This window comes from Hippichthys cyanospilos, chromosome 6 (assembly GCF_059441005.1).
Source record: "Hippichthys cyanospilos isolate Australia breed blue-spotted pipefish chromosome 6, RoL_Hcya_1.0, whole genome shotgun sequence".
NCBI classification, from domain to species: Eukaryota; Metazoa; Chordata; class Actinopteri; order Syngnathiformes; family Syngnathidae; genus Hippichthys; species Hippichthys cyanospilos.
This window is the reverse complement of record NC_142374.1, coordinates 8,464,158-8,608,336: the sequence shown is the minus strand read 5'-3', so window position 1 is coordinate 8,608,336 and position 144,179 is coordinate 8,464,158. Positions and strand designations below refer to the sequence as shown.

Genomic DNA, 144,179 nt, shown 5'->3' with positions numbered 1-144,179 from the left:
AGATATCTAAAAAATTAGGTAAGATTGAATTCAACTTCCATAGCAAGTATAGCTAAGATATATTCCTTTGGACTATTTTCACGAGAATAATATTTGCAGTTGTTTTCAGAGTACTGCAATTAAAAAAACTATACACTTTACAATAAAAGCATTTTCAAATGTTATTGTATGCCGCAAAGGAAAATCTTAAAAAAATACATGTTTGTCTTTAACACTCTAAAACCAGTTGGGTCAAAAATAACCAAAATGTGGGTCATAAAAGGACTGACCTCAATATTTGGCTCAATTTGACCCAACTTTCTGGGTTGTTTTATAAAAACAGCCCAATTTTTTCTGTTGTGCTGTCCAAAACGACCCATTTTCTGGGGTTGTTTTGTACAACACAATCCAGAACGGTGGTTCAAATTGACCCAAATATTGCATTTGTCCTTTTTTGACTCCCGATTGGGTTATTTTTAACCTACTTTTTTTAGAGTGAAGTTTTTACTCAAATAGTTTAATCCAATCTCATTTAAAACTACATTAATCTGCGTTTTTGAAAATCCAATTCTATTTCAGTTTCTCTATAAGTAAAATCAACCGTAATATTCAGCAATATTATGATTGTTATTGTTAGAATTTTTTACTACTGTTGAAAGCTACAGATGACAACGATGAATTATAACTGGGCTGGTGGTGAATTAATTCACTCATTCACTGCCGCGGACAGCTATATTCATTTAAAATCCAATTTAACAGCTGGCTGTGGATTAGTCATTTTATTATGAATTTTCAAATGAACTTCTATTAACTAGATTTTAAGCCTCTCCCCCTTCTCCATAAAGTTTCCAACTTCAACTAACAAAATAGCCCTAGACACTTGCTCATTGGTCTATATGTGTCATGCATTTTACATGTGATGACCTCAGTATGGAAAACAAGAGCATTTTGGGGTAGTAGGAATATTATGTAGCCATTTACATGCTCACTTTATCATTAGGGCAATGTGAATAAGCAAGTTTGTCATAGATAAAGATAATGATGTGACGTCTTTTAAAGGGCGACACATGACAAGATGCTTGGTACAGTGGTGCATACCGCTAGAAGCGGTACAATGTACAGTGGTGTGTCTCGGGGTGGGCGTGGCCGGAGTGCAAGCACTACTCTTCAGAGGCGTGAGACAGCTGCTTTTCATACAGGCTCAAGACGTGATGCACAAACTGGTACTGCTCACATGTCTGGATCATCCCGCCCCTAACAAACATATGTACACAATGAAAGAGGTAAACACCTTTTCCAATTCAAATCATGCGTTATTTTGGTTGTAACCGTGATATAATTTGTGCAGTGAAATAGGTTGGTAGTGAAGATTTGTTGGTAGTGAGTACGTAAAAATTTCAGTTGATTTGCTGTATTTTGTATGAAGAATGCTAATTCATCATGGACCAAGCTGGGCTATAACTGCCTTCTACTCATGATTTGTCAAGCAAAATTCATATCTGGGCATTGCACAGTCAACAGGTTTTTCTTTATTTCCTGCTGGAGATAATGAAAAAGAAAACTGTACAGCTCATGTTCACAGTGAAGATGAAAACGTTCTGAAATTATGAATTTTGATCTCGAGCCACTTGATCTCATAAAGTACGTAATAATAATAATAATAATAATAATAATAATAATAATAATAATAATAATAATGGTTACTCTTTGAAAGCAGGAAAACTATAACTGCTCTTGCTATATGCTTAGTCTGTAAACATAAACTGTGCAGATCACTTTGTGAACCAGATGTCATGCCTAGCAGCAGGCTTTTGGCGAAAATGTCACATTTGTTAACTCATTTGAAAGGGCATCTTGTAAATGTGAACGTCAATGCAAAATGAAAAAATGCAACATTGAATGCAATACAGTACAACAATATCTATCATGGGTTGATTTTTGTAGCACAATATTTCACACTGCACAAGTTGTTCCCGTTGTACTTGTATGCATCATTCATGTCCTAAACAGAGTACAAACTACTTAGTTTATGTATTTTTCACTGTCTTTAAAAAAAAGAAAAAAACTGAGGGAGAAGCTTCTGTTAAACTTTAAATGTCACTCCATCTGTTCTTGTTTATAGACATCAGCGGTGCTTTTGCATTTTGTTCATAAACAGTGAATGTGAATTGGACCATGACAGTAAAACCACTGCATGTACTGAATGTGACTGTTGGCGTGCCAATACACCCGTGGTATTTCACTGTTATAATCCCTCCCCCTTCGCCCCTAATTACAGGGATGAAAAGGGTTTTGACAACCGAAAATTTGGTAAAAGCCACTTTCCTGTCTCCATCCGCAACTTCGCTTAACATACTGTAGATAAGGGAGGAGAATATATCACCTGTCCAGACGCAGTTGGCAGGTGGTTCCCAGGATGTCAACCACGCCCTCCATCCTGAGCTGCTTACACAGGATGGAGGTTGCGATGAAGCAGCCAGTCCGACCGATTCCAGCACTGCAGATACAATGCCAAAGTGGGATGAATGTGTGTAGCGGTGACCTGTCATTCCTCCGATGTGACTCATACTTCAATCGCGAATCGGTGAAAATCAAATGATTTGATATTGTAATGGTTTTATGTTTCACTATAGCATACCGCAAAGAGAAAAACATTTTAAATAGATACCTGCAATGCACAATTATTGGGCCACTAGTGGGTGGGGCCTGCTCTCTGGCTCTTTCCACTTCCTGTACCAATTCCAAAAGAGGTGGTGCTTTGTCTGGAGTCTTCTGGTCAGGCCATGATGTGTACCAGTACTGCAGCAGACTCCGCTCCTCATCTCCACACTAGCACAAGCATACACACATGTGCACACATAAACACACAAATGCGGAATACAGATAAATAGATAAGATCACGTTTCATTGTGTCTGAGGAAGGAGCACAAGAACAAATTTCTGCTTAGCAATATGGACACAGTGTATAAAAAAAAAAAAAATCAACAAACTCAAAAACTCAAAAAAGCAACAAACTCAACTAAAGTTTAAATTTGGGATCCAACTAAATACTGTTTTGCTGTTCTGTAACAAATACGAGTTTACAGAACAGCAGGTATTTATATTGCTTCTGCAATCCCCACCTTAAAGCTATACGTAAAAACATGTCAGCAAATTGTTTTGGCACAAACGACTGTTTTGGTTTGTGGTGCTAAGTTACATTGTTCATATACATTTTGCAGATATTCCAATTTAGACTGTTTTAGCAATAAATTAAAAAGAAGTTTACTTTTCTACAGTGCAACGGCACAGTCATGCAGAATGAGATAATAAAATCAAATTACTGCCTCTCCATTACTGATTTTGCTGCCCTATTACTTCCCTTTTCCTTGAGTCAAACAATGACTAACAATTACACTTTTTCATTCATTTTTGCACGTCACTGCAAAGCAGTTATGAATTAGTGGTTATATATTAACTAATAAGGTATTATATATTATGTAGTCACTACTGTTAAATTCCCTACATACTTTTGGATTGTGGGAGACACTAGAGAAATCAAAATGGCCGCATTTGAGATTTTTCATTTGATCCCGTGAAAATATGAATTTTCTTTTTAAAGGATCTATTCAGATTTTGGAATCTTCTATAAATTCAAGGTCCTTTTCAATTGTATTATTCAAATTATTAGCTCATCAGCAAGCTTTGCAGGAGCATGAATATGATGCTAATCATTTGATTCAGGTGCATTTGAGGGAGAAATGTTGAAAACATGCTGGATACCGGCCCAAGAGGACTGGAGTTTGACACGTGCACTACAGTATGTTTTTTTTTTTAAGTTTATTTATTTATTTGCCATGTTTTTACATTTGTGTGCCTTACTTTCAAAGTAAACACCCGCAGACTGTAGTCGTCCTCCTGCGTTACCCTAACAACAGTGATTTCAATCCCCTCATGGGTCACAGTGTCCTCAGGCCAGTACTCGGCACATTTCTGGAAAAAAACACAGACAAAAACACACAAAAAGAATGACATGATGCATGCAGCAAGAGATCGCAGGCTTTGTACAATATCACAAGCGCCAAACCTCATTTTTTTCTTCCAAGTTAGTGATCATTACAATGATGGGGCTCCTCTCCTGCCACACCATCCTCCAGAAGTCCCCCACTGTGTTTACAGTTGGGCCCTGCGTGGCAATGTATGCACGCTCTGCGCCACCATATCCCTGGACATGCATTAAAAAAAAAAAAAAAAAAAAAAACATATGTGAAATTATCCACGTACAATGATTAATCAACATTTTACTCACAAACATTGACTCACTTTGAGATAATTGCCATTGATGTAAGTGCTAAGGAAATCGTCTTCGTCTTCTGACTTTAAGATCACTCGACTGTGTGTGTCTGGAGGTAGACAGTATGAACACGAGACAAAGAGAAAAGACACGTTTTACTTCCCCATCTTGCACAAAACCAAAAAAAAAAAAAAAAAAATTCAAATCCCAATCTAACAACATTTTGGTTGAAACTAAAATGTAGAAAGATTTATTAACGTGTTATTATTGTTGCTGTTTTTTCAATGGTACCCAAAATGATTGCTTAGGAAAATTCAGTCCTGTACTACACACATGTAAACAACCACCACAATAAGCATAGCTCATTGTCAATCGAAAACCGGCATGTATATCTTTGTAAAGACATCGCTTTTTTCTGGACTGTATTTATATGAATAGTGCAGCAAATTGTCTCCATTAAATCTTAAACATCCTTCCTTATGAAAATTCTAACTACTTTATTGTGTTGGAAATAGCCGTACTGACTTGGTAAGATGGTTTTGTAACGGTTCTTTCTCACAAGCCCTGGGTAGTTGTACTCCTTAGGGTCCACAAAGTTCATGGGCGTTTCCTGTAAATAGGCAAACAAGAAATGAGAACAAACAGCGTACAACAACAATCAGCCACAATGTGATAAGGGCAATTTATTCCATAAGATAATCAAGTGGCAAAGGTTCAGTTTTTGAGACAACTTGTAGCAACTGGACATGACTAAGAGTTGTGTGACTTATTTGTAATGTTTGCCTTGCAGACAGTAAAATCATCTGTGTATGTGTTTGTGTGCAAATTAAGCCGGTGTCTATCCTTCTTTCGCCCACTAACAAACTGAGGCAAAGCTTCTGGGTGTACAGCGCTCCGTTGGGTGAAGCGGGTAAGTCCTTGATTCTTTGTGTATATCTGATAAGCGTGTAGGCGGGTGAGCTGCCCTTGTTGCACTCACATAGAACTCAGCCTGCAGACTCTGGTCATCCATAGCCCGTGTGTGTAGCATGGACGGGGTGAGGGTATGTGTTCCTTGCCGGAGGTACTCCTGGGCTGACTGGTCCCTAGGGGAAAGCTGAGCTCCGTAGCCATAAGGCTCGGTGCAGCCCGGTGTACACATGTCCAAGGTCAGAGAAACATTGGAGCCTCTCCTGTGTAATAGATGTAGGTTCAAATAAAACATTGACTTCCATATGTGACCATTTTTACCCCATGTATTCCATGAATACAAATCTTTAAATTACTAGTAGAAAAAGACTTGTTGAGGAAAGGGATCTCAGAATTTACGCTGAATAAAACTTAGATTATTCGCCAACAATACCTTGTTTTCCACTATTTTTGGTCGCTATGCCCATTTTCATAAATTATTTGTAAATGACATTTGAACACCAACACTGTCTATAAATTTCACAAGCCGCAACAACAATTTTTTTGCTGCTGGGAAATTAAAAAAGAGACCTTAAGTAAGTTTAATTTTTGGAGAAATCTCAAGTTTGACAAAAACTCAAAACTAACTTCTGCAACATGCTTGTGAAAGTATCACATCATACCTCCTATAGAAATAGTAAGGTTTGCCTAACCAAATAAAGGCATTAACTTGAAAATGCTAAGCATTCTACAACCGATTGTAGGGGAATCAAAATGAACCCAATAATTTTGTTGAGGAAATTAATACTACACAAAAACTTAATTTCAACATTTCAGTCAGTGGGCTCGAATAAGCTTTACCTTTCAAATCATAATGGTACTGCCCATCATTTTGCTATCCTCTATGAACAATGATACTAACTGATGAATAAATGAGGCACTGTTTTATTCACAGTTTGGCCTTGGCAAGCCAAATTGAAAAGATACTAATTGCCTTAAGACCTTTGTGTGGCACTGCAGATTTAAAAGTAGCAGTGTCAAAGATTTTCTGATCGCTCAGAGTTGCAAACAAACAAGCAATTGAAAAAAGAATACAGTATATCCAAGCCTTGATTAAACAACAACATTGGGGATGGACGGTAACTAACCTTTCCTGAAGCCCCACTGGTGTGACCGTGAGAGTTGCAGCATCTCCCTCCGGCTTGTTGTCAGTTCCCATTTCAAAGACTGGAGTCTGAGGCACGGCATCCAGAGCCATCAGGTCCTCTTGGGCATCTGTCCACTCTGACAAGGTGAAGGAGGGCTGGCGGCTCACAGACTGACGTCTATCTCCAATGTCCTGTGGAGTGCTTCCTGATGACCACAAGCTAGTGCCATAACGCCACCTACACACCATGTGGATGACCTGAAGAGAGATGAATTGAGGAGAACGCAATATGTAGCTATTTGTAATTCAAGCACATCATTTCAGGAAAAAAAAGAAAGTCAAGAATACCTTTAGAATTTAATACTGTAAATGAAACATAAATTAAGCATAACCAATGATCTTCATCTACAGTAAGTCACAGCAACTGTTTTGAAATGGCAGTGTGTCAAGTGACCATCCTGAGCAAAACTGTGAAGATTAATCAGATTAGCTGCTGCACATTTTCCAAAAAGTTTTTTTTTTTTAATTACCAGTTCAAAGAAGGTTTTTTTCCAAACATCTTGATGATAGCCAAGCCTTAACATTCTTTTGTGGTTTTCTGCTGAGAATACCTCCATGGATGCCCTTTTGGGCTAGTGTCTTTCTTATGGTGGTCATGAACCCTGAACTTATCTAAAGCCTGCAGTTCGTCAGATGTCTGTCTAGGTTCTTTTGTGTACTTGGATTAATACTACATTTGTAGATCACTTCTGGGAAGGTTTGTCACTGTTTCTGGTTTTCACCATTTGTGAATTTCTCATTTCTTTTCAATTTCTTTGGATCGTGTGGTTCTTGGGACTTTGTAGCCTACTTTGCTTTTTGTCTAAGATTTTATTTGGATGATTTCTTGACTCAACAAAGGTGGTGGCAATTACGGTTTTGGGTCTGGCTTCTGAAACTGAACTCATCCATCCATCCATCCATCCATCCATCCATCCATCCATCCATCCATCCATCCATCCATCCATCCATCCATCCATCCATTCATCCATCCATCCATCCATCCATCCATCCATCCATCCATCCATCCATCTATTACCCGCTCGGGTTCTGCGATTGCTGAAGCTAGTTTGGACAATCAGGTTCATGAAAGTCTGATAACCCTGTCCCACTTTGATTTAGTATCCCCGAAGTGTTTTACACACCTGGTTAAAGCCACAAAGCCGACATCCGGCATGCTCGACCTGCTTCCAGGCCAACTCGTTAAAGACGTATTCAAGATCTTAGGATCATCTGCCATGAAAATTTTCAATCCGTCAATTTCTTCTAGCATTGTACCAGAAACTTTTAAGACTGCCATCATTCAACCATTACTTAAGAAACCTCACCTAGATCCTGAAAATTTCTCTAATTATAGACCAGTGTCACATCTTCCGTTTATTGTGAAAATTCTTAAGAAAGTTGTAGTCCAACAGCTTAGCGATTGCATGGTCAATAACAGTAGATTTGAACTCCTTCAGTCAGGATTTAGGGCCAACCACTCAACTGAAACAGCCCTTGTAAAGGTGACGAATGATCTTCTCTCAGCCTTGGATTCCAACATCATCCAAATTATTATTGCTTGACCTTAGTGCCGCATTTGACACTATTGATCATCATATTCCTATAGAACGTCTTGAATCATGTGTTGGCATCTCAGGCTCAGCATTTTCTTGGTTCAGCTCTTACATCTCGGGAAGGACACATAGTGTCTCTCATGGCAATGTGATCTCTGAATCTTTCTCTGTTTCATGTGGAGTCCCGCAGGGGTTAGTACTTGATCCTTTACTGTTTAACATCTACACGATCTCTCTTGGCGATTTTATACGTAAACATGCTATTAGTTTTCATTGCTATGCTGATGAGACCTAACTGTTCATACCTTTAGAAATAAGAGATCCATGCAAGTGCTGTAACTTGGAGGCCTGTCTTGCCGAGGTTAAACAATGGATGTCTTCCAATTTTCTGTTTCTTAACGCCAGTAAAACAAAGATTTTAATTATCGTTTAATCATCAGCACTTGTTTAAGAATACCACTTTGATAACTGTACTATTGCCCAAAGTAGATTTGCTGAAAACCTCGACGTGACTTTTGACTCAACTCTCTCTTTTCAAACACATATTAAGAACACAACGAGCGTTTTCTCCGCTTGCAAAATAACTAAAATTTACCCTACTCTGTCTCCAAGTGATTTAATTTTTACGTCACGCCCTTACTATTGTAATGTTTGTTGTAATGTCCTGCATCAACAGTCTGCAGTCTGTACAAAATGCAGCAGCGAGTCTCTTGACAAGGACAAGAAAGTTCGATCATTTTACTCCGATACCTGCATTGGCTTCCAATACAACTGAAATGTGATTTTAAGGTGTTGTTATTTACTCATAACATTTTATATTTTACATGGTTTCACTTCTTCCGATCTTGTCGACTTAGTATCACCATATGTTCCATCCCGACAACTTCGGTCACAAAATGTCGGTTTGTGATCACCCCCGCGGGCTAAAAAGAAGTCCGCGGGATCAAGGGCTTTTTTCATTTGCGCGTCAGTACTCTGGAATGCCCTACCTATGGAAGTTCGTGCAGCTGCCTCAGTACAAATCTTTAAATCCAGACTAAATACACATTTATACATGCAAACATTTAGTTAATGGGTCTGTCTGCACCTTTCTTCTTCTTTTTCCCGCCCCCTTCTTCCGTTGTCAGCCAATTGCAGAGCACACAGAGAGGCTGGATCATTCACACTCACAAATACACGTGCAATTTTGGATTGTTCACTATACCTACCATGCATATTTTCGGGAATATGTGACGTAACTGAAGTACCCTGAAAAAACCCATGCAGGCACGAAAAGAACATGCATACTCATACTCATACTCATTTTTGGTTAGTCCAGTGCTTCTCAGTTATATCTTGTGGCATGCAAGTTTGTGACACAGTTTGTGCATACCATAAAAACACAGATGGTTACTCCAATGCCTGCAGTGACATAGAAGATCCATGTTTGCTGTGTCGAGTTTATCACATCCCTCATCAACGTCATGGACTGAGGAGGAAATAGAGAGCAAGTGATTGAACACTAGCATCACATCTTTGCATTTTGGTTTCATGTACTGTAGGTAAGAGCCACTCTTTGTTCATAAAATTGCTTGCTGACAGAATATCTTTATTATTGGTGGTACATGTCATATTTTTATGAACTCAGGTAAGATACCGCCGGAAGTCTGTAATAAGTCACATATTGATTGTTTTGTCCTAAATGAAATTGCGGAGTACCGAAGCAAGAAATAAAATGTCAGAATAATTACAGCCTGACAAATAAATTGGTAGAGCACAAAATAACATTGATAAAATTGTGTCATTTTTCATACTTACGTCCATTCCAAATACTGGGTGGCAGGGTAAGACAAACCCAAGATAGAAGTCGATGACTTGGAGGGCTTTATAGATAGAGGCAAAAGGCCCATTTCCTTCCACCACAAAGAACATCCAATACCCCTGAGAGGAAAGAGGAAAGGCAGAGAGTCACTCAGCTGTCTTTCATTCACACGTACCCATTACCAGGGGTGTTGCCACCTGAAAAATGGCCAATTACACAGCTATTGAAATATATGCAAGCATTGTCCTAATCAGTGGTACAGTTTCAAGGTCCGTCTTATTTCAGTGTATGGAAGGAATATGTACACAGGGCTGTGTTCAAAAGGAGTTTTTTTTGTATGAGTAAAAGAACAGGGAGAAAAGAAGAGTATTTGGCAATGTACAAGCATAATTAATTACATTTTCTGTATGTGATTAATGATAATCCTGCCCATTAGCCCATCCTGCCTATCTTAGCTGCACACCAACTAAGATCCATTCACATACCGTGACTTGGGAGGCAACAAAAAGGGCGACCCAGTAGTGGAACTCAACCACCAAGTTGTATACTTTGTGCAAAAACACTTCCTCTCCATTTGAACTTTGCACTCCTGTGCTGCCGTCTCTGCTATTTCGCAAGTCTTCAGTCTTAGGGACTCCATCAACTTTTTTTCCCGTCTTTGTGGGCTCATCCAGCCAAACGGGGTCCTCATCGGGCCTTAGGAAGATGGAGTCCTCAGTGTGAGAGCGGGTGGAGCTGCTCAGGCGGCGGGTCATGATACTCCTGTTGAATGAAGGCTCCTGTGTATTGGAAGGGATTTGAAATGTGAATACTGCATACACATGAAGCTAAGAAAATGGAGAACAGGTCCAAACTTTATGGTAATATACAGTACTGTGAATGACCTTCAACCAAGACAAGTTATTGATACGTGAAGACATTTAGTCAGCTGGTTACTTTGATACGTTTGTTACATTGTTGACAAATGGGAGGTGCGATTGTCAGTCTGGAGAGCTGACAATTCCTTTCATGTCATCTAACAATAAAAAATAAACATCTGCATGTTCATTTTTATGATGACCCTCAACAATTGTGTGTAAAGGTAATCATCAAAATGTTCGTGGTCATGGTTGTGTGCACGCAGGGCAGTGCATAGATTTTTTTCTTATTAATTAGCTATGAAAAATTTAAAATGATTCCATCCTATGTCAATTAATTATATCGCTTTACAAATGCTTAAAAAAATAAAAGCTTGTGATCATAATATAATGACCATAATCACTCGAGCTTCTGTCGAAACGCTTGTGGTTGCTAATATATACTGCTTTTATTTTAAAGGGGTTAATTTTAAACTACTATACTGTACATAATACAATGGTTTCTAGTTCTATGGGTTCCTCATTGCCTCATTGTGTTTGTCAGTCTGTGTGTGATGTGTGTGATATTGGAAATGAGGGCGACCGATTGAGTGCGATAGGAAGAGTGCGTGCGTGTGTGTGTGTGTGTGTGTGTGTGTGTGTGTGTGTGTGTGTGTGTGTGTGTGTGTGTGTGTGTGTGAGAGACAGAAAGAGTTGTGCCTATTCCACACCCATTCAGATGTACCTAAGTGGCTTGGAGTGGATCTCATCTGTGGATGTCTACCATAGATTGGACTCTATTATGTGAGTGCGTGTGTGTGTGTTTGCGTGTGTGTGTGAGAGAGCGATTGAGAGAGCGATAGAGAAAGAGAATGTGTGTGTGCATGCGTGTGTGTGTGTGTCCATCTGTGTATGCGTTTGCGTGCGTATGTATGTGTGAGTGTGAGTGAGAGATTCTCCATTGTGGAGAGATGAGTCAGAGGTAATGTGTTTACAGCCCTGTCCGTCGCCATGGCAACAGAGTGGCTCTCATCCCAGTCATCCGCACGGAGCATTACCATCTACTGACAACAGACACTCGCACACACATGCATGCATACACACACAAACACACACATGTACGCATGCGCACACACAGACATTAAGACGCTCTATTATTTTTTTCTTGTCATGATTCAATCTGAGTTTTATTTTTTTCATGTCAGTTAACTCCCCATTGTTTTTGTTTGTTTGTTTTTGTTTTCCTTAGGGACACAAGGATGAGGTAATGAGGAAGTTAGCATGTAAGCTATAGGTCTTTGGCTTTTTTGTTTATTTGTAGTCATAATTTGCTGTTCTATATTCCATTTTGTTACCATATTGCATATGACTCCTTGTTGGACATTTTTTTTGTCCTCCTTGTACTTCGTCTTAAGTGACTTCATTTTCGAATTTTTATTCCTACCTCATTTGGTCTGTCTTTCTGTATTCTTTGTTAATTGGTATTCTTCTTTACCTTTACTTTTTTGTCACTCTGGTACGTATATGTCAGGGCATTTGATCCACAAAAAAAAGAAATAAAATAAAACATGTACAGAATAGAGTAAAATGTTGTACACAATATTTAGACAATGATACGTATTGTATCCACAAGAATGGACGATGAGAGCCTCGTTATTTGTTTAGATATTGTAGTCATAAGTAGCAAGATGGACCATTTATTGCTTTTGTTTTAAAATTAAGTAAAACATCAAAGTAATTTGTATTTGTTGATATATACCTGCTTAACGCATTGACTGATTTAGTTTTTTCTGCTTGACTTTGAAAATTCCAACCGTGATTGAATGCACCATGTGCACTGCATATAAAGCTGGTGGCCAATGTTATTGCTGGAGACTTGTGCAATATCAATAACAGCATATTTGATAACCAATTTCTTAACATCCTTAATTAGAGATTGAATATGAGATTGTTAATGGTGGTGCGTTGCTATTGATAGCTCTGCGAAGTGAATATGGAGTCACTGGAACTCAAGCTAGCCTTCAAATTCACATGGACTCCCAACACATTGAGGTTAGTAAAAAAGAAAATCTCTTTTTGCCTAATAATGTACAGATGTGAAATGAAAGTCATTCCAGGTCACAGAGCATCATCCACATCATAAAGGTGACTGAGACAATATCAAGGGGTGAAAAGAAGAACAGAGCTGCCATCCCGCTTCCTCACTGATCGGAGCCAGATGAGGTGACTGGCATCTGGCAAAGATGCACCTTCTTCCATCTCTCCTCCATCATTTGACCACAGTAAGAAACCTATTACATCCAACTTAACGCTATTTGGCCTGATGAAGTCTATTTCTGTCACAAGTATTTTTTCCCTTCAGTTTGTCAATGACTACAAACAAGGCAAACTAAATATTATCACTTGAAAGATAATATTTGGAAAGCAGCCAGCTGGTTGCACGGCTCACTCACTTAAGGTAGAGCGAAGTAAAGGAAGGCGTGGGAGTCAGATCACATGACGAAGATAAATCCTCTATCTTGCGGCAACCAGTCAGTGTTGGCCATTGAGCAGCAATCTGAAAGGCAGATGATGGCAGACAATCTTTTGATAGGTGGCATATTTATGAATAAAGACATTGTTAGTCTAAATAGAATTTAGAAAATGTCCCGAAATACACGTTGAAGCCTCGTTGTGACTCAAGCATTAAGTCCTGCTGAGGCAGGGTTAGTAATCCTCCATCTGAGTAGCACTCTTGTCAGCTGCCAGCTGTGCGTTCATGCTGGGGATGAAGGTGACACAGAAAACTGTTAATAGGTCTTTCTTCCCCTTGCTGTTCTCACTCTCCTTCCCAAGGAGGCAGAGATGAATGCAGCCGGACGCCCTCCCAAAACATTTCCATTGCTTCAGTTGCAGTCTGTACGCATGAGCTACCTTTTGTCTCATCTCGCTCTTTTCCCTCTGTGCCATGCTGTGAACCAATAGCATGAGTGCCATGCTCACGTCAGCGTGTGTGTGTGTGTGTGTATGTGTGTGTGTGTGTGTATGTGTGAGTGAGTGCGTGCGTGCGTGTGAGAGTATACAGGTGATTCACTCGGTGAAGCTGTACCGCTGAGTGTTTTTCTTTGTCCTCACTGTGAAGGTGGTTTTGAAGTGATGACACCAGTTCGCCCAGCTTGTAGCCATAGCAACACACATACATACAACATACATGTATGCAAAGTATAGAGGCAAGCAAATGCCAGGGGACATTGCGAGTAGGAGGAAATGTGAAATTTTGCAAGGCGCAGATGGACAGGTGAGTGGATGCAGGGATGAATGGGAGATGAGAACAAGCTGAGGTAATGTGACGCAGTGAGGCTGGCGTTTAGGTAACCATGGTAACCCAAATATTATAGGGAGCACTTACACACCCATACACACAAACAGACACAAGCTTAAGCGGAAGAGAAGCGACGTGCAAGCTTGTCAAACAATACTGCTTCTCTTTGCTTTTGGTATTCAAGGTAAGCATCTTTGTGTTTGTGATAGTTCCTTTGGCCTTTGGTATATGTTTGGCTTTTATAATTACCTGTGTATCAGAATATTATAACAATGATTAAAAATCAAAATGAGTTAGTCAACTTTTGGTCTTCAGGGTGGACAAGTGTTTGAAAATAGGCAAGAGCTACTAATATATCCTTGGTGGTGGGTCTAAACTGTATTCACAATTGAATGAAATTCACTTTTTTTTTCAGAAAAAAAATTGGTCAAGCCACAGATGTGGTTCTTAGTTTTACAAATTATCAAAAGTTTTGAAAATGGCTTTGCTAATGTTAACAGTTGAGCACAAATAGATAGATAGATAGATAGATAGATAGATAGATAGATAGATAGATAGATAGATAGATAGATAGATAGATAGATAGATAGATAGATAGATGGATGGATGGATGGATGGATGGATGGATGGATGGATGATGGATGGATGGATGGATGGATGGATGGATGGATGGATGGATAGATAGATAGATAGATAGATAGATAGATAGATAGATAGATAGATAGATAGATAGATAGATAGATAGATAGATAGATAGATGCACACACAGAAAAGCAAAGTGGATAAAATGTTGAATTAATGTTCGCTTTTCAACCATACATTAAAAAATGTTTTGCTTTAAACAAAGGTGATTGTGATTGGATAATTATGACAGGCCTGTCCCACTCAGAAACCTCCCGCAATCTCATCCTGCCTTTTCATTGAAGGAGAAACAAACACAAGGACGAACATAGACTCGACATTCATTAAATAAACACTTTTCAAAGGTTTGAATGAAACCAAAATACAATGAAGATTTGATGGCATATTTCAAACATCTTCAATGTGAAAAAAATGTTGAATCTACATTCATGGATCAAAAGAAAAAAACAACTTTGATTTAACATCTTTTGCTGTCATAGGCGTGCATAGAAAATATACAATTTAATCCAACAAATGGAAAAATAATGTTCAAAACCAAAATCTCCATGATACGAATATGAATTTTGCAAGACAATGTGCTCAACAGGTTAACTTAGAAAGTGGTCAAAATCCAGACACACATAAAGGGGATTTATGCTGTTTCGAACCTAAGAACCGATTTAGTCTTATTCCTCAATGAGTGTGCTCTGTCTTCGCATCGATACAAACCCCACCCTCTTTGTCTTCATATAGATCATTTACATTCTATTGATATGCACTCATTACCACATCAAAGTGAGTGTGAACGAAACCATTCAGTTAGCAGGCTCCTTGTCTTCGGCCAGGCATTTCGTGAACAAGGGGAATTACTGTCATTATTTTTCTCTTGGGTGACAGATGGCTCATGTTTTAATGGATGTTCCTGATGATCCTTCTTCCTCTGTCTGGAAAATAATGGAGGCATAACAGCATGTCACCGTGTGCCCATTCTATTTTTACATTGGTGCACCGCTTTCCGAAGCGCCGGTGTGCAGATTTTACTAACAATTCCGAGGGACTTTCTTCCCAACTGAAAAAAACAACAACAACAAAAAATCAGACTGGGACACCAACCACTGGCAGGCTGCATACAGTAGTAGCAAGATAATGACAGTATGCTATTTTCTTTTTACTTTTCCAATAATATTGTACTAAACCACACAGACTATACAAGATTTATAATGACTCTTCAACTGCTCTCAGATACAGCACTGTAAACACGCCAGTTCCTGGTGAAGACATGCATTTTCTACTTGTTGCAATGCAGAGCTAATCAAGCTCAATGTTAAATGTCGGTATAAAAAATGGTATCTGTCATAATCATTGAACGGGAAGAGGAAATTAGACACACATATTCCAACATTGGGGTCCCTCTGCGATCAAAGTTAGTGAAGGTAGTGAGCAGGAAAGGCCTGATTCTCTGACGTTGCTGTTACAGGTATTTTAGGAATGCATTTTCCTCCATGATGTGCTCAAAAATCTCTTAGTTGACAAATAAATCTGTTCATAATTTCCACTTGCAAGTTCTTGTCTGTGTTCAAGAAATTGACTTCTTGACTGTGAGGAAATAAACACCAATAGCGATTTACAAATCTTGCAGAATCTCACATAGTTGCCGGATACAAACAGCAGTAACTCATTGTGTTTAGTGCTTGCATCAAATCATTCACACAAAATAAATAAGATGACCAGGCAAATTCAAAGTCAGCATTACTTCATTTGTTTTCTCCTTCTGCTACTGCTACTACAACATCTACTACTACTACTATTACTACTACTACCAGAGGAGCGCAACTTAAATTTTTTTGCTGGTCCAACATTCGTCAGTCGTCGGAACTCCACCCCCTTACGTCATCATCAGGCCACCATTTTGTTCACACTGAAAATTGTAGTTGTCCGTCCGTCAGACGACAGCTGGCCCGACAGCCAACTTTTGTCGTCAACCCCCTCCCCTCGCTCGCCCACCCCCCAAAATAAACTTCTGTCTTCAACCACCCCTCGCTCGCCCCACCACCAACTTCCATCTTCAACCCTCTCTCTCCCTCTTTCTCCTTTTAATTGTAAGTCACATGCACTCAAACATTTTTTTTTATTTTATTTTTTTTCAGTTTGTGCTTGTACTCACTTTACCCAGTGTCTGTACCTACACTGTACTACACTTGAAACACAAACTAGTAATGTAAGTGCAACAAGAAGGCAAACTAAAACACAGGTGTCAAACTCCAGTCCTCGAGGGCCGGCATGGTTTCTAACCTTCTCTCTCAAACACACCTGATTCAAATGATCAGCATCACTTTCAAGATCCTGCAGAGCTTGCTAAGAAGCTAATCATATCAATCAGATGTGCTGGGGAGAGACAACCGGAAAACATGCAGAATACTGGGCCTCGAGGACTGGATATTGACACCTATGAACTAAACTATGCCTGTTAACCCTAAGATGTGGTCAAACTGCATTTGAGTGTATTTACGTGGGAATGCAATTGGCAATCATGTCCACTGGGAGGCATTGTATGCTTTACATGATATTCAATCACTGGATGTCGGTTCTCCTTTATAACTGCTTGGCCAACTGTTGTACGAGACAGTTTCCTTTTAAATTAATCTACATTTGTCGAAATAGTTAAAGTAAAGTAAAATAAGGAGACTATTGTCACATAATTGCATCTCCAGGTCATTTCAATATCAATAAAATTCCTGTTTTGGGCTCTTTCATTCACCCTGCCTCTGACTCCCATTAATGAACATGACAACCTTAGCTTTTTACAGAAGTTTTTGTCATTTTGTGGTGGTGGTGATTGGGCTTTGAAACGATGTCATGACGGGTGCGTGGCAGCCTCAAGGTGTGAGGTGGGGTTTAGCGACTAAGCCGTTTCACTTCCGTGTTAGGAATCCAGCCATCAAAAACAATCATATTTCATAAGCAATAGAATTTCCAATGCACCGAAGGCAATATTTCATCATTTTATATGCATAGTCCTTTAAAGGGATACTGCGTGAATTAGACTGTTTTTCATACCGGACAGCAGGAGATGCTGCAGGTGCTGCATTTACCATTGGACATAGCTATAACAAAAATGGCCGCCTCCGAAGACGTGCCACCCCCATGTAATAAAATTAAACGATAACTAGACCTGTGATTAGATTTAAATCATACTGTTGGTCAGTAAGAACACGTTTGCACGTTTTTAAAATTTACAATCATTTACTGGTAATTTAATCCCTTTTAATAAAAAAACGGTCTAAATCTTACACAGTGTCTCTTTAAAGGGTTGACTGTACATCATGTTGAAGGGAAAACAGCTGCATCTAGTGGTTCTAATTGGGCATTGCTACTCTGGCCCCAAACGAGAAGTCACTCACTGCTGACAAGCCTGTATAGTTTCAGCGATACAATGTACAGGAACCGCAATGTTCCCTTTTTCACGCTGACTCAAAGCTGAATATCAAGTGTGGTGCCGAAGTGCTTATGTGGCAGTGAGATGGGCTAAACAGGAAGCCCTCACTGAAAGTGATGATAGAACGGAAAGATGAGATTGAGTCACCAGTGCCAAGACCTACCTCATCGACCTCTGACTGATGATCACAAATAAAAACCAGTTTGCAAGGAATCCCCTTCAAGTTGAAACGTGGCATCCTCCCGTGCGTCACGGCGGAGATTATCAATCACATTCATTACTTTTACTCAACCCCGACAGCTACTTTTTGCAACTTGTGGGAATTCTAAATAAAATTCTCCTCCGTGTCATACAGTATGTAAACATACAATTCAGCCTAAGCTGTACAGCACGAATAATTCAAATATGTTGCCTAGCAAATGGATTTACAAGCTTGAAGGAGCTAAATCTGGATTCACGGCGACAGGAAATTGTATGACATGAGTGCGCTGCATCATAACATCAACAGTCATTCATACTTAGACAAAAGGCCATTCATATCACGTTTGTACTGCATCTACGATGTGCTCGAGCAACCACACAGAGCAGAGGGGGAAGGATTAGTAATGAATCACCCAGGGAGGTTGACTGTTGCAACTCTTGCTGGTAATTCCCTGATTGTCTCTCTCTCTCTCTCTCTCTCTCACACACACACACACACACACACACACATACATGAATCAAGCTTGAAACGATAATGAAGGAATGTGAACACATAAGGCGGAAAAAGAACCAACCTGTTGTTCATGCACGCTACATGACGGTGCCTTTTCACAGCCAGGAGAGCACAGCAGCCACATGAACCACAGGCTTTCATCATGCTATTGGTATTCACCTCATGTCGCACAACCACAGAGGGGGAGAGACCGGGGGACGAGAGGGAAGGCCGACACGCTCATCCCCAGTCTTAAGTCTGGTTAAGATAAGTCCTCTTACCTGACTGAGATTTCCTTCAAATGGCCATCTGCCGCTCTTCTCTCGCTGAGCCAAAGCGCAGCAGCCAAACACCAATGTCTTTGCTGCTCCGCTGCCTGCTGAAGATGAGGCGTGCTTGCATGTGAGGAGGAGACAAGCTGACGGTGACGGGGTGAAAGATGCGTGTGGTTAGTGGAGGCTGAGGGGACTTATGTGGTGAGTGTTTGCGCGTGAAAAAGAGCGCTAGACGACTGTGATGTCTTCGCTATTGCTTCTATCCCGGAGCAGAGTGAAATCCACAGGCGGCAGCTTCATCTAGGTATATGCAGCAAGAGGCTGTGCGGTAGCCTTGGCAACAGAGCCAGAAAGAAGGAGTGTGGTTGGGTGAAAGAGCCACAGAGAGAGAGAGAGAGAGAGAGAGAGAGAGAGAGAGAGAGAGAGAGAGAGAGAGATTATTTGGTTACTATAATGTGCTCACCTCTATTTAGCTGTTTATGTTTAGATAATGTTACATAGTTGGCCCTTCTAAAGATTGTTAGTTGCTTACATGCTGACTCACTGGAAAAAAAAAAGATTTGACGTTCATTTGTAAGAGATTGTCATATTTTTCCTTTATAATATATGCATGTGTGGTTCGTGTATGTGTCTGGGGGGATTGGGGGGGGGGTTACCCTCTTGCTCACTCTCCCGCTGCTTTCTATCTCCACTCACTCCAGGTATCTCCCCACTCATTTAATGTATTTTTGTCATTTCTTGTCTCCCCCTCTTCCATGTGTCACACTCCCATACAGCCAAATGGCTATGCTCTGAAAGAAACCACAGAGAACAGCTCAAGAGAAAAACGTTTCCATAAATGAAAAAACATCCTTTTACATTTGATTACACAGTACCTATTATTTATTGATTGTTCACCAAATTAGGACATTTCACACCTGTTTAAAATGCAGGCTGTTAAAATGAGTTAACAGCCTGCATTCACATTCGCCATCCATTTTCTATGCCAGGTATCCTGTCGGCAGTTACTCACAGCAAGGCCCATATAGAGACAGACAACCATTTGCACTTGAATTCACACCATCGCTGAGTGGGAATTTAGCTTCCTGCGTGGAAGTTAAGCAAATGAATCACTATGCTGTGACTGCACTAACATTATCACATCAATTCAATTGGGAATTTTTACAGTAGGTGCAGAAATTTAAACTAAACAAATCCCAATTCATCATCTGTCAGTTTTCTTTGTTTGTTTGTTTTTTTGCATTCTGTGTTTTGTACATTTTTAACAAGTATATATATATATATATATATATATATATATATATATATATATATATATATATATATATATATATATATATATATATATATATATATATATATATATATATATATATATATATATATTATATATATAATCTTCATAACCATTAAAAATTAAACATGGGGTGTCCAAGACACCACTTTAAAATTTGAAGAATTAATTACAAAGGCAGTTGATATCTTAAACATATTTGTTCTTTTGTAATCACTGTACAGTATATTCAAATGGACATTGAATGTTTCAGATATCCTGTTTCTGAAAAGTACTGTAAAATGGAAAAATAAATATGGCCATTTCTAGACCAGGGGCGGCATGATGGAGTTCAATTCGATCTCGCTCCGACAGTCCTGTGTTTTCTCCGAGCTTGCATGGGTTTCTTCCAGACACTCTGGCTTCCTAACACATTCCAAAAACATGCATGTATTTTTGGACTTGTGTATCAGACACACTAAATTGTCATTTGGTGTGATTGTATGTGTGAAATGTTGTTCGCCTTTGTGTGGCCTGCAATTGGTTGGCAACCAGTTTAGGATTTCTAACGCCTACATCCCAAGACAGCTGAGATGAGCACCAGCGACCCTAAAGACGATAAACGGCTATAGAAATTGGGTGGATTGATGGATATCTAAACTGGTAGAAGGGTAGGAATGAACCAGTTCACTCCATTGGACTTCTACAGGTCTTATTATTATCCATCTATCCATTTTTTTTTTTTTTGTAGCCGCCTATCCTCACAAGGGTTGCAGGCTTGATGGTGCCTATCCCACGTGGGCTTGGGGAAAACATGCAGCACTCACACAGGAAGGCTGGAGGAAAGTGGATTTGAACTCCGGTCCCCGAACTATGAGGCATACGTGCTAAACACTGTTCCATCTATTATTATTTTTATCATGATCATTTTGTTAAGATATTCTGTTTAAAATATTTTGTATCCCCCCCCAACAAATAAATTAATAATTAATACGGGACATTCTAATGCCATTGCTAGAATTGATGAGGCTATGCTGCAGCAAACAAGACAAGAAGTTGACTACTTTCCTCGTGTGCTTTGTGCAACACATTAATGGTGTCCATATAGAGGTGTCATGAATGAAGTTTAAAAAAAAAAAGACAGCCATCAATGAAGGGTAAAAAAATAAAAACTGAAATAAATATCTTAATTGCCTTCATTATAAAGAGAATATATGGACACATTATTTGTAATATGAATTATATGAATAACTCTATGCAACAGAATTATTGTAGTTATTTCATATTTTTGGAATGGAATTTACTCACTGTGAATCAAAATGTAACCACAATGCAGACAATGTATCATAAGATTTTACATTTAGCTATTGTAACTACTGTCAATGTAACCATTTAAATGTATTCAAACATTCTATCACACATTCTATGACATTTACAATAATTTCCCCCAGTTTTTACATACATAAATGTGATGTGAACAAAAAAAAGAGAGAGAAGCTCTTTCTAGGTTTCTTTCATCTTCACACTATTTATGAGCCACTTCACTCACCATCCAACCATTTATCTCTCCCACATGTCACCATCCTCCAGAGGTCCAATCAGCCAAATGACCTCTTCTTTCTTCTTTTTGCGCATCCTCCTCATTTCTTTTAACGTGACCTCATCTACTTTTTTTGTTCTGTCCAGGCACACACACACACACACACACACACACACACACACACACACACACACACACACACACACACACACACACACGTACACATACACACACATGCTCAATTTTTAAAAGACAAATGGACATGGCGTCCAGATATTAAAATCTTATTACTAAGAATAAGACATGAATGTATAATGAGGTAAATGATAAGGAATTTCATTTTTGTCAATATATGAACTAAAGAAGGTTGACTCGGGAAGGTTTGTGTGACTGCTGTTTACTGCATGAGGCAACAAAGAGAGCCCTCTAGTGTTCACTTATGGATTTACTTTTTTATGATGAAGTGTTACTATCTTATTGAGCCATTTGCAGCAGTAAATAGTAAATATTTTGGAAATTATGTTGATTTTGTTGTTTTTGATGAACAAATTATTTTTAATATCTGTTTACTTATTACTACAATCACAGCCCAACTTGTGAATGTCACAGGACCAAAACCAGAAACCTATCTGTTTGGTTTTTACCTAGGTGTTGAGCACATATGATGTCATTTTCTGTCTATCCATCCATCCATCCATCCATCCATCCATCCATCCATCCATCCATCCATCCATCCATTAGCTACGGCTTTATCCAGGGTCAGGGTCGGGGCTTGCAGCTTGAGCAGGGAAGTCCAGGTTTCGCTCTTCCCGGCCTCTTCATCCAGCTTCTCAGAGAGGATCCCGAATTCTTCCTGGGCCAGCCGAGAGACATAGTCACTCCAGCTGTCCAGGGTTGACCTCGGGGCCTCCTCCCAGTGGGACATGCCCAGAACACCTCCCCCAAAGGGGCATCCAGGAGGCATCCTAACCAGATGGCCAAACCACCTCAACTAGCTCCTCTCAACGCAGAGGAGCAGTGGCTCGACACTGAGTCCCGAGCTTTTCACCCTATCTCTGAGGGAGAGCCCAGACACCCTGCGGATGAAACTCATTTCGACCGCTTGCATCCGGAATCTCGTTCTTTCAGTCACGACCCACAGCTCCTGACCGTAGGTGAGGGCAGGAACGTAGATCGACCAAAAAATAAATAATTTTGCCTTTCAGCTCAGCTCTCTCTTCACTTTGACAGAAAGGTACAGCGTCCGCATCACTGCAGAAGCGCCTGTCGAGCTCCCGTTCCATTCTACCCTCGCTGGTGAACAAGACCCAAGATACTTGAACTCCTCCACTTGGAGTAGGACCTCCTCCCCGACCCGGAGAGAGCATTCCACGCTTTTCCGACTAAGGAGCATAATCTCAGTTTTGGAGGTGTGGATCTTCATCCCAGCTGCTTCACACTCTGCTGTGAACCGCTCCAGTGAAAGTTGGAGGTCAAGCACTAGATCATCCACAAATAGCAGAGATGCAATTCTGAGACTCCCAAACCGGACCCACTCAACACTTCGGCTGTGCATAAAGATTCTATCCATAAAGGTATTGAATGAGGTGACATTGCATGTCCTAACTTAGTTATCATATTAATTATTGACATGATATTTACTTTTTATTTTAACACGGTTTCTTTGCTTTTCTCAGCTCGGCTTTCTAAGCAGTCAAGCAACGTCTAAAGGAAGAAATGACTGTCACACTTGTTTAATGTTTTTGTTATCTGCGCTGCATCAAATATAAAGCAAAACAGCATCTACTTTGTCTTGGCTTGTTGTATTGGTTAATATCTGTGTGAATGAATCTTATGCCAAAATGAAAAAAAATGAATTATTTTCTGAGGAAATTTCTTGGAAACTAAACTGGCATAACACACATTCCAATTCAGGCTTTATCATTAGTTCTCCACTGTCATATGTTCAGCAATAGATAATGCCAGAATACTTGATTTAGTGTACAAAGTCACAGGGTGATTTACACTGTATACTGTCTCAGAAATAAAGGGAAAAACAATCAGCAAATTGTTGGCACATAAAAACTAGACAAAGCGTGGGCACATGAGCAGATTAAGTGTGAGAATAAAAACTGTAACTACAGCTTTGTCTGGGTGTGACTTTGACAGGAAAGATGACTCTTTTGGTTCCTTCGGTCTCACTCTCAGAAAAGTGTTTGTAAACTACTAGTGTGAAGCAGAAGTGTGACATTTTGAGGATGTATTCCCATTTTGATGTGGTGACTGTTATTCCTATGTGTCTGTGAGTGTGGGGGGGGGTGGTATTTCCTATGAAATAAAAAAAGTACAAATCGTAATTAGGAAGTCAAAAAGGTCACCACCCTCCCCTCAGGCTGTGACCCATCCATCCATGGAAACAACAACACTTCAAATATGCAACTTGTTTATCCTGACTGTTAAATCCTAACAGCGCACCAATACAATACATATGTAAACACATGCTCGATTGGAATAGGGGAAATTTCAATAATTTGCTTGACATAAACAAACAATTGAGACAATTATACAGATGGAGAGATAAGACAGCAGAGCAGGCTGTAAGGATAAGGTATGCTATGATAGCTTTAGTCAAGCATGATTATTTCAACCTCAACACAAGTTCTAAAGGATGTTGTACTTGGTTTACAGCTGGTCTTGCAGAAAACCTCAATTGGGAGAAATGTTGTCACTACTTTGATCCAAGGTACAACACACAAACACACACACACACATATATATATATATATATATATATATATATATATATATATATATATATATATATATATATATATATATATATATATATATGTATATATATATATGTTATGGAATAAATGTTATGGGTGTATGAAAAGTTTTAAGCATCATGTTGAATGTACAAATTAAGATGTTGTCACGCCAAGCTACCAGGCAAAATACAGAGATTTAAATAGCTCACCACACTTCAATTTTAAGGATAATATATGCACATTTTTAGTGATGCCAATATGACGCTTTTGTGGGCATTTTTGGACATTTCTGGCCATTTGCTTGGAAAATGGCTTCTTTTTGGGAAGCTCCTATGACAGCTAAGGACCGTTCCCGGCAGAAACAAATCCTATTAACAAATAAAGATTAATTACTGTAATTACATATAAAGATTTTATTTCTTTATTGTGGTTCTTCTCCCGATCACATCGTGATCATCCAATTTATAATTCATTTTATATTCATGTATTTCACATAATGTACGTATTTGTCAAGTCGAGCCACCTGTCATGTCCCAGCTCACCTGTTTGCATTTTTTGGTCCTAGGCAGAGCTCTCCTGCGGCATCGAGGGGGCGGGGCTGACGGCCGCGTACCTGTGGCTCATTTTCCGTCAAGGGCTTTTTAAGGCCAGCAACCAGAGGAAAGCACTGCCGGGTTATTCCTTCGCCAAGCTCCTCAATAGCGGGCCATTGGACGTTAATCTCAACCCTTGATGTTTGTTTTTTTAATCTCTTGTGCCCAAACCTCCTAGGACAACTTGATGCGCATAATATATAGTATACATTAACACGGCCAGAACTAATGACTCTGAAGGCCCACCATATTAAAGCGTACCTTTAGCCTCCCACTTTGATGTATTTATGGGGTTAATATCTTCTTTTCCCATTTTCTGTCTAGTTTTGTATTTGCCAAAACAATCCCTGTGGTCAATTCCAATGCACTGTGTCATGTTAGGACCGGATGTGACATCAAGCCATTGATTGAGCCATCCATTGTAGCCATCAGTTGCTATTGTGTGATTTTATTTCTCGTTTGATGACCCGAATTACCCGTCAGTGAACTCTACTGCATATCATTTCTGCTCCCTTCATGCAAGTAGGGCTGCACATATGTTATCTTGCCACGGAAAAGGTAGTGTTTATTTAAAAGCTTCAAAGGCATCCTCCCACATTGTTCCATCAACTTAACACATCGGATGGTGGAAACTGAGGGAAACTTGCCTTCTTCCCATGTGGCAACGTCTTACCACTCTGTGGCATTGGTTAGTATATACAATCCTCCCAGGAACACCTCATTATCTTTGATAAAACATCCATTATGAGATGGTGGCTGACAGCCAATACATACAATTAGTGCATTCTTCCATTGTCTTCTTTATTTTATTTGGAACGTTGGTTTATCTTTGGTTTATTTCCTACTTATAACATCTTTGAAGGAGGGAAAACACTCAGCTTATCAGTCTGATGTTGGAACGCTAATAAGGTCATTGTGCTGTGAACCTCTTTGAAGATTTTTCAAACCACATTGATAAAACATGGGACAGTTTCTCCTTTGAGGGGGGGCACTTAGGATTACATAACAAAACTAGCACTTTTCAAATTCTGTAAACTAGACACATTTCAACTTTTTTGTCACAGAAGTTGTTTAAGCAAGCAGTACCGATTTATACAAAACTAATAAATACATGAAATAAATAGAAAATAAAAAAAGATTTATTGTTTGAACAAAAAAATGAAAGAAATGTATGAAACAGTCCAGGCCAGTGGTTATCGACTGATGTCACCCTACCTTTTTCCATCGTCACAAAGTTGTGACACACAAGTCAAGAAAAATCAAGTAAAAAGAGACAGGATCAACCTTGGACTGTCCACGAACTGATCACAGTGAGGAAAACAGACAGGTTCAGCCTGCTTTGCTTGACCATCAAACAAGTGTGGAAGTGCCAATCCCAAGTCATGTTGACACATTCAGACCTTAAGGAAAGAAGTGATGCATATTAATCATTTACAAGAAATAAAGACATTTAATTGGCAGGGTTTCTCCCTCACATAGTTTTATTTGTAAATGTCATCTTTTTCTAAATGTCTGCAAGGGCAATGCACAGCGTATTATATGGGTGTTAACTGGCATTTCCTGCACAATGCTCTGGGAGAAAGCTGATAAAAACAGAATCCTATAAATAAACTTTGCATGAGCTCATCAGTGTTGCTGTGCGTTGTAGCATGGCAAAAGTGGATTTACAGTCTTCTAATATGTGTTTCCATCCATGTTCATACGGCCCCCTTACACTAAGTAGGTTCGAGGGCAAACGGGGCCAATCGCAGCTGACTCGGGGTGAGAGGCAGTTAACATCCGGGAGTGGTTGGCAAATCAATCACCGGAACTTATGTTACCATTGTAGATGTACTTTTATTTTTGTAGATTTGTATTTGTTTCTAGATGCCACAAGGTGGTTGCAAAGCCCTATATTTGTCTAAATGAAACTCCTCAATGCACTTCAATGTACTTCGTGATCACCTGTATGTCAACAGATGGCGGAAAAAGCAATGATGTTGAGAGAATGCTACACAGGGTGCCTTTTAAACTGGACCTGCCACTGCCTTTGGTCAACCAGCCTTATGGTCTTCCAGCAGTTGATGACACCTATTAACTTTTAACCATTATATTAAATATTCACTCACCAGTCACTTCATTACGTAACTCCCGTGTTTTGATCCTGTTTTGGCTGCTGTCTAACCATGTCCTAACATACAGTACATGTAGCAGACATTGTGGGAATCTCAAATCTATTTTTTCTGACTTATTCCAGCAAGCTCTGTAAGAATAAACTATAAATATAGCCATGATAATAAAAAATAAACTAAAAATAAAATAAACTAAATTAAATATTATTATCAAGTTACTTTGAAACTTTATTTTGCACTCACATTAGAAAATGAAATGTACACTCATACAACATCACCCTTGCTTTATGCCTTTGTCACAAAAAAGAAAATATCTGCAATTGTACTTTGTTTGGCAAAGGTCAACGTTTTTACAGTGGCGACTAAATAAAGATTTTATGATGACAATTTGACCATGGTGGATTATTTTTAGGTGCATTAGTTTCATGGAATGTTTGAAACAAATCAGTCAATCAAATGTCCTCCTCACCTCATTAGACTCTGTGGACATACAGGTATCTTTTAACCCTACTCATACTTTACACACAGTAATAATGATCATTTTTGTCCACTGTAAAATAAATAAATAAATCACGATTTCTGAAAGGGAGGTTTCCTGAAAATGTTTGCCTTGGCTGCTCTGTTTAGTGCCCTCTAAAGGGGACGATGCATTCCTTCACTCATTGTGGCCAAGTTATGGTCGGAATGCGGGATGACTCCTTCAATTCTGCTTGACCAACTTGCCCTCGGTGATGATGATGAGGAGGAGGAGGGGGAGGAGGAGGAGGCCGACGAGGAGGAGGAGGAGTGTAATCTGCTTCATGCAACTTTCTCCGAAGCAACGCGCTCCTCCCTGTTCCCACAGAGGACAAGGTTTCCTCATCTCACTTTGCCCTTTTCTTACATCGTGACATTTTGACAGCGGTAGTAGAAACAAAGACGTTTTTAGGTATGTCAAGTCTGTAGAAAAAGTTTCTACGTGAATTTCATTTGAGTAGTGGCAGAAGCAGCAGCAGTCATGAAGACGTCGCCGTTGCTTTTGATCTCTTTTCTGTGGATTTTTCTTCCCTTCGGCATGCTCATAAAGGTAAACATCATTTCATTACCCCCTTTAGAGTTGCACCGGGAAAGTATATTCGCTTCTTAAAAAGTGTCGCTTGCTTGACTTGAGAGCGCTCACGCGTGGATGAGTGCACCTGTTGCGCAACGGGGCTACTCTGCTCCGCATCTGGTGCAAAGTTTGCGATGAAGTGTTATCCTTTTGTTACAATGCCTGGTATGGTGGTTTGTTATAATATGAATGTGCCTACCCTAAATCTGAGAGAAATTCACGTCAGATTGTAATAAATACACTGACCTTTACTTGAATTCAAGCTGATTAACAATGCTTGATTGTTTAGCAGAAGACTAGACATTTAGTGAGTGTGAGTGTATTAATGGAGTCTATAAAACCCATTGGACTCAATATTGGCTATGTTAGCACGTTCCAACGAGGTTCAATTTGAATTCAAAAATCTACAACCAATGAACATTACATTTTTAAGAAATGAATCCACTTAATAATCAAAAAAGGAAATTAAAATGTTATGAAATTCATTCAGTGATTTAAAACAAGTTATTATAGAAAGATAAGAATGAAAAAAATCCACAAGAAGTCGGATCCAAAATCTGGCTTACATATCAAATAAAATAAAATAAAATCCAAATGTCTAAATATGACTAAAACGTGTCCCATCTGGTCCACCCTAAAAACCAATCACGTTTTAATAATCGTCACGTTAATTGACATCGAAACTATTGCAAAATGTCACAAAAATTAAAAGAAAGTGATATTTTGATCCAAGAGACAAATTGTACTGTTACACAAAATAAGTGAAGGAACTTTTAAAAAAATGGTTCCATGATAATCACATCATTAAATTCATCTGTAACAGGCTTATCTTTGCTGGGTTTAGGATATATTGTGCTTATAACCATAATAAACCAGTGATACAAACTGTAGAGTGAACTGTCTTAAGAATACATCAGTCAAGTGTAATTACATATTTGTGTGTGTGCGCGTGCGTGTGTGTATCCCTGCTGCGCTGGTCTTTCTGGACAGAAAAAGTGTGTGACCATTTATGTGGGGTCAGGATTGGAATGACATCCAGTTCAATGTCTCTGTCACCTTTTTGGCCAAAACAAACCTTCGCACCACAACCAATTTATTAGGTACTGCTATCCTATCTGGTGAAGTGTAATTCTAATTGTTCCCAGTCATACTATACGCCCCAATATCTGTCAGTGGGCTGATTTTACATACAGTATGACACAGTAGTTACAAGTGTCCATTGTCTCTCGATAGACACAGTGTATTTAGTCTTACATAAGAAACCACACTGTGGCTGATATGACATCCTGTACAGTTTTCTTTTTTTTCATTTCCTGCTTGTGTTAAAGGCCATTTGTTTTCACCAATCAAATGGTCATGGCTGTGTGCACTCTGCTGATGTGATGTCTTATTTTTATAGTGTAGTACTTTAAAATGAGGAGGTTGGGGTGAACATTCAAAATGTTCTAATACTGAATTGTTAATCCTACCATCTGTTATCCACCACTTCATCCGAGGTCGGGTCGTGGGGGCAGCAACTTCAGCAGAGAAGCCCAGACTTCCCTTTCCCCAGCCACTTTGTCCAGCTCCTCCCAGAGGAACCCCAGGTGTTGCCTGGCCAGCTGAGAGACACGGTCTCTCCGGCATGCCCTGAGTCGTACCTGGGATCTACTCTGGTGGGAAATGCCCGAAATACCTCACAAATGATGCGTCCAGGGAGGCATTCTGACCAGATACCCGAGCCGCCTCAGCTGGCTTCTCTTGAGGTGGAGGAGCAACGGCTCTATTCCGAGTCCCTCCTGAACGACTGAGCTTCTCACCTTATCTCCAAGTGAGAGCCTGGGTATCCTGTGGAGGAAGTTCATTTTGTTTTTTATGTTTCCGTCATCCAATGCAGCTGATTCAAATGATCAGGTTTGTTGTTCGGCTTCCGGCGAGCTTGCTGATGATGAGCTGATCATTTGAATCAGGTGTGGTAGGAGGACAGAAGCCTCCAAAACATGCCGGATAGGCGGCCCTCGAGGACTGGGTTTGGACATGCCTGTGGTCAATAAGCCATGCTTTGTATGGTCCCTCACCTAGGACCTATTTGTCATGAGTGAACCCTAACAGGCGCATAAGCCACCAGACAACTTAGCTCCTAGGATCACCACGGTAAAATGATGGCTCATGGAGGGGATTGAATCGATATTGAATTTCTAATCACGTTTGTCTGTAAGAAATGAAGAATGGTGAAGCAACAACATGCTTAAATGATGATTTGCATTCCCATGATCTCATAATGTAACATTTTCAAGACACATTGGATGTACAGTATTTTCTCATCATAAATTGTGTGGTTAAATGGTTATGTACCTCATTAGGTCATTGCAAACCTCAGCTGTCATCTACAGAAACAATTTGACAAAAGCATAAAACATTTAGTCAGAAAAACATGTGCAACAAGGGAAGTGCAGCCTGAAAAGGGGGAATTTTAAACTTCCTCTTTTTTTTTGCATACTGATACTACCCCTATGTTTCTTCATCTCTCACAGTCAAGTAAAAATAGAACCGCACACTTAACCTGACATCAAATTTTATATCTCAAACTTAACGTTTCTATGTATGCTGATTGGATTGGTATTCTTGAATGTGAGTTGTTGGGGATTGGAAAACAAATGTCAATTAAACCCTGAAGTGGGGATTGTGTTTAGGATTACACAATATGATCATGTTGGGGGTGGGGGCAAGTTCAGGAGTAGAAAGAAGACATCAGATTGTCAGAGCATGTGAGGGTTAAAGCAATTCCCATGCGCCTTACACACCGCACATGTCTGTTACAAGCTTTCCCCTGAATACCCAAAAGCTAACGTATATCGAACACTTTACACGTCACTTTTTCGGTTTGCTGAAATGATTTTATTTTTCATTTTTATTTTAGTCATTTAAGTGAACCATATAAATTGACTGGGTCTAGAACTTCAGCCGGTCATGTCATTGGCTGAAAAACCTGTGTTGTGTTGGTTATTGTGAGATTTTCCACAATGTTCAGAAAGGCCAGAATGACTTGCTCACAGACGTTTTTACGAATTGACATAGAAATCATTACACTTACTTGTTTAATTTTACACTTGAATAATGAGCAAGCGCTTCGGGGACCTATTTGTGCAAGGAATTGAAAAGTACATTTTCCATATCTTAAAGCAGCTAACTGTTTGAGATTTTAGCATGGTAACATTGGAATGAATGAATTCATTTCCAGAGTCACCATGAACAAATAGATATGAAGTCAACTTTTCAGTGTGCAAAAAGAGTACAACAACAGAGCACTAGTTATTCTCTGTTGTCTGACGTTTATTTTTATTCTTCCTGTCCAGTTGAACCAATTGTGGTTAGTGTTGCACAAACATACCCGCTCAGACCAGAACTGAATAAGCACAATGCTTCCTTGTGCCCTTTCATCTGATCAATTAGTTACCAGGCCTGTGAACTTTTGAGAGGTCAGACAGATTGTTTCATCAGAACAGAATTAGGCTTAGCAGAGAATCTGGTCTTTTCTTTCCAAGTGGAAAACGTACTAAAATATACCACGCAGCATTGACATACAATATTTGTAAAGTCATATCATGTACTGTGATGGACTATGACATGAAATGAAAAGCCCCATGCTTGCTGGATGTTTACATAAGTGCTTTGAAAATTAATATGAAACAGCGAGGGAGCACATGTGAACGAACCCATTTGCTCCTCAGCCACAAGTGACCCAGGAAATCTCGAACGCTTTGCATGAGTTTATCATGGTATGGAACGACTGGTCATGCCTTTATATGGTTACATTCTCTTTCTGACGGGCCCACTTACTCTATGAGAAATGAAAAGGTGGTGACTCTGCTATCAGTGGGAAACATCTTGGAACAAGGAAATGGGACGTTTGGTAAATTTCACAAGAAGTTGTTTGGCGTGACTGACCACCGTGTGATTGACACTAATACGCGTGTGTGTGTGTGTGCGTGTGTGCGTGTGTGTGTGTGTGTGTGTGTACATACACACAGACCTCACTCATCTCGAACATGCTATTGATCAGCCAAAGATTGAATGACGTATGATGTATAGTACAATTAATAAAACACATGCCATGCCCGCCAGCATGAATTCTTCTTACTGTATTTACCATAAATGAGAAATTGTGCCACTCAATGATCTGCGACAGCAAAGTCACAAATCGAGCCTTTCTCTGTGGAATGCCACCGCCCCCACCCACTCACAAAACACTTGAAACTGAATGAGGACAGTCCAGTTTTAAATTAACATAGTTGCCTATAACCAGAAGCTACTTGAGGCTGAGAATGTACAAGATGAATTACAAAGAGTCACAGTTCCCCCAGTGCATGTAAATGAGCCACAGGCTCCACCCTGGAACTCAATGGCCTTATTGTCAGAGCATAGCAGATAATATTATCTGTCACCTCTGCGCAGGTCAGGGCCAAATGAGGCAGCCCGGTAGAGAAGATTTCCCATGTTTTATTCTTTATCGTCTACCAAAAAGCTTGACTTACCTAAGAGTAGGATTTAGGAGGTTCGAATTTGAATTTTGATTTCACCACGTTCCAAAAACGTGCATGGTTCATAGGTGGCAACGTGATTGCAAAGGCTTGTTTGTTTCTAAAGATTTGCCCTTGGCTGGTGACGTCTTGCCCAAAAGCCAGTGACTGAGTCTGGGGAAAAGGAGGAGAAGGTCTTATATATACTGTAGTTCAAGACTTGGTCTTGAAATATGTGACTTGAAAATTCAACTCACTTATTTGAAATATACATTATATGGGTAGTAATAGGTTTCCTCCACAGGGTGTCTGGGCTCTCCCATTTTAGCACTGTCTATAACACTGCAAAAATGATGGAAAAAAATAATGTTTTTGTTTCATTCATGCCAATCTGCCAACCCAGTCAGCATCCATTGCAAATCTGAGTTTTTCACCGGCGTTGACAACAATAGGATGGAGCGCCTGCTTTGCATGTGATGAATTTCTAAAAGCTTGCAGTGGTTCTGGCTAAGCCGCATTGCTGGAATCTGCCACTGGGCGATGCTGGATTGATAAAAAACTATTTTATCACTGACTGAGCAAGATTTTGACTTATGACTTGCTTGACTTAAGTTATGACTTGACATTTGGGGATGACACGAGTTGACTTGCTTGATTGTTTTTTTCGAATGATTAGGGACTTCCTTAAGACTTGAAGAAGAAGAAATGAAGATGAAATGAGACTTGTGACTTGCTTGAAAAATGTGTTATTCCCACATTTTGCAACTTTGCTCTGAAATACTGTGTTTTTACATACATGCAACCCTTTTCGACAAACTCTTGCAGCCAACTAGTGAAAGAATTTTCAAAAGTGCACATGACTCAGATGACATCATTGAGCTAACTGCGCGGAACATTGGTAGAAGTAATTTTGAAAGTTTTCAGGTCTAATAGAGTTTTGCTTTGAAGGTTAACCAAATCTAGGTTCTGTGGGTATGCTTGCTTTATGCATGTTTTCCTCCTTGTGATAGCATTGCCATGGTTATTGAAGGACATTTTCTTGACAATGTGTTCCGATGGCTATCTGGCTTACTGGGTATGGTAGTGGGGACACTACATCCCATATTCCTGTGTCCTCTGGTCGGGCACAATGTTAAGGGGAGTCAAGACTGCACTGTGGGAGGTGGATACCTGGAGATATATACACATACATGTACATGGACGGGCACGCACACAACTTAATCCTAGGGTAAGAGATATATGCAATAGCCTGTCTCACACATTTACAATAGATTGTTTCTGCAGTAGACTCCTGCTGAACGCTTGTAGTAAATGCACATGTTTCTTTCTCAGAAGTGCTATCATACATTGACAATCTGATTTGCAATGCACAAAACCGATTGTTATCTGTTTTGGACTGTTGTCCAGTTCCAATTGTAAGGAAGAACAGTGCATTCTGTTTTGTTTTTGCCTGGAAGTGTATATATGTACATATATATTTACAGAGAGAGAGAGAGAGAGAGAGAGAGAGAGAGAGAGAGAGAGAGAGAGAGAGAGAGAGAGAGAGAGAGAGAGACTATTACAAATAATAACATTAAACTAAATAAATGAATAAAGTAAATAATAATAATGGGAAAAACACACAGGGGAACACAGCTAATGTGCTTGATGAGTGCAAACCAATGAAAAAAATGAAGCCTCCTTAGAAGTGCAAACCAATAAAGCCTTCTTAGAACCAAGCACATTATTATAATGCAAATTTTAATCAATTAGCAGTCAAAATGTAATTTTTGGTCATTTCAAACTGAATTTATTCCAATTTTTTGCCAATCGGATTTTTCCAAATGGGTCTCAATTGAATTGTATATTAGAAATCAGGTGAGAAAACTCAACGCTATTTCACACAAGTAAATAATGTATTAGGTTGAGTAAAGCAAGGGGCTGTTATCATGCAAACATGTTGGAAACATTGCCTTCTAGTGGTAGGATGACAAAGTGCTTGCTTTTTAAATGTTAAAATCGCTGAGGATCAGCTTAATTAATATATATATATATATATATATATATATATATATATATATATATATATATATATATATATATATATATATATATATATATATATGCGTGTGAGTGTGTGTGTGTGTGGGGGGGGGGGGCGGTGTATGGAATTGCGATTGGCCCATTTGAATTAACAAACTTAACAAAATAATTCTTCAGCACCGTTTGTGATATTTACTACATTTAAAATGATTATCCATGATATCCTGAAGATCTTTTGTCTCTTGTCCGTAAAGCTATGGAAATGTGACAAGAATGTGGTATCGACACTTGTTAGCACGGGTGGGCCATAGGGCACTGTACCCCTCCTAGACTGGCGAAAGATATGGTGTTATTCAATGTCTTGTGGTACTGTTTGTTCTTGTATCTGACCTTAAAAAGGCTTGAACTACAGCACAATATTTACCTTAAAAGCCATTTATGTTGATCCGTTATCTGGGGTCTCTGGGTGGGTACGGGAAGTTATGTTAACACTGAAACAATGAATATATTTCTCAGGAGAAACATCTGAGCCAATGTACTTTATTTACAAAGGCTGACTCTGACCTTAAAACTGAATTAGTGAATTGTGAGATTTAGTCAAGTTGCTGCAGTGATAAATGTGCACATTGTTCCATTATGTGACATGAAACAAGAACAGTGAAAAGGCCTGCCAATCCATCTTTAAACACACTCCAAAGTGAAATATATGGGTACTATGCTTGAAGGTCCCATGCCACTATTTTTTGAAAGGCTATGCCAGATCATTTGTATTAGAATGGCCCAGGATGCCCTTTTTCAGGCTTTTTTTTTAACTGACACAATGGCTCACATAATGTAGTTCCAAGGCTTCAAAGTTATCATGTTGACCAAGTACAACAGCTCTTTTTTTTAAAAACAAAAAAAAACTGATAGGTTCCGATTCATATGGCTCATGCCATATTTTCTGTAGCTTTTAAATTCCTCAATTTTATTGACAAAAGACATTTTTTCCTCTGCTGTACTCATCCCTATGTATTTGGACAATAGATATCTTCTTTTCACTTAGCTATATTTTTTTTGCTATGCATAATTATATAAATTCCTCAAATTGTGCACAGAACCAGAAATATGTTCATGCATTTTTAAATGAATGGGGCCCACTGATCCTAAAAAAACAACCGTGACACTAGATCTAACAATAAGCATCTTTGATTTTGTGAATAAAAACTGAGGTGTATTTTGCTGCAACTTTGCCTCAACATCTGCCTCATTGTGCAGAGGTTGTGGGTTCGCATGTTCTCCCCATGCTTGCATATTTTTTTCTCCGGCTTTCTTACACACATTGCAAAAACATGTATGTTAAGTATATTGGACACTCTAAATTTGTGCCTGTATACGTTTGTGGTAATGGATGCTTGTTCGTCTTTGTGTGCCTTGTGGTCGGTTGACAACCAGTTCAGGCTGTGCCCTGGGATTGGCTGGCAACCAGCTCAGGGCGTACCCTGCCTCCTAGCCGAAGTCAGCTGGGGAAGACTTTGGCATGCCTCCGCTCCTCAAAAGGGTAAACCGTTGAGAAAATGGATGCAAGGATATAAGTGCGGATGACAACATTGCATTTTTTTTCCTATGGCGCTTGGGTATATGTCATGGCAATGACTAAAGAAAATGGAATTGGATTTCCTCCAAAATTCATTGGACCACTTCCAATCACACGTAAAAATCAAATAGGTTAGACATTTGCATTACATAGTGTGCAATATATACTTATTCGTTGAGATATCAACTACTCACTGAGAATATTCAGACAGTGAAAACAAGATATAGTTTTTTTTGCCATTTGTTTTTCTTACCTGAAATTTGCAAAAACTCTACTAGGGATGATCAATGTCACTCGTTTTTTTCGGAGTGATACCAGTATGATTATTAACTCTCATACTCACCTTTGGCGTGATTACTTGAGCACTTATTTCACTATTGCTTTGATGGGACAAAATTCTATTCAACATGATGAGAATTGAAATGATTGTAACCAAAAACTTTTCCTCTGACACAAATGTTGAATCAGTGATGTGCCAAACTGTCGCAATGTAGCCACAATTGCTGGTAAATTGCAAACACTGGAAAGGAGGACTTGACATCAGAATGATTTTTTTTACCATAAATATCGGTGGTCCTCATCAGTACCCAATAGCTTTACAGAAGGCTGGCATTGGAGTACCCATATTGCCTGTAAATACAGATAAAAACAAAGGAATTTGTTTTGTTGCTGGATTACATTGCTACCATTTTACCCACTCTAGAAAACACTTGGTTGAGTCCTGCCTGTTATTTTTGAAATCTCATTGCATTTATCTTAAAAAGAAAATCATCCATGCAACCGTGTACATCTAGATCACTGAAGTTGCAGTTTTACTTATTTGTTCTTGTTTTTATTCCAAAGCATCAGATTATAAGAAGCTAAGGTCAACGAGGCCCGCCCTTGCGTAATAGAGTTGAGGGTGATGTCTTGATTGTGCTGAGGTCTGAGTCTTGTTCCAGAGGAAGGAACTTGGGTGTTATCAGAAGGCACGCAGCAAAGATGGGCTGAACTGGACCGCGATCGGCAGGCAGGCTGGCTGCCTTTAGGGTTGATGTAATGTTTATGTAACAGTCAGTGGAGTGACTTCCTTCTCCTCCTTTTCCCCAGACTTAGTCAAAGGGCACAGACTGAGGACACAGAACCAGAGGGTCACGGGCTAAGTCCCAGCCAAGATATGTTTGACCATTCACCAAGAATTCTTGCATTGAAACATGAATTTTTTTCATGGACATCCTTTCCTCTTGGGACTTTAGAGTATGGTTTACATCTTCTCTCTGAGTCATTTCCGTGGCGTAATGTCTTGAAACATTGTTTTGTTTATTTTGGCAGACGAACACCATTGGAACACCATTAAAGTGTAAAAAACAGATAAGTCCATTTGCTTGGAGACAGTTTAACATGAATAAATATATAAATAGATAAACCACAGTATGTTGAAGTATTATGGCTGATCTTTCACTATTAATTTCTTTTAGCCTGCAAGAAAAAAAAATCACCAATCCATTTTCTATAGCTACTTAGCCTCATACATACATATATATATATATATATATATATATATATATATATATATAGCTATGATCTCAGGCTGCTGGCTATCAGCATTATGTCAGTCTGGATCAAGCCTACACATTGGATCCTCTCTGATGTGGAAGACCCCCCTCCTTTGTTTATCTTTTGTTAAGGATCTGATCTTGCATTGCTATAATTAGCGCATCCCTGTTATTCTCAGTCCAGCCTCCTCAAGCCATAGGAATGTTTTCTTGATGTCAGCCACTCCTTCAATTTGATGGTGGTAATTGCCATTAAGGGGTTTATTCTGTCAATATATCTGGCACCTTCTCCTTACTGGGCTTCTGTTGTCTGAGGCATTTATTAAGCAGGTCATCCCTCTGGACCATCATCTCTCATGTTTCCTTAGAGGCCTGTTGTTCCTTTCAGAACCGTTTCTTGGACGCTCCATAGTCCACAGCCCACCCTCATGCGCCTTGCAGGGATGACAAAGGATCATAGGTATTTGGATCGGTTAAATCTTTGCAGAAAATAATGTTGATTTCCAATTCACATTAGGAAACTGACAGGTTCATCCATTTTCATGATGTCAGAAAAAAGACATCTCGGTTGGTTCCAGTTGTGTTCTCCGTCATAGTATTGACTGTATCATTTTGTCCTTCCCCAGACTGACGTCAGTGCAGCACAATGAGAATGCTTGTTGCTTTCATTTGCAGTGTGAAAGCCGAGAAAACTGACCTTGGTCCCAGTTTGATATTCACTTTCACATTAAAAGGACAGTTACAAGAACAAATTTCCTAATCTTTTAGCTGTGAGCTATACATTAATATATAATTAATCCAAAAAGAATATTTTTAGTTGCCATAATATGTTTTTAGTTGACGTAGTCTACAAACCAATATCACACTGCGCCCTCAATCAAAGTAATTAGTTATTGAGAGTGGTGATATTTCTCAACGCATGTTGAATATGTCATGTTTTGAGGTTGAGTTGCTTTTTGTTTAGATTCTACTCCAGTCATATTAATTTTGTCCTTGTGTCAGTTTCTTGTTTAGTTTGATTGTGTCCATCTGTGCTTGTCAACCTGTTTACCAGCCAATTATCTCTCGTCTAATAGATCCTTGTGTTCTCGTCATTTTGACTTGTCTTTTTCGGATTGTTGTCACCTGTTTTATTTGTCATTTCTTGCTTTCCTGGCTTTCCTGAGTCCTGTTTAATTTCATTGGCGAAAAGTTGATTCCAGTTTTGGTTTGTTACTTTGTGGTCTTGGTCATTTTCGAGGAACTCCCTGACTCCTAACTTCCCTGCATTTGGGTCCTCAACCCCCACAACCATTCCAAAATGTAACAGAAGACACCAGCAAAATAATTGAAACCTCACAAAAGCTCATTTCAGGCAGTATTAAAAATACGTTTTGCAGTTTTTTTCTCTTTTTTTGTGGCACATGCCAAAGGATGGATCAGTGTTACTCTTGACAAATGTTAAAAGAAGAACAAAAATATGATGTAATCGTAATGTAAAAAAAAAACTTACTTGAAAATTGCATACCTGGTTTTATGAATGAATATATTCTTTTTTTTATCATTTACAGTGGGCCCCCGTGTTAAGAACTTAATCCGTTCAGCAGCTACGCTCGTAACTCGAACTGCTCGTATGACGGGCAATCCAAACCTATGTTAATTAGTGAATGTGTGCAACGCGTGCAAAAACCTTAGGTAAAAACATCACGACTTTATACACATATTAAAAATGAGTAACATAATCTACTGTACAGTTAAATTAAATAACATATACAAAGGAAAAATGACATTTACCTTTGGGGCGACGTGACTTGAGCTGGGTGGAGGCGGAGGGGAGCAGAGACTCACCCGCAGAATTTATTTATTTATTTTCTTAAACGGGAACTTTTCTCAAACTAGAACATATCCCAGGCGATTTCCTTCTCTTTAATCCATAATAGAAGAAGCCTCTCAATTTTTGCCCGTCCCCCGGCAAGGAAAGTCTTGCCCTTGGAAGATTGCCGAGCGGTTACGGCCACACTCACGAGCCATGCGTGCGCCTCCTTCGTATCTTTTTTTTTTTTTATTATCTCCTGCTTGGTTTCTATTGTCATCATCCTCTTACTTCTTCCTTTACCGCCACTAGCAATTTTAGAAGCCGTGTCTAACAGATAAAGTTTGCAAAGTCTTAACAACATTCCTTCCTTCCGTTTTTCACTCATTTTCTCTCCTTCCTTCCGTCCCAACCAGCTGTGCCATCAAGCTAGATAAAGGCCTTCGGCCAATAGCATATCGGCATTTCTGTGTTTGACGTGACACTGGCCAATAGCATCTCCGTGAGTGAGACCGTGACTGACACCGTGACTGAAACAGTGAGTGACTGTGACATTGTAAGAGCAATATGGTTTCACGTTGCCGTGACAAGCTCTAACTACTGATTTTGATGACGTGGCAAAGCGAAAATATATGAACAAATACAATAGCCGGCATGTCAGATTGCTCGTAAGGCGAATGGTCTGTGCATAAGTGGGGGACAAAAAACTCCGCGGACCACGCTCGTAAGTCGAAATGTTCGTAAAAGAGGGTGTTCGTAAACCGGGGGCCGACTGTACTATTATTTACATAGAGTAAACAATAGCTTGATCAGCTTCTCAAAGCAGAAGCTCAGTTATAGTCATTGTAAAACAAATTTGACCAAAGTACGCAACATTCTATCAAGTATGTGTGATGAATGAAGCATGACAAAGTTGGATCTGTGATGTGCTGTTCTCTCTCTGGGAGACAAAGTTAATAATCGGTTACTTGGGACTATTGGGACTTCATGTTTTGGGGAGGTGAAGCATGTTAAAATGGTTTGCTCTTGTAATAAAAATACTGAAAGGAAACATCCAAGTTATCCCGGCTAATCAATTATTAGTGGGCAGAATTGTATTTATTTATAAAGCACGTTTAGAGTAGTATAAGGATCTAAAGAGGTTGAGTCATTGAGATCCATGTTAGGTGAACTATCAGGTTGGGATCAAATTCCAAAGAAATGAAATCAAGAAATTTTAAACAAGATTTACTTCCCTGTTTATTTTAGATGTCATTCAATAAGTTACACTTTATCACATGTGTAATAGTTAACTAACGTCTGACACAGGGTCCCATTTCGGTAGACAAGACAGGCACAATTGTGCTTAGTGTGAATATCGCACAAATTCATTTTTATGCTGTGACTAGTTTATTTTAACATGTTCAGGAATGTGACAGGCTGTGCTTTCTACTCACGTTCTACTTAAATTGCCCCAGGTGCAACTGACAATTTGGTGACAGAAAGTAGACTCGAGGTGTGTGTGGTTATTCATAAATATAACAACTGAGGGCCATCAAATCCTCTGGATCATTTTAGAAATCAGTTCATCAAATGTGTTATTGTTATTATGATCTTCTAATATATTTGTAAAAGCACCAACCTGACCTCAGCAGAACTGACCTATTCCACCTATTGCTCATAGGCAGCTGGGATTGGCTCCAGCACACTTGTGATCCATGAAGAATGGATGGATGGATGGATGGATGGATGGATATTATCATGTACTTTTTCCACGCATGGATGACTAGTGACCCCGTGCTTAGTTTTCTGCATTGGGCAGTTCATCGATACTGTTCGTCACCGACGGACTGACGCTTTGCTGAAGGACAGCTGAACGATAGTAGATTTTGTCCGTTATTTTAATCTGTCATTGTAATCGTTACCATCGATGCCACCTTTCACTGTTGGTAATGACTTTACCCAGTAAATTTTTCCAGATTTCAGTGAAATGTTTACCTTGCCATATATTTGGAAACACACAAAATAAATCGGCAGCAGGCGCTCATACATGCACTCAGAAATATCTGGCTGAGTATTACAGCATTAGTATACAGCAATCACTGTTAAAAGAGTAAGTATCATCATTAATGTTTTGTAGTAATTAACACTTTCTTCTCATTGAATGTGACCAACATAAGGCTGGTTAGTCATTGTTTGCACTACGTTTCACAGTCATGATTTGGTGAACTGAACTGCACACTGCACACAATCTTGCTCAGCACATTCACTGCATAGACCAAAAGTAAAAATACATCTTTAGAATTAAGTATTGAGAGATTTTTCTGTTACTCTTCTTTTTAAATATGATTTGAATGAATACATTGCTTGCATATGGTTGAGCAAAGCAATCTGGGATGAATTTTCGTTCAAGTAAACAATGGGCACATCAATCTGACATTCTCACTCTGATTGACTCTTACCCAGGAAATATAAGCTAGACGTTTTTAAATTCCCAAAAAAAGTAAATTAAACACAGCAAAAGCTTACTTTTTATTTGAATTGTACGTGACGGACGACATGTCAAATTTGAATTTTGTTTTATGTAGACATCCTTTCAAATGTTTTTTCAAGCGGTTAAGTGAATGGATGGTTTGGTGGACTGCAGAGGCTAAAAACTATTTGAAGCACGATGGTGCTCCCTAGTGGATGTGATTATTGTTTGCAGTGTAGTCCCAACGACACACATTGAACATCCTTGCTTTTCGATGTGTATGGTCTGTAATAGAGTTCTTCTTCTCCTTTCAGCGATTCCCTACAGATGGTGTCATAGCAAATCAATTGTCTCCATCTAAGTCTGTCTCTTGCATGCTCGTCTCTCACTCCAACTACCTTAGAGTCCTCCATTACATCTATAAACCTCCTCTTCGGGCTTCAAATTTCAGCATCCTCTTACTTATAGATTCACTATCTCTCCTCCGGACATGTCCAAAACATCTAAATTTGCTCTTTTTGACTTTATCTACAAAACCTCTAACATGTCCCTCTGATGTTGTTTGTTTTGTTACAGCACTCCCAGGCAAACTGTGACGGTGAGTATTCACTTTTTATTGGCATGGTGCATTCATTGAAGCATATTTTTCAGAAAAAAAAAAGTCTCTTTCTGAATGTTTTGTCTTTCTTTTGTGTTGCACTTTCAAATAATAAAAATTATTTCGAAACTTGCATTTCTAAATCATTCCAATTGTTTCTGTTCCTTTTTCTCACAGATAAGTTATGCGACCACAACGAAACACAAAATTTAACAACGACAACAGAAACGGTCACACTTGCCTCACCTTCCAGTTGCAATTCATCTGTTGATAGTGTCTCGAGAAATGTTTCTCTGACTGGCAAACCAACAAGCTCCAACCCCTTATGCTCACAACCTCAAAAAGTCACCAGTCTTGAAGTCAGCAATATCACAACATCTTCGATAATGGTAAAGTGGTCCAAACCAGAAGGAAACATCTTGTTGTACGTGGTACAGTGGACTGATGGAAAGATCACCCAGAAAGACAATGTGAATATAACATCAAAAAAAATCACTGGCTTGACTGCTGGGACCATGTACAATATAAGTGTGACTACACTTTCAGAGGATGGAGTGACTGAAAGCAATGCTACAATTGTGTCTCAGTACACGAGTAAGTAAATCTTTGATTGTGTTTTACAAAATATCGGAAAACTCTTAGTAGCTCATTGTTACACAAAGTCATCAGTGTTCCCACAAAGTTGAAAAAATACAGTGTCTAATGTCTTCCTTTATTATCTTGTCTGCCTTTACGACGTTTGTTGCTCAAAACACATTTCAGGCATTCCTGTAGATTCATTTACTAAACGTTCCAGCACAATGGGCACATGGATCTTTTAGAACAGAGCCATTTACACTGTTTTTATTAAAGTCTTTGTTCATGCAAGTAGGATGAATGAGTCTAAAATATGCAATAAGATTCCTCAGTTGCTAGACAAGACCTGTTTGACTATCGCTATTGCTTATTGCTGGTTCTCTGTTAAATAAAGTAAACTCACTGTCTCTGTAGTATCTAACATGGCTTGAAAAAATATTAGACTTTTTGCCAAAATCTATTTTGACAACTCAGAAAACTGTGAGACAAAAAGATTCTTCCAAAAGAATGACGGTAGACAGGCCGATAAATAGACAGCGACAGTTCGACACTATGATTCATAAGAGTACTGTGCCCACAGTATAATACTGTTGAATAAAATGTGCAGTAAAAAAATAGTCTAACATTGGACTTTCTTATTTTTCAGGGCCTGAGCGGCCTGAAAATATAAAGGTTACTTCTGAAACTGACAACCTGAACATTGAGTGGAGCTTAGTCCAAGGGGAAGCGGATTTCTATGAAGTGAACGTCTCCAATACAGATGTGTTATATTCCACTATCAGCAAGACAACAGAAACCAGAGCCCGTTTTGACGATTTATATCCTGGGAGAATTTTTCTTATCACAGTTACTGCTGTCGCTGGAAACCAACGCAATACGTCCGACGAGAACTCATTTGCTACTTGTAAGATCTTTATTGTTTAAAGATGGCTTCTTACAGCTCATGTTTATTGTTGTGACATGCTCTAAATAAGTGAACATCTGAAACAGCTATTTTTTTTTCTTTTTACAAATGATCAGTTCCGACACCACCTGGTTCAATTACTATTACTGAAAGCACAACTACTTCACTTCATCTTCAATGGGAGACTCCAATAAATATGGAGGGCGCTCCCCTTATCAGTTACCACATCACCTACCAAAACTCAGGAGATCAAATCCAAACCACCAACACGACCAATAAAAGCATGGTGCTGTCCCCGCTCTCTTCTGGAACATTGTACAACATATCCATAGAGACAATCGGACCCCAAAATCTGAGGAGCACTGCTGTTCATGAATCAGCATACACTTGTGAGTACGCCTTAAATATTTCCCTTAACCCTTTGTGTATTCCTTTTGCTTTTTTGCAATATGTTAGCATATCAACTGTTAACATGTTAGCATTGTAAACATTCTTGTGAGAAATAGTAACCTCAGCCTCAAGTGATGTTTGAATTTTACTATTTTGCAAAGCATACCAAAACACTGAGAAGTTAGACTTGTGCTTTCGAAGGTTTAGAGAAGGTCAAAAATCATTTGACCAATCAAGGTCATACAGCATTTTCACCACTAAGGCAAAGGTTCCTAACTTTTGCTACATATTGTAAACATCTCCAATAATTTGGAGGCCAAATTCAAAATAGACCTGCATGGCCAACCAATGAAATCTTATCATTTGCATCCATGTAAACCTCTTTATCCATTGTTTACAAAAGAGGACCTCTAGAACAGATCTGTAGTTAACATATATTTTCTGTAAAAGTGCATTAAGTCCAACGTTCTTTATTTGTAATGGCACTGTGTACTGTGTTTTTTTTTTTTTTTAATTTTATTTCCTAGTGCCCAACCCCGTGTTAAACCTTGAGGCCAGGCCTTTCAATACAACCTCAATAAATGTGTCATGGTCCTACCCGCACGGAGTGCAAATATATTACAAATACTTGGTTCAAACCTGCAACTCTACAGGAATACTTGTGAATGAACAAACAGTCAGTGATAATAACACTGATGTACATGACCTGGAACCAGGAACTAAGTACAATGTTAGTGTCACCACATTAGCAGTAGAAAGTGAATCCACAAAAGAGCAGACGTTCACCTACACAAGTAAGACATTCTTTGTTTCGAAATTCGCTGGCGCATACTGTATACTGTATATTTTCTTCACATGGTCATATTGACTATTCCAAAAATATGTGTCTTGTGCCGTTCTGACAAAAACCTCTTCTCTGTTTTATGTAGTGCCTAAAGCTGTGACCGAACTCAAAGTTAATGATTATAATACAACAGCCATCCAGTTAAAATGGTTGAGAGCAAGTGACTACAAGGACACGTACAGCTATCTGCTAAATGCATTCCAGGAGGGCATGTTGGTTCAGAATGGGACAACCAAAACAGAAATGTACACCTTCTTCAATCTGACCCCTGGAACGATCTACAGTTTTGATGTGTTCACAGTTGTAGAAGGACTGGTGTCTACCATGGAACAAATATCACAATACACAAGTACGACTTTACTCATTAAGGCTCACACAAATAAATAAATAAATAGGGCTTGATCTATTTGCTCTCTCCCCACCACCTTCCGACTTATTGTAAAATGCACATACACAAACGAAACAGAATTAAGGAGTGGAAAAAAACAAACAAATGATCATATGTTGACTAATAAAGACAATGCATGTCTCTTAGGGAGAAGCAAGCAATAAATGGTGAGCTGTTAGATTTATGTGATTCTTTCACGTTTGATGACAGCCTCTCGTAAAGATACACTCAACATTCACGGCATTATGAATACTTGCTCAAAATTAAGAAGAGATGCATCAACTCATCACTTTACCGCATTTTTTAGTCACAACAATAAATTGATTAGTCCAGCAGTCGTGTATCAATTATAAGTGAACATAATGTTATACCAATCTGCTATTAGGGCTCACAAACACACCTAAGGACAATTTAGATTGCCCACTGTACCTATCCTGCATGGTTTTGGAAGGTGGGAAGAAATTGGTACACATGGAGAAAACGCACGTGGGCATAGGGAGAACATGAAAACCCCATACAAGAAGCGTACCCTCGACCTCAACCATTCTGTCGCCCAGGGAGGCTGGTCGTTAATTAAAATCATGATTTTAAATAGTCCATTTTGAAACAAATGAATAATCATGTACCGTATATTAAAGGTACTTTGAAAATCAATCAAAATATGTGCTATGATGAAATAAAAAAATATTGATAGATTAAATAATTAAAATAGATACATAACTAATCTAACTGATATTATTTTAATCTCACCTAAACATTTCTGAGATCCACATTTTTTTTAATTTCAGTTTAGATACATTGTATTTTTATGGCATATCCAAAGACTGATATACAGAAACACACAAAGACTTCAGTCATTTATTGTCTGAAACAGACTTTAACAGTTGCAGCTGAGAATGTGTGGATAGTTGTTTATCTACTGTACATAATTCCTCTGATAGACAGTGGCCCAGTCAAGGGTTTAACCTGGCTTCTGCTCAAAGACAACCAGAATAGGCATCAATAACTTTAATTTGGACAAATGGTGTTGATTGAGTGGATAAATAATACACAGCATATTACAATACAAAACAATACTCGCCCCAAAGATCATTACTATTGGTAAATTGTTGATGGTAAGTAATGTATAAAATTTGTAGTTTTACAAATAAAGTTTGCTCACCAAATTGCCCCTCATAACTGCCTCACATTCTTTGCAGTAGAGTGAATATGCAATATGCATCTCAGTTGCTATTCGTATACATTTTCCGTTTGTCTTCTGTTTTCAGGGCCTGGGGTAGTTACAGACGTCAGTGTCATAGGGACAACGACTAATATTTCTGTCTCCTGGAGTGCTCCAATGGGACATATGGTCTCCTACACTGTTCTGTTGAAGAGAGAATCTAAATCTGAAAGTTCCAAGGAGAATCTGAGTAACACAACTCTTAGCACGTTATTTACAGACCTGAAGCCAGGGACGCTTTACTGCGTAGTGCTGATTAGCAATAGTGGACCTTTAAAGAGTGACAGTTCAACTTACTGTAACGCAACTTGTGAGTAAATGCATCATGGTGTGAATGTAATTTGTATTCTGCGTTTAACTAATAGAGTGTTATTTATCTCTTCATAAGTTCCGAACCCTCCGGGACCCATAAGAGTTGCGTTGAAGACTGTCAGCTCCATTAATTTCACCTGGGACCGCCCAGATGATATGGATCAAAATCAATACAATTTTAGTGTCAACGGCCGCCCCATAACCCAAAACTGGTTTCTTTTGGACAATCTCAAGTCTGGAAGCCAATACTCCATTGCTGTTGAAACTATTGGCGTGATGGGTTATAAAAGCGCTGCGGTAACAGCAAATCATTATACAAGTAAGTGAGTGAAAATTGGGCGGTCACTGTAAGTCCATATAGCTTATCTTGTTTTTCGTTATATTTTTCTCAGGACCGTATTCAGTGACTATGCTGGAAGCGTCAGAAATTACCACAAATGCTGTCATGTTGGAGTGGGAGCAACCAGAAATGAAGCTTAGTTACTCATACCTGGTACATGTCAGCAATGGATCGTTTCCACTATTTGAAATGATCTACAGAAACTTGTCCGCCAATATTTCTGGCCTGCTCACTGGAAGCAACTACACCTTCACTGTCTCCACACAAACACCAGATGGCACTCTGGCAGCTCTTCAGAGCAAGTCCTACTTTACACGTAGGTTCTTTTGTGAGCCTCATCTAAAGAGATTTTGGTAACAATAACCATGATTATTTTTTGTATTACTTTGAGACCAATTAAAATATTGTGATTTTGTATTCTAGGACCATATGGGATTAATAAACTAGAGGTGCACAATTTAAACTCAACTGCAATACAACTGATCTGGATGAAACCGTTGGAGCACAAGTCTGAGTATACCTATCGAGTTGAAACAGGCTGTGGCTTCCAAAACAAAACTGTGACAGGGGAAGTTGCAGTGATTTCAGAACTCAATCCTGGGACACTCTGCACTTTCTGTGTTTTTGTCCAAGCAGGGGATGGCATAGAAGGGGAAGAACACTGCATTTCTCAGTACACGAGTACGATTTTAATTCGCCATTTGGATGAGTGGACTTAATGGTTCCCCTTAATTCCTCTGACTCCAGAAATGGTCTTTTTCTTAACAGTGCCTGAGAAAGTACAACTCAGGATCTCCAGCCAAGGCTCAAATATGTCAGTCCTGGTGTCATGGCTTGTACCACCAGGGAATGTAGAGTTTTATAGTGTTCACCTCAACAGCTCATCTACAGTTGAGTCATATCAAGTGGAGTCTACCAACAACTCGGTGCTTTTGAAGGGGCTATCTGCTGGAAGGCTGTACAGCGCCAAAGTCATATCTCATAGTGGACCATTCAATGTGTCGTCTGAATTTGTTACAAACGCTACCTGTAAGTACACATTCATGCATTGGTAACACTTTCATGTACCCACTTATCAGCCAGATCATTAGGTACACCAGCACAACATTTCATGAAAAAGTTGCCTCCACTTTTTTTTGTTCTAAAGTCATATTCTGGTGACCTCATTTAGCCACATGAGCAGGACATCAGATCTAATATGGTGAACTCACCTGGTATCTTAATGAGGCACAATTAGTACCCCTGCCTTGTATTTCACGTAAATATAATACAATAATGGGGTTTTCTCAGGTTTCGATTTAGGTTTAGATGTCGCTGAGAGAAAACTGAGTTTTCAGTTCAAACTATGACAAACATCACCCAGACAAAAGTACAAAAGTGCACTAGGATCAATCAAATGCAAAAAAAACCAAAAACAAAATTACAAAGTTATGAAAGTATCATAATACCTATCACACAAACCAAAACGATTCAGTCTGAGACCATCTGCTTTCCATTACACATATTGTCTCATTCCATCCCAAGTCATATTTTTTCTCTCTATTTTTTTTTTTTTAATGAGTCTGGACATTCAATTCCAGGTATATATTTTTTTTTTCAAAGATTTTCAAGTGTTTGGCAGAAGGACGCTGGAAGAATGACTGCTACTAAATTAAGTACTTAAGTAGTCAAATAACACAAGCATATGTTTATATACTGTACCGTATATACTTACAATATTCCGCGTATCATTATTCTCGTAATGTTATTCATCGATTAATTAACTTAATCAACAGCAATCCTAGTGAGGATAAGTGGCCATAGAAAAAGGATGGATGGATTGCCTGTATAACCGGGTTTATCTAATGTTGGATTTTTGATTTGAGCTACTGTAATTTTCGCAAGTCACCTGTCATTTGACTTTAAGAAATGTGCATAACATTACGTTAATTTACAGGAGTTTGCTTGTTGATGTTAACATACTGCATTTATCAATTCCCAAAGTTCCAAACCCACCTGGGCCTGTTGACAATGTCATAAAGTCAACCAACTCAATAAAAGCAATGTGGAAAGAAGCTCCCCTGATGGATAGTACGTCCTACTTCTACCAGCTAACAATTGCACCATCTGAAGAAAGTGGATATGTCAATACCACCAACACCAGTCATACTTTTCACCCTTTGCTCTCTGGGACACCCTACAACATTTCCATTGCAACAATTGGGGTCTTGGGTTTTAGGAGCGAAATGATTCATGTCTATTTGGTCACCACCAGTAAGCATCTTTTATTTATTTTTTACCCTTTTATGAGCATGATCTCTGGGTTAATTCTCACACCTCTCAAATCCCCTTAGAACCCTTGCCTGTGAAGTTTCTCAAGACTTCTTCAGAGGAGGAAAACATCACGGTTACATGGTCTCAACCTGATGAATACAAGGAAAGCTATCGTTACAATTTGACCTGGCAAAGCTCAGATTGGCTTCTCAATGGGACTGCTTTGACTGACCAACCATTGTATACTCTCAAAAACTTGGTCCCAGGCAGCAGGTATAACTTTACTGTCATCTCCGAGACTCAGGATGGAACTAAGGGTGCTTCTAAAAACATTTCCGCCTGCACAGGTATGGTCACAACATCGTGATTTTCACACAATGCACCAGTGTGACCTGTTTTTGTTGTGTTTACTAAAAATATTGAGGATGTGTCAAGGTAGCTCTCCATTTGACTTTTTTTTCCCTAACTTTATAGTTTGCTTGTTTTTTCACTGCTAATGGGGACTGGATACGTGCATTTCACAAACTCGGATTCTTCCAAAGGCTTCAGGGGCCCCACGCTATTTGTTAAAGCAATACACACAGTCATTGGTGGCTGCAGAATTAATGGTTTAACATTTAGCACATTTTATATGGACACGTTTTTCTATTCATTACACAATACATGCCCCTCACAAATGGGACATTATTTTTAAAGGCAAAAAACAGGCTGCCCAAATGGATCAACTGTTTAAACTGAGCAAGTTGTCAATTCTTCCATAACATTGTGTGCCTAATAAATATTTAAAAACTGTTATTCTTACATTTCTACTCCAGATGCAAGCCAAGTGAGAAATGCCACATGTGAAGGTCCAGACAATCCAAATGCAGAAATTGTCTTGTCCTGGTCTAAGCCCAGGGGCCGATTTAATACATTTCGCATCACTCTTAATAATGTGGAAATAATCAATGAGACAAGTACCTGTAACCAAAGCTGTGCCCAGACCATCTCCAACCTAAGCCACTACACTTCATACAACATAATGCTGGAGACACTGAGTTGTGGACAACCTGCTACTCCAGTGTCTCTCCACTGCAGAACTGGCATCACAGGTTGGCAATGTTTTAGGTGGAATTTTCTTTTCTATGACAAAATTGATCATGTTGTTGTCTGATTTTGACAGACCCACCAATACCGCCCAATTATGAGTCGCTGGCCACTGTAAATGAGAAAGTATACAACAGATTCACCATTCAGATCAATTCCAGCCTGATAAATGACATTAGTGGACCAATCACACATGTTGGTGTCCTGGTGACAGAAAATCTTAAAGGTTTGTATAATTTTCTATTACTTTTGTCTTATATCTCAAAGAAAATTAATACCTCCTATGTCCGTACCATCAGATGTTGGCATGGCTAATATGAGTGAGTACTTGCGGGAAACTTATCAACAGTGGACTGTCACAAGGTCTCCAGCATACCTGGCAACTGTCAAGAAGAGAAACATTAACTCACGCAGTGGGGAGAACATCTTTTCTGTCGACATTGGAGATGGTTCGGAATGGGAGGGCTACATCAATGGAGCTCTTTTTGGCAATCGGAGATACCAGTAAGACTTATTTAAAAAAAAAAAAAATCTGCTTTATATCTGTCGGATAACTCATTTGGCATGCTTGGACATGTGAGATCCAATGCACTAGCTACATGAAAACAATACCTTCCTGACAAAAATAAAAATGGAAAACCCAAGAGAATGGGCTTCTTCTGTCCAATGCCATCGTTATGAAATATTCATTACACTATTCGGCACAACTTACGTTTTATTTTGCATTAATTTTTTTATCCTGCAGGTTTGCCATTGTATTGTTCACTAGAGTGACTCTGGAAGAGAGCCTTATTAAGTTGGGCCCTCAAGCGTCAAAAGCCTCAATCACAAATTTCTATCCAATGATAAAACTCCCACAAGACCCAGGTACAACGCAGAATCAATATAAAATACTCATATCATGAGCTTGCTTTCTTCTTCTTTAATCTCAAGCCATAATCTTTGTCACTGTCACAGTTGTAATCAGTGTTGCTGTTGGAGCAACACTAGGGATTTTCAGCATTCTCTTCATCATTCTCATTGGCTTCATTGTTTACTGGAAAAGGTTCGTCTCACTCAAGAAGTCATGTCAAGTCACATTTGTATGTGCGGCACAGTTTTCATTCATTGTTTATATGATGTAGGTTATCCCACAAAGAGTCCTCAGACATCCGGATTCATTCCTTGAGGTAAACATTTTCATTTCATATAAATATTAGGGCAGGGAGCCTTCGACTGTCTCATGATTCGATTCCGAATTTGGGGTCTCAGATTTGATTCAGAATCAATTTTCAATTCAAAGTGATTATCGATTCAAAATGACTCGATTCAATCAAAACTGATTTCTGCTTCAATCTTCTAATTTACATTTACAAAGTTTTGATTTGTAAGGAACATGTCTTTCCCCCCCAAAAATAACATTTAGGAAATTGATACTCTTTGAAGTTAGCTATAAATTGCATAGCTTTTATAGTTTGAAGAAAGATGAAACAAAAATAAAAATGTTAGAACAAGATACATTGTCATTTCACAGCAAATTGCAGCACCAAAATAGTATATGAAAAACGGTTGCACTAACAAAAATAGTTAGTATTTCTCAGTAAATTTATGACAAGATATGAAAATAAAGTTTTTCAAGTGGGCAGCTAAATTGAAAGTATATGCAAAGCATGAAACATATGAAGCGAGTAATGTGTTCATGAATTCATTTGGCGTTTACATAGAATGTTTTATATTTGATCTTGTTTTGTTTTTATTTTGTGAACACGGTGAAGTTTTGTGTTGATTATGGCCCATTTGCTTTCTGTTCTCTATGAATATTTGTCCTCATTTAATGCAAATGCACGCGCAAGAAAGTGGGGATAGTCATGGTGTCATTGTTGATAACCAGCAAATAGAATCTATTCAGTAGGAAGGCGGCAGAAATATGTTTCACAGCTTTAACGTGATTGGGACCCGCCACTTTTCCTCCTTGCACAATCACCAGATCCGTGACGCTTAAACTCCATTCGGCAAGGTGAAATGTTACGCATTTTTGGCTGAGTGGCTTTCTCGCGTGACACAAATTTGCAAAATCTGACAAGACTGCTTTCAATGAGGAAAGGCTGGTGGAATTTCCTCCATTGTTTGTTTTTGCGCGTCATGCAGCTCACGCTTGACTCTTCAGTAGGGGCGGTGTGGTGACATCGTTGCTCAACGTGCCAACAGAAAGCGCATTGATTTATTTTTATTTTCAAAATCGATTTAAATCCATTTAAATCATAGTAAATGAGAATATACATGTATATAAATATACATGTATATAAATATATATGTATATATATATATATATATATATATATATATATATATATATATATATATATATATATATATATATATATATATACAGCATATATATACAGTATATATATATATATATATATATATATATATATATATATATATATATATATATATATATTTATATATATATATATATACTGTATATATATGCTGTATATATATATATATATATATATATATATATATATATATATATATAGAGAGAGAGAGAGAGAGAGAGAGAGAGAGAGAGAGAGAGAGAGAGAGATCAACAAAAATACAGTTTTTTTTGTATATGTGATGTTTTGTATATATGAAACAAAGCATTAATATTAATGCACAAACTAAAGTAAAACGCAATGACTTGTCTTCCCAATAGTTTTCATATGTGTATTCTTATCCTCTGAGCAGAAGTGCTGCAGTGAGGGTGGAGGACTACGAAGCTTATTACAAGAAGCAGAAGGCTGACTCTAATTGTGGCTTTGCAGAGGAGTTTGAGGTGAAACGTTTTTTTAAACATCTCACTCAGGTCAGTCTATTTAATGTTCAGAATAATTTTTCAATGAAAACAAAAAGAAAAAATCTGACGCCCTTGTTCGTATGGGCCGATCCCCACCACAAAACGAAAAAAATCCGAGAATAAAAGGGCTATTGGACTACGTGTACAGTATACTAACGATTTGTTATGGTTTTACTTTTTTTTCTAAAGGAGCTTAGACCGGCTGGTACATCGCAGTCAAAAGCATGTGCTCTGATTCCAGAGAACAAGGCCAAGAATCGCTACAACAACGTGCTTCCCTGTGAGTCACCTACATCATGTTGATCCTAATCAACAATATTGCTTGTCCGTCTATAAACTAGTATACATTGTGTTTGTTGTATGTAACCAGAAAAACTATTCATGTCTCTGCCATATACAACAATCAATACTGCACACCATCAAATTAGATACAACTGCATAATATCAGGAGATTCAGTACAAGAGCTGCATGAAATTTTCAAATACAGTGATCCCCCCCTACTTTGCGGATAATGGGGGCTGTCAACCCCCCGCGAAGTCTGAAACCCGCGAAGTAGGGTATCAGTTCCTAGATTTCTATGTACGCCCCCAATACAGCCGCAGTAACCATTAACAATCCTTTTTTTTTCCTATTTTATTTCCTTTCTCCTTTTATTTAACATTACATTACCCTTATTAACCATATTGTATATTCATTAAATAACTAATATTACTTAGTTTGTTGAGAATTTGTTCTCAGGACTGGTTATCTGCACCAAGACTACAGTGAAAGAGTACGCAAGTCATCACGTTGAACTTCACATTTATTTTGGCTCATGTATGGTGTATCATGTAGTATCTGTTGAATAGTAAATCAACAACAATCACACTTAATCTATGAATTTACTGTATTTTTAGCCGACGTTAGCGGGTTAGCAACAACTAACAACAACTACTAACTGTAAAGTGCAACCCCTACACAAACGAACACATAAACAGAATAAACACTCATCGCTTACTAAATATAGGCAGTAGCGTGCGTTATCAACATAAATGATAAACTCTAAATACGATCTTACGGTTTCATTCACTACGTCACCGTAACGAGCCGAATGACGCACAGAGAACTTAAAACAGGAAACAGAAATGCAACGCGACCCCGCAAATTAAAAGCATGCATTTCAAAATGAAAAGATAAAAAAAAACGTCACGAATGCTAACGCTTGAAGAATTCTTAACATAGTTATTAACTAACATCACTTCGTTATTTGATTAATACAGTACTGTATAATGTACTTTTTTGGTTTTTTCAATTTTTGTACATATTTGCACATTTTTTAAATGATTTTTTATTTTGAAATATTTTTTTATTTATCCTGGAAAAAAACGCGAAGTACTGAGACCGCGATATCTGAGACCGCAAAGTAGGAGGGATCACTGTACCATAAAAGAAAACAATCCTCAGTAAATGTTAGACTGGATCGTGATTGGAAAATATTTGGAATTTGATGCAAATTTGGAAATTGACTGTCATGTCATAATTTCCTTAGCTTTTATGCATTTTATGGTCATGGAAATGTTTTTTATTGATGCTCGATAAACAATACACACGTTTTTTTCACTAAACAAAGAAACTTAAGTAGACATCTTGTGATTGGATCGGTGCGGTGATCAATTATTGCGAAGTCATTGATTGGGATTGAGATTGGCCCCAAATATCCTGGTCATGTAAAGTCTAATGCTCAGGTATGTTTGTGTATGTTTCATACACAGTAATTGTATTCCTTGATTATTACATTCATCCCTGTTGCTTTGTAAAAAGAAAAAAAATACTCCTGAGTCTGACAATGTATTTGCTCCCTTTTTATATGGAACATACATCTATTTTTACTCCAAAGTAGGGACCATCGTACAGTTTATGAAAGGCTTCACACCAATTTTGGGAATTAATTATTTATATACTGACACTCAAAACTTAAGCATAACATTGCGAGAGCAAAATTTGGATACAGCTCTAATATTAGGTGTTGTCATATTGTAAGAGTGTACTTCATGGAGTGTCGCGATGCTGAATTGGAGTAATGAAACTTTAAAACAAGCGCTTGCATAGAACACTCATTTTCATCATAACTCACTTGTTTAATGCTCCCACTTCTGATACCTCCTTAGATGATTCTTCTAGAGTGAAACTTTCTATTATTCATGGAAGTCCATTTGATGACTACATCAATGCTAACTACATGCCGGTGCGTACTGACTCCCTCTGCCTAAGTCATTGCCTCATCATTTCACACTATTTTCACCCCTTATTCATATTGTTATGTGACAATCTGTAGGAATGTGAACAGGGATGACATTTGTGTATGGACTGCTGTGTCGTTTGGTAGGGTTACAACTCCAAAAAGGAGTTCATTGCAGCTCAGGGTCCTTTGCCCAACACCGTCAAGGATTTCTGGAGGATGATATGGGAGAAGAATGTGCATACCCTGGTCATGCTTACACGCTGTAATGAGCAGGGCCGAGTGAGTGCACTCACAAAACACACAAACCTTAAATAATGCTGGACAACAACATTTCCGTGAATACATTGTCAGTGGACCTAGTGTTATTTTGCAACAGTAGCTGGCTTTAGACAACAGGCGTTCGAATATCCAGGGGCAGACAGGGCTGGGGTCCAGAAGGCAGAGTTAGTGAGCCAGGTTTTGAGATGAGTTCGTAAGAGATCATTGGACTGCAGGCGGATTTTGTGACAACAGGCTTGTCACAAAAGTAATGTGTTTTTGATTGAAAATATTCATTGTTTTCTTTCTCCAGGTCAAATGTGAGCAATATTGGCATTCAAGCACCAAGCACTATGAGTATATCCGTGTAACAACAACCTCTGAAATACCACTTGATGACTGGACCATTAGGGACTTTGAAATTAAAAATGTAAGGAAACTCATGCAACACTTTTGTCATTTGTCATTCTAAATGGTAATTGTGATTTTCAATTTTCAACACTATTTCATATTTGGTATGTACAAGTAAGATCTTATGGAGACATCAAATTGTTGTGGCCCACACTTTGGTACCTGTGGTCAAGTTCTTAAGTTATAGTTGACCAACTCGTTACTACTTGCTTAAAATGGCGTTGAACAATGAACAAAGACTATCCTCGTACATACAGTAAATTCATATCCTAGAACTATAATGTTGCGCAACCTGTTACAGTATATGAAAATGTTCCTGGAAAAAAAGACATGCTCAAATTATGTTGGAGTTTGGAACTTTAAATTGAAGTTACTTGTCATATCTGTTCATGCTCATCAATATAGACGTATGCTCATAGGTGAAAACAGCAGAGACTCGATCAGTTCGCCAATTCCATTTCACAGCCTGGCCCGACCACGGAGTACCAGAAAGCACTGAGCTTCTTATCAGCTTCAGGCACCTGGTCAGAGAACACATGGACCAATATTCCACCAACTCCCCCACTGTGGTCCACTGCAGGTTCGTCAGAACAAACAGGGACATTTTTGGAACATTTCCGTTATTCACTGACATACTACAGATAATCTGGACACACAGTAAAACTAAACAATCTAACCTCAGCTGACGACATTCTGTCATACTGTATTGAGTGGCACTAGCTCCCATGGAAGATAGAAAACACCTATGTCAGTGGTGGTTAGTCTAAGACTGCAGGGCAAGCCCAGCTTGCCTTGAACCCTTGAAGTGTAAATTAAAAATACCGCCAGTAATAATTACATACTATGATAGGAATAACATTATTATCATAGAGAATAATTAATTGAAAACTAATATTTTGTAAAGTAAAAAACAGATGTGTCAAGGACATACATTCAAGTGAAAGAAATATAAACAAAAAAAACAGAAAACAAGAGGATTTTGGTTATTGATTTATTTATTTGTGAATATGGGATTTTTTTTTTTTTAATATTTCTGATAAATGTTCCAAACATCGTTCCAAAATTTGTTGAAGACTGGAAAATGCCAAATAAATGATAAATATCCTCATGAAGTACTTCACAAAAACCGCAATTATTTATATCTTTTTAATATTGTTGTTGAAATGATTGATATTGGTATAATGTGGATTTTTTTTTTTTTATGGTTTTTAAATATACTAATTTCATGTTATAATTCAACGAATAGTTTTGCAGATAAAAGTACACAAATTTGATGTGTAATGAGATGCAATACACTCAAATATGTAAACAAATTCTGCCTTTACGTGGACAATCGTGACCTAAATAATAACTCCTTGACCAAATTTAATGCAGCGCTTATCCAATGTAGGTACCGATGTTAAGGCACAATAACAGCATGCACCTTTTCCATGCTTTTTTCACCTGTCATTGGGTCTTTTTTCTTCATAGTGCTGGAGTGGGCCGCACTGGCACCTTCATAGCCATTGATCGACTCATCTTCCTAATTGAGAGGGAAAATGTTGTGGATGTATATGGCGTTGTCTATGACCTGCGCATGCACCGCCCGCTCATGGTGCAGACAGAGGTACAGTATTATAAAATGTTACCTTCTTTGTGTCATTGTGGTTAACATCTGCATTTTCTGTCTGTGCAGGACCAGTATGTGATTTTAAACCAATGCGCAATGGATATCATCCGATCAAGAACTGGAACCAATGTGGATCTAATCTACCAAAATGCCAACGCGCTATCCATTTATGAGAATGTGGAACCCAGAAAAGGTTATTATAAACATGGCTACCACAATGCATAAGACCAGTTGAAGTACTCTTCTACTACCAGGATAAAAATCATATAGGAAGGACAAGGGAGTGTTTTTCTTCAATGCCACGTGTCACATACTTGTTTGGAAATTTTCTGGTTCTCTGAATCAAAAAAATGTGTTTCATCATGTAAACTCTTAACCATCATTTAGCTTGCGGGATAATTGACTATAACATGTATGAATTGTGTTAGCTATATACTGTACTTATGCTGGCCAAATACTGTATATGACAGCTCAGGTTTTATTAGGTAGCATGACTGACAGAGAGAAATGGTCATCATCTGTTGGTCTGTGAAACTGGCATCTGTGAAACTGGCAGTGGGGACTCAAATGACACCTAAATTGACCAGCGTAAATAGAAGTGAGGGGGAAAAAAATACGATTATTATAGCTTTGCACATCCTATGATACTTTGAACTGTGCAATGAGTATTTTTTTGTGTACTTTGATTTGGTATGTATATATATTACATGTTATGTTAGTGTGTTTTTATGAACTAATGCCAACAATGCACTGGATGCATTTATTTTCTCCTCTATTCATGTGTAAGTAAAGAAGCATTTTTAAAATGTTTTTATCAGATGTATCGTTTGGTCGGATTGGAACATTTATCACTGTACCATGGGGCCACACTTTTTGGATTAAATCTTTCGCGTGCTTTCTTACGTCACTTCCTGTTGGATATATTGTTAAACATCCATATATGGATCTGTTTTGTTTACATTTGATAAAACGTTCAACTGGCTAGCTGACCAGTCTGTTGTTGTCATTAAGCACTTTCAGAAAAACGGCAAGTGCATACTCAAAAAACAAACGTGTCTGTCTTCAAGTTTGTTGTAATGCTTACTGGTACAATGCAAACGTGTAATTAGCCCCCATTTATGATCTGTGGGACGTAAAGTGTTAATGACCCTCATTTATGATTCGTGAGACGTCAAAGCAAAATGGGGATGAACGTCATTACGCTGGAATTATATATTGCTGTAGTTATTGCCACCAGAGGGCGCTCACTTCATACAGTATGTTCTGTTATAAACAATGAACGTTTATGACAAAATGCACTCTCCCCTCCCTTTACATGAAAAAAAAATGCGTGTATGATTTTTATTTTCTTTATTTTTATTTTTTTACTTTGCTGATACTATGACCTGGACATCATTTTGTAATCTCATCCCGAGTTGTAAAAGAATAAATGAATGAAAATTATTAGAAAATAACTACGAATTGCACCTCGATCAGTGAAATTATGGATAATTTGTTGCACACATGTTAATACTGTACAAGCTAAAATGTCCCATTTCTATGATTGCATCATTATTTCTATTCAGATTAAATATTTTGTTTTAACCAATGTGTGAATGTCTTCATAATTTATAAGTGTATGTCTCATTTTTACAAATATATATATATATATATATATATATATATATATATATATATATATATATATATATATATATATATATATATATGCGTGTGTGTGTGTGGGCGTGCGTGTGTGTGTGTGTGTGTGTGTGTGTACTGTATGTATAAAAATGCAGCTCTGAGCACTTCATATATACAGTATATTGAAGGGTGCTGTTAATGTGCCTCAACATTGGTACCTACATCAGATAAGCCCTGCAGAAAATTTGGTCAAGGAGTTATTTATGTAGGTCACTATTGTCCATGTAAAGGCAGAATTTGTTTGCATTTTTTATTGTATTGCATCTCATTACACACCAGTTTCGTGGACTTTTATCTGCAAAACTATTTGTTGAATTATAACATGAAAGAAGTACTGTATATTTAAAAACAATGTCAATCATTTCTACAACAATTTAAAAAATATATAAATAATTGCTGTTTTTGTGATAGACTTCATAAGAATATTTATCATTTATTTGGCATTTTCTAGTCCTCAATAAATTTTTGAAAGATGTTTGTCTCAACCCCACCAGTGATCAGCCGAATGACTGTAGTGTCGTCAGCTTACTTAATTATGCTGTCGTTGTTTTGGGGGGCTAAACAGTCATATGTGAAGAGTATGTAAAGCAGGGGGCTCAGCATACAGCCCTGGGGTGTCCCTGTGCTTGAAGTCCTGGTGCTGGATTTGCGTTTGAGGACTCTGACTGATTGGGGTCTGCTGGTGAGGAAGTTCAGCATCCATTTGCAGAGTCGGGGTGCCAGACCAAGTGCAAGGAGCTTGTCCGTCAGTTTGTCAGGGATGACTGTGTTAAACGCTGAGCTGTAATCAACGAAGAGCATTCTTAAATAGTGTATGTGTCCTTGGACTCCTTGCCCTCCAAGTGCGTGAGCGCTGTGCGAATGGCGGTGTTGACTGCATCATCCGTGGACCGTTTCTGTCGATATGCAAATGGAGGGGGTCCACGGAAGACATTGGAAGACATTAGACCTATTTAAATAAAACGCGTTTCGTATTATTGTAATTAAAAATTCATACATTTGAACACATAATGTTTATAGTGACATGATTTCTATCCGATAGTATTGTAGTGCCTAAAGAAGAATGTTGTACACTGTCTGGGCCACAGGGTGGCGCCAATGCTCCCAGTGTCGCCGTCGTGTCGCGCGGCGGTCCAAGCAAGCAGGCTGGCAGAGCAGAGTGGCCTCCAGCTCCGGAGGCTCCCTCCAACTCGCTCCATGTTGAGACCCAGCAACTTCACCACAGCAGAACACTCCTCCAGTCTAGCGGCGCAGCCTTGCTGCGTGCTTCCCTCTTGATCCTTGTGGATATGAGACCGAACTAGGACGGGAGCTCGGAGACGATCGCATGAACCCAGAAACAGGGTGGACAACAGTAAGTTTGCATTTTTGGTTGCCTTCTCGCTACATCACGTCGATGAGATAACTTGCTATTTTTAGCTAACGTTACTTGTATTTCTCCCAGTAACGTGCCTTTCGATTGTGTTATTGTTTACCGCGCGCTTACTAGGAAAGATCACACCGATTGGCAAGCGATGGGACATTTTGTCCTTAGGAGGAACAGTTATTTGGAAGTACTTAACGGTTCGACGTTTGTAGGAATTCGCCCACTTTTGTGTGTTGGGAGGCAGGGTGCAGGCTAACGTGTCTAGCTTAGCGTTAGTCAGGCTTCGCCACGTTAGCGAGTTAGCTGAGCCTCGTGCCCAAGGTTTTTTTTTTTTTTATTACTATTATTTTTTTTAATTTTATTTTGAAACACCGCCACTTGGCTGTATGGCAACCATAAACACTTGCAATTGGTGTGAAAGGCGCACTGGAAAGCAGTGCACCTTTCTCTTAGCCACTTGAACCATCTATGGCTGCTCTATGATGGCTTATCAAAGGGAAAGGCTAAAATATGAAGCTTTAAAAAGGCGCATGTGACAAAGCAAGCCCTCGAGATAAATAACAAGGATGAATGTGAATTGGATATGCATCCTCCAACGTGATGCACGACTTGAGCTGACGATGCGACAGCGTAATGTGAGAAATCAAGCGGTGTGCCTTGGCGAGGAATTCCGAAGATCACTGAGTGGCTGCTAGACATTAAAATTGTGTAATCTGTAATGTGTAGGCGTTGTCGTTTTTCTGCTATGGGGGCTTGACTGAATCCAAGCAAATTCTCAATGGGAATTGCTTGTCTGCCCCCCTCCCCCCTTTTTTTCTGTTTACGTCATCAAGGACAGGGACATTACATTAAGTACAGTTTTTGAGTCTTTGTGGAACGATCTCGACTTTCTTTCCTATAACCAGATCCCAATTTGATCGGACTATGTTTGACAACGGTGTCATCATGGGATCTTTTAAAATGTGCACGAAAAGAAACATGCTGTACTAAATGTCCCAGCTCTGCTCTGCCTCTCCCATTTATGTTGACATAGATAAGAAGTTCATTTTATAGGTCTGTGGGACTTACCTTGAAATGAGAACACATCTTCGGTGCACTTAAATTATAAGATTAACTACACAATACAGATAACTGTAAAAGAGTATTTATTGAGGATGGAAATGTAATTTGGTTACTTGAATTATAGCAGGAAAATTAAGTGCAGCACTTGGCTGCCTCCAGTGTTTTTGATTTAGCCTGTATGACTCTAAATTGCTTTTAGGTGTGATTGTGAGTGTGAATGATTGTTCGCCTGCCAAAAGAGTTTGGGAATAAGACATACACGTACTCTGTGAGCGCCTTTGTGATTTTTTTTTGTGCCAACAGTCACTAGTGTGGCAGTCCAGTGAGCAACAGCTCACATGACTTTGGCTGTAACATCATTTTCATCAATGACAGCGTAATTGTAGTTTTTTTTTCATGATAATCTAATATAGATTATTTTTGGGTGCTGCAACTGTATATGACAATAAAGTTTGTAATGAAGATAACTCTCAAACAGCATAATTTAAAACTTAAAAAACAATTTCGATTTTGTGAAGTTACCATTTTAATGGTGGGGTTTCTGCCATGGTATAATATTGTACTACTACTGTCTTTGCCTTCATCCCGTTTCACAGCGAATTTGGTATGCCGTTCTATTATGGTGTTATATTTGTGCCACAATTACGCACGCGCGGAAAAAAAAAATGAGCGGAGAAAATCAAACTGAGCGAGCGAAAACAGATTTTGAGAGCAAGAAAAAAACTATTGAGCGCGTAATGATAAGAGTTTGAGCGCGCGCCGATGGAGTTTGAACACAGAAAAAGAAATTGCTCGCTCAAAATTCCTCTTTGCTCGCTCGGGATAGCCCTCTCTCGCTCAACATCTCGCTCTCGCTCGCGATACTCCTCTCTCCCTCGCTCAACATCGCGTTTGCTCAACAGCGTACAAGCAATCTCATTGGATACCAAGCTGTCAATCAAAGTGCTTTTACAAGCTCTGATTGGCTGGTTTTGTGGCACAAACGTAACGCGTGAACAGAACTGAGCGAGCGCAGAGGACGACTCGAGCGAGCGAGAGCTCGATGTTGAGCAAACGCGATGTTGAGCGAGGGAGGGAGGAGTATCGCGAGCGAGAGCGAGATGTTGAGAGGGAGAATGCTATTGCGAGCGAGCAAAAAGGAATTTTGAGCGAGCAATTTCTTTTTCTGTGTTCAAACTCCATCGGCGCGCGCTCAAACTCTTATCATTACGCGCTCAACAGTTTTTTTCTTGCTCTCAAAATCTGTTTTCGCTCGCTCAGTTTGATTTTCTCCGCTCAATTTTTTTTTCTGCGCGTGCGTAATTGTGGCACAAATATAACGCCATATTCTATCACTGACTGTAAGACATTGGGCCATATTGAAAACGATTGCTTTGAAATATAGCTAATCTTGTTAGTAAAAAATGAACCACCATGTCAATATAGACCAGTTAGTTAATGACATTTTTGCAATTTCTTCCACCCTATTTGTTATCAAGCGCTATAAAAGCTTAATAACTGGTGGGGGATGTGTAATAATCTGGTAATGAATGACTGTGTAATGACACCCTGCAAAGGTAGAATGCCATTCTGATTAATAATACTGACAGGCCAAAGAAAGTAGGTCAAATGATCAATAAAATCCTCTCTGCTTGCTTCTTTCTACTCCAAGCATCTTATGTCCTTTTGCTGAACGCTAAATCCTCCATTACAAAAATATTTTTTATCCATTATAGCATTAATGTTGATTGACATCTCGCAGCGTTGATCTGTTAACGCTAACGTCTGCTCATGATGTGTAGCGCTCTACCTTGGTCAGACGGGGATATTTAATGGTGTTGCTCCCTAAGCCTATCAACTAGAACTGTGGCTTTGCTCGGCCGTCGGTTGATAAAATGAGGAGAGAGTGATGGAAGAGAATGATAGCTGGTGAGAATTCAAAGAGCCGCTTGAGTCACGTTCCGTGGGCGATATCTGCTGTGTTTTAATCACTGCTCAGTGGAGCAGCAAGGCACAACAGATGTCCCAGCACCCATGCTGTGTAGTGGTAAATACTTAAGACGCCATTTAAAAGCAGACACTGTAGAGCTGACCTATACGCCCTTCTTCCTGCTTTGAAACCAGCTGGGACTTATGTCGCTTGCCCTCTGTCACTCCCTCGCACTAATATTTCAACATACACTTTAGGAATACAGTGGAAAGTCACAGTCAAGTTAAAATAACCATGTTTCAAGATTTTACATAATTCTAGGTCTTAATGATAAGAAAAAAATGCCAAGAATATAGGTGTCATGATTAACAACTGACCAAAGTACAAAGTAATTGATAACTATTTTTGATAATATGAATGATTTGTTTAAAGACCTTGTTCAGACCTTTTGCCTCTCAGTAGTAAACATACTCTGATTTCCATGAGAGCAACTTCTGCAAGTAAAACATTCGAAAACACCTGCTTTAACCCTGGAAAATAATGGTCAACTTTTTGCCTGTTTTCTGACATGTGACAGACTAACCCATTAACATTATTTTATTTGTTTGTGCAATTGTTGCTCTGTCAATTTGAAAAAATGTCTTGTCTTTGACTATAGTGACGTGTACAAAAATATTCAAACAATAATCAACAGATTATTCAAGTATTGAAATTGTTAGTTGCAGCCTGAAAAATGAGGCTTTAATATGTGATTTCTCCGCTCTTGAACGCTGTGGGCCCTGTCTGCTGAATTTGCAGAAACACACCCCACTTAACTGTCAATTCTATGAATAGAAAAAGTAGCTGCTACTGCATCTAGTATTTTTCGTATGCCTACTCATATCGACAGTAGGTGTTTGAGCTATATGGGCCTAAAAGGCTCCATTGATAGGAATCTTTCGCACCAGGTTGTCACAGGCATTCCACACCAGGGCAACAAGACGTATTAAAGAAGCCAAGCTAGCCTGAAGCCCCAGTCCCTTCTCGCAGAAAACGTTGTTCCCCCTTCTGTCCCTTTTTTCCACCTTCTATCCATGATGTAGCCACATACACTGCAGATGAGTCGCTCTAATTTGGCCAAGCAAGCAGGTGTGCAATATATTTCCTTCCCATACAATGACTTTGGTGTGGAGAAAATGTGATGTGTTAATGAGAGGTCCTTTTTTGTGATGAACAAAATACAGCTGTTAAATCACTTTAAGCAAATACTTTGATAGCCGAAAAGAGCAGCAGGAATCTTTTCATAACCTCAATAGCTAAGTTTGGCCTTCAATAACGTCTATACAAACTGACTTTTGATCAATATCAAAATGCGTTCGATAAAATGTTCAATTGGAAAACCTCAGGAAGCAAGCGCGACCCCCGGCATTGCGCGTGTTATCGGCCGAGACTCAGGCGTGGTGTTCGATTTTTGCTTGATTATTGAAGAGGACATTTGAGTGCAAAATCATGTTTTGAACACTCAATAATTGTTCTTGAGAATCTAGTTTACTGATTGCTCCCCCATCATTTGCAAAGCTGAAAAAGCAGTTGTTGAACCAACAAAGTATGCAATTTGATTAATAAAAAAAAAAAAAAAAACGGCTAAACTTTGTACAAATAAATGACTAGTCGACTCTGCAACTCTTGCAGTATGATATTGTGCATGCATACATACATTATGTAGAATGTCAGCCACCTTTGAATCTCAGCATCATACTCGCCACCGTTAGATAAGTAAAGCAGTAAATTGGCAGTGGTAATAATGAGCCTGCTAAAAAGACAATGTTGTCTTAAGATGGTTGATCAACTGTAAGGCAATCCAAGAGAGGTCATTCACCGTTGCAAAAGTTCACCAAACGTTCTCTAACAGTTCACCAACAGTTTTAATGAGATTTCTGGTCGCACAGACATGTTCTTATTTTCCTTGTTGACGGGAATGGTACAGGTGCACGTTTGAGAAATGTTTGCAATAAACAAGCTTTGCTGCCACCTGCAATCATTCACTCTTCTGTGGAATAGGGGCTTTACCTTGTATGAACAGTGAAATTTATAATAAAATTTAAATTTATATGTCAACAATGTGTTTTGTAGTTGTGTCTTCTGAGGAAAAAAAACATTTATGGTGCACTTTTGGAACAGCACGGATGTAAACATTGCATATTACACAAAAGCAGTGTGTGTTTTTGACAGTTTTCTGCTAAATATTTTGACTGTACGATTGTTTTCTTTAATTTTTATCTTGAATCAATTGTATAGTGTGAAATTTGATATTGACTCCCAAACAAAATATGTTTGATAATCTTGAATGGTTAATTTTTTTTACAGATAAAAATATTGTTATGGATATAGATCAAAGAGTATAATATATTGCGATCATTTTTTTTTTAGCCACATTGTCAAGCGCTAAGCTAGTTTTATGTTTAATCTTTGGGGACAGTGAGACATATCCATAATAGAGCAGTATCAGCTCTGATTTGTCCAGATTTCTCATGAAGAGGAAGCAATATTGTCCCAGAGGAACACTACAGGGCTGGGCCAAAAACATCCTCTGAGTGCACAGTTAAAAAAAGATGAAGAACGCAATAAGAAGAATAAAGCAAAAGCAGGGGTTTTATAGCATTTTTAAAAGCAGAAGCACTCAAGTGCTATTAACATATTTTATAAAAAGACAGCTTTCTTGGCAAAGAACCCTGCCAAAAATGCTACTCTGTGAGCTAAAAGTACAATTTCACTTTATTGTTTTATTTTAGAAGATTGCTACTAAACCATGAATGATGAGGATATTATGCACCAGAGATAATTAAATCCCTAAATTCCTTGCAATTCAGAATTCCCTTGCAACAAGAAAAAACCCTAAACTGTTGTTGACCATTTGGTGAACGTTTTGCGAGCATTGGCAACCTTGAATGCTTTCTGACAAAGTCACGCGAACGTATGTTTTGCTACCTTTGCCAACAGTCAACAATTTTCACCTGTCTTTGGGATAGGGGCTTAATATTTCTTATTTTTTCAATGGGCTGAAAACCTAATGAAGAAGTTATTGCTGATGTTACTGGTTTACACATGCATGTGCAAACACACACATACACACACAGAGGCTGTGCAAATAACCTAGTGACCCTCGAGGTTTGTTCCTAGGCTGCAGGTTGTGTGGCATGTGTATTTTTAGTCTGGTTTTAATGTCATACCTCCAATTATCTTCAGTTAGTATATGGCTTGAGAGTAGGCGTGGGTGCCTTTCATATTAGAAGCACCTCAATTCCCTTTCCTGGTACACGGTGACTTGGTTTCAGTTCTCAACAATACCCATACTTGGTACTTTTGTGTGGGTGTTTATGGTAGAAAATGCAAAAATTTTTAACAGTATTTTTTTTTTTCAATTCCACATTTGTTTTTTGATAATATGAACTTTGACGTACAAAATGTCATGACTTTAAACAATTAAGCCAAATAGGATAAAATAATAATTAAGGAGTAACATTTTACAAATGAAGTGCAGATATTACAAAAAAAATAATTTCCATCCATCCAACCATTTTCGATAGCCGCTTATCCTCACAACGGTCGCAGGCTTACTGGTGCCTATCCCAGCTGGCTTCGCATATTCCAGCTAAGAAACAATCACTGTGAGATTGTCACTTGTTGGGGTGCCCAATTGTTACTTAAATGCGGGCAAATCCTTGTGCATCCCAGAATGCGTTGCACAACTTTGTACAAGTAATTTAATTTAATTTAATTGAAATCATAAGCTATAAGCTATAAAACCATAAGCTATCATTATTTGGATTTGACATCATACTTGTGTGTTGCTGTGCTGATTACAATTATTTTTCCTAAACTAAAATAATTGTATCATGCATACATTAATACAGGCATAATTTGTGATAGCACTAATATAATTTCAACAAATAAAGTGCAGTCACGTGATGGTATAATAAATCAATAAAAATCCAAATATTACGACTACTAAAACCTAACTTGATACTTCGAAAAAATTATGAAGATATTGATATAAAAAAGGGATATTGGACTCTGACTGGACCTCCACCCAATTGTGTATTTAGTATAACCTTAAATGTAATAAGTACATATTTGTGCTCTGTTCGTTGTTAACGGTTTGTAACACAATTTGAAAAGTGTTGTTGTCGAACTGTTGCCCTCTTTAACGGGGTGAGCAAGTGTGCTAGTTCTTTATTTGCAGCTTTACAGCAGTTGACTTCCAGAGGTGTGTGTGGAGTAGGCAAATAGTCCTAAAGAGGCACCTCCCTTGGGACTGAGCTTGGAGCCGAGAGGGTTGAGTCTCCACCCTCCTTAGCGGGGCGCACTGAAAGCAGAAACTGAGGATGTCATGCTTTTGTGTGTCTAAGTGATGGCTTTTTTGTATTTGTGCATCCCTACAGGTGAGACAGACGGCTTTGACAAAGGCCTCTGGATGTGGCGTGTACTGCGACTGAGGTGAAAGGTAAGATGAGCGCTCTCCTACTTGATCACAACTTTTAATAATGAATGAGCTCAGATAAATTAGCAGTATCATAATTTCGCCTCCAATGAAATGACAGCTACTTTTTGTTCATATTAGACTTTATATTTTGCCTGTACTTTTAGGTTTAGCAGGCATTTGCTATCTGAAGTTTTTTTGAAATACGAATCTGTTACTTTATGTCCATTGCTATGATTACGGCATTTAAAAATAAACCATTTTGTACGAGTGCTGCCGATACAGGATACACGTTTGTGGTGAAGATTAATTTCACGGAAATGAGAATTTATTTGTGATTAGTTTTGTATTGGAGGGCAGGAAATAAAGGTTTTGCATCAAGGGGACTTGCTATGCATATACATATGAGAGATTTGTTAAAGATAGACACGAGGTTAGCTGAGAGTACTTGTTCATCTTGCATGTAGTTAGAAAGTGTAATGACTAGGTACTGCTTCTTTTTTCAGCCCCCTATCTTTAGAAGCCTGTGTATTTTGGTGACTACTGACACGATAATTATTATGTGCACATTATTTATTTTGGTTTTATAAAGAGTGCAAGTCAGTTGAGTCTTGTCTGACTGTTATTTGAAAAATATGGCAGATTTTTATTTCTTTTAGGTTTGCCAATCAATATACGATGTTGATTTTACTGTACCCATTTACCTGTAAAAAAAAATGTGATCAGACATCACTCACAACACTAGATGAAGAGTTTCTTCAACGAATACTGAACAAACATCTGAAGTTACATGTTTCTGATAAAATATGTAAATACCACAATACAGAGACCAGTGGAAGGAACTGAAAACCTTTGGCTAAGAACAGTTTGTGCCTCCTTTGGTAACGTAAATTAAGACCTGTACAATGGTCAGAATTTCAGGACCATTAATCTGGCAAAACTTTCAGTTCAGCATTATTTTGGAGGTGTCCAATAGGTTGTCTTCATTAGATCATGCTGCAACATCTCAATTTTGGTTGAGGTCAGCACTGTGGGCCACTTCCAAATTTGTATTTTCTTCCCTTGAAGCCACGGAACTGTTGTTTCACTGTACCTGTGTCCTTTGTATTATTGCCTCTGTATACCCTTTATTTAACCAATAATTGTAGCTGAAAGCCTGTTGGTCAGTGGACCTTACATTCATTATTTTATATTTTTACTTCTTAAACAAAAATCCAAAAAGAGATTTAGGTCCATATTTTCAATGTATATTGTTAAAACAAGAATAAAATAAGCATTTTGGCAGCCATTTTTAAAACAAAATAATTGGAGTTTTCTGGAAAGGGTTCACATTTTTATATCTATATTTCCATCTTAAAATAAGTTATCAACCTCCCCAATTGTTTTATTTGTAGAACACTTCTCTCGATTGGTCTGTTTGAGGAACGTACATATCTAATTCAAATTATAGTTGAAGAGTAAAAGGAAGCCACTGACTTTTGTCAGCATGGTAAAAATATATTCCCAGATTAATGGTATGTTTTTCTCCCCGGACTACTGTTAGGATCATGACACATTGCAATAATTGGAACTTGATTTTTGTCGCTTTTTTTACTTAATCAGAAATAATCCCAAATTTGTGATATCCAATTCTTGGGAGGGTAATTCTCCCTTGCCTTCATTGCAACACTGTATACGTCCGCAAGAAAGTTTCGTGTAGGCGGCACAAACATTGTTCCAGCAGAGCTTCAAGGCAGATATATATATTTTTTTTAGTTTAACTATTTTTAAAATCGACATACTGTATCTTACTTGGTTTTTGCTTTTCCACTCCTAGTACATAAACTAAAAGTAGCCTGCAATGATGGACTGAGGCTCTCACTTCCCAGTCCCATCATTTCCCTTTGAGAATTAGAAAAGGATGAAACTTTTGATCATTTCTTTTTGAAGCACATTTCTATACCATGGCAACTCTGGTTTTGTAGCTCTGATGATGTCTGTAAGGTTTGCACGTTGGCCTCTAATTAAAAGTCTTTCTTTTCCGCCTTGTGACATTATTGGCGTCCTCTCCTAGAATTTACTTGAAGAGGTTCCCACTCTGGGCAGTCCTCCACAAGACAAGCAGTAATTGTTGGGTTTCGAGGCTGTTTTCCTAGCACTCCTTCCCTATGCCCTGACAGAAAACAGTTTTTATGAAATAGACAGTCTGTCACCTGCCAGTCTAAAATGGATCATTGTTTGTTTTTTTGACAATAACTATCCGAACCATATCACATGCACCTTCAGGGAGAGGGCATACCAGCAGCAATAGGGTAAAAATGGCAACGGTCCACCATGGTTATGGATTGCCATAGTCCGACACAGCAATGGTGGTGGTTTGCCTTTTTTAAATTCGGCTTCGGCTGGAAGCTTTACTCTTGATTCAAACCCTTACTAAATATATACCTTCACTATTTGTAGACCAGACCCTAGAATAGAACATTACAATATATCCTCCTACAGAACATCACAAACTATCCAGTGTGATGATTTCTATGTTTTCTCTTTATTTTTATTTTTTCGGAAAGAACTACTTTGTTTTAATGGGGCTAATTAGAATATCCTTTGCCAGTCAGAGATAGTGAAGGACAAGCCCGTCTTCTGACTGACTTTGGAAAGCATTTTTTCCATTACAGTCAGCATAATTCATCCATCTATTGCAAATGTACTCATCGAGTATATTTAAAACATGAGCACAAAGCAGGATGTAGGACTAAAAACAGGATTCATTGGATTTTTAGAAAGAAAAAACAGTGCAGTGAGTCAAGAGGAAGGGTAGAACCTGGAGGAAGGAGGTGGTGATGTCTGCATCGACATTTGAACAGCAGTGTTTTTCAGTGTTTTTGTTTGTTTGTTTTGGTTTTAAGTGGCCAGGTATTTATGCTAGCACAGGCAGTACGAAGGTGTTCCTCCTACCTGTGACGTGCCAAGTAGGCCTAATCCTTATTATCTATTCGGGTGGGGCTGGTGCTGAAAGCGCAGAATAAACAAGGGAGTCTTTGAAAAAAAGCATCAGTGAAGGAAAATTATACTTTGGGGGTGGTTAGGGTGAGAACTTAACATTGTAACTTTGTTAAAATCTCCAAAATGTTGAATTACCATGACGCGGGCCTTTTAATTCAGTATGTGTACTACTCAGTCATTATTAAGGTTGAGCATCAATTGAATTTGGACATTCCTGTTTCACAATTTGATTCTGGTCCTTAATGATTCTCAATTCTTAACAAAACCAATGGTAATTATCAATAAATTAATACAATTATATTTTAAAAAATTAAATAACGGGAGAATGTTTATTGATTTGTTCTCAAATCTTTTGCGTCCCCCAAATTTGAGGATATGCCTCCCCTTAGTTGAGCCACTTCAAGTCCACACCTCTATAACGTGAATGTGTAGCAAGTGCTGGAGAATCAGAAGTGTTTATGCAGAACATTGGGAAGCCTGGCGGAGTATCATTTGCTAGGGGCTGCTCACTGTGATGAGGGGGCTGAAGATGAACTAATCGTGGGATGGGTAACACTCTGTCTTCAGTCTAAGCAGCCTAAGCAGCTTGTCACTAGCAATCTTTGTGTCATGTCGTGAGAATGACAATTTACTGTACAATATGTCTTTGTTGATACGCCAAGGAGTCGGGGCCTAGACAGACGCAACAGGGTGGGAGCCGGTTTGAGTTCGCATAATGTACTGTACGTGTGACAGGAGAAATATCACCATCAACTGTATGTTGTTGTTTTTTTCTTCAAATTTTCCTTTTTTATCATTTTTAATTGTCCTTTCCACACAGAGGGCGGACTAATTGTTAGGATGAAGGAGGAGAGTTTGTACCACCGTAGGTTGTCTTTGTGTCCAAATGCCATTACCCCACCCAAAATTGACCCCCGCACACTCACAAGAAACCTTTCTTATGGAGGAGACAACGACCTCTACAATTTCAGTTCAGGTAAGAAGCCACTGCAAATGAACAGACCTGAGCAACTATTCATTTGTCACTTTTAGCCTTGTCATGCTTTTACTGTCTTGTCATCTGACTGGCTCCCTTAGTTCATGTGTCATATGTGTGTGACTGTGTGTTGTGGGTTCCCACCAGGCAGTGAGACAGACAGACACGATATCTCCATGATGACTAATGAACTTAGCCCTGCCCAATCACCAGGCAGCAAGGTAAGAACGCAAATGATTGGGCAATTCCATAACAACTCTCCCAACAAAACTTTATTTTTTCCTTTTTTTATGTCACTACCATCTGATCAAGTGTTTAGGATTAATTAGCAGCACAAATTGGTGAGAGAAAAAAAACAACAAATTAACCATGCAATTGTTTTTGTCAGGGCCATGTGGGAACCACAGACAAATTATTTTTGACCTAGACCCTTTAACTCTCATGGTGACCCTTGTGACGCGGCTTCTTTGTCTCACTTTGTTACGAGTAGGGCTGAACGATTTTGGCAAATAGTCAAATTTTCTTTTTTTTGTGATTTAATTTTTTTTTTTTACATCTTTTTCCAATGTGGTTTTCAACAAAAAAACTTTACAGCTATCAGATCTTTTATGTATTATAGGAAAATGAAAAAAATTCTAATTGGAGGATTAAAAAATGAATGACAGTTAATCATCCATAATTAAAAACTTAATAAATATTCACTTATATCCAGTTCACCGTTTTACCGTAACGTTGTAGTTCTGCCACCCAAGTTTGGGGTAAACCATTGGTTCTTAACTTTTTCGACGTTGAGGCCCAAGATCTCTTTTGTAAAATGTCCTGGGCCCACAGTTGTCAGCTAGACCGCAGAACGCCGCTGTCACATATTAAATGTAGCACATGTCAAAAGACGCAGTAGGGCAGTCAGTCAATCACTCACACTGACATATGAAAGCAGTCTTGCCTGATCGACCGTGCTAGGGTGGCCCAGGAGAGACCAGATCCGCTATGTGCGTTAAAAGTATTCATAATCAACGTGTCCTTCAAATCACATTAGCGCTTTTTGTTGCTTTATTGTACATGGCTGCCCCTGTTTACATAGTTTACAGGAATCGTTACACCCAATAACAATTAAGTCAGTTTACAAATTCATTTTAAACTACAGCATGAAGCATAATTGTGCTGTATTGCATTTACAACCTAAATGCACCGATATTTAAGAGGAATGTTTATTTCTGTTTGACCATTAGTGAAAACTCTTCTGTTTTTAAATTCCAGTCTGAGTCTAGGATGTTTAATGGTCTGGAAAAGGAGTGTCCTTCACCGACAGAAAAGCTTGCACGAAAAGAGTCTCTCAAGGTATGCACGTGTATTTTGTCATTGTTAGCAAGATCTCATTCCATAAGTAAAAACAGAGATCTTCGCTGTTTATCCTTTTCAGACAAAATTTCCAAATAGCTTTATATACATAATGAAAAGCTCAATTTGAATATAGTGAAGTTGTTTAAAATGTTGCATATATATATATATATATATATATATATATATATATATATATATATATATATATATATATATATATATATATATATATATATATATATATATATATATTAAAAATTGAATTAAAGATTTTATTGGATTCTACCTCCATCTAGTAACGTATTTAGTGCATGTGCCAAGTGCATCGCTTTGATTGATTGATCAATCATTTTGCTTTTGCACAGGTCCAAAAGCAGAATTACCGTCAGGAAAAGAAGCGTGCTGCCAGAGAACTGTTCAGTGCGCTAAAGGACCCAAGTGTTGTCATTATGTCAAACTGGCTAAAGGTGAGGTTGGTCTAATTTATCGTGCACAAATATGTCTAAATTTGTGTTCTTGAGCACTTCTATCAATAATCATCCTTTGTTGTTTTTAAGATCCGCGGTTCTTTGAAGAGTTGGACTAAGCTGTGGTGTGCCCTGAAACCTGGTGTTCTTTTGATCTATAAGACCCCTAAAACTGACCACTGGGTTGGCACCGTCTTGCTGAGTGCATGCAAGCTCATCGAGAGGCCCTCTAAGAAGGATGGCTTCTGTTTCAAGCTTTACCATCCACTGGACAAGTCCATTTGGGCTGTCAAGGTCAGACATGTTTGTTGGCTGGGTGATTCAATTGATCGAGCACCAATTGCTGGCTGGGTTTGCTGTAAATCGTTTTTGCTGGGTCAATGGCTTCCTCTTTCCTACATAAACTACGGTATCAAATCAATAGATGGAAGGTTAGTAGAAACTGAAGGAAATTGATGGGAAAATGGATCATATACAATAAATTCTCATCATGAGAAAATAAAACAAACCAAAAGCTTTTACATGAAACGTTACATTTTTTTACGATTTCCATGTTTCAGCCTCTTGATGCATGATACACGATGTTTTTGTATGTTTAGGGTCCCAAAGGAGAGAATGTAGGTTCCATCACACAGCCTTTACCCAGCAACTACTTGATCTTCAGAGCATCCTCTGAGTCTGATGGTGAGAATGTTTATTTGTCAGTTCACAGTTTTTGTTTTTCACATTGCCCTCGCTGCATAAAAAAAACAGCAAAATATGTTGAAAATGTTAAAGCGGTCCTTATACTCTTTAAATTAAAGCCACATTTTTATGATCCACCTGCAGCCGTTGAAAAATGTGAACCAAAGAGGCCATTTGTTTTGTCTACATTTTTTCCTCCTTCTGGATCGTGCACTCAGCTGTCCAACTGAATAAAGGGCCCTTTCATTCAATGTAAAATAAATATTTGCAAAAATAATGAATTTACACTTCCATTTAAAAGTTTGGAAATACCTTCAAATTCAAATGCTTTCAAAGACGTGAAAAGAAATGAAATTAAGTATTTAAAATGCACAGTGGAGGACATAATGGTTTTCTATGTTATACAACAGGAATAATAATATTATTAATATTTTTTGGACAAAGTTCCCGGGTCTGGGTGCAATTAATATTATGCCACTATTTAGGGGCATTCTTTGAGCCCTGCTTTAATGTATTTTACACACTTTTTGTAACCTGAACGCCTCTTCAGGCCGATGCTGGATGGATGCACTGGAGCTTGCTCTGAGTTGCTCCAGCCTCTACAAGCTAACGGCCAAGTCAGGAAAAGAAGGAGATAACAGCACAACTTCTGAGTCTTCCCACTTCCTCCATCTTCTGCACTCCACCACGCTAGCAGACACAGATCTTTTGCAGTAAGTAATAACTTAATGATATTTCTGCACAGTGAACAGCAGTGATAACTAAACACTGTGTCTGCCACTTTAGTGTGACTCATCAGGTGATTGTCCAAATGTTTTGGTTGAAGGTAGTTGGTCCGAAAATGATTACGGTATTTATTCATAGCAAAAGTTTATCTTCAATAAACTGACCCAGATTTCATGTATATTAAAACAAGATAACCCTTATTTCAGAACATTAAGTGCCTTAAAATTGTTGCTTCATCTTGTGTATTATAATCAGTAAAAAAAAAATATTTGGGAGGGAATGAGGGGGGGGGGGGATCTGCTGTTTAGTCTTTCGCCGTTTCTCCACCTCCTTTTTTATGATTTTACATTGTATCCACATAATCGTCAAGCCTCTTTCAGCCAATGACAGTAGTCAACATGGTCACATGACTGAGAAGCAGGAAAGTCCCAGAAAATGTGAGCTGTGAACCTTTCAGAAAGAATAAGTGCTGCCTTCCTCAAACATTCACAAACACATATGTCTGTAGCAGTTAAGAAAACAGGGCTGTAATCTCACCATTTTACGATTGAAGACATAATCATACAATAAATAGAAGGATACGTGCTCGCATCTACTGTACTTCTGGATTTACTGGTAACAATTTATATTGATTTAAGTAGAATCATATTGTCTATGTCGCTGAGTACTTTGGTTTTAAGAGACGAAATGATGCCTCTACTGCAGGACATTTTACCTACGTTTAATTGCAGATTTTATTATTTATGGATTTTGTTCTGGAATGTGATTTTTCTGGTCTGCCAACTTTGCCGTTCCTCATCGTGGTGTCTTTTCATTTTGTGATAGCCTTATCCTTTCTTTAGTCTTGGATTATATTATAGTGCATGGTGGACGAAGACTAATTTTGTAGAATAAGCGTATTTTTGTACGAGTCTTTAAAGGTGTCGTAGTTTTCAATGAGTGAAGCAGATGTACTGACATTCAACGACAGGTCTGTAAAATGGCTTTTTACTTGGATTTACTCTTCTCCCTTGTTGGGCTTTACAAATACATGTCAATATTTGTTATGTTGCACAACCTATTAACTACTTCTACTTATATTATAACACTTAATAAATGTTTTTAAAAAGATTCTTTGAACACTTAGGCAGCGTGCCTAAGGTCCAACAGTGCCACCTAGTGTCTACGGGTCTATAAGAATAGAGAAATAAATCCCTAACACGCCCCTAACACTTAAAGGGAACAGACACACTGTGTTATGGGACATGTAGCTTTTATTCATTAATTTTACATTCAGAGCAATCTTAAGAAGGAGAACTGAAAAGTGTTGCAAATATAAGGGAATCTGACTCCTCAGCTGTCCTAATAGGGTATGCCTCTCGGGAAGTTGAATGTTAGCATCAGGAAGGGTTAGGGCCAGGCTAGGCTAGGCTCGGCTAGGCTAGGCTAGGATAGGATAGGCTAGGCTAGGCTAGGCTAGGCTAGGCTAGGCTAGGATAGGATAGGATAGGATAGGATAGGATATACTGTACTACGGTCTGAATACCTGCTCTACACCCAGCAAGTGTGAAATTAAACAAGCAAGTAAATATCTAGTGACCTGCCTATTTCAAACAATCTGTGCTGTTCCCTTTACAAGAAGTCTGTATCTTCTGATCTTTCACTGAAACATACCATACAAGCAGTGCATACACATTTTTTTGTTTGTTTTTCAACGTCCCTGATAAGATTACAGATCATAGTTCTTTACATTTCATTTTGTAATCTTCGCAACAAAGGTTGTTTGCCAACAGATCACTGAAGTAGTCTGCAAAGCTTTGGCATGTTAGTGTGTTTGAAAAGTTCATTGTTTACATAACTTGAATCTCAATGTTACGCTTTCTCTTTTATCATAAGGTTAAATGAGTCTGTGCTACTGGGCAATCACCACATGGACCATGATGGATTTTCTGACAAATCAGAGCGTGACGGTCATGATGACTGGGACGCCTCCGCAATTGATAATGGAGGAAGGTTGACAGAGGAGAGTGATGTGGACCAATCAGATGAACCGTTGTCTCCCATGGCACAGGGGACAGTTTATGTTGAGCAGGGCACAGAAGAGATGGCTGAGGTGAGATCCCATTTTGTTCACAACTTTGCAGCGTTAACTTCTGACCTTATGCGTGTATGTTTTCTGTGTCTCAGGCTGGGGAGGCGTCACAAGTTGAAACTGTTTCAGAGGAAAACAAAGGTCTGATCTGGGGTATTTTGAAGCAGCTACGACCAGGCATGGACCTCTCAAAAGTTGTGTTGCCCACGTTCATCCTGGAGCCGCGCTCCTTCCTGGACAAACTATCTGACTACTACTATCATGCTGATCTGCTCTCAGAGTCAGTATTGAAATATAGCTGTAACATACGTCATTTTTGTTTTCACACTATTTAATCATCAATACCTCCCTTAGAGCTGCACTGGAGGACAGTGCATACGGCCGAATGAAGCAGGTTGTCAGATGGTACTTGTCTGGTTTTTACAAGAAGCCTAAGGTGAGCTATGTTCCAAGTCAAATGATTTTTACCCCATTGTGAATATAGGATAAGCCTTAGTGCACAGACAGCTGGGATAGGCACCAACAAGCCAGCGACCCTAGGGAGGGATGGAGGGATGGAGTACACTATATATTATTGTTTTGGACAAATATAATAATGAAAACAAAATGACCTTGTAAGCATTTGAGAGGTGATGTCTAGCCATCTACCCGGGTTTACTCTACCGCTTATCTTCACTTGGATCGCAGGCAGACTGGAGCCTTTCCCAGCATTCTTTGGGCAAGAGCCAGTGTACACCCTTAACTGGTTGTCACTTGAGACAAATAGGCATCAAACATTTAACACCCACACCTATGGACTATTTAAGAGTCTTTAGTGAGCCTCCTCAAAGGGGCAGTGTGTAAGATTTTCGTTCAAAGAAAGAATTAAATGATTGTAAATTTCAAAAACTTGCAAATGAATGTGTTCTTAAAGACCAACAGAATGTTTTAAAAATCCTCATCGGTCTAGTTATCATGAAATTACATAACATGGGGCTTGGTACTGCTCAGGAGGCAGCGGTGTTTGTTATAGCTATGGAAAATGGTAAATGCAGCACCTGCAGCACCTCCTGCTGTCCGGAATGAAAAACGGCCTAAATCTTACACACTATCCCTTTTTAAAGAAAAGCCACTCAGGCTCTGAGAAAATGCAAACCACACAGAGAGCCTAGAACCTCGATTTGAACCCACAACTCTGCTCTGTGAGATGGATGTGCTAACCAGTTATCCACTGTTTTGCTGTTCTAGCTGATTATGGCAGAGCACAGCAACAAAAAGTGCTTTTATACTTTCCACATTCTTATGTTTGTCGTAGTGCAGTTATAGTGATACAATGTTTTAAAATGGACAAGAAATCAAAGAAGCACCTGATCGCATGTCAGACATTGATAAGAAATGAATTATCTTTCCGTCATTTTAGTCTGATAATTATTAATAAACACACTCTAGTCTTTAGAATAAACTGTTATTATGTCTAGCCCTGTTACGTTTTCGGAAATACTTTCTTGCTCCGTACATTCCATTCAGTTATTGTTAATATGTACAGTCCTGATAATACATTTAGTCGTATAATTGACTATGTACTGTACATATTTACACATTATTTAGTTATACATTTATTGATCAATTGACTGTCAGATTCTTTATGGTATCTTTTTATTTTCCAGGGTCTAAAGAAGCCTTACAACCCAATATTGGGAGAAACCTTTCGCTGCTGTTGGCCTCATCCCCAAAGTGGAGGTTGCACTTTCTATATAGCTGAACAGGTGAAAATCTCAAGACTCTCATACATGACTCAAAAAACATGAAATAAAAACCCACTACCCACACACCCATAAATATTACAAATTTGTAAATGATACATACCAGATGGAGTCTTGACGGGCCCATTTTTAATCTTTAGCTTACTATGTCAGTCACAATGTTTCTTTTTCCAGGTTTCGCACCATCCGCCCATTTCTGCCTTTTATGTCTGCAATAGGAAGGATGGCTTTTCTATCAGTGGAAGCATCTTGGCAAAGTCCAAATTCTATGGTACAGTACACTTTGTGCTCTTTTCCATTTCAATGATTTTGATAGTCATACATGACAGACATAAGCAGAATATAAGCTTTTTTTTTTTTTAAATGTCATTCCTCTTGTATTTTGATAACTTTGCTCTTTACCACTTTTTAAAAATTAAAACATGATGGTTTTTTTTAAATACATCGACATTTTATTCATTACATATTTATTTGAACCGACTTTACATTGGACTGACCAACATTTTGCAAAGGAAGTTTAGTGTTCAAGATCACCAATAATGAAGTAGTTTGTTGTGTAGGTAACTCCCTGTCTGCTATCTTGGATGGCAAAGCAAGACTCCTCTTTCTGAGCAGAGAGGAAGAGTATGTCATCACAATGCCCTACGCTCATTGTAAAGGTAACCGGCACAATATTTAGAGCTATGAAAAAATATGACGCACTACCTGTGAAAACGTGTTTTTAGTTCATAAAATGTGGTTCCAACATGCTTCTGTCTTCGAAAGGTATCTTTTATGGCACTATGACACTAGAGCTGGGTGGAAAGGTCACCATTGAGTGTGAGAAAAACAAATGTTTCACTGAGCTGGAGTTCAAGTTACAGGTACACTGACAACATCTGCTGTTTAACGACAGCCTTGCAGTCTGCATTAGTTTCAAGAAAAATTACTATGTGATTTTCCTCTCTGCAGCCTTTCCTGGGAGGCTCCTGCTCTGTGAATCAGATCAATGGCAAGATCTTTGTGGGGGACGAGCTTGCCGCCACTGTTGATGGACATTGGGTACAAAAACCTTTCGTTTTGCTCTTTTCTGGTCTTGTTTTTCAACTCCCTGGGGATGAGATTGCCTCATTGATTTGTATTTTTTTTTGTATAATGCCATTAAAAGGGGAAAAACGATATATATAACTTAGATCAGGGTTCACCTAAATTGTGCCCGTGAGCATCAGGTTGCCCCCAAGCATTACGTTAGCAGCGTGAGGGGCCTGTTCTAAAAATAGCTCAGCAGTGAAATTAAACTACCTCCATCCATCTTCTATAGCCGGTTATCCTCACAAGGGTCGCAGGCTTGCTGGTGCCTATCCCAGCTGTGTATGGGCAGTAGGCGGGGGACACCCTGAACTGGTTGCCAGCCAACTGTAGGGCACACAGAGACGAACAACCATTCACGCACCCAGTCTCATCCGAGTAAAATTTAGTATTTCCAATTCACCTGCCGTGCATTGTTTTGGAGTGTGGGAGAAAGCCAGAGTGAGAGCCCGGGGAGAACCCACACAGGCTCGGGGAGAACATGCAAACTCCAGACAGGTGGATTTCAACTCAGGTCCCTGAACTGTTAGGCAGACAGGCTAACCGCTGTTCCATGAGCCACCAGTTAAACTCCCATTATTATAATTATTGTTGATCAATATCATAAGATTTCTGTTAAGACAGTTTGTTTAAAACAAAATGTGTATTAATAAAATATATTTAGGGCGAATTTGTAACTTTTTAGCTTTTATTATTTATTTTAGCTTTTATTGTAATCAGTTCCCAAGAAAAAGTTGTGTTAAACGTTGCTGACCCCTGGATCACGTTCTGGCTGATGAAAAATGGGATTATTTCTTGTGTCACAAGTCGGTGTGAATGTGGGGATTTTGGATTCAAGTAGAGGGAAGCTCAGAGGCAGGGACTTTGTGCATTTAATTAAACTAAAAACGAAAGTGGGAAAAAAAAACAGGACAACACACAAACTACAAAGGCAGACTGGTGAAAATGACAACGGTCCCACAAAGACTGAAATAAAAGAACTAACTACAAGCCAAACTGGCGGGATAAAAGGTGGACAAAAGACATTTGGTTTAGTGAGTTGATTGGTTAACACAAGTGAACGAGTCGACAAGCGCAGGTGAACACAATCACACAGACACGAAAGGCGAGAAAACGTGATTAAAATTCGAACTACCAAAACTAACACAAACCCAGAATCTCGACAGTGTTAAATCAGATTTTTTATCTTCTAACATTTGAAGCATTCTTGCTCATCCCCTAAAGTAAGTTGAAAATGCTGAATTGTTTTTCATCATTTATGTCATTTTTAACTTTGATGACAATTTGTCTGATTTTTTGTAATCAGGACAGGGAGGTTTTTATTCATGAGAAGCGCTCGGGACAGCAGGCAACATTGTGGAACCCGAGCCCTGATGTCCGTAGCAGTCGTCTCAAGAGACGTGTGGTCCAATTTGACCAACAGGGAGAGTTTGAGTCTGAAAGGTAAATCACGTGTTCTTTAGTGGATCTTGAAAGAAGAAGAAAGTCACATTCGTATTCTCAATGTTGTAAGGCCTTAGTAATCGAGTTTAAATTTTGATGATCACTTTATTATTTTTACCTCATCCGTGCTAAACGAGACGAACGTCACAGGAGAACAAGCTGAATCAGTTATGTATTCTTCGGTATTTTGTTTTGTTTTCCTCTCTTGAAGGCTGTGGCAGCATGTGACCAGAGCAATCAAAGAGCGTGACCAGGTGCAAGCCACACAGGAGAAGTTTGTGCTGGAAGAAGCTCAGCGCAAAGAGTCCAGGGAGAGGGGGGACAAATCCTGGACCCCACGACTTTTCTATCAGGACCCTGTCACCTCAGAGTGGACCTACAAGCATGTGGAGTATGGACACTTTTAAATAAAACACAGATCGGCGTCATTAAAATAATGATAACCTCTCCGTTGCGTGTTTGGTTTAGAACCGAGCCGTGGGATCCAGAGCGATGTCTCGTTCAGTTTGAGAGAGACGGAGTGATTCAAACGCTGGAGAAAACACAAAGACGGCACAATGGGCTCTCTTATAGGGACAGTTGGCAAAACCAACATAAGGTTAATCACCCGCCTTTACCCAATCATTCATCATGATCATTTTCCATAAGTGAGCGTTTCGGAACATTTGACTATCATTCCAAGGATGCTGGACATTAGTTAAACTGACTTTAACCACACGAGACAAACAAGCCATCGTGTCATCAAATGGCTGGATTAATCAGTTAATTACCTTTTGTAGACATTTTTTATTACTTACACCAGGCTGGTTATTTTGTAAGTTAGCATTAGCATTTGGCATGTGACCAATCAAATGTTTTTGTTTTTTTACCAGGCGAAGGTGAATGGGACACACAGGAAAGCCAGCAGCCAGCCATCCAGCTGCAGCCAGAATACTGAGAGCAGCAGCAGCAGCACCCCTGAACCAACACAGGAGTCCTCTGAGAATGAGGGTGAGGCACCAACACACCTCTGTTGAACGGGAACATTTTAACTATGACTACTGCTATTTTCACACAGATATAGTGTTCCTAAACCCTTTGGTACACTAAGACAAATCATTTATATGAATTGAATATAAAAAAGAAATGTAAAATCCGAATGTATCTGCTATGTTCAACCCACATTTAATAGCGGACACTACAAAGACATGATAGTAAATGTTCAAACAGATAAACTTTATTGTTTTAGCAAATAATTATTAACTTGAGATTTTATGGCTGCAACGCGTTCTAAAAACGCGACGGCAGGGTCATGTTTACCACCGTGTTAAATTACCTTTCCTTTTAACAGGGTACTGAAGACACTAATTGTTGAAACTTTGGTGATGGAATTTGTTCCTCTTCTTGTTGCTGTACAGACCCAGCTGTTTAACAATCTGCGTTTTTTTGTTGTCCTATAATGCAGCACATATTTTCAATTGGAGATGCAGTCCAGTCTAATACCCTCACCCTTTTTTTATGAAGCCATGCGGTTGTAACACATGCGTAATGTGGTTTGGCACTGCCTTGCTGAATAAGTAGGGGCATCCATCAAATGATTTTGCTTGGAAGGCAGCACGTGTTTCAGCTGGCAGCATTTCTGGCTGTTGTTGATAAACGGCCGTTACTTTGCATAGTAGTTTTAAGTTGCACTTATTAATGGATGATTTTGTACGAATGCGGTTTTGTCGTCGTCAGGGTATTGTTGGACACTGGCCCTGTCGGTGTTGAACATTTGTAAATGATGTTTTCAGAGTTTCCAAACCAGTGTGCCCAGTGCAGCAAGGACATGGCCCTCCTCCAGACCTCCATCGCCTCCATACAGAAGACGCAGCAGGACATTCAGAGGTGATGCAACACACATGGGAAGGCTTTGATTTGACTGTAACTTCTGGGACAGTTTTAAAAATGTGAGAGTTCACGCATGACAAAGGAAAAACTGACATATTTGTGAATGCTACTCTTACCTTATGCGAATACTCAAGATGACCAATACCACTGACAAAAGAATTTCACCGTGTCTCTTCTTCTAAACCAAATGTGATCGGCAACATGGTACCACAGTGTATCCGTCCAGATTAAACATACAATAGAAGAAGCTAGCCATAGAAAAAGAAATGGAAGACGCTTGGTTAAACTCTTACCTTTTCCGGTTCCAACGTTGTCTATAAAGCATGCCCTTGTCAAGTTATCGTGTCGCTACATTGGATATTTTTTGCAGTGTTTTTACGATGGTTTCGATCCTGCCTCTTTCAGGCGGCATGATAAATTCTCTCCGGAATGATTTGACCTGAAGCGTTTGCTGCTGTTCTCTGTATTTGCATTAAAAGCACACCTTGCATGTTGCCTTTTGTAGGAACCTGTCAGCTCTGAGTCGTCAGCTCACTCAGCAGAGGGCAGCAGATGACAGTGCGTCGTGGATGGGTCGGCACTGCGCGATCGTCTGCTTGGTGCTCCTCTCACATCTCCTCCTCCGCTACGTCTATGCCTGAGAACCACGGGTCTCCGTCCAGCATCGATCTGACGCTTGATCCACCCACAAGCACAAACTAATCAGCCGGGGGGTCTCGAGCTCAGATAGTGTTGGGTGAAGGACTTGGTCCCATCCTTTTTTTTTTTTTTTCCTTATAGGGATAGGCTTCGCATGAACATTATAGCAATAAACACAGCCAACGCCTGTCAGAAATCTCCGAATAAAAATGACTCCCCCTTGTGTAGCCAAACTGAAAGAGCACCGGCACCCATGCACTTTGGACAGGAGATTACAGAAAGAAATAACAAAAAGAGTTGAGTTGTACAATGAAGAATAATTTGTGAGAACATCAGTAGAGACCACCATCTTTTAGTGTCTTTATCTACTTGCCCTGCAATACTGTCTATTTGTGAATGTGTTTTGTCTCGTTGGTACAGTATGTACTGAAGGCCCTATGTGCGCAGTTAGGTCACTGCGCTAACGTTTTGTACACCTTTCACTCAACATTTTGGGCCTTAACCGCTGATGCCAAAAAAAAAAAAAAAATAGAGGGGAAAAAAAACTCATACAAATGAAAGAAAGAACATCTTCCAACAGTGCAATTCTGAGTATTGTATTTACACATCCGCTCTGTCTCATCTTGCAATGGGAGTACGTTTACCAAAACAGTATTTATAATTGAGGACAAAGAGTTCTTGTTTACGGAGAGCACTGTGTGTGTGTGTTTCTAGTGACACATACTGTAGGAAGGAAGGCAAATGTGGGTCAAGAGTGAGAGCCATACAAAGTGTCTTTATATTTGTGAGCCTGCTGTGGCATAATGGAAGGGACGATTGTGTAGCACTGTTGCTTAACTCTTGATGCTGCATGTGGAGTCAAAATTGAAATCTAGCAAAATTGCTTTCGGCCAATGGAATAATCATTGTGTTTGCATCCTCAGTAACACGCTGGGAGGGCTCGAGTTTGACATTCTGTTTTTTTGTCGTGTTTGACTAATCTATCACGTTACTCACCTTCACTCCCACCAATTCCCACCAATACTTTTACATGGGTTAACCAGCATGCCAACGTACCGACGTAAATGAGCGGAAATGGCCGATCAGAGTGAAGTTACTATTGATGGGAATTGGCTAACAATAACTGAATTAATGAAGATATTTTTTCACGCAGGTTTTAAGACATTTGTGTGTCACATGGCCATTTGGTGTTTATCTTGGTCCACATGTTCAAGTGTCTGAAAATGTTAAAACACCTAATGATTTGTTCTCTTTGTTCTTTCAGAAGGTATGTACATATTTGTATGCAGTGTGCTTTGTCGCTCTGTGGGAAAAAAAAAATATATTTCAGAATGTATTTATTGTGCGATTTTTACCCCCTTGGTAACTCAAATAATTTTGAAGTATGGAGTTTAGAGCCCAGGGATGACAATCTTGCTCCCAGAGCTGTGTGCTGTCCTATCAGCTTTGTATTTTAGTGTGTGAGAAAGCCATTGAGTTTTATGCTAAATGCCAAGTCATGTCAGTGACTTGGTTTTATGTTTTCTTTTCTTGAATTTTCTAACTTTTCAGTTCAGTGCCCACTTTGTAACATTTCAGTCCGGTGCCAGTGCTGATCTGCCCAACGGGAGCAAATTTTAGCGATAAATGTCGACTCTGAATGATTTTGTGTACTTTTTAAGTTCTTTATTTTCCTGTTTTTGTACTCAATCGTCATTTTCAGGAATTGTATATGCCACTTACTTTTGTTATATTGAACAAAACTCGTAAAAACACAATGATGCCCATTTTTTTTCATTCACACTTATTGCACACTGTATCACTACAGTAAAACTTTTTAACCCTGACTGCCTTTTTATTGTTTGAATGATGAAATGAATCATTTGAATTGATTTGAAATTCAAATGACGATTTAAAGCACATTTTATGTCCTTTAAAACTAGCATGGGTTGAGAAAGTAAGACTAGCTCATCATCATTTGTTGACTGGATCCAAATACACCACATGTTTCTGAAGGTTAAGCTTTTGCTTTCATCCAAAAACCCCATAGGTTTCAGAATATTTTTTCACATTTAAGATGTCAAAAGAAACGACTGAAAATGCTTGAAAGTCATGGAATAGCCAGTGATACAGAAAGTGTCTTTCATGGCATTCCAGTTCTGGAAGATGTGGGACTGTGCTACAACTATGAAAGCTGGTGCAGTTTGCAAAGAAACATATCTCGCACATACTGTAACTAAGATGAGTGTGTTAAGGTGATGAATGCAAACCCTCCTGCCGCTGCTCTGGGTAGAACACAAGCAGGTGAAAATCTTAAGTTTTAGTACTCTGATTTTATGGTTGCCTTGAATAGGAAACATGTTTGTCTATCAGAAGTTGTCCGATCTATTTTATAGATGTACAATTATGAAATCATGAATCGATGTCTTTGCAGCTTCAAAACACATTTTAAATTTGGATTCATAAAAGAAGCTTGTCTTGATATTTCACAAAGCTTTCCCTACAAGAAAATACGTATGGCATTCCGTTTTTGTTTTGATTTTTAGGCAGACATAGAATGAAAAGGTTGAATATGGCAGACGAGCAAAAAGGCAGCGTCATCTGTTGGCCAACTGGACAAATATAAATAGAAAAAAAGAAAAATCTTCGGACGGATAGGTGTCGAACTATAGTCCTCGAGAGCCGCAGTCCTGCATGTTTTTTTGTATTTTTAAACGTTCTCAAACACACCTAATTCAAATAATTGGGATCATTTGTAAGATCCGTACCTTACTAATGAGCAAATCACTTCAGTCAGGCGTGTTGGTGAGAGAAACCGCTAAAACATGCAGGACAGTGGCCCTCGACCGAGGACTGGAGTTCGACACCTACCAGTCCGGAGATTTCCCTCAATTTTATATTTGTCCAGTAGATGACGCCACATTTTCAATTTTTGGGACACATATATATCGCTTTAGTAAAGTCCCTGACAGTAAATGTAAACTTGATGACTTGGATAACAGGGTTAAAACCCTTTGTCCTACGATAAGGGTTGCTGAGTTGCGGGCCACACAAAGCTAAATGTCACTGTTTTATTCACAATACAATTTAATTACCGCATTTATGAATGCAACAGATGCACTTTTAACACAGTTTCATTCCCACATTTATGAAAGTGAAAATAATTGAGAAACTCTGACAAGCATTCGAATCTTAGAATGATATTACAAATCACAGAGTTAAAGGGAATTGCGTTTGATTTATAAAACAAACATTGCAACCCCACCACTTTCTGGAGGAAGACTGTCCATTTTGAAATAGCAACACTGGTACATACACGTCAACAGAAAGTATTTTTTCCTATTTGAGTATTATAATTTGTATAGATGAAAAACAAAAGTGACATTTTTTTTCAGCATCAATGATACATCTCAGATGTAAGATGAGTCCATGTGAAAAATAGCACCATTATTTCTAACTAAATGTATATGGAATTTTCATCCCCCATTGGTCTTGGGACATAATGAGTCATTGTGCTGAAAAAACTTTGTGTAAAAACGTTGTTGTTGTTAGTCCTTGGCTAACTTCTTCATATGGGCCACAAACTGCTTTCATTTTCTCTCAGTAGACCACAACCAGACCGGATCCACCCTTCACAGCTTGATCTAAGTAGGAGGCCAGCCACACTTAGCAAAATGTGCTCCAGCATTAGTTATGAACTCAGGCAGGATGTTTGTCCACTTCCAGCCCATGCAGACACATGCCAAAAAAAAAAGCCAGTCCACATTTTGAATCAAGACCGAGGGCTTGTTGGGACTTGTCTTCCACTGAAGTGGAACAGGATAGAGAAGGAGGGGTTGTCTGGCTGTGTGCTGCTCCCTGAGGCTTTGTGTGAGTGTGTATTTCCATTGTGTTTCTTTGTCTGTCTTTTGCATGTCTCAGTTTGACATGTTGAGGCAAGATTCTTTGCTGGATGTTTGAAGAGAAGGCACACTTCTCCCGTAATCTTTACTCATGTGTTATGATCCATTCAAAGCATGCAGAATCCTGGATGTGATCTTTGACCTCCTTCTAGGTTTGCTTCTTCCCACATGGCAAAACTTTCAAGTTAGCAATCTGAAGACTCCAAGTAGAGCATAGGTGTGACTGTTTGTTTGGATGGTCCTTTGTTTACAGCATATGTACCCTATGTGTCCTGTGATTGTCTGGCAACCAGTTCAGTGTATTGAAATCCCGTAAGCCTTAAAAAGGGGTTCTCGGGTCTCCAAAGTCAATTTGGTGCTTTTATATACAATAAAACCTGAAAGCTGCTAAGTGTTGCTTTAAATTTCTGCTTTAAAGGTCTTTTTTGCTTGAGTTTGCTGGACAAGTAGTTAGTTTGTCTCCCTTGGAGCCGAGAGGCCTACAAGTCCATTTGTTCAATGTTGGTGTGATGTGGAACTTTTAAAAGTATGTAAAGTCTGAAGTATGTAAAAAGTGACTCATCAAAGCGTTGTCTGACTTCATCGGAAAGATAAATCATTTACATCCACTTGGTCCCCCTTAGGTTTAGGCACTGATTGGTTTGGAAGTGGAGCTGTGCAGCTTGTCGTTTATGGAAGTTTGGTGCCGTTTTGTGAAGAAAGAAATGTAGCGGCTCTGGTGGTCTCACTGGGTGATGGGATAATGGTCATTTAAAGCTCTGCTATTGATAAATCAGTTCCATTAGCTGTAATGCGAGCAATAAAATTCTCTCTTGCATTTTAAACTCACTTGATTCATGAGTTTGGTCATGTGACATTCGAAAGTACAAGCAAAATACCTGCTCCCTCAGAGGAATTAAAAAAAAGGTGTATTTTGCTACATTCCATGTAAATAATAATCAAAACACTGGGTATAGAGTAGTCGGACCGCATGGAACATATTAATGGAAGAACATTTTTGACTTGTCCTCCTATTCATTTTTTTAAACACAATTCAAAATTGGGAAATAGGGCATTGTGTCCTTTTTATCACACATCCTAAAAGTTTATAGGCTGTATAGTGGCCTAAGTGACCTGCAGCGCATGTATGTGATCTTGCAGCCTCGTGTGGTTATATTGCAACTAAAGATAGATGAGGCATCTGAGTGAGTGTGACTTGTTTGATCTTGTTGCTTCACCATGTTTACTTGCAGAATGCCAGATGCGGTTACCCTCTTCCAGTTCACGCCATGACTCGTCCTGTCATCTCAGCATGGCAAAGATGAGGTGTGAGTGCGATGATGCAGTCCGTCTTCTTTCTTCTTGTGCCCTCTTAAATTGCAGTAAACAGCTGCTGGTGGGCCAATACAGCAAAGAGGGAAAGCTGTAATGAAATAAGTGTCGCAGCAGGAGTATGCGTGCTCGAAATCCTATGCGTTTGTCACACATGCTAACGGGATCATTATTGCCATCAGCGCACAATGATGTGACATGCAGCTGTTTGTTGATGGGGTTTAATTGAAATTTGAGTTGAAAGATGGAGGGGTTTTTTTCTTATCCACAGTGCACACAATAGAGTGCTATAGTTTTATTAAAAACACTTCATGAGAATTATGGTCAAGGTACGGTTGCATCAATGTTGTTCAAATTTTTACGCAATATCTATGTTGAAGTCTCTAGTTCCATTTTTAGACTGCTGTTATCGATGAAAAAAAATACAGTACATCACACCACTCCGGGTATGGCGGCTGGGAAGTGCGAAACAAAATAACTGTGAAACGCATTTACATCTCTTAAAACACACATTTCAGAAGACAAATGAATGAAAGCAGAAACAAATTTTGATTTCAGAAAACAAATGACCAAAACTTGAAACACAATGACATTTGAGAAAACACATGAACAAAAACAGAAAAAATAAACATTTACATTTACACGCTATGGTAAAATATTTATTCATATATATTTTACAATATAAAATTATTAAGAGACAACCCATTGAGGATTAATTGAAAATATTTTATTATTTTTATTATTCTCATTATTGTTATTGTTATTGTTGTTGTGAATGATGTGCTGTTATTCATACACGCACCTTACAGATCCTGCACAGTGCAGGAAAGCTGCTAACTACATATTTTGCACCACCATCACCCTCATACGTACATAGTTTCTTGAACTCCATCTAGTCCATAATATGTTCAGAGTGTGAGTCTATTCCTTTTTTAGTGTTTCATTATCACTGCCCTTATTGCCCTATCACTGTTTTTTTTTTTTTTTTTATTGCCTACTTTATTAATTTCTCTCTTGTGTGGAATGGAACTCTGCTATGTAAAGTGCACAGAACAATAATTGGATTGTGTAACGTTACTATGCATAAGTCAATAAAACTCTTGAATCTTGACTATAAAACACACTTTTTGCCATAGTATGAGCTTGAATGAGCTGCTACTGAAGGGTGTCGATGCTCTGTATTTGACATTAATATCAAGAGGATTCATGAAAATATAAAAGGACATTATCCAGCTCCATATGAAAAGATAATAAATTGCATGCAGACAAAGCATAGTAGACAAGTGGTACTTTACAAATGTTCTTCAGTAGAGGCCTGTATCACAACGCTCGCGTCTTTTGCAGCAAGAACTTGACCTCTTTCGGGATCATTTCTATGCAGGCTGCCCACTCAGCTCTTCCATCTAGGCCTAGATTCCTGCGGACCTCCCTGCTCGGTTGCGAGAGGCAGGGAGTTTGTGGAGGTTGCGCAGCAGGCTTTGAAGGAGGCTCCAGTGACTCATTACCCAACAATCCACCCACCCTCTGTGCCCTACATATCCCCCCTCGAAAACATCTCTTCCCTCACCTCGGCCAAAACCCCTGCCCCTGAGGTCTCGATGGCAGACTCTCGCCAGTCGTTGAATGAGGAAAGCGGATTGTGTTTCAGATTTCTCTGAAAGGCTCCTCTGTCTTCATGTGTGTTGTATTGTGCAAAAGGAAGTCTTACCAATGGCTATTCTGAACCGTGGATGGGAAGCAGTACACCGCCAGATCCAGCAGATGGCATCTTTCTCTTTACCCTTTATAAAAGTTTTATGTTAAATACAAAAAAAAAAGATATCAGATCAAATGAGTCTCTCTTCTTGCAATGCTGTATTAAAAGTCCTTTGCTGAGTGTTTGTGTGACTTCCTGTCGCTTATTTCTGGACAGCCTCAAGTATGTGCAGCACACAGTTCTCAAAAATGTTTGAAAATGGACAAAGATGCTGAAAAAATGTGTAGAATAAATAATACATTTCTGTCAAAGGAGATTTGCATCGTAGCCTGCAATGCACGTTCGTTTCTGCTCGCATTGGATGGGACATGGACAGCAAAAATCTGATCTCTTTATTGTATTTTTATAACTGAAAGCAGCGAAACATAATACATTAATGTTGTAATAGAAGCTAAACTTAAAGCGTACAGCATAGTAGTCCACGTGGCGCGTCATTATCGCCAGGAAAAAATAAATATTTCATCATGGACGCTCATTATTTTAGCCTAGTTATTTTGATAAAATTGTTATAGACACGTGTCAAATTCATTACAAGGCTTATAGAAGGCTTTCAATTGCAGCTACAGGCAAATTTGTTTTGGGGATTTTTTTTTCAATGTGGATCTTTGAACATTTTCTTTCTTTTAAACACTAAATTCAACTTGTAGAAAAACTGCATTATTCTTAACATACCATCAGAAAGACAAGTATTAAATACTTATAGTAGGCCCAAGTGTTCTTAAAGTAAAGTAAAATAAAGTAAAAAGAATAATAGAATTTTAAAAAGTGTACCAGTACTAACGATTCAGTAAAAATATACTGCAACTAAAGAATTGTACCAAAATAAATATTTGAAAAAAATGACTTCTAAATGGTACACAAATGTATTGTAATTTAAAATTAAATGAAGGTGAGCTGCATGATTTTTTTACTAAACTGGACTTCTTTTAATGGTTAATATTTGTTATGGAACAGCATGATGGCGGACTGGTTAGTTTATTTAACCTTTCGCTGTGGAATTTTCATGTTCTCCTAATGCCTGAGTGGGTTTTTTTCCTGGTGCTTTGACTTCCATCCATTTTCTACTAACATATATATCAGTATCATTCAATCATCATCATCATATATGTTATCTTTTTTTTTTTTCCTCAAGACACTGGGATAATTTAATATGATTTTATAAGGAATTCTCAAATGGTCCCACACATTTTAAGAGAAGCCAAATGAAAATTTAAATAAACTGGACCAAAACTCAAGACAGTTGTGTATATGTCGCCATTCTGCATTTATTCTCATACTAAAATGTCACCGTATCTTCTACGATTCCATTTCAACGGTATGTGGTGTAGGTTTTATAAGAGGGCTCATTTTTCACCCTTGCTCTTCTCATCAGTCTTGCAAACACCTGAAATAGAGTCTATTCACACTCCCCTTTGTGTTGTGAGAACGTACACCATGAAATCGGGTATATATATATATATATATATATATATATATATATATATATATATATATATATATATATATATATATATATATATATATATATATATATATATATATATATATATATATATATATATACACATACACACACACACACACACACACACACACACACACACACATACAAATTTAAAAACCGGACATTTGTGGTCATGTTCAAGCCATTGACTGAGAGGAGCTGTATGTTTTTTACATCCAGCCGTGTGTCTGCGTGCGGGTGTGCATGTTAAAGACGACGTCCGTGGGAGATGACATCATTGGGAGTTTCTGATGGAACACTAGACTCAAAAATGCATTCCCAAGTAACCAATTATTCAGAATATCCTCATATAATTTCAGCTGCATCTGTGGGAAAATATTTATTTCATATGGAATTCCCATCTATCTATCTATCTATCTATCTATCTATCTATCTATCTATCTATCTATCTATCTATCTATCTATCTATCTATCTATCTATCTATCTATCTATCTATCTATCTGTCCGTCCGTCCGTCCGTCCGTCCGTCCGTCCGTCCGTCCGTCCGTCCGTCCATCCATCCATCCATCCATCCATCCATCCATCCATCTATCTATCTATCTATCTATCTATCTATCTATCTATCTATCTATCTATCTATCTATCTATCTATCTATCTATCTATCAATGGTGTTGTCCACACTACAGCCTGGAGGCCATTTGCGGCCCACCATCCACATTTTAGTGACCCAGATAATACTCATTTACATTTTGACCTGGCCCTCAATACTATTTTAAAAACTAATAAAATTGTTTGACGGTAAGCAGTGTTTGAATATAAATTCTATTTGCCTTATCATTTTTTTAACAGAAAGCTATGATATAGACATGTTTTTTAAAGAACTATATTTTGTAGAAAATGTGTAATTGATTGATTTTCCCATGTTTAATAAGTTAAATAAAAAAATAGTGGGGCCCTTACTGTGCTTGGCCCAAAGACTAAAACATTTGGCCACCACTGCTCTACAGTGCAGTATTGTAACGTAGCATGCTACTGCTCATGCACAGCCATCGTTTAAATCACTTATACTGTCCAAGATAAAACATTGAATTATTACCTTTTTAAAGAAAATCACCTTCAAACTTGATATCAGTATATTTCATCTAATAAAGCATGTTGTGAGGGCGCTGCCATTTAATTTGATTAATGCTGCATGCAAAATAACGACCTAGTATTTGGGAAAAGGTTGACACTTTGTTGTCACGAGAGCAGCATTTGGACTGAGAGGACCATTGTTCTTCTTGGGAAAGACCCTTAAGCCATGAAAAACAGCACTTCCTCCTTTTGCAAGCCTTAGTCCTTCCATTTCCTTCCTCTATACATATGAGATTTAAAAAGTGGCCCCTCAAAGTGTGACTTATGGTATACTAAGTTGTTAAGTGTTACCACACCCACCAATCTAAAATCACATGAATGAATAATGAAATCATAATTGTTCATTTACCAGAAATGCCGCTCCCGATTGTTAAAAGTCTACAGACATAAAGTGAAGCCTACGCCTATTGTAAACTTAGTCTGCTCCACACCTTAGTGACATGATTAATCTGGTATGACCGATTACCACATTAGGCCGTTTGGGCAAAGCCGTAATACTGAGGTAAGCAAACAATGTAATAAAGAAATGGCTTGTGTGAGACAAAACTTTTTTGGATTCCTGACCTTTTACTTCTGTGGGAAAAAAAAAACAACAACCCTTATGTTGCTATTAAAGACACTTGGCAGCATAGGGTAAAGCTGCCCCAAAACATGACCAAAACTTTTTCACACAATGGAAAGGGATTTTCCTTCCCTGGTATGCTTCACTTTTGAATGAACATACCGTTTTTGTTTTTTTTTTGGCTACAATTTATGTTATTCATCTCTTCCATTTTTCATACATGTTGCCTCAGAATACTTTGTAAACATAGAGCTGATAATGCCTTGCAAAAAAAGTGTTTGTATGCAATCTATGCAAGGGATAATCTCCCAGAAACTTGATGGGAGGGTGTCAAAGCCAAATGGATGGGGGCTGGACTGATCAAATCTGTATTTAAAAAAAAAAGACTGCAGATAACTGAACGACTACATTACATAATATGTTTGGATCAGAAAAATAAAGCAATATTTTCTTATGGCTCTGTCAGTAATTTTTCATATTCGTCAGGCACAAAAGACAAACTTCTTTATATAAAAAAAATTATAACATGCACATTTAATGAATAAAGCAATTTATTTAGGGCACTTTCTCCAGGAAATGGAAAAATAGGCTACAAAATAGGCTTTCTTCAAAGAAATACAAATATCAGCAATTTTCTATCAGACACTCAATTGAAATACATATTTTTAAAACATAATTAAAAATAAACAAATACATTTGTTCATATCTAAATTTAAGGGGTACATTTTTTTACAGAGGTACTCAATCACTGTCCATATAACCCACTCGACAAAATCACCTTTGGCCAATCTGGTTCTTCGGTTCCCCCGGTAGACCTGGAGTTACGGTCTTGACACCTCTTTATACGAATCATGTCGTGTGCTAGTGCCATGCATATGACGTCACGCTAAAAACTCCACCGTCACCATAGATGGGCAATGTCAGAAGTGTCGTGCTCTCACACATAGCCTGGGAATGTGCAGTGAAATCAAGTTGCTCTTTTAGATTGATAACCACGCTCAGCAACTGTGTTTCTGCTCAGGCTCACGTTTCAAAAGACTTGCCTTTTGTCTGGGCAGGTCCCAAAACTCTTCTGCAGAGACAGCGGCCTGGTTTTCTGATTTGTGTTTTTGAAAAGAGCCTGTCGAGTTTTAATGCCTCGTTTTAATTTTTCCACCTTCTGTAGACTTTGTTTCTTGTCCATAGTCTTGTTTTTATCTGCGTGTTTCTATTCATGACGCCGTCTTTTCAAATTATACAGTTTCATTACCGCCACATTTCCTCCACACAGCAGACGTTTTCCAGAAATCTCTGTGAACATGTAATCCGACTCCCACCTTGGTTGAAACTATTCTCAGCGTCCACCTTCAATTTGCACGTTCTGGACGTTGACTTTTGCTGCTATGCTAGCTAATGACTTCTGATGAATAATGAAATAAAGCCGCCTCCCACTCAGGCGTGTCTCTGTTGCATTGTGGGAAAAGTCATTTTTGAAGAATTTCTTTTAACAAATCAATATCTACCTGGGGGCCATAGAAAATCTTCTTGCAGGCCTGGATATAATTTTATATAAGTCACTTTTTCACATCAAATATCGAATCCCCTGAATGCTTTCGCCACTGTGAAAAGTAACCTGCAAATTTGCTGTAGGAATGAAGGAGGTATGCATCTTGTCAGTGTTTCATAATCAGTGTCTTTGTTTGCTCACATAAATTCATTTCCTCCAAGAAAGCATTGAACAGATTCTTTCTGAGGGCGCAGTATTTTACCCTCACATTCTTCTTCTTGCAATATTGTCTGTGCTGGATTTCCCCCTGATGACACTAATTTACTCATTCATCTTGCTTTCTCTTTCACTTGCTTTCCTCTGGTGCTGAATTCACTGTGAACTAATTTCCGCTCGTTTAGATCATGATCCTGACTCGGGGTCGTTATTACACTTGTTATTACAGGCATTTGTTTTACCTTCACTTTCATGTCTGTTACACAATGAGGCTACTACACTTTGATTACTCTTAGTCACCTTGTGATTTGCTTGTTCTGTCTTGATTCTCTTATTCCCTATACTATAAGTAAATGTATCTCTTAAGTTACTGACTTATAATTCATCTACTTTCATCCAGTGGCTTTTGTTAAACACGTCTGAAATGCAAAACCTGAAGAAGGGATTGTCCATACTGGTGTTCAGTCAAAAAAAAAAAAAAAAAAAACATTGAATAGGGAGTTGGAAATATTTTCTCATGTTTGACATCCAGCCAGGGAGATATCATGTTTTTGTAATCTGTTCTTGGTCATTTTTTATTTGTATTTTTTCACACTCCCACTCAGGCAGGTGCAAGGGAGACAAATGTCTCTCTGAAGCCTCTTTTGACTGTGTGAACAGCTTCAAAACTTCAGAAACACCAACACGCTCATCGGTCAGTCATTGTGAAACTCCCTCACCACTTTTAAAATATATCATCTTTCCTTAAAAACAATGCACGATGAATGCATTACTCTCAATGTCGGACGGTTTGTCCATGATCTATTAATACTGTTTGGTTCCGAAATGGACTCACATATAAAAACTCACAACTATTTCCGTAGTTTAGAGAATTTAGTTGTCAAACAGTTATTATTATATTTTGGACAGTCGAAAAGCACATGGAGCAACAGACAGAACATGCAAACTTCACACAAAAAGCCCAAGCATTGCTTAAATCGTAAAGTCTAATCTTAATACATGGAGAAAGTCATCCACTATTAATGACTTCTTAAATAATTATTCACACTCAGTAACACGCCTAAGGACAATTTACAATTTTATAATTTACCTGCCATGTTTTTAGAAGTGTGGAAGGAAATTGGACTACCTGGAAGAAACACACAGGCACAGGAAGAACATGCAAACTCAACACAGAAAGTCCGGAACCGAACCCACGATCGCCGCACTGTGAGGCAGACGCGCTAATCAGTCCGCAACCGTGCCGTCCTGGAGTACAGTAATTATATAAAAGAATATCTTGCGTATTTCCAATATTTATGGTGCACAACATTCCAGGAGCCTAAAAATGGGCACAATCCGGTCACAATTGCCACAACTTTGCCCATGATTAAGATGTACGTTGTCAATCAACATATAGCATAGCAATTAGCTACTTGGGAAAAATATATTTTTCAATGCTTGACAGCATTTGGATTCCGTTTCATTTTTAATTGTGCACATCATGAATGAGAGCTTAATTTTACAGTTATTTCTGTTTTTAATGTTGTGGTTTTGTACTCATCGAAGTCTGAACTTCAATTTCCAATCCGGTCGGATTTACAATAAGTCCTCCTCTGAAGTCGCTATCCGGTGTAAATCTTTGTGACGCCTTCATGTACTCATCCTCAGACATCCACCTCTGCGCTGCCTTGCAGACATTCCTGACAACGTCTCCCTTCTCTGCCTGAAGCTTTTCTCTGGACAGCTGAAGCCCGGCAACATGATCCCCAACAGGCTGCTCTTATACCAACACCCAATGTGTACGTGTGTGTGTGTGTGTCTACACTAGCATATACGTACCACATTCGCAAAATTCCCATTGAAAAACAGGTTTGCTATATTTAGGACAATGTTGCCATCCTTAAACATTTAAATACTTGTTCCAGCGGGAGATGTTTATTTTCAATGTTTCCTTAGAAACAATGTAGTGGAAAATGAAAATCCTCCCAAATGGATGTGGAGTCATTACTGAGAGTATTTTGGTTTCTGTCTTGTGATTCCTTTCCAGAGTTGTTACACAATGAATCCCTAAGTTGTTATCGCTAGTATCTCTATTGTGTCTTGGTGCCTGACGATCTTTGTGTCACTAACTTCACTTCCCTAACTAGAAGAGACGGCGATGTGTGGATCGCTTTCGCCGTGAGTCACTAAGCAAAAATGAATATCTGTTAAAAACATCAACAAACATTGCTGTCATGACAGCTCCCAAAGAATAGGACCATTTTGGAGATTTCGAAACGGGAATCCTATGACATTTAATTGAGTGAAGGACCCGTGAATGTGAAAGTCAGTCAAAAAGAAGAAAAAGGGAGATTTTGCTCCTAAATTGTCTCATTTGAAAACTTCTCTTGATCCATCCATTGAATGTCATGTTGCCCGAGCTTCATAGTTTGTGTCTGACTGACGTATAGGCACAGGTATGTGATCACCTGAGTTCTGCATCACGCTGTAAAATACCAAAGAGGGTTGTTTCCAGTAAAACGAGCCGGTGAACAGCTATTCTTGGAGGAGATGACATCACAGTAACCACCTCTGGAATGAAACAGCGACAGAAGGTTCTTCATGAGCAAACCTCTTAAGTGTTTGCATCACATCCTGGTAGTAATGTTTGAGTTGGAGAGCTTTTATATTTACACAGCACGCCGCCGGCGTTTCATCCCGTTTGCGTCAATTTTCATGTTCTTACAGGAAGTAAGGGGGCGACCGTCTGTTTGTTGGCTTCCTGTAAGCAATCAACCTCACATTAAAGCAAATGGTATTATCCAGCTACAACATGATTTCAAGAGAACCACAAGAAGTGCCTAAAAAGCTGGGTAATGTGAAGCTTTGCAGCAATGTTCTTCTTAAACATGGAAACCAGGGCTGTCCTTTGTTTTTCTATAAAAATGTGACAGTTCGCTTAGAATGAGTGTCTTGAATGACCTTTTAACCTAAATTCCCTCTCGGCCCTACCCTACAAAGGGAGAAACAAGTCATACTGATTGCCAGTCTTATCTTCTTTGTTGCTGCTATCCCCGAGAGGTTGTGTACCCATTTGATTGCAGCCTACATCAGAATCATTCTTTATGGAAGGTGTAAACTAGACCACTAACTCAAACTATCTCAAAAATACCTGTCACTTTCATGAGATAATCTTGAGACTGTTTTTTTTAACACAATAATCCTATTTGATGCTCCCTTTCATGCATGTTTGAAGCTGTATTAGCAATTAAATAATGATAAATAACAAGCACAGGCATGTTTGAGGGTGTGTATGTGATGATTGAAAAGTTTGCAATGACCAAACTGTGGGTTTTGGGTTTGTTTGGGGTTTGTCTAAATGGCCCTTGTTGGCTTTTGCTCTGAAACCGCCAATTCAATTTAATTCAAATTTGGTCTCCTTATTATCATGACCACAATGCTGTGCAATAGGTTTCAGTACATATTTCCTGCGAAAACAATATTATGGAAAACAATCTCATATACGCAACTCTATTTTTAACCCAAAACCTCATTGTTGAAAGGGTCATGGTTTTAATTTTTGTCTAATCCTTACTTGTTTGATGGGACTGCGAGCCTAACCCATTGGACTTTAGGCAAGAAGCAGGGTAGACCCTGAGATGTTCATCAGTGATGTTTATGATGAATAATAGCTGTATTATGCATACTGAAATAGAAGCTTCATACACTGTACATAGTGAATAGAAAATATTATCATTTCTGGAGATTGTACATTCTTCACTTTACACTCATTGCCCAAATGATACCGTATCATGATGATGACTATACAGTACATATACAGATATGCACCATCTTATGCGTCTACATTATAGCATATAAATAAATAATTGAAATTAATTTTAATGAAGCCTCATGATTGTACAATATGCGTGTGAATATGAAGATTAATTTCTATCATGGGACTGATGAAGTGTCTTCTCTCTGTAATACAACCTTTTTGATCTCATTAGAGCACAATCTGTGAGAAAGTATGTGTTACTACAGGTATAAGAGAAAAATGTACATATTTGGTTACGTGAGACAAATTGCAATAACTGGGAATGACGCTTTTAAAAACAGGGTAATAATAAATGACGCATCCTGCATGCCTTAGTGCGCTTATCTTTTCCATCAGTATGAAACAATGGATTCACTGTGATGTTGCAAGTACGACATGGAGATGTGCTCTATGAGAGGATGTTTGTATAGTAACCACTTAGAATGGAAGACACATTGTGCATGATTGTGTGCTAGTGGGCCCAGGGTTCATTACATGCATCACAATGTCCGCACAACGCCTGACCTGCTGCTGAGTCAGGAATGTTGCCTCAGAGTAGCGCTAAACGTCGTGCAAACACAAAGAAGAATGAGCAGCTCTTGCAAAGTAACAAAAACATGCGCCCACATGACCTCGTGTGCCCTTTGGCTTAGGTACCACTACTTATATGCATGAGATTATAGTGGCGCAAATTTGTGAGATCTTATTTTTAGAAGGGAGGCCCATCCGCCTTCAACCTAGTGAGATCCCACTTCAAAGCTGGATAAAGGACAGTGACCTCAACGTGCACTTCCTTACTGCTTTAGCCTTCTTTCACCTCTGACCTCAGCACATGTGCTCAAAGCATGCCTCTACTCCATTTAAATGGCCTTGCTCTTTTCAAGAGCATCGAACTAGATCCCAAAAAATATAATGCTGCAAAATGCATATAGCTATTAGTTCAACAACTGTTCCCTGCCTGCAACCCGAAGACAGCCGGTACTAGTTACCAGCAAACCAGCGACCCGAGTGAGGATAAGCGGCTATAGAAATTCGATGGATGGATCATGCATATTCTTAGAAACAGGAAATTTAGGAGATTTATGGCCGGCACAGTGGTAGACTGGTTAGAATATCCACTTCCTATAAATATATATATACACACACACACACACACACACACACATATATATATATATATATATATATATATATATAGATAGATAGATAGATATATATATATATATATATATATATATATATAGATAGATAGATAGATAGATAGATAGATAGATAGATAGATAGATAGATAGATAGATAGATAGATAGATAGATAGATAGATAGATAGATAGATAGATAGATATAGTCAATGAGAACTTAAGAGTTGTATGTATGAACTTAAATGTTGTATGACGTAACAAAGCAAATGAAACAACAAACCAGAGGCAAGCAGTCATATCACACAGCTTGGCAATGCTGAACATGGCGCAACATTTCCAATGTAAGTTTCAAACTTATTCTTGTAAACATGAAGAGTTAAAAATACATTTTTTACATGGGTACATGTTACGCTGACATAATGTGCTCGATTTTTATATACGTTATGTGTGGAAATTGTGTTGTATCTTGATCATGGTAATTTCCCCGACCATTTAGGTAGGCAGGCAACGACGGGATGGGGGGGGCATGGGGTCTGCCGGCATTCAAGTCACCAGTGGTTATCAACAGCTCATTCGACATTTAATGAGGCTAAATGCTAACATTGTCTGTTGCCATGCCGGCCAAGCACATGGGACACAGGGACACAGGACACAGGGAGAGTGCTCCGGTCATGCATGGATTCCTGCACCCTTTTCCATGTGAGATGTGAGAGCGCCACATTAAAAGAGAATGAGAAGAGACACGTTTGTGACGAATGGAGTTGATTGTTTTCACACCCACAACAGCTCATGTTACCCTTTTTTTTTTCAAATCAAAAAGGGCTTGCATTGGTCTAATATGCCACTGCACAAATTTAATCTTGTGGCAGGCTGGAATTTCACCAGTCATGAAGATCAAACTTAACGTCTGCTGTAAATTATTACACAAGCAATGTAATTGTTACATGATATTTGTCTCTTTCCATTCACATAGGTTTTACTTGAAACATTAAGATGCAATTTCACATGCTTATTACATTATGAAGTTCAGTCCAACGAGTAAGAGGAAGCAATATATATCATTCAACGCATTCCACTTCCGCTCCATTTGGGATCATGAGTTGTGAAACACCATAAATGTGCCAAATCACATTATCACCACACCTTAGCAGTTGTTAAGGTGTGTTCTTCTTTGCTTATCAGCTATGACCTAAGCTTAAAAGGCTGCCGCTGACAATAAAGGGCCACATTCCACCTGACTGGCTGAAAAGGGTAGGGACTTTCCGGTCCGCCTTCTCCTTTGACTGAGCATGTCTGGCATTTGCTGAGAAATGTAGCCACTGACAACTTTCCCAGAGTGGAGTATATACTCTTGCTTACGCTTAGGTCATGAGATATGGGCAGAGCCTCATCCTGCAGGCTGGGAAAAACTCAGAATAGAAAGCGATCTTGAAGCCGAAGAATAGCACTCATTTCTTTTGATAAATACAGTACTCACCTCGCGGGCAGCATCCAGTTTTGCCATTAAAAGGTTATATTTACTTTGTTTTATCCAAGGCCTAATCACTTCCTGTGCTGCAAAGAGGCGTTTATTAATTATGAACAAAGTATGGTACTCTGGTAACAGTAGAAATACTCATTTCAATCATCTCAGTAATTAAGTCGAACAAGAAGAGTATAACAGTCTTAAATGTGCTTCAGAATAGATGTAAAAAAGTGCAACTAATTTTTGCTGTTATTATCGAGTCGTCATCTCGATGTGTCAAAAGGTAACAAGACTAATCTGACAATTCGGAAAATGGATAAATAAAAAAATACAGTAACAGAATGTCCTCTGTTACTTCCCACGACTGCTACTTTTTTTGTTGCAGCGTCAAAATGGCCGGAAAAAAATGAATCCGCACCTTTTTCCAGATCTACATTAACCCCCTCGCCACCACACACACAAAAATACTTTAAGAAGATTCATTGAAATTGTAAGCAGTTTCTTTTCAAGCAGTTGTCAAACTAACAGCCTTTTGGGTGGAAGTAATGAAACACTTCAGATCATGTCAAAACGATGCACATATATTTATTGCAATAAATACATAAACACATATCACTTTTTGAAACAAGCAAATAATTTAAACAAGTGCAGTTTACCAGTAGACACAATATCCTGGAGACAAATAAATTAACAGACATTCTTTGATATTCATCTTATTGTTTTCTTCTTTCTCCCATGAGAGAAAAGTTCACTTTTCAGTCCATGCGCGCAGCTTGGAAAGTCTCTGGCGGACTTGCGAGAGTCATCGTGACAGCTCAGTCCACAATCCTTCATCTCTGGACCGAATGACGTCATGGTTCCTTTTTATTGGTCCTTTGAATGATTTTCCCGTGTGGGCCACACGCACACGTCCTGAGGGGAAACAAGGAGGGGAGAGATGAGAATTAGGCCGTAGGATAGTGATCCACCCTTAAAGTTACTTTATTTAGGAACTTTTGTTTAAAGGGGCTGTTCTTATTTTTTGCGGCAGCTCTATTGTTTGTTTGTTTCTTTCTCTCATATGTAGATTTTAATTTTGCGACAGCTGCATTTAGTTCATTGACAGATTTCAATTTGAAGCGGTCTGTGAGCTCACCATGGAAGGAGAGGTCTCAGGGAGCCCTCGCCATGCGCCGCTCCTGCTGGCCCGGGGACGCGCTCTCGTTGTCCTGGCGCGTCTTAAAGTCCCGGATGGCCTTGCGGTTCTGGTAGTCGATGAGGGCCATGGTGATCACCGCATTCCAGCAGTTGTCCTCTCCCGGGCAGCGGAAGTCGATCTCCTTGTCGTCGGTGGTGACGATGGTGAAGTAGACGAACTTGCCGGTGCGCTCCACGCAGTCCACCTTCTTGATGCACTGCAACTTGAGCTCTTTGCCCCGGCTGCGCTTTTGCGTGTCGGCGTACATATTGAGGCTGTCGGGGGTCAGGACGCACGTCTTCCTCTTCCAGAACTGGAGCAAGTTGTCGCTCCTCTTCTCCAGCTCGCCCTCTTTGAGCACCTGGGAGATCTCGGCTGTGGACATTTTCATACTTTTCTTTGGAGTATTTTCTGAAATGTTAGTTGGGTCAAATTGGATCAGCCCTACGAAGGAGCTTGTGGTCCCCGGCCGGCCTGGAGTAATCCACGCTGCAAATTTGTGAATGAAGCGCAACGCGAGGGAGCACTTTTATGGCCGGGCCCCGGCCTGGGGCCCTCCCACTTGACGTCACTTGGTTTGGGAATGCAGCAGTTGGCAGTGAGTTGATTCAAGGCTGTGTGCCTGTGTGTGTGCGTGTGTGGGCGGAAACCTGGAGGCTCAGAGGCCAGAGGAAGTTCTAAAGGTGGACTCCACCACCCACACACACCCAACATGTTAATTACTTACAAACACTCAGCCTACTGTGGGGATTAGTCCAAACACGTGCCGCTCAGCTAATTGTCACTGTCAAAATCAGCTTTAACTAGAACTCTCTTCACTCTGAAGAAGTTTCCCTTATTTCTTTGCTGGGTTGTACATAACTACCAAAGATGTTCCATTCTGTATAAGGGTGTGGCACTGCTGACCAAAAACCAACCATAGAATTATAGCGCAGAGGGGGAAGAAACCACAAATCCAAACTCCAAAAGGAACCTGCACATCTCACCATGACTCTGTATGACCATGAGATTTTTGCACGACAGTCAACGCTGAATAATATATTAAAGATGTCTCATCATTATGAATACAAAACTAAATGACAATAATATATGAACGACAAAAAAATCATATAATGTAATACAATCATTTGGAATAGAAATGTTTTTTGTGTGAGCTTGATCAACTGACTTGGGGTGGAAGGTACATTTCAGACCGGTTGCCTTACAGTGACAGGACACAACCATTCACACCCAGAGACAAATTAGAGCAGAGGTGTCAAACACGTTTTCTCGCGGCACACCGTAGTTATGGTTGACTTCAAGGAAGTGGGTATAATGACAACCATATACAGCACTTGTATTATTGCCAGGGGCATAACAGTACACCAGAAATAACATTACACATTTTAAGCTCGCAAGGACTTGAGAAAACTCTCATCCCGCAAGTCCACACCACACAGTGTCTCATGAAGTGTAAATATTGAAACGATGATAATCTCTCGGACTCACCTACTGACTTAACCAGGAAGGAACCTGGGCTTGTTTGATTGCAAAAACGATATCGGGACACATTTATTGTACCAGCCATTTTGATGGAAAAGCATTTATTTGTTCTATTACTCACGATACATCATTTTCCATATAATGAACAGAGATGTGTTTGCAATTAGAGAATAATAATTGTTAGATTATTTCAAAGCTCATTCAATCCCCAAATATGTTTTTTATTTTTATATCCAAATATATTGATATATTTATGTATTTTTTATATCCATTTTTATTATGTCAAGCAATATATCGCTTGTGTGGAGCAGAAGCCTCATATTTCCAAAACTATCACTTTTCAAGCGAAACAAAAAAAGCGCATTTGTTCAAATGTTAACATTGCGAATACAGATTTTCCACAGTTTACTCATAGATAATAACTTTTAAAATAAATAAATGGATTTTTTGAAAAAAATATGGCATTCACTAAAATGGAACATGAGGTTTTTTGCCTTGGTGGTGAATTTGTTGCAAAAGACAATTGTCTTTGGTCATTTGTACTTGTTCATTGTAAATGTAGTAAGTTTCTAGTTGTAAAAATGGATTTATTGCTTGAAGGTATATATATATATATATATATATATATATATATATATATATATATATATATATATATATATATATATATATATATATATATATATATAATTTTATACATGATAATGAAGCTTTTATTGATTTTCTCTGGAGATATTATAGTGTAATATAGATTGGTAGATTGTTTCTTCTTCACTCTTGACTTGTAATAAGATCAGTTGGACATTGTGGTCTGGTCACCCCCCAGGGGGCCCTCCTGCTGTAGATATATTGTTGTATTTGTAGCCAAAATAATGAGCACTTATGTTAAAAAAAATGTAAATGTCTTCCTCCAGAAATAGTACCTTGTACCTCTAAATAACAATTTCGTAGTTGTAGCAAAAATGATTTCAGTTGCGGAAAATAAAACGTTGTTCTATGTGAGAACAACCACATTTTTTTAGATGTAGAAAATACTTGTATTCAAAGCCATTGCCGTGAGCAGTCACAAGTGCTCTTTCCTTACCGTTTATGACTTTTGCACCATTTTCAAGTGGAAAATATGGGCGTTTCTCAGCTCACCCTCATTGGTTCACTTGGACTCAACATGCACAGAGTAATATATCGTCATTGATACTCGATAAAGAATATACAAGAATATGCAGTAATTAAACTCATTTTTTAAAGTAGACATATTGCCCCAGCATTTGATCGAATCGGGCACTGAAATTTTTAAACTCACTGATAGGCGATTTAAATTTATTTCTTTGTTCAAGTGTGAGGGTGAACGAGTCTTTGAAAATGGCTGGCACTGAATGAGGTAAGAAATTGGAGAATCTGTCAATTTGAGAGAATTTCCTTTGGCACCTCTGGTGATCTATGGTACACGAGGGTACCAAGACCCAAGCTTGACTTTCCAGAACAGGCTGCATAGCGATGTAATGACACAGCGTGCCTTCGATGTAGGGCGGAAGCCGTCAGGAAGGGGATCGATTTATTTTTATCTGTAATATTTACATTGGGACATTAAAAAATCGATTCTGAATTGTATTAAATAAGAATCCTTTTTTTAAGCACATGCTTGATAGAAAATGCAAAGATGTATACAGTATATGTATGGATGACTGAACAGACGCTGACGGGTCTTATTATTGGCCACTTTTTCTAGCAGCATAAAAATGCAGGTTTGGCGGTTTTACCTGTGATTATTCAAGTGAATAATTTTCCTGATCGTTTGCGGGTTTAATTATTCATCGAAATGCTGTGACACCATTTTGTGTTGCTGATTGTCAGCCACATTCAAACGACTCAGAAGCATTTACTTCTCAAAGTAATGAACAACAAATAGACCCGACATCTAAAAGGCCATACAACACAAAACGGTTGGCGGTGCCTTATTAGTTAACGAGACACAAAGACTGCGGCAAGAATATGCCGAGTGTTTCCTTTGTTGGGAAAAAATATCCACTTACAAAGTTGAGTCATCATGACGCCATTCTGCTCTTGCTGTGTTATTATCCTCACATGCTCTTTCACTCTGTAACTGCCCATCCCCTGGAGTTTGTTTAAAGAGGCTGCTAAGAAGCCGACTGTTATCAAGGGTCTACTCCAAACAAGCCTGACCCCCCCAAGGAGCTCAAGATCTCTTGAAGCTTTCAATGAACCTCTTCAATCCTAGCGTTGTGTTTTCATGCAGAAAGTGGCATCACCCATCTGTTGATCCTGGCTCTTCACTTTGTTTTAGGGACTTGAAATGTTGCCTGGAGGTGTGCGCACCTGGCCTGTCCTTTTTGAGGAAACTTTGCGGTGAGGGCATGCCTGGGCTGAGTGACTCAGCGTGGGCTGCAGCCAGCTCCAGTGGAACACTTTGCTTGTCAAAGGAAGACCCGATGACTCAATTGGATTCCATTCACGTGTGTTTGTCCAAGGAGACATGAAGTATACTACAAATATAGAACAAAGTGAGATGAGTTTGGTTTTTTAATGACAAGATGTTTTAAAATGGCTACATTTTACAATGGCATGACATGAAAAGGTCAACTGGAATGATTTGGACCCATTAACTGTGTCTAATGACACCATATATGAAGTTGTGAAAAATGTTGCAAAAAAAACAATTTACCGTGGTTATTTGATTCTGTGTAATTTGAGCAGTCTATACTGTATATTTAAAACAAAAAACTTTTGGAAATTGGGATTAGCAAAACTGACAAAGAGAACCATACTTTGATAAGTCCCCCCCGTTTTGGCATTGAAAATACCCAACGTCAGAATTAGTATCGATCGTATCGATACTTGGAAAATGTTTGGATATTTCTGAACTAAAGCATTCTAATTATTAATCATCACTATTTTGAATCATCAAAAAGTCATCTATTGTACAGGACCAAACATCATTTGTTGTAAATAAAAATGGAGCGCACAGCCCTGTTATAGCATAGCAGCAGTCGTAAACACAGAACGTGTCAACACTTGTGGGAAAGAACAACTGTTTCTTCTGAGTGTGTAAAAGGGAACCAGGAGGAGTGTTTTGTGGTGCGTGTTGTGGCAACCTTGGGTTAACATCAGCACTTTTCAGCCCCTGGTCCTTTACCCTCGATTAAACTGCAGCCCTTTAGGCACACAACGGAAATATGATAACCCGTCAGGTGCAAATGAATCACAGCATTCAAAAATAAAAACAAAACAAAACAAAAAAAGGCTGTTGTATTTGTTTCTTTTTATTTCAGCATGAGGGAGTTTTCCAGCCGGGGGCACCGGGGGTGACACATCAGGCGAGAGGTGTTTCGCTGCTATGTTGGGGCATGAAGTCTTTATTTTGTTTATGAATCACAAAACAGTAAAATACTAATTAAATAGTTAGTGCTGAAAATAACTCAAGTGTTATATTTATCAATTTGTGTCAAAGTCAGAGCTAGTCATGCATGCTAGGCATGAAAAGCGACTCCAAATGTCAAATGTACATTTTTCCCTGAATGTGTGGTGTTCTTCTGGTGTTTGTCAGTGATGTGTTTGGAAAAAAAAAAAAAAAACATCTTCTGCTGTTAAGCACAAAAGGAAGTTGTGTAAAACAAAATGCTGTTTTCAAATGAATTCAAGAACATATTAATGGTGAGAAAAGGTTTTGAAAAAAACTCTTCTTCGTCTAATTGTTTACATAATAAAAAAAGTACAGTATTTAGAGGGTTTTACTTGTTTGGATGAGTCTAAAAAAAAAACACAACGGAAAGGCCACATTGCATCCATAAAAAGTACTTAAAGCTGACAATAGCAATGAAGATTTTAAATGTATGATAAATTTGTGCCAAAATTTCATCACATCACGTTTCATCATCTTAGTGCTGATGCTAACACACCAAAAAAGGCACGACAACCAACCATGGAGAATATAGACACTCAAGGAAGGTGATGACAGACGTGGACGCTTGATTAAAACACATTCTGACAGTAAATCTAGGAACACATTTCCATGTGGCTTTTGAATTTCTACACATCAATGCGGATAAATCAGCGTGAGCCCTTGTGTTTAAATACAGTGTAATATCCAGTGAAAGCCTCTCGCTATACATAGCTGCTACAACAATAGGGCCCAGTGTGGATGAACTTGCTGTGATGGCCTGCTGACATGCGCACAGCAGAGCCCACAGGTAACAGCTGCACTGTTACACATGCACACACTCGCACACTCTTGGAAACCAGCTGTAAAGTCGTAACTGTGCCTTTGCTCTTTGGTGAAATGCCCTCGCCATGAGATTATGGGAGCTATTTGAAGCATTGTTCTGATAAGCCAGTGTATGCGTGCGCGTGAGGCATTCAGCAGCGTGGGAAAAAGAACAAATGGCTGATGAGTGTCAAACATAGCGTTGCCAGAGGGACTAAAGAGAAAAAACGCTTCTGCCATGCCTACTGTCCGTTCCGAGTATGTTATCAGTAACTACAAACTATCATCTCCACATCCTCTTTTCACGATAAAGAATGCATATCTTTCTGGTCATGCATCTTAAAAGATCCGGCTGAAAAAAATATCAATGATAGCTGTCACAAACATGTGTTGTCATAAAACGTGTAGTATTTTTTTCTGACATTCGTTATACTTTAATGTCACTCAATGTGATCCTGCTTAGGTTGACGATTACAGTCAGCACGAGCAGCGACAGAAAGCCATTAGACACAAGAAAGTACGTCATAAATGTCAAGCCATATCGATTGCTTTAATTGCAGCGTTCCTCTGTAATGAAGCGGGCATGACACTTCCTCCATGTGCACGGTGAAGACAATGAAGTCTCTCCGCTGAAAGGTACCGTGACGAGATCTACCTCGGTCCCGTTCCAGAGATGTTGTCAAAGAATGGCAGCTATGCAGGTCTGCTGTCTCCCTGCCTATCATACAATAAAGTGCCCGCAAAGCCTCAAAAGAGATCATGTGATCAACGTGGATTATTTGCATATTACTGAAGGTAATCCGTGATGGAAGCAGGGCCAAGGGTGGGATTTTGCGCTTGACAGGTTTAGGCCTTGTGCTTGACCTACGGCTAGGGCAACAAATGACACGGGCACGTTATGGCACACTAGCCATACGCGGCATCCCAAAGAAGATACACTGTACACCTACTTGATGGGCAACAACTCTGCTATGCAAATTTGGTTCTGTCAGAGATATCGGGGTGTCACATTTGTTCCACCTTGAGCCTTTGATATTCACGTCTGGATTGTTGTTGGCTGGAAACGTTATATTGGTGCAAAAGCAAAGTGCAAACAAGGTCAAGCGCTACTTTTGCGCGCCTAGATATATTCATTCAGAACGTAAATTGATCACAGAAAGGTGGCTGCATAACGTGGATACGGGACACTCGGTGAAAACGTTCCTATTTGGAAGGACCTCGATAGTTTGAGGGGATAATGTTGTTGAATCGTCCAACGAAGACATGCTACTGTACAAGCAAAGCTACTAAGCAGAGGTTCAAATTCGATGTCATGTCCAGGTAGAAAAGCCACATAGCGGACGTGGAAAGAGATTGGATACACGAAATAAGAAAAAGGTATGCTGCTGGATTGACCGACAAAATCATTCCAATACGTCTGTATATAATGCGTGTGACTGTGGTGAGGCTGAAAATAAGCCGTCAAGCATCACTGTGTGAGGATAAAAATGTATATTATAACCCATTTAGCACTGCAATAAGGGCTTGGGTGGGTGACTTTTCACACATCTGACTGAAAAAGTGTCAAAGCAGAGAACATCCAGCTCTTAATAGTAAAATAGCAGGGCAATGACTAAAAGTGAATGGATGACATTACAACAAGAAAGGACGGTCTTCTGTCTTGTAAAAAAAATTACCGGTTAGATAGCTGATTCAGGAGCAGGAGCCCCTCCTTTGCACGTTTCACTGTATTTACAAACAAACATTGCATCTTTGCTCATCCATGCCAGCCAGTGATGTATAGTGACATACACATCAAATATAAGCTCTCCCACTCAAATTCTAGTGAACAGCTAATCATTTGTTTTTAATCATCAAGTGTGCTTGGGAGAGAAAACTGGAAAACATGCAGGACAATGGCCCCAGGATTGCCCACCCCTGCACTAGTAAATAAAAGAGACAACTATTCTGTGCGTCCACCTTTTTCCATTCAAAACAAAATAATGGCTTACAGTTGCTGCTAGTTTGTGGGCCTTAGTTAGGGATGGTCCCATCCCATTCGCGTTTTCCGGATCGACAGGATCAGGATCAGATTGTTTATATTAGTAGTCTACTCTGATCCAATCCTCACCCTTCACTTTAATAAAGATGCTAGCAAGTTTTACGTTTGTCGTACAAGAACTACAAATACTTCCGGCTTCCTTGTCTAAAAAACATGGGAAAAAGGCATCCAACTTGCCTATGGCTGCAAGCAAAACAACACAAGATGCACTTTAATGTTTATAACGTGGAACTTTGCACCAGATGAATGACACAATTAGCTTCCAATAGCTGCCATGAGCCAGCGACAAATACTGCATTGTGGTGAGTGCATTGACTTGGTAAGACCTGTTGAACCGTCAACCAAGATAGCATTTAGATTAGCCACAATCGGTCACCAGATTCACTAGCGTTTAACTTAGACTATTTGTTCTTTCGTCTGACGGAGGATCCACTCATCTTCTGCACTTGAGGCAACACCCATGTAGTTACACAGCAAACAAAAGCAAGTAAGTACTTGTGTTTTTTGGTTTCTCAGTTTTATGAACAATTACTAGAGTATCATCACATTTCAGGGCGTACATAAAAAGCCATAATCATTTGTGTGACACACCAAAATCATATGTGCCAGAGTTTATTGTTTGGGCAATAAATTATTGTTTCCACAACTCCTGAAATTTCTTCACTTATCCTGAGGTGTCCCAGTGGGTGGAAAACACCGCTTGAATTGTTGAATAGTGAATGTGGTGTTTTAGACATGACAGTATCGAGAAAAATCAACTATTAGTGACAAATTTTAGAGTGACCCATCCCCTGTAAAAATCAGATCGATATTTGATCGGTATTGACCAATCTTCGAGCCAGCAGTATTGGTATTGGTCCGGGATATGAAAAAGCCTTGGTGCCCTCATGTTGGTTGATTTGAGATCAGGTGGTGGAATTTGGCACTGAATAACGTTTTACGTACCGTACTTAGAGTTATTGTACAGGTATACTGTTCTGTACTGTCTTGCACTGTCCTTACAATTTTGCAACATAGCCGTATTTATGGATACGGTTCTATGATCATCCACTTTGGGGACCGCGGGACATTTGAATAACTGTCTCTGTCAATGAAACGATCTAAACGTACAAGACGGGTATTGAAAATCATTATTGTAAACAAAATTAGTCTGTATATTGATCCCGTTTGTTCAAATATTGAGCCCCTTAAACTGGAGTCTGGAAAACGCTGATTCCAAAACAATTATTGTGTTTTTGTAAAAAAAAAAAAAAAAAAAAAATCATGCCTATTCAAAAATCCTGAGAGTGTATCAGTACTAGGGAGTGTGCATTGGGCATTGCCATATCCTCTTTTGCATAAGTTGGAATTAAAATTAAACAAATGCATTTAAATGGACTTTTTAGGCCAAAATTGGACTTTTCACAAATTCCAAAAGTCCATCATCAGCCCGTTTGGCCTCCGGCGGTCTTGTTCCTTGATGGGAGAGGGCGTGCATACATATATGCAAGCAGGCACACGCTACTGTTTCTTTGATTGTTGCATCTGCACAGACATACGTGTGATCCATGTGTCAACACAAGCCACGGAGCGTTCCACGAGCTCTTCATCGCGCTCGCTGACTTGTGAAGGTCAACACGAGGTCATCTGCAGAAGTGACCCTCTATTCCCTCGTCCTTTCTGGAACCCTCTTTTGCTCGCGATGCTTCCGACCTCACAAAAGAGTCCACACAAGCCCACTTGTTCACATACTCTGTGCTCACATACACACGGTATAGAAGTGGTGCCAAGAGCACCTTGGAGCCAAGAGCGCAACAGTGGCTGAGGCTGCAGCTGCTCCGCGGATGAAGAAAGCGCCTTGTGTGCACTTGTGCTGGATACGGAAGAGAAGACGGCAAGTGACATCATGATGTCCACTTCTTGCCATCAATGAGGACTACACCTTTCTTCCGATTTTGGCTACTTCGCTAACACTCTCGCTGGATAGCTTTGGATTTTGAGCAAATTGGGTTCTTTTACCCAAGGTTGGTTTAATGGACCCAGCAAATTGGGTTGGGAATTGGAATTGCGTAGTCGTTAAAGCCGAAGCAGGTCCTCATTTTGGACAGTTGCTGTGTATTCAAGATGAAGTGAATTTGATGTCACGTTCGTTAAATATTTGGGTTGTGGCTGGGCTCATTAGGTAGCACCACTGATTGCACACATGGATCTGGGTTCAAAAATCCTGGTCAGGACAAATAACATATTAGTTGGATCTCGCCATATGCTGCTTCCAAGCCTGGAAAAAAATGGCTGGATTGTGTTAGGAATGCCATCTGGTGTACATCTACAAATATATTGTTTGTTGAAAAAAACAAGCAGTTAAATGAGGCTCTTTACTTCAATAAAAAGATCATGTATATGAGGGATTTTAGTTTTCTGAAGGATGGAATGTCCATGTAAAGTATATTAAGGCAGTGGTCCCCAACCTTTTGATCACCGCGGCCCGGTCAACGGCTTAGATTTAGACTGCGGACCGGGGTAGGGGGGAAACCACATCACTAACGTATGGACGGGGCTTTTTTTAATCACGCGAGGGGAGGGAAGGGGAGTGGACAGAGCTTGCTGTGCGCTTTACGGTAGATCCGGAAGGAAGAGCATTGCTGAGAACTTTCACTTTTCTGGGATGTGACAGCCAATATTTTCACGGACAGCACCTTTATTCTTTGCGGCAATACTCGCCTGCAAAAAATAAAACTTTCAATGTCGCAATCGAGTGGCCGAGACCGTGCTAAATATTGTGCTGACAATGCTGCGCTATCGTTAGCTTAGCACAGTAACTACGGTTCAACAGCTGTTAAGTGAAGCAAACGCTGCACATACCAGTTGTCCCAAGTTCTCGCTTCTGCCTTTCGACAAGCCAGGTGAGGGCTCTTGCTTGGCTCTGTTTCGTATTGAAAGCTCAGCTGGCCGTGTTGGATCGCTCCCGGTGACCGCAAAGCGGCCGCCATGATTCATTCCTGCCCCCTGCGTGAGCCGTTGAATGTTCCCGAAGTTGACTGGCTGTGGCGACTCGAAACGCGGAAAAAGTAAATAAAAAATTACTTCACGCAAAAGGCAAAATTTCGCTTCTCGTGACCGCGCGCGGCCATTTGCGTCTCTCTCTTCGCTTCCATCGCGTCCCCCGACGTGCCTTAAACTAAATCATCTCCAAAACATTATTTCGGGTGCGGCCCACGCGGCCCGGTACCAGTTGATCCATGGACCGGTACCGGTCCGCGGACCGGGGGTTGGGGACCACTGTATGAAGGCATTGTTTGCACAGAAAAAGGCCAAGCAAAATATTTTATCTTAATTATTTATGACAATATGTTGCAAAAATAGGCATTTTCTTAAACAATGTTTTATAACAGCAGCTTTCCAGTGTCATGGTGTTAGAGACAAGTCCAGTTTTTCACAAAGGGGCACAGCCGACTTCACATTGTTACTTTTAGATTGCCAGTGTCAAAGCATTGGTCCTGAAAACAAAATTACATTTAACTAAACATTTTATTGACTTTGTGAATAAAAGTTTTTTTTTTAACTAATACATTTTACAACCGTACAACAAATATGGTACAATATAAGTGTAAAAATAATATACTTTTTATGTTTGTTATGATCCTACATGCATTAACATCATTGCTACTTGCAAATATGCATGATCAAAAGACATGATTGAGGTGTTTTGCCCTGGTTTCATTTCCCTTTGATCAAGAGGAAAACAGAGTGACAGTCTTAGCCCCCTCCCAGGATGAATAGAATGCAGCCTAAAGCAGAATTAAAACAAAGACATTTTAACTCAAAAAGAAAATATTTGAATTTCCGCATGATTAAAAACTAGGAAAGGTGATCAGACAAAAGTCTAGAATTTATCTAGCTCAGATTGTGATGACAGCTTCTTCATTTTCTCACGCTGTCACCTCAACTTACTTAAAGTATGAACGCGCACAGCTGAGAAGTGATTCCGCACAGGTGACAGGATAAGAACAAAATGTGGGTTGCTAAATAAGACACAAGGCCAGCACTCCACCGCTTTCTCCTCTCCTCCAGAAACCTCAGAGCACTTGGCCATATCTCCCATGATTACAAAGGTCTCTCACAAGAGTGGACACTCGCTTCTCTATCTGTGGGACGGGATTCCTGACATTTCATGATGCTTGGCACCGCGGCAAATTCTTCAAGGGTGAAGTCGGCTTTGCTGCGAGTGAGGAAGACCATGGTCCGTTCCCTTGTCATGTCCTGCTTCTTGACATTTGAGTGATGTGAAATTTCGAGCTGGCTGTCAGCTTTTTCTTCTTTCGTGGCAGTCAGCTTTAAAATGTCGTGAGGGGCTGCGGCGACCACATGGCGTGAGGTGGGCTTATATTGAACAATTCCGTTGCCTGTTGCACTGTGTAGTCAATAGTTCCGTTTTATAAAGGTTTTTCCCACCCGATATAGTCTAATAGGAATCTCACAAGCACATTCACAAATTTCACTCAACGCAACTAAACCGGTGAGCTTATCGCATTTACAGAAAGACAGAACACTTTTTGTTGGTGCACAACTTTAATAGAATATCTTAACTCTGTACAAATCGTCGAGAAATAAGCCAAGTTAACAAGTTAAGGCCATTTGTTTACACAGGACTCCACGTGATATATGCCAACCAGAGCTCAGATGCAAGCGACACGCTAAATACAATCGAGATAAGACGACGATTTGGTTTACTGCTTCTGATGAACTGTCAACAAGGGCATCCAAACCAAACCAAGTCAAGCAACAGGAGAGTACAAAATACATTGGCAACATGTTCTCTACAGTTCAAACTCAAACCCATATACAAGAACAAATGTTATTTCGGCAACTTTGAAGGTTGATCACAATGTATATGTGGGGAAACGATTCGAGAAGAGAACATTCAATTTGGCTTGTTGGAGTAGCAGAAAACATCCAACGACCCGCTTGGCTGTTACATATTCAAAAAATTGGCTTCTGTCTGTCATTGTGCGTTGAGATGCTGACTGCACGGATTGTGAGCTGATACAGAAAGCATTCATAGGATGGCAAAAGTGTTGTCCATTCAAGTTACGTTAAATGCTTTTTTTTTTTTTTTTTTTTTTTTTAAGTGGCATCTGACTGCAGCATTGCATCAAAAACTATACCAAAACTATTTAAGGTTCAAACATTGGAACATGGCAGTTTGTTTTTTTTTTTTTTTACCTCAATAAGCCTCCACAACATGGCTTCCTGAAAATGTATCACTATACTGCTGCATGATACCAGAATAAATAACTCCATGACAAGCAAGAGTATGAAAACAGAACTCAAGTAGTTATAACAAAACAAAAAACAAAGCCCAGCCACAGTCAACTTTGCTTAACAGTTTCCAGGTGAACTAACAGCTCTCACGTCGATGTTAAAAAACCCTGAGAGATCCATGACAACTTAATTTGAGTCTTTCACGTTCCATTGTTCCTTATGACGTGCTGAGATTCCTGGAGATAATGCACTAAAGTCCACCTTACCCAAAGATGGCGATTGGCAGGACACTCCTTATGGAGCGAGAAAGAAGCAAAGAAACAAAGAAAGGTAACGTGGGCAAGAGGGAAAAACCAAAACCAAAAATCATGCATATAATAAAATCGCTGTTTGGTTTGTATGTATTGCGCTCAGATGACCGTTCATACAAGAGAAGGGGGAAAGGAGCAGGACTTGCTGATTGGTTGAAGGATGGCAGGTCGTCTTGTCCACTGGTCGCCATGGTTACTGCTGCTTGCATTCAGGGGGCTGTGCCGGCGCTTGTTTCTGCATGACACAAACACTCCTTTCAGACGAAAAGGGATGAAGGTTTGAGAGATGCAGTTAACAGAAAATGTGGCTACAGTTTAAACCTGGTTTGGTGCGCAGCATGTTTGGGGAAGAGGAGCTACAGCAAACAGACAGAGGGGGGAAAAAAAAAGGGGGGGGGGGGGGTGCTCAGGATGTGACTTGATCACCAAACCCAATCCCTGACTATAAGGAAGAGAAAAGCCAAAGAAGCCAGCGCAAAAAGCTGCAAAGTCCTTAAGGTGGTTAAGAAAAGCAGAAGGCGGTATTGGGAGGGGGAGTGGGATGGCTTTCCTTAGTTCCGCCTTACCTAGAAATGCATGATTGATTAGGCCTGTGGTGGGAGGAGACACAATGTCATGTCCATGTTCAAAACTCTCACTTTACAATCAAGTAGGCCGTCACCTTTGAAATGAGGCGCAAGCTCAGCGTTCAAGTGCCAAAAAGTGCTCGCAAATGAACCCATGGCTTAGTTGACCAGAACGCAATCTATGAGGCTGTCAGCTAACTCAAGTGTGCACAAAAACAATCATAAATGTCTACGGCGCTGATTTCAAGAAGTGTGCTGCTCAATTTCTCTTAATTGGTCCAGAAATGATCTGTATAATGCAATGACTCCGTTGCCATCTGACACACATTTCAATGAATGTCCTTTTCCTCTTGGCATGCAGATTTAAATGCTATATCTGTGTGCTTGGGAGTTGACAGCAAAATGAGTAAACCCGATCGACCAATGAACTATGCAGATATCGTTACATTTTTCAAAAACGAATACAAATGGCGATTTGGGGAGCAATGGGGAAAAACGCATTTGGACAAAACATTTTTAGGGAGTCGAGAGGCACTGTTAAGAAACCTATGGCCCTACCATACAATTACCTTAGTATGTAAGTGCTTCATTAAAAAAAGAGAACGGGGGGGGGGGGAAATGCGCGGCAGGCCCAAAATTTGGGATTAGAATGTTAAATTATTTGGATGATGAGGTAGCCATTCACAGAGGGTATGACAAGAATTCAACTATAGCATGTCTTGCTTTCTTATTCAGGTTAATTTTGAGCATGTCCTTTTTTTTTGGGGGGGGGGGGATTTAGCATTAGCGTGCATGCAGGTCACAACTCCCAACTTGTGTTCTGTTCTCTTTAGCATTCAAGTTATTTACCAAACAGAAACTTAACTACACCAGAATTTCTCCACCACTTATTTTAATAGTGAAGCACATTTTGAAAACATTTTAGGCAAAAGCTATGAAAAGCAGCGCGGGAACTTAAAAGGGTCAATTGGATACTTTTTTCAGGACTTACGAGCAGTCAAGTGGATATTCATTTTCAGAAAAAAAGAATATAGTGGCATCGAGCGGGGGGGACTTAATCCTAACTTTGCAGAAATGTCTTGAAGCAGGCCTCTTTCAAATTTGCACATTTGGAAAATGAAATGAAAAGCTTTGTTTCAATTTTATTTTAGCAGAGGTAAACAGGGGGCTCTATATTGACATTAAAACAAGATTTGATCATAAAATATAAGGTTTAATACAGACCCCAGAGGTAAACAGGGGGCTCTATATTGACATTAAAACAAGATTTGATCATAAAATATAAGGTTTAATACAGACCCTCGGGTCAAAGTCTCCATCGTCGTCGTCGTCGTCATCATCGTCGTCGTCATCACCCTCATCATCTTGCTCCTGATATAGAGAACGTTAAAGTACTCAAATCAGTACATTTGCAAAGTTTAAGGAAATACTTTTGTGAACTTGATTCTGTGTCATAGAACGAGAATGAATCACAGGGCCATTTCTAATAACCAAGTGTAGCTGTGGGAATATTAGAGACAGGTCAAATAAATGCTTTATACCTAACATTTATAAAATGTCTCAATTAAGGATTTTTTGTTCAATCTTAGTAAAAGCTAACATTTTAAACTGGACCTCAGAACGCGTTGTGAATGTGAACGGTGAGTTAAGAAAAATGACAAACCTCGTCACCTTCTTCTAGTTCCTCATCAAACTGTGCAAAAAGAACAAAAAAAACAAATGACACATCACCTCATTAATTCCACCAAACATTGCTTTCTAAAACTTACACTGCTGTCATGACTTACACTGTCGTCATCTTCCATTGCCTCCCCAGTAAAATACAACACTGCTCGGGGAATTATTCTCTCACGGAAGAAATGACCAATTTCAAAGTCAAAAGCTAGCTCGGAGTCTTCATCCTAGGTGGGTTGGAGGGGAACAAACAGCGGGCGTTATATACTGCAATTACAGTTATGGTCTCATGTCTGAAATTAGAACTCACCATTTCACCGCCATCTGGTGAAGCTGCGGAGAAAAAGAAAAATGTATTTTGAATTTTTTTTTCCAATTACCAGCAAAAATGTCAGTGTATTTGTAATTGAAATGCAAGAGTGGATAGATGAAACTCTGGTGACCTTTTTTTTTTTTTGCAGATTCTATTAAGTACATACACTGCACTGCTTTTTTTTTTTTTTTTAAACTTTAGCAGATTCCATAAAGTACATACACTGCACTGCTTCTCCAAACAATATAGCTGCGCACTTCCTCTATAAAAAACACTCAGAACTCAACAGCTCATCATTTAAGGCTGAAATGCTTAACATGGACATCCTTTGTAAGAGTTTTAAGATTATGTTCACACGCTCTTTTTTGCCAGTTAATGTGGAGGTAAATGGGGGGGGGGGGGTGACCATTAAATCGGGAGAAATCAAGAAAACCCAAAAAAGGATAAGTAAAATTGCAAAACTTGAATACTATTCATTTGCTTTCTCTATAAGATGCGAGGAACTGTTTTCACCTTAGAGTCATTTAGTGAGTTGGAATGTGATATTCACAACATTTAGCTGCTGTATTGATAAAACTATGCATTTTTTTAAAATCCATCTTAAAGCCATTAATGTATTCAGATTCTCTAATAAAATGCACAATCCCTAACAATGAGATCCTATACTATGATTAAAACTACGTATCACTTTGACTGGGAAAAGCATCACAGTTGACAAGTGAACAGAATTTCAAAGGTCAACGTTACACATCACCCCAGACATAACACTGTTCAAATATAAACAAAATGTGGCGACCTCTGCTGTTGAGTTTTACTTAAAGCAATGACTTGCATGTGGGCAAGTGTGGACATTGTAAAATGTCAGCTACACCCTTGTTTGGCATTAAAGTTTCAGAAAGACTGCACAACATTGAGTCAGATTAGTGAATGAGCCGCACTCACCTTTGACAGGGTTGAAGAAGTTGAAAAAGGAGGCGTTGGGAACCTGTTTGGTGACTGTGCGGACAGTGCCACGACCCTTGTGTTTCTGCTTTTTCTTGATCGTTTTCACAGTCACATCCTTTCCCTTATGCCAGTCTATCACACAGCTATGGGAAAAATGAAGACCAAAGTCATATTGGTGTCAATAATTATTGTAGACAAAACATTGCGCAACATCTAGCATACTAGAATTGTGTATTACCAAATTTGTAAAACACACAGTATGTGCCATAAAGGTAAATTTAAGTTGGACCACAATTGTACAATAACACAATTACACAAGCTAATCCAAAGCCTTATTGGGAAGTATGCCTCAACCAAGTTTTTATTGGCAGATTTTTTTTTTTTTTTTTAAATTCTGCAATGTCGTAATGTTTATCTTGGGGATAATTTAAAACAAAATAAAATCATCCCTTGAAACAAGATTTTTTTTTTTTTAAACACATGCAAGTACCTTTAATGCACAAAAGCTTGAGGTTCAAAGTAAAACAACCAGCGATCTACCCAATCGGAACCCATATACTTAATTATCCTGTAGAAGCATTCACAGTGAAATGCATGTAACTAGTGACTGAATAACAGCATTGTTTATACAATACAGTCTACATTTTTCACTGTTCTCATTAATCAACTGAAGACCGCTAACAAGTCATGTTAATACTTGAAAAGATGAATACAGCCCCTGCTGTTTAAAAGGACTACAATGTACAGAGTCTCACCCAGCACAGTCGACGATCTCTGGGCCTTCGAACGAGAAAGGCTCTGAAGTGTCAGGCTCAGACTTCATCTTGTAGACTTTAGTGAGGACATCATTGGTAAAGTACCCATTGGGCTCAAAGTGGAACTCCAGTGTGAAGCTCTGAAAGGCCAAACGAACCTGAGAATATTTGCTAGCATCTTTAGGGGAGTTTTTTTTTGGCCACTAACACGGGCAATACTGACCATGGGCTGTCCTGGTTCTGAAAACTTTACTTGAATATCTTTAAGGTGCTTGAGGATAGGCTCATCGTGTTCCTGACGGAAGGCAATATACACAAACGATAAGGATTAGTGATGCAAGATACTGACTGGCAAGCAAGTAAAGAGTTATATGTACTTGGATCATATCCGAGAGCATGTCTGCATTTCTGAAAATGGTGAGCCAGAAGTCTGGGATGCCTTTTGGGTCTTCCACAGATGCGCTTTCTTCCTTCTTAGCAGAGTCGATAGCTATTTTTTTCTTTATCTGTTCCTGGAGCAAGAGGAAAGAATGGTCACAATCAAAGATTTAAGTGTAGTGGTCTTTCATTCATCAGAATAATGCTACATAAGTAGTCGCCATGAGTGGATTGTCACATCAGTGCATGAGCTACATTTCCCCTTACTGTCTTGTTGTTGAAATATTTTGTCAATATTTGTATTGTTAACACACAGGAATGCTGTTGTAAACGTTTTTCTATATTCCTTATTTCAAAGGTGAGTAACTTTTAAATTAGCCAATGTTAGTGCCATTCCACTGCAGTTAGACATACAGATGAACATCTGCAAATAAGGGAGCATTGAGTCTCTAGAAGTCTAAAGCCGCATTCAGATGGAGCGTGTGGTTTACGCTCTACGCAAGGCTTTTTTTTGCGAGTTCAAGATGAAGTTCACTTTTCACGCAACAGTCACGCTAGGGGAAGGGAGTGAGCTTGCTGTGCATTTCACAGTGAATCCGGAAAGAAGAGCATTGCTGAGAACTTTACTTTTCCGGGATGTGGCAGACCCAATATTTTCTCCGACAGCACCTTTATTCTTTTTTACACTGCGTGTCCCTCGCTTTGCGGCAATACTTTTCTCGCTCCCGAAGCTGATTGGCTGACGCGACACGCGACAGAAGTTCAATTTTTCGCCTGACGTGTCATCGCGCCCGTCGCGCGAACTCCATTAACTACAATACAAAACCGCCTGCTCTTTGCGTTCCATCTGAACGCGGCATGCCACAAAACACTTGTAGATGTCAGTAAGCCAGCACAAAAAAGTAGTTTCAACGGTATTTAGAATTTTATGTGTGTATAGACCAATTTTAAAACACCAGGAAGGAAACACTTCATTTGTGTGTGTGTGGGTGGGGGGGGTAATTTAGGTCTCAAGAGTTGATGGACTCAAAGCTCTACTTACAGAAAGCTCCTCCTCTTCATCTTTGTCACTGTGCCACTCACATTCAGCATCTGTGGGTTCCACTGCGCCCGTAATAAAATCCCGTCGCTGTGACACACATACACACAATCAGGACTGATAATGACTATTATTGAGTACTCAAGTCAGTCAGAAAACCTGCAGACAGGCACAGCTCACAATAAGACCAAAATATGCATTGAAATCTGAAGTCCTTTAGAGAGGCAAAGTGCTACAAAGACAGGTGTATGCAAATTTTCACTGCCAATCATTAGAGCCAATGAAAATTGCTTGGTTCTTGTCACTAGCTTTGGAAATAACCTTGACTGACAAACAGTCGGCTACTCGTTGTACTAGCTGACACTGTAGCACAATAGATGTGGTCTAACTGATTTCAGGTTGGACCAGAGAGGCATCAAGTGCACGACCATGGGTAGAATGACTGAAAATTGTGCTTGCATGCATGCACAATGTGCATCTTGTGAAAAGGCATTCCATCACAAATGCCAGAAGAGCACCTTGTCATAAAATGGCCGATAGAGGGCAGCATACTTCCTCTCCAGTTCGTGGACCTCCTCGTAAAACTTGGCTTCGATGTTGCCACACTGCACCTGCAGTCTTTTCAGGGCATGTACTCGCCTTTTCACTGCTTTGGGAAGCATGCTAGGGCAGAAGGTACAGAAAAAATTGACTTTTCAGGAGGCACTGATGAATTTTAACAAGATCTTCAATATGCATAGTCCACAACAAAACATTTCAGTGTAAAACTGGGTGCAATGAATGATAAGGCCCTGCCACTGTTACTGTGTGGTAAGTGCTTGATTTCCACAGATGTGGTATGTTCAAGTGTGGCGTTCAGTTTGATGTGAAATACAATGCTATAATAGCCTTACCATCATTTATAGAGCAAAAAGGGGCAATTCTGGTCTTAGGCAAGATATTATCTGGCACATGCTAAGATGTTTGTTAGGAGACTCCACTTGTGCTCAATGACAAAGATAAACTTGTTTAGACCATGTTGTATTCCTATCTATGACTATATTTAGAGATACAGTACAAGCAAACTATTCTGTGGGGCATTTCTCTGAATTGGTTTGGCTCATTTCAAAATGAAACTCAACAACCCCAAACCTCCTTGCAATTGTTCAGATTATTTCATTTCTCACTGCGATTTTATCATAGGGGAAAAGTGAGTCTATGGCATTTTTCTGTGAATCTTTGAAAATTATTACGTACAAGTAGCCTACGATTAGCACAGTGATCAGAGATTTAGCATATTTTCAAAATAAAGTTTGCTGATCTTAACTTAGTTTTCAGTTTTTGGTTGCGCATCTCAATAGATATACATTCCCAAATATCTCTATCATTTTTCACAATGCAACACTAATGGTTATACACTTGCTATATTTGGGCTCTCCTAAAAATGTGGTTTGGAGATAAGAGTATTCAGACAATGCGTGCAATTGACACAAATCATTCAATTGTCAAATGATGATCAAGGCCATAATAGGTGTCAAATTGCAGTCCTGAAGGGCTGGTATCCTGCATGTTTTCAATGCTTCTTTCTCAAACACACCTGAATCAAATGATTAGGTTCATTTTTTGACTACTGCAGAGCTGCTAGACATTTAAATCAAGTGTGTTGGAGAAAGAAATCTGGAAAACAGACATGTCAGCCCCTCGAAGACTGGAGTTTCACACCTATGACATAAAACATTCAACGTTTATAGGACTTCCTTAGAACTTGGTAAATTCATGACAGCAATTCACAGGTAAAATCAGAACTTAGAACAAATGAGGATGTGTGCGATGGACAAAAATCTATGGCCGAGCAGTGTGTCGATGGCCAGGAAGATGGGGATAATGGCCAGTGGACTGAAAAGAGACACTGACAGATAATAGCTAAGAAAGTGTAGTTGTAGAACTTTTCTGTAGGCTAGATATATTTTTTCTTTTTTGGTTTGTTGAATCCAGTAATGAGGCATATGTGCGAACAGCTTTGGGAGCATATTTTTAGCTCTGACCTGTAAGAAAGACAGGCCAAATGATGCTGTAGTTAGTTTGGTTTCAAGGAATGAGCATATGCAGTCGACAATCTGACAGAATTGTGCTGAGATTTTCATGATTATGCTGTTCTTGATTCCTGGTTTCAATAGTGGGGGACACACCTGTAACCGATATGGACTGAACAATTGATTCTAGATAGGACTACCAAAGAGTACATTTTAACCATCTTGCGATATTTTTTTCCTCATTGATAAATCAAATCATGACCTCACCACCAGGTTTGTGTAATTTGAAGTATATAGTGTAACCTACAATGCAACAACCAACCTTTCCATCATATGTAAATTTGATTTGTCCATCTGCCCGGGAGGATTCTGCAATCCCGGCTCTCCTTTACCTGCCAAAATTTCAAGTTAAATCATTGATCAACTGTATATCAAGACAATCATTGACTTAAAGATGTTGAAAAAAGTTTATTTTTAAAACGTTTACGAGACAAACTCAAGTTGTATTTACCTTTACTGATCTCCATGCTGCTCCTTCCTGTGATTTATAAAAACAAAAAATTAGAAAAAAAACAGGTCAATTAAACACTTGTAGCGAGAGCGACTGCCTTCTACACTAGTATCGCATCAGAAATCGGGAGTGCGAAACATTCCCTTACGCCGCTGACACCAAAATGTGCCACAAAGACATCAACGTTATTACAAAGAAGCTCGCGTGTTTCCAAAGAGCCCAGGTGTGACGGGTACAGGGTGGCGAACAAGCGCTGGCCGATGACGTTGTGACACGCTTTTGGCAGCTGGGCTAGCCGACGACCAAACAAAGTTAGCGTCTACTCGCGAGTGAAAGCGCACAGTGACAGTCACACAGAGGTATTCAACACAGAAAAACTGCACGTTTTTTCAACGGAGATAAGTTTGGCTTCCTGGCAAACGCTACTGCACAACAAGAATTGGGCGGCGTCGCACGTTTGACAGAAGCTCGCTGACGAGCAACAAAGTACGGGGCAACGTGCTGTGACTAGCTTTTTAGCTGCCAGCCCAGAAGGAAAAAAAATAACTCCAGTGTATATTTGCCAAATGTTGCATGGGATGATTGCATTCGAATGCATGACAGCATAAAGTCACGATCCTTGTGTTAACAAGGCAAACAGTCCATTTAACATACAGCTGCTAGCTTCTGGCTAGCAACATGGTATGCTAGTAGTTGCTTGCTATCGTTAGCACTGCAGTCGTTAAAAGTGGGGACAAAGTCATTTTAATATAGTTCACCTGACGTTTGTTTTTCAACAGTGTGCTAACTCATAGTGCTGCGTCGACTGCTCGTTAATATTACTTAGCACCTATCAAAAAGATCTTTTCACCTGTGTTTGGCGATCGAGTCGCAGTCCTAGGGCTCACGCGTCTTCGATTCTTCTTCTATGGTGTGACACGACTAATATATCTTAATGGTATATCAGCAACGTACTATTGCCCCCTGTTGACTGCTGGGTCAATATTTGGTGCGCATGGAGTATTAAGTGGTAAATGAACTTTCACTTACAGCGCTTGTCTACAATCAGGTACTCAAAGAGATTCCCAACTGATGACGCAACATCAGGAACAACCGGGGGTTCAATGCATTGAAAATTGATGTACAAAAACAACAGTATGCTCAGTTCCAGGGCGGCTCGGTGGAACACTGTTTAGCATTTTCACCTCACAGTTCGGTTCTTCCTCTCACGCTTAAAGGGTAATTGGACAGTAAATTTTCCTTAGGTGTGATTGACTCGACACTAATTTCAACTGATGTCGTCATAGAGAGTTTTTCAGGTCGCAGTTTACCTAAAAAAAAAATCACCCAAGCAATAGTTGTAACCATTTTCTAAACCAGTTTTGGCCGTGGTTTGAACTGATTTTAGTGCTTCTATTCAACAATACATGAGACCTTATAATAATTTAAATTTTGAGTCGCACATTCCGCATTTAAAGTTTTATAACTGACAGAGCGCTTCACAGTCCTTAGTAAGATTCTAGTCAATGCAAGATAAAGTGGTGATTGTTATGCAGATATGCCTTTGTCAATATAATAAATGAGTAGCTTATATTCCTCCATATTCACTAATGAAGGCATCTTTTCATGCTGAATGTATTGTCAAAGCCATTTCTGAACACAATTTCAATTTAACAGTCTGCCAATTATAATAAAAGTGTTGGTGAATTAGAGAACGTGAGCCGATGTGAGGGAAGATCTATTTAATGGTAATGGATCTGTTCAGTGGTAATACAAAATTGTTGTCAGATATCATTTGTGTGTGTGTGCGTGTGTGCGTGCACGTGCACAAAACAAAACAAAGGCATTAGGGGTATGTACATGACAAATAGAATTTCAAGAAAGAAATGTGATATATGCCCATGGCCATAACTTTTAGTCATTCTCTATCAACATGCACAGACCATGTTTTTCTTTGCCCTTTGTTGAAAATTATATTTCAAATTAGCGCATGTGCAGTCTCTTAAAACATCACTCATTTACTCATTGTTAGTATGTTCAGTGACACTTAGGACACAAAAACAACAAAATCCAAATCAGGCTGTGGTCATGATCTCTTAAATGATCCATCATATTGTCATTGTTTTTTTTATTGTGTTGTTGAGGAAATATGCTCTTTACGAAAATAGCATGTTCCGTAAAAGTCATAAAGTCACTAAAATCAGGCCTCTTTCTGTTTGCTATCAACTGCTGCAACATGCGCAAACTTGAGAGGAAGTGACAGTACTGGGGTCCCTCAGGGTATGATTGTGGTGAACAGGCTTTGTGCCTGTCACAGTGTGACATTTACCAGAACAGATCTGTACTCACAGAAAAAAAATCAAATGTGATTGCAGCATTTGGGATCGAGTCACGAATATAGACAATTGCGCAGTAATTGCTAATCTTGGAAAATTGCAAATGATAGTGGTGTATTTATAAATGGAATATGTCTAAATGTACACACGTGGACCAGTAGTGGCACCCTTAAAAGAAAGAAAACCTCACAATGGCCACTGAGTGACTAGAAACTGAAGAGTTGAATTTGCCAGAATGCATGATAGGTCTTGAGACAATAATGGGGCTTCGCACAATTTTCAGGATAGGTTTCAGTTTATTACTCACGGCAGTTTCAATTTATATGTGTGACTTTTTTGAATATTATTTCTCTAATGATCGCGCTAAGTGTAGCAAGTATGTTGACATCCTCGTAACATATTGCAGTGTGGATCTATAAAAAATATTATTAACAAAACATCTTGTGAACCTCTGGAAGTAAAGCCTTCATTCACCGTATACTTCACTAAGACAACAGCAACACCTGCAGCTCTTGCACAATGCCTTACTTAATAGCATCAGTCTTCGAGTCCCACACCCGAAAAACAACCCTCTTGTTTTTTTGTTTTTTTTTCACCTCATGCCCCTTCCTTTAATGTGCTGAGACACACACCTGGCTGTTTGGATGCAAAACACACTGGTTCATTTCCAACTGCAGCGTTTCCATGAATCAAAAGTGCATCTATTTGCGCACAAGACAAGATCTGGTCACAGGTCTGTCAATACATCCAGTCAGACTGGTTGATAGCAGACACTTTTAAGAACTTTATCACAAAAATACAAGATCATGCAAATCAAACTGGTTTCAAAGGGAAAATCTCTCTTTTTTTGTTGTTTACAGAAACTTAACAGTGCTTACACAATTTACCAGATGTCCTTAAATCTAACTTTTTTTTCCTTCCAGACTGTTGTTTCCATCTCTTTTGTGATGTTGTCTTTGGAAAAGATGGGAAACACGGTCCGCACCTCATTGTCTCTTCATTTGTCATACAGTATATAGACTTTCATAATCCCCGCTTTGTAGCTTGGTAACATTTGAACAAACGAGTGTGCAACCATATGTGCAGAAATGTCTCATGAAATTAAACTGTCAGTATTCAGCATGTCAAATATATTCATTGCTGAACCCCCCATAAAAAAAAATTCTATGATTTTTTGAAGTTCTATGCCTCAAACAGCGACCAAAGATAAACGAACCTTTGGTTGAAACACACAATTGCCCTCTACAAAATCCAAAGTTGCCATCGTTTAACTGCATACATAGGATTATGTATGCAATGTATGTAATGTCAAAAATGCAATCAGATCCGCAACCCTAATGAGGACAAGTGCTATAACGTATGTCAGATCATCAATAGTTCATATGAAAATTGGGGTTTTAACTCAAATGTATAGAAACATTTTTTTAAATGTCATTCATATTTCCATGCATCTGTGATGCAAGTTTGGTTTTGGATGCAATTGGCATGTGCTCACGTTTTTGTCAGTGTGGAGAAACATTTACAAGATGTGTATTGTTATTTGTGCTTCCATTTCATTTCTAGATATTTGAATGCCTATGACTCCTGTGTAATCTTTGGTCAATGAAACCATTCTGTCATCGTCAATCTTCGTTTTCATGGTTGTTTTCAGGAGTTCTGCTCATGTTTTTAATACACAATAAATGCAATGCATAAACCTGTCTATAACAATTCAAACCAGCGAATTAATATACTGACTTTTGAAACCTAATCTTTGTAATGGTCAGCATATTGTCTGTATTAAGAGTTAAAGTGACACTGTGTGAAATTTAGACCCATTTTTCATTAAAAACGAATAAATTAAATTATTGTAAATTTCACAAACTTGCAAATAAATTTGTGAATGTGCAACAGTAAGTTTGAAATATAATCGTAAGTCTAGTTATCATTAAATTATATTACATAGGGGGTGGCACTCCTCCGGAGGTCGCCATGTCTGTTATAGCTTCGGACAGCAGGAGGTGCTGCATTTACCGCAATGCCCCTAAAACTCCCACAGGCAAAAAATGACACCGTATCCCTTTAAAGTGCATGTTGCAATGATGTTGCACAAACATAAGCACTGAAAGAAGACAAAAGAGAAAAAGACATGGCGACAGCGCTTGTCCGTTTCTGGTGTTTTAACACGTAGCACAAGCGCGCAACGTGGCCAACCTCATTCCGCTGGGGTATTGGTTTTTGTGAATGAAGTGGCCAAACTCCCAGGTGGCATAGATGTTGTTATCGATATACGGGGTGGTGTTTACGAGGCGCCCTGGCCCTGCATCCTCTGTTGTCCATTAAGCCTCTCTCTTCCTAACATGTGGGTAATGACCTATTTGTACACCATAATCAGAGAGACACACACATTCGCACTGACTGTAGAAAACAATCAAAGTAAGACACCCAGCAAGGCAGCCGCATTGACACAGCTGCAGTCATTATTCACAAGAGGAGGTCTAGCATGGGGGGATTGAAGGATGGCAAACGGAACTACTATGTCTCATCTGATGTGGCTGCGTCACAATGGTCTACACCCGTAACAAATTTAGCAGAGTCATTGATCAGGCTTATGGCAGCCTGAGATCTCTCCTCTGTGCAATTTGAGTACAAATTACTTTTATGCATAGCAATAACCATTCCTAATCATAACATCTTTATTTTGTATTCCTTGCCTCTTTCAGCCACTGCTGTTTAGGTTTTAAGACTAAACCTTTCAGCCATCAATGGTAATCATTTGAAGAAAAAAAAAATCTTTGAGTGCATGCGGCCACTCACCGTGAGCAACTGTGTGGAGACAAAATGGAAAAAAACAGGGATTGTGACTCGCTGCAATTTGAGGATCACACATTTGACAACAGAACAGAGTTTATCATATTTGGACAGTTAAGGATTTTCAGTAAAGGGCAAACTAACTTTCAACAACCATAACTGTTAACATTAATGGCCTGCAAAAACATATTGTAGAAAACAAAATACTGTATGAGTACTACGGATGAAAGACTCAAGAACAAAATTGCATCTCTCCGTCAAATAATATAAAACATAAAGAGAACCTTTAATTCTAACCTAACTTCTAACCATCAAATGGATGTTGATACTCTTATCCAATAGTGAATATGCTTAAATCAGTTGTCTAAAGAGAAGGATTGTGTCAGTCAAAACCACAATTAATTAAGTTTACTGTACTTGGCAAAGATTACATTTACAATTCACACGACACCATTGAGTTTCCAAAAGACGCTTTTGTCCAACAGTTGGTGCGGCCTGGGTTGCCTACTGTGTCATTTTCACTGTCCGTTTGAACAGAAAGCGGTTTATCATTGTAATCTGTACCTGAAAGGGTTGTTGTGTGTCTTTTGCAAAATTCGTGGCAAAGCTGAATGGTTTTGGTGGAGGAGATTATAAAAAAGTATGAACAGAAGAATGAAAGCAGTTTGAGCTTTCTGCTTTGCTCCAGATCACGGAAGACAAGCCCTCTTTAAGTGTGTTGGGTCGTTGAGAGTGTCATGCCCAGACGAATGGGTGATCAGTGCTAAGCGCAGTCAGTCTGACACTCTCTAAGCCAATGGCACCACTTCAACATGATAGATTACACAGAAAAAGGATGGATATTGTCTATAGTTGATGTGAGTCTTGAACGCATATCAACTTTCTTGTGAACAGCGGAAGGAAGACATTTCAGTCTCTAACACTGAATATACCAACAATCAAAAACGCCGAAACATGAGAACTTGTTAAAAATGTCATCAAATACGCACTTCATGCAGATGATGTGTCTGTGGCCCCAGCTGGTCATCAAGCACCAGTGTGATGCTCCAGGCTGCTGCATGACAGCGGCCCATTAAGAAAAGGTAAATCTAATTGGGAGTATCTAGATCCGCAGAGCTTGTGTGTCACTGCTTGAGGGGAGATGGCTAATATTACCACGTCATGTTATTCTTACCACTGCCATGACCACAATGCCCAGAAATGTGCAAATGGTTGACATATGCTAACCAGGTATCTGGGGCGTTTACCGACCAGATGTTGCAAGGGTAGGCAAAAAATAATCAGTCATATCATTAATTTTATTAAGAACGTTGCTGATTGTGTAGAATTATGGTACTCTAGTGGCAGTAAAGCAGATTGTTATGTTGATTCAACCTCTATCTGTTCATTGCATTACAATCAGATTGCGAGCTATGGCAACCATGTTGCTAAGGTACTCTTCTTGGGGAATATTACTTCACTCAACATGACACTGATATTGAAACAAACAATTAGAACATTCACTTTCCCTTGATGGCAACTACACAGATTGCTAAAAAGTGAAAAGGTTTGAAAGCAAAGTTGGCCCATCAATCTCTGCAATAGTTTTCAGCTGCTCGGCCAACTTGGCATGCTGCTATTAGTCATGAATCTGTTGTAACTTGTACATTTTTTTTTTTTAATGCTACAGGAGGCGCCTTAGATTAAAGAAGGGGGCAGTGCTTTTTTTCTCTAAGTTATTACAAATCTGCCTTGTCTAATTACGGTAGTTGAAACAAATTCATTCACATTCAGTTGTTAGCACTTAAAGGTTATTTGAAAAATATGCATTTTAAGTAGTGCTGTCAAGATATTAAAAATGGGAATTAAGATCTGTAATTAATCTTATCTCACTTTAATGACATCTATTTTTTTTTTTTTTTTTTTAGAAGAACCTCAACCAGATATTTTTAGGGGGAATTTAGATACATTGTGTTGTTGTGGCCTGATATAAAATAACAAAATCAAGTGGCTTCAGCCATTTACTGCCTTAAACAGGTGGAGCTGTAACCATTTTACCTTCTGCTGTATTTGAGACCCGTCCCAAATGCTGGCCGTCACCTGTTTTGACCATCTAGCAATTGGTGTTGTTTTCTGTTTTGTCAATTGTCAAATAATTAGACATCAACATTAGCATACAAAATTCATCCATCCTTTCAGTCGCAGACTTGCTCAAATGATGGGTGTTCTTGTCATGGTGGGCATGGTGGAGTGTGGAGGTGGACCCAAATGCAGAGAAGCTGGATGCAAGGTCAACTAAAAAATGATGTTTAATATAACAAGAGGACCAAAATCAGGGTAGAAAACAAGCAATTCAAAGAAAACAATTACTAGCACAGAGGAATAGGGGCAGGTTTAAAGAGGAAACACGGAACTGAAACAAACAAAGACAAAATGACTTAACAGCGACGTAAAGCAACTGGAAAGTAGACTTGAGCGAAGAGCAAAAGACAATGACCCGACAACTAACTGAAAGCAATTGGGAACTAAAATAAACTCACACTAAAAGAGATGACACAAAACTGCGGGGCAGGAACAAATGGCTGGGGAAACTGATTGGTTGACACACGGGAGCAGGTAAACACAGACAGGTGAACACAATAATACTAATGAAAAACAATAATACAATGATAGACAAATTTGTGGCTGTATAATTTCTTTGCAAGGAGTGCAGTGGACTGCAAAGACTTGACCCTGAGATGACCCTAATAAAATGGTGCTGTATTGTGTCATTCTGGACACTGGATATCACCTACGATATGATATGTTACATGTATGATATGTTAAAAAAACTCACGAGGAAGAAGTTATGATGTCATGTCGATTACATTGGCGCTATGTGCTAAAAGCTGAGCTGTAAATAAAGTAAATAAAAAAAGAAATCCAAGACTGATAGTTTATCATACAACGGGGACCAAAGCTGAATATTTCAAAATGGCCCAGATGGCGACCCTCGCCCATTGGAAATCTCTCCAGGGCAATGGAAGGATTTTACCTGGACTGAGCACTAGCACGACAAAGCTAGATGCTCATGATGTCATGAATGTTCCACTTTCTGTCACAAAAGTGATGAGCAAGATATTTGGCACAAGCAAGGTAACTGGTCACTTCGGCCTATAGGTTGCAGCGCTGATCCTCACATTACTGGTAAAAGTAAAAAATGTTATGTCTTGTAACATTCTTTGTTAGACACGTGGAAGCTTGAGGAGGGGAACTGAGTCCGTTGTTATCGAGCACTAGAGTGTTGCATCTGATAGCAGCCGAGGATGACATGCTTGTTAACCATTTTTTCTAAATTTCTTTCAATAAAGGAAGTGTTAGGACAAAACCATGACTGAATGAACGCTTTAAAGACACAAGGTGATATATTTAGAGTTGCTGTGAATGCGGCACACACACTACGGCGTCACAGAGAGACCATACATGCGCTATGTGAGGGAAAGCGTTAACGAATACAATTCACCGTTGGCTTCAGTGCATAATAGCGTGGAACCTACAAAGTTTGGGCAAATATGTCAACACTAGTTAGTTACCCTGGGCTTCCACGGACATAAAGACAATGAAAACGCAACTCTTACCAGTCAAGTAGAATGTAGGACAATGATCCAGCCACACAAGATTAGCAGGCATCAACACAACTCATGCAGCCGTCCATCCACGATTGAGGGAAAGCCACAGGCCAAAGGTAATTTCTTGTTTTATCGCAATGTTTTTGCTGACGTTTTCGTTTGTGTTTGAAAAGAAACATGATCACCCCCATCTGGGTGACACTACCCATGTAAAATAAATAGGTATTATAAGAATATAAGAATATAGGTATTGTAAGAATATCTACAAAAATATATGTTGGTCGGACAGAACACATTTATTATACCTTATTGAACTTTATAGTTGGTTTTCAAATGAATAACAGTATATATTACATATTGACACTTTAACACACACAAGTGCATTGCAATATTATAGACAGCGGAATAATGGGTTGGCTCCCATCTAGTTTTCATGCATCTCATCGCAGGCCGGATCTGGCCCCTGCACTAGATAAACACACATAACTGGGTAGTTCACTTTCCCACTCACATCATTTAGCTTCTAACACCTGCACCCAAAAAAATGAAGGATATTTTTTACGCCATAGTTAAATACAAATTGGCATACACTTTCCCATTTCCTATCTAAACTCTAAACTATTCACCTTATGACAATTTTATGTACCATCATCCATAGTTTTTGAGATATTTAATATTTGTTATTCATATCAATAAATTGAACTCCCCTGTGTTGTGAGATCCGGGTGTCATGGGTGGGTGTGGCTTGTGTAACCTTTTACTCATTCATCAAATATGATTGACAGGCAAACTAAAAGTGGGCGTGGCTTGACCTTTAAACCATCAATCAAATTTTGCCTTTGGTGTGACAACTACTGTACTATGTGCCTATTGTCTTCCTCCTCCCTTGGAGTTTTTTTTTTCTTTCTTATCTTTCTGAGCCTATGGAACATGGCACACTTGAATATCAAGCCACAACTGGACCACAGTCAGGCTTATCAGAAGTGACATTTTACTCTTGTAAAACAAAGCAAGAGAGAGCCACCACTAATGTTGCCAAAGGCACAGCGAATGCACCATGTGGATGCATTACCACATCACTTATAATGTCAGAGCTTAACTCAACTTAATTGATCATTCAAAGCACTTTATTGATGTTTTACATGCATCTTTATGTTCTGTCAAGGTTGTTGTGGATGACCTTTATCCACTAACAAAAATTAGTGTAAGGCAACAGACACCAGGCAGCCATAGCCCCTCAAGCATGGTATCACAATTACTGAAGGAATATTTCAATGCATAGCTAACTGCGTGTTGCAGTTGCGCTGGACAGCCACCGATGATCAACTCATGTCTTTCCGCAAAATGTGTCATTTGTCACCATTTTAGCTACGCTTCAAATTTCAGGAAAATTTAAACAATGAAACCTAGTTTATTGATTTAGCTTCACCTTTTAGTGTAACAGTTCAGACTTTGTTAATTTTTTAAACAATTATCTTATATATTGATTTATATAATTATTTCGAAACAAACTTCTGAATTCACTTGGAAATGAAACAAACTTCCAGAACCGTTCTGGGGATGAGGCCCATTACATTAATTATTGCTAGGGACACACTTTTTTTTTTTTTATTTATATTATTTTGACATATTGACCATTTTAAATGTGAGAGACCACGCACACTAAATAAAATGTGTTGGTACTGCTCTTAAAATGTGTGGTCTCCTCAAGATGACCATCAAACTAATGTACACACTTCATGCTACTGTCACAAACTTGCATACGTGTCACAATGAATACTTCCTCTTGTTATGCCTTACTATAGAAAACTAGGTGTTTATTGGTTTATCTAATACCGCCTACATTTCCCCTCATTAGGGAAAATCAAGATTAACCTAAAAAAACTAATGGAAACTAGTTTGTATGCAAAGATCAATGAAATGAACTAATACCAAAATATTGTGGGGTTCCAGGCAGTTCAGCAGAAGACCCATTTTATAAAATTTTGATCAACATGACACAAGCAATTGTTCATGTCACAACCAGCTGAGAATGCTTCGTTATCACTTGCATGGATGTGCAAAAGTATATGTCACTTATTGAGAAATTGCTTTTTTTTTATGCTCACACCTGACTTTTTGAGTAGAGATTGAACAAATGGTTTTGTTCATTTCAATTCTGATCTGAGAAATGTACAAACGTGACAGAGAAAACTGCAAAAGGGCAATATTTGTGTATCCATTTCTCATCAGCAACATGAGGTGTTGTGATGCTAAACTCAAAGGTAACCTACGTTGTCCAGCTGCCCTGCACAAAAAGAAGCGAGGAGGATGATGGATAATAGCCCAGCTGGTCCCGTTAGGTGCAATTAACCCGTCTGAGGTCCCACAATTATGCAGGCGAAAGCTGACACTTACAATGCCACAATACAGCCACTGAATCAATGCATAATTGTAATAATTATCATCCCGGTGTCATTTGCAAGTACCTCCAAAACTTAGAAAAATAAGATAGTTGGATAAAAACAAAGGGATGAAGGGTGGAAAGACGTCACTTCACAATCCTGACAAAAGTTACTCTCGTAACTGGATGAACAATGGCTGGGGCTTGCTGCAAATGACTCTGCCTGATAATGACTCATTACTTTGGATTCTACAGCATTCACAGTATTTCATTATCCATCTGTCCGCATGTCCGTCCGTCCATCCATCCATCCATCCATCCATCCATCCATCCATCCATCCATCCATCCATCCATCCATCCATCTAATCGACCATCTTCTCCAAGTGAATGACTGTTTTGGATAGAACTCAGGTTTGTATTTTTTTCACGTCCTCAACTATGCAGTTGAGATGTTTTACTTTGCAAATATTATATGTTGAGGCAGAACCATTTGAATACTTAGCCGATCTTTTTTTTTTCTAATGCATCAATTCTCATCACTTTAAGTGTCTCAAGTCAATAGTTAGATGAAAATAGACTGAGTAAATAGTCATTTTAGAATTGAACATTTAGTGCCATTAACATTCTTAACCCACATACAAGCATAGAAACAAATTATTTGTTGTTAATAGCCTCTAAATGAGAACAAAACAAACAAAAAAATTGGGATGACGGGATGTTTGACAACTGTTTCAAACCTAAAGTTTTGTGTAAATTGTACAACCCTGAGGGCATATTCTACTTTAAAGGCATGACATCTGTTCTCATTCTCTTTAGTTTGTAGTACAGCCATGGTGGAGGTCTTTCCTCTACTTAGTGCTAGTCTCCTTTTATGTGACCTTAATGTGAATGCATAAAATGCAAAGTTTTTGTGATTGGAGCAATATTAAATAATCTGCAGTCTCAATAATCTGTGTTGACACAGAAAAACATGTAATAGGGGAGAGAAAAGGTAAATCCGTTTTCTTTCATTTTCATTACCTTTAGCTGTATTACCCCACCTCTTACAAACCAAATAGAATAGAATAGAATAGAATAGAATAGAATAGAATAGAATAGAATAGAATGTCTTTATTGCCTCTATACTAGCGTGTCACAAAATTGGAGATCTGAAGACCTAAGCACTGCTTTACCTGTGTGTGCTGCTATCCTATAGCTCTATATACATACAATAATGACTGTAACAAAAAACGTTTAACATTAAAAAGCATTTAAGAACAAAACAAAAAACACATACAATATAACACATAACATAAAAGTGTGACATTCCCACATATACCTTGTTGTTAATGCAGTAATTGACGAAAGAGGAGAGATTCAAAGTCTTCGTCCATATAAAATGATGACATTTTTTACTTTCCACAGGTAAATTTATGCATATAAATGACATTTGGCAGACTGGTAGTTTCATTTATTATTACCTATGATATTCTTTGGTACCAATATTTCTATCCAGGAAATGAAGCATCTCATTGACTGAAGCCTTGCCTCTCGCAGAGTGCCTCCCTCGTCCTTTTTATGACGTTGTTCGAAAGCCGTTCAGACATGAAAAATCCATTGATCGATCTTCTTGACCGCTTGTCCTCATGAGGGTTATGGGGCGCTGCAGCCTATCCGCCCAGAGTGAATGATGAAGCCAAAAAGAGGTGTTTTACAGAATGAACTGGAGTGCCAACAAAGCGAAATACATTTCAAGAGACCACACACACCTGTTCCTTGAATCAAATCGGTCTTAACAGGAAACAAGTACTCATAACAATAGTGAATCATGTGCTGCAAGGTCGATTGTCCGGCGGTGTGCTCCCAAATGCACATTTTCACCACTTGGACATTTTTTTACATACATTTGTCACTAATATATAAAATGATTCTCAATCCCCGTTCATATCGCACATATGCATGCTATGCATGACAATCTTGCACCGAGTGGGCTTGGCCACTCTGATTGATCAATAATCATTACGTTGCTGGTGTACTTCTCGACTGTTGATTTAATCTGGATTTACCTGCTTACATGCTCATGCAGAGAAACATAACCTCCTCTCCCCCGAAAGCAGCAGCTATGGCGTGAATAATTATGCCTAACTGCGAATAAATGTCAAGCGGCACATTCTTTTGTTTTTCATAAAATAGCACTTTCAGCAAAAGGTCAAAATGATGAAAAAAAGAAAGCTTTAATTATCCCTTCATGTGGTAATTAAACTCACATATTCACACTTAAACATTTTAGTTACCACTATGCTAAAAATGTGAAGACTGTGATTGTTATTATGATGCTCATTTCATCAATGTTTTGTAATTTACGATTTATGTTTAAGAAAAAAAAACTCTCTCATGTCAATAGGTGTCTTATTTTGGACGATTTTGGGAGCTTTATTTTGGTCCTTGCAACTGCTTTGGGCAATAAAGTATCTGCTGTTTAGCCCTATAATAAATTATACAGTAGTTAGTCCAGACCCGTCACTACCATTCCTCATCAGAAACTTCTTGTGATGGAAATTCAGTATATGTCACATTCTTGTGACCAGCCTATTTGATATTTTAACCTTCACCCTCGTTCTGTGTGCCGCAAGAAGGGGGCAAAGTTGTCTTGTGCCCGAGGCAATAGTAGCACCGGTTGACTCAGGTTGGACAAGAAGCGTCTGTATGCACTAAGTCACACTTGCCTCCTCTGCACCCTTGCAAGGTTGCAGTCACGGTAGCATTTGACCAGAGGTCTGCAGATAATCTTTTTACCTCTGCTTGCCCATGGGCAACGTACATCACTTTGCAATCACGTTAAGCAGCTAAATCCTCAGCCAAAAGCAATAGGCTACAAATCCATGTGATGCGCTTGTTGCTGAGGTAAGACAGAGACAGAACTAACCTGAACAGTGTCCAATATGGGTGTATGTGTGTTTTCTCCCCCTCCGCAATGAAATCTAATTTTGAGGAGATGTACAAATTGGATTGAGCTGATAGAGTGACTACATTTTCCAGTGTCCCCTCCTTCCCCAAAGCACCCACTCTTCCTTATATCTGAGGTAAATGCTTTGATGATTGTGTGACTGCGGGGCATCTGCATATTAGTCATCAGTGAGAGATTTTATAACTAACAATTATGAACATAATTATAGTTGTACAATTGTGGTGAATGCAAATAAAGATGATTCTAATATGAGCACTGTACAGTGGCAGTTACAATCCTGACGAGTTGCAAATAGAATATGTTTGCGTTCAAATTTATTTAGTGCACACTGGTGGTGTGTCTTGATTGATTAGAACAGAATTGACCTTAGTTTGACGTCAGACTCGGTAAACAATTGAGCGTATAAAAAGAAGAACGCTTCTGTCTTGAGGGGGGAAAGAAACGCAGCGGAAGGCACACTCAGACGCATACATTTACTTGTCGCACCCCACCTCGTTCTTTGACTTGAAAAAAAAAACGAGAAGAGAGAACACCTGAAAAGATGCCACTTTCGAGCAGCTCCACATCCTCGTCCAAAAGCATCCGCAGAGCAGCATCTGAGCTGGAAAGGTCGGACTCCGTTACGGTAGGAAGAAAATAAACTTTTGAAACGATTTCACACATCTGCATAAGGATGTTCAAAATATCAGTATTTGAGGAGGAACAGCAAGGTATGTTGTGCGTTGTTAGGTGGTCACTTCGCACCACTCAATTATGCGCACTTTTAAAAAATAATGGTGGGGGAAAAATCCACAGACAATCATATAAATAAAGGTATTTTCGAACTAAATATTGGAGAGACTAATCTACTTGATTTGACTTTTTTTCATAATAGCCTTCGCGTTTTTCGCCCGTGTATTTCACATTTTTGGCATCACGAATGAACATATACCTATTTATTAGGGCGCATTAAAAGACTATCTACCCTAAGAAATTGTTTCAATATAACTGCGTGTGCAAGTTTTGCACGCGTTTGAGAAGTTGGTCAATTTCGCCCACCAATTTTGTGTCGGCAACATTCACTAATTAATATACTTAAATAACAGATATTTCCACGTAACATTTAAACTTCTTTGGAAATAGTCGCAACGCTTCCTGGGACGACGGCAGAGCTTGATCGATGACGCACGGAAGGAGCGTGAGGCAGCGGCGGCTGCAGCCGAGGCTGCAGAGGCCAGTGAGCAAATCGTATTCGAAGAGGACGATGGGAGAGCCCTTGTCAACCTCTTCTTCACTTTAGCCAGCAACAAGACGCCTGTGCTTTCCAGGACTCTCAAAGTGTTTGAGGTAGGTTCTCCCTCAACTATTTTTTTCCACGAAAACTTTGCCCAATACAGTGGCTGTTGTTAATTGGGTGGTCATTCATTGCGTCTCAGACATTTGAAGCAAAGATTCATCATCTGGAGACGCGGCCGTGCCGCAAGCCTAAAGACAGTTTGCACAGCCTGGAGTACTTCGTACGCTGTGAGGTTCACCTCTCGGACGTCAGCACTCTTATCAGCTCTATCAAAAGAAACGCAGAAGACGTCAAGACGACCAAGGAAGTCAAATGTAAGGCTTTCCATTGCCTTCTTTTCCACACAAAGTCGTTTATAAAATGTAAAACTAGAAAAATAAAGGGAGTTCTCCAAAATGACCAGCTAGATTACAAATGGAATTGTTTTTTATTCCGTGTAGATTAAACATTTATAGCACAACACATATGCTATGCTTTTCATAATTTGTTTTAAATTATTTTATCTTGCATAGATGTATTGATATTTTCCAGAACCCTATAAAATTGTACTTATTCAATATACAATTTTAACTGGTTCCATAACTATAACACACATTTAGAAAGAAAAAAGAAGTCTGACTCGGTCATTGCTAAACGGTTTGGTGTGTCAGACTGAGCAAGGAAAGGCTTTACCAAAGACACTCTATTCCCATATCTGCCAATGTAAAGTTTTGACAGAACAATGCATCATTTATTATTATTATTATTATTATTATTATTATTATTATTATTATTATTCCATAAGTTGCATTCTCAAGGATAAAGGTTCTCAGAAGGAGAACCACGTTAAAATTTGGCAAATCCTAATTAGTTAAACTACACAAACAGTACTAGTTTGTCAGATTTTGTAATCCCAATTCATATTTTGACGCTTTTATTCTTTGAGTCTGTTTCTTGTGCAAGAAACACTTGAGTAAATTAATTCTCTTTCGCCAGGGTGTTTTTTTTTTATGTTGGTTGTATGTATAGCCCGTACATGCACCGTGAGGACAGAAGATACTTAATTGTTTATTGAGGCTTGGAGAGGAAATGTTGAAATGTTTCCAGTAGTAGAGAGTTTCACAATATATATCTTTAAAATTCAAAATTAAAACTGATAATAAAAAGAAGATAACCTCTACATGCATCACATCAGGTGCAAGCATGTCTGACTGCATTGTCACTTTAAAAAAAACCTTCATCCATCCATCCATCCATTCATCCATCCATCCATCCATCCATACATTCATTATAATAGAAATGTTGTATACAGTTATTATATGCACTGACCATAAAAAGATGCCACTTTGAACTGTCATGTATTCCCCTCAGAACCACCTTTTTTGTTCTTCATTCATGACACTGCATCGACTATGAAATTGCTTTTATTGTTATTGCATCCAAATATCTGAATCTGACCTTTTCTTCCAGTTCACTGGTTTCCAAAGAAAATAGCAGACTTGGATAAATGTCACCATCTGATCACCAAATATGATCCAGACTTGGATCACGATCATCCTGTAAGTCAAGACCTTGCATGACAAACGCAGGGAAAAATGATTCTTAATGCCATTTGCCAAGAAAATGAGATCAGTTTTTCTGATGAATTTGATTTGAATAGGGCTTTACAGACCCAGTCTACAGAGAGCGAAGGAAAATGATTGGAGACATTGCCTTTGGATACAGACAGTAAGAAACGTCTAATTCGTGGTTGACTGCCTCCTGAAATAACCTATATTTAAAGTACAAAATGAACAAAAGATGTTCGTGATGATAAAAGTATGCATTTTTTTATTCACAGTGGAGAGCCAATTCCCAGGGTGGAATATACCGACGAGGAAATAGGCACTTGGTGAGGCCTGTGTTATATACTTATTTTAAACCATGTTTCAATAAAATGCATGAATGTCATTGGAATGTCAGCTGTAACTATTCCAAAGACATTCCTGTTGTTTTGATGTGTTCACTCGCTTCTCACCAAAAGTGCGATACTGTGACTGTGGACTGTGTGACATGTCTTTCATGGCTTTTTGGTGCATTATTTACAGATGAAAAACACTATCAAAGCAGTCCATTAGAGTTAGAGACAGCCTGTAATTTGAACAGATTCTCCAGACATGGAGTCAATTTTCTGCTCAGTTCATGCCAAGTTCACGCGCCATGTCCTGAATTGAGAGGTATTGTTGCTATTATGTTTGAACTTGTCATGGGGTCCAAAACAATATTCTAAAAGAAGTCAAGTGACAGCACACTACCCAAATATGAAAAAAAACAAAAACAAAACAACAATCCAGTTTTACTCTGCTTGATTGAAGTGGTCAGTCAAGTGAAGGAGCTGGAAGACTTAAAAAAAAAACAAAAAAAACACGACTTACCCAAAATATGTTATTGCTTAATTACAATGGATAATATTTGTGCAAAAAGTTTGACCAAATATGGCATGGGAAAGAAAATGTGGCTGCATCCGTCAGTAAAGCGCTACTTTTCTTTACTTTTGCCTTACATACTGAAATGATTAGGCAATAGAACAAATGGACTTTCACATCTCCAAAGAAAGGTATGAGACTGAATATTGACCGAAAATAAATGACAACACAACATCAAGCCAGACTGTGTTTTCGTGTGAAGACATTATACAAGCCTCCCTCTCGTGCCAGGAGGGAAGTCTACTCCACGCTGAGGGATTTGTACGCCACGCACGCCTGCAGCGAATACCTTGAGTCCTTCCGTCTCCTGGAAAGGCATTGTGGGTACAGTCCCAACAACATTCCCCAGCTTGAAGATGTGTCACGCTTCCTGAGAGGTAAAGATGAAGCAGCAGATAATTGAAAAATACATCAGAGATGTGATGCGTTTTGTGATTATTACACTTCTCCCCCAAACACACAGAGCGCACTGGCTTTCTGCTACGCCCAGTGGCAGGTCTCCTCTCAGCTCGAGATTTCTTGGCCAGTTTGGCGTTCCGGGTGTTTCAGTGCACCCAGTACATCAGACATGGCTCCGCTCCTATGCATTCCCCAGAACCGTGAGTATATCTTTGGACAGTGGCGTAAAAGCATGGTGATGGGCCCCAAACGCCTTGCCCTTAACATAAGGATTATACATTAACATAAGGATTTTTTGCAGGCCTCCAATCTTAATATTGTGTAGATTAAATATTACACATACCACAAAAAATATTCCAATATATTTTAGTAGG

General features: G+C 39.0%; 6 protein-coding genes and 1 long non-coding RNA gene across 22 annotated transcripts in view; 4 read left to right on the top strand and 3 right to left on the bottom strand.

Annotated features, from left to right (window-relative positions):
• Positions 1 to 19,179, bottom strand: part of ptpn5 (protein tyrosine phosphatase non-receptor type 5) — a 19,969-nt gene extending 790 nt beyond the window's left edge. The window contains exons 1-14 of one of the 4 annotated variants that reach the window (XM_088417598.1): positions 18,853 to 19,179; positions 12,973 to 13,280; positions 10,169 to 10,462; positions 9,680 to 9,802; positions 9,255 to 9,350; positions 6,289 to 6,545; positions 5,232 to 5,424; positions 4,778 to 4,862; positions 4,282 to 4,361; positions 4,046 to 4,183; positions 3,841 to 3,951; positions 2,648 to 2,808; positions 2,363 to 2,476; positions 1 to 1,233 (exon numbers count right to left, since the gene is read on the bottom strand). The exon at positions 1 to 1,233 is cut by the window's left edge and continues 790 nt beyond it. In XM_088417598.1, coding sequence (XP_088273724.1) covers positions 1,140 to 1,233; positions 2,363 to 2,476; positions 2,648 to 2,808; positions 3,841 to 3,951; positions 4,046 to 4,183; positions 4,282 to 4,361; positions 4,778 to 4,862; positions 5,232 to 5,424; positions 6,289 to 6,545; positions 9,255 to 9,350; positions 9,680 to 9,802; positions 10,169 to 10,438 — 1,722 coding nt within the window. In that variant the 5' untranslated portion in view covers positions 10,439 to 10,462; positions 12,973 to 13,280; positions 18,853 to 19,179 and the 3' untranslated portion in view covers positions 1 to 1,139. Of the gene's footprint in view, positions 1,234 to 2,362; positions 2,477 to 2,647; positions 2,809 to 3,840; positions 3,952 to 4,045; positions 4,184 to 4,281; positions 4,362 to 4,777; positions 4,863 to 5,231; positions 5,425 to 6,288; positions 6,546 to 9,254; positions 9,351 to 9,679; positions 9,803 to 10,168; positions 10,463 to 12,972; positions 13,281 to 13,633; positions 14,336 to 18,653; positions 18,671 to 18,852 lie in introns of those variants that run through there. The other 3 variants (XM_088417597.1, XM_088417600.1, XM_088417599.1) reach the window with 3 other exon arrangements.
• On the top strand, positions 18,807 to 23,460 carry LOC148422045 (uncharacterized). Its single transcript, XR_015865931.1, has 4 exons — positions 18,807 to 19,047; positions 22,401 to 22,813; positions 22,890 to 23,233; positions 23,336 to 23,460. It is a non-coding gene; the product is annotated as an uncharacterized LOC148422045 (long non-coding RNA).
• A 4,503-nt stretch (positions 23,461 to 27,963) lies between these two features.
• Positions 27,964 to 59,900, top strand: LOC148422044 (receptor-type tyrosine-protein phosphatase eta-like). 5 transcript variants are annotated; one of them, XM_088418109.1, is made up of 28 exons: positions 27,964 to 28,179; positions 42,656 to 42,677; positions 42,855 to 43,271; positions 43,900 to 44,157; positions 44,274 to 44,546; positions 45,075 to 45,341; positions 45,477 to 45,740; positions 47,048 to 47,311; positions 47,390 to 47,632; positions 47,706 to 47,969; positions 48,077 to 48,334; positions 48,422 to 48,682; positions 49,637 to 49,906; positions 49,987 to 50,253; positions 50,722 to 50,997; positions 51,069 to 51,218; positions 51,292 to 51,496; positions 51,738 to 51,859; positions 51,950 to 52,037; positions 52,117 to 52,161; positions 53,708 to 53,795; positions 54,006 to 54,096; positions 55,965 to 56,041; positions 56,183 to 56,317; positions 56,610 to 56,726; positions 57,127 to 57,287; positions 58,178 to 58,313; positions 58,383 to 59,900. In XM_088418109.1, exons 1-28 carry the CDS (start codon positions 28,111 to 28,113, stop codon positions 58,539 to 58,541), a joined length of 5,247 nt encoding a protein of 1,748 aa, XP_088274235.1. In that variant the 5' UTR covers positions 27,964 to 28,110; the 3' UTR covers positions 58,542 to 59,900. The 5 variants fall into 5 exon arrangements, 3 of the variants coding, with proteins under 3 accessions (XP_088274235.1, XP_088274234.1, XP_088274236.1); XM_088418108.1 differs by having other exon boundaries at positions 53,708 to 53,825; XM_088418110.1 differs by lacking the exon at positions 45,075 to 45,341 and having other exon boundaries at positions 53,708 to 53,825.
• Positions 59,901 to 61,140: 1,240 nt separating this feature from the next.
• osbpl5 (oxysterol binding protein-like 5) lies at positions 61,141 to 86,629 on the top strand. Of its 3 annotated transcripts, XM_088417553.1 has the most exons (23): positions 61,141 to 61,353; positions 68,758 to 68,819; positions 72,598 to 72,753; positions 72,901 to 72,974; positions 74,011 to 74,091; positions 74,460 to 74,561; positions 74,652 to 74,855; positions 75,161 to 75,245; positions 75,796 to 75,958; positions 77,847 to 78,063; positions 78,138 to 78,322; positions 78,397 to 78,478; positions 79,689 to 79,787; positions 79,959 to 80,055; positions 80,345 to 80,443; positions 80,550 to 80,647; positions 80,736 to 80,825; positions 82,159 to 82,295; positions 82,507 to 82,686; positions 82,764 to 82,893; positions 83,168 to 83,285; positions 84,068 to 84,161; positions 84,670 to 86,629. In XM_088417553.1, the coding sequence occupies exons 3-23, from the start codon at positions 72,618 to 72,620 to the stop codon at positions 84,803 to 84,805; spliced, it is 2,607 nt and encodes an 868-aa protein (XP_088273679.1). In that variant the 5' UTR covers positions 61,141 to 61,353; positions 68,758 to 68,819; positions 72,598 to 72,617; the 3' UTR covers positions 84,806 to 86,629. The 3 variants fall into 3 exon arrangements, with proteins under 3 accessions (XP_088273679.1, XP_088273681.1, XP_088273680.1); XM_088417555.1 differs by lacking the exons at positions 61,141 to 61,353; positions 68,758 to 68,819 and having other exon boundaries at positions 72,650 to 72,753; positions 72,905 to 72,974; XM_088417554.1 differs by lacking the exons at positions 61,141 to 61,353; positions 68,758 to 68,819; positions 72,901 to 72,974 and having other exon boundaries at positions 72,663 to 72,753.
• A 16,930-nt stretch (positions 86,630 to 103,559) lies between these two features.
• phlda2 (pleckstrin homology-like domain, family A, member 2) lies at positions 103,560 to 104,677 on the bottom strand. Its single transcript, XM_088417247.1, has 2 exons — positions 104,135 to 104,677; positions 103,560 to 103,911 (listed from the first exon to the last, which is right to left on the bottom strand). Exon 1 carries the CDS (start codon positions 104,565 to 104,567, stop codon positions 104,151 to 104,153), a length of 417 nt encoding a protein of 138 aa, XP_088273373.1. The 5' UTR covers positions 104,568 to 104,677; the 3' UTR covers positions 103,560 to 103,911; positions 104,135 to 104,150.
• A 12,301-nt stretch (positions 104,678 to 116,978) lies between these two features.
• On the bottom strand, positions 116,979 to 126,583 carry nap1l4a (nucleosome assembly protein 1-like 4a). Of its 7 annotated transcripts, none has more exons than XM_088417508.1 (14): positions 126,514 to 126,583; positions 125,664 to 125,690; positions 125,475 to 125,544; positions 123,659 to 123,803; positions 123,144 to 123,230; positions 122,101 to 122,235; positions 121,947 to 122,018; positions 121,724 to 121,863; positions 120,966 to 121,111; positions 120,021 to 120,043; positions 119,806 to 119,937; positions 119,700 to 119,729; positions 119,336 to 119,407; positions 116,979 to 117,705 (listed from the first exon to the last, which is right to left on the bottom strand). In XM_088417508.1, exons 2-14 carry the CDS (start codon positions 125,677 to 125,679, stop codon positions 117,664 to 117,666), a joined length of 1,110 nt encoding a protein of 369 aa, XP_088273634.1. In that variant the 5' UTR covers positions 125,680 to 125,690; positions 126,514 to 126,583; the 3' UTR covers positions 116,979 to 117,663. The 7 variants fall into 7 exon arrangements, with proteins under 7 accessions (XP_088273634.1, XP_088273637.1, XP_088273636.1 ...); XM_088417511.1 differs by lacking the exon at positions 126,514 to 126,583 and adding an exon at positions 118,037 to 118,060 and having other exon boundaries at positions 116,979 to 117,724; positions 125,664 to 125,821; XM_088417510.1 differs by lacking the exon at positions 126,514 to 126,583 and adding an exon at positions 118,037 to 118,060 and having other exon boundaries at positions 125,664 to 125,821.
• A 13,548-nt stretch (positions 126,584 to 140,131) lies between these two features.
• The window catches only part of th (tyrosine hydroxylase), a 9,146-nt gene continuing 5,098 nt past the window's right edge, over positions 140,132 to 144,179 (top strand). The window contains exons 1-8 of the mRNA XM_088416468.1: positions 140,132 to 140,311; positions 140,809 to 141,012; positions 141,102 to 141,276; positions 142,412 to 142,500; positions 142,602 to 142,669; positions 142,782 to 142,832; positions 143,638 to 143,783; positions 143,870 to 144,005. Of these exons, the coding sequence (XP_088272594.1) occupies positions 140,228 to 140,311; positions 140,809 to 141,012; positions 141,102 to 141,276; positions 142,412 to 142,500; positions 142,602 to 142,669; positions 142,782 to 142,832; positions 143,638 to 143,783; positions 143,870 to 144,005 (953 nt within the window). The 5' untranslated portion in view covers positions 140,132 to 140,227. The remainder of the gene's footprint in view (positions 140,312 to 140,808; positions 141,013 to 141,101; positions 141,277 to 142,411; positions 142,501 to 142,601; positions 142,670 to 142,781; positions 142,833 to 143,637; positions 143,784 to 143,869; positions 144,006 to 144,179) is intronic.

What these genes read in the sequence shown, in the direction of transcription:
- osbpl5 (XM_088417553.1), top strand. Translation starts at nt 72,618, where the DNA reads ATGAAGGAGGAGAGTTTGTACCACCGTAGGTTGTCTTTGTGTCCAAAT. An exon ending in CATGCTGATCTGCTCTCAGA is followed by an intron (nt 78,323 to 78,396) that starts GTCAGTATTGAA and finishes TACCTCCCTTAG; the next exon opens with AGCTGCACTGGAGGACAGTG. An exon ending in GTTTTTACAAGAAGCCTAAG is followed by an intron (nt 78,479 to 79,688) that starts GTGAGCTATGTT and finishes TTTATTTTCCAG; the next exon opens with GGTCTAAAGAAGCCTTACAA.
- LOC148422044 (XM_088418108.1), top strand. Translation starts at nt 28,111, where the DNA reads ATGAAGACGTCGCCGTTGCTTTTGATCTCTTTTCTGTGGATTTTTCTT. An exon ending in AAACATTTCCGCCTGCACAG is followed by an intron (nt 50,254 to 50,721) that starts GTATGGTCACAA and finishes TTTCTACTCCAG; the next exon opens with ATGCAAGCCAAGTGAGAAAT. An exon ending in TTTTTAAACATCTCACTCAG is followed by an intron (nt 53,826 to 54,005) that starts GTCAGTCTATTT and finishes TTTTTTCTAAAG; the next exon opens with GAGCTTAGACCGGCTGGTAC.
- nap1l4a (XM_088417508.1), bottom strand. An exon ending in AATTTACATATGATGGAAAG is followed by an intron (nt 123,804 to 125,474) that starts GTTGGTTGTTGC and finishes CTTCTGCCCTAG; the next exon opens with CATGCTTCCCAAAGCAGTGA. An exon ending in GAGATCGTCGACTGTGCTGG is followed by an intron (nt 121,112 to 121,723) that starts GTGAGACTCTGT and finishes TTTTTCCCATAG; the next exon opens with CTGTGTGATAGACTGGCATA.
- phlda2 (XM_088417247.1), bottom strand. Translation starts at nt 104,567, where the DNA reads ATGAAAATGTCCACAGCCGAGATCTCCCAGGTGCTCAAAGAGGGCGAG.